Raw genomic sequence first — 142,281 nt, 5'->3', positions numbered from 1 at the left:
AGTAAGGTCAAAGGCATATAGGGTGTCTCCCCTAAAAAAGAGAGTAATTGAAGAACAGGTGGAGAAAATACTTGCAGATAACATCATTGAACCTTCACAGTCGGCTTGGTCCTCACCAGTGGTCCTTGTCAACAAACCAGATGGATCTTATAGGTTCTGCGTGGATTACAGGCGAGTGAATGCGAAGACTCTGCCGGATGCATATCCAATGCCTATCATCCATGACATCCTCGAATCATTGGAAGGTGCCTCCTGGTTCAGCTCATTGGATCTGCAGTCCGGTTACTGGCAGGTAGCAATGATGGAGGAGAGCAAGAAGAAAACTGCTTTCATAACATCCCTCGGCCTGTTCCAATTCAAATGTATGCCATTTGGGCTTCGAAACGCCGCTGCGACATTCCAGCGGTTAATGGAAAGGGTGTTGGCAGAGTTGAGAGGAAAGATATGTTTCGTTTATATTGATGACATAATCATATACTCTCAATCACGTGACCAACATCTGCAGGACTTGGCAGCAGTCTTCCGAAGGCTACAGGCAGCCAACCTTAGCCTGAACATGAAGAAGAGCCATTTTTTTAAACCTGAGTTAAAATTCCTTGGCCACATCGTCTCTGGCACTGGGGTTGAGGTGGATCCGGCTAAGACCCAAGCCGTCTCAGACTTTCCAGTACCAAAAGATGTGAAGGCTGTACAACGCTTCCTGGGACTTGCTGGCTGGTACCATAAGTTTATTCCACATTTTGCAAACCTTGCCGCACCTCTTAATCATCTCAAGAGGAAGGGAGTGGAGTGGAACTGGACTAAGGAGTGTCAAGCCAGTCTGGATGCCTTGAAGGCTGCTCTGAGGAATCCTCCAGTGCTCGCACAGCCCAATCTAACATTGCCCTTCCAGGTACTCACTGACGCTAGTGAAGTGGGCCTTGGTGCCATCCTGTCCCAGAACACGCCAGAGGGGGAGCACGTCATAGCCTACGCCTCCAGGGGACTACGGGGGCCAGAATGCAATTATTCCACCTCAGAGAAGGAATGCTTGGCGGTGGTCTGGGCTGTTGAGAAATGGAGACATTATTTGGAGGGAGTGGAGTTTGATGTGTTCACCGACCATGCGGCTTTGTCTTGGGCATTCAACTGTCCGAAGACCACCTCTCGTCTGACTCGATGGATCCTCAGACTACAGCAGTTCACATTTAAAGTGCACTACCGTAAAGGCTGTCTTAACTCTGCTCACCCTCACCATGTCTTGCTATTTCTACCAAGTGCCACTCAGACCTGCCCACCACCTTGGCTGAGATTTCACAGGAGCAAATGAAGGATCAACGGGTGTGTGAGTTGAGGCCGGACAGATCACAGTCATCAACTTTTGATCGCATTGCCTTTGAGATGCAACAAGGGGTGCTTTACCGCAAAGTTCCAGTCCGAGACCAGGGGGAAAAGTATCAGCTGGTGGTGCCACAGTCTTTGGTCCCAGAATTCTTAGGGTACTTTCATGACAATCCTTTGGGTGGTCACCTGGGTCGGCTGAAGACTCTGCTGAGGGTGCTGGAGGTTGCCTGGTGGCCGAGCGTCCGTAAAGATGTGTGGGAACACACCAAGTCCTGTATAGCCTGTCAGCAGTACAAGGTGGATAACAACAAACCATCCGGACTATTGCAGAGCACAGTCGTGGATGCTCCAGGGGTGATGTTGGGCGTGGACCTTATGGGTCCGTTGCCTAGGAGCAAAAAGGCCAACTGTTACCTCCTGGTGGTGGTGGACTATTATTCCAAGTGGGTGGAAATGTTCCCCTTGAGAGACAGTAAAACACCTCGTCTCATTAAGGTTCTTAGGGAGGAAATCTTCACCCGCTGGGGGGTGCCGCAGTACCTGGTTTCGGACAGAGGACCACAGTTTACGGCCACTTTGCTCACAAACCTCTGCAAAACATGGGGTGTAGTACAAAAACTCACCACCAGTTACCACCCACAGACCAACCTGACGGAACGCTTTAACCGAACAATAAAAACCATGATCGCCTCTTATGTAGGCCAGAATCACAACACCTGGGACCAGTGGCTACCAGAGTTCCGCTTCGCTATCAATACAGCCCAGCAGGAGACCACAGGAAAGGCCCCTGCGGAGCTTGCATTGGGCCGGAATCTGAAAGGCCCGCTGGAACGACTCATTTATCAATCACCGTCTCCTGCCCAAAAAGAAGCCTACAATATAGTAGAAAGACAACAGAAGATGGCAGAGGAGGTCAAACGGAGAGTGGGAGTGCACCAGGCCAGACAAGCTAGGTATTATAATTCCCGCAGGAAAGATGAGCACTTTCAGCAGGGTGATCTAGTCTGGGTAAGGTCCCATCCCCTCTCTAAAGCCAGTGATAAATTCTCTGCAAAGCTAGCACCAAAGTGGGAAGGTCCAGTGGTGATTCTTAGACAACTAGGGCCCATAAACGACAGGGTAGGGTGGAGCAACCCACAGAAGGAGGACACAGTCAATGTGGTTAATCTGAAACGATTCTATGGTAGTTTACCTTAGTAGCCTCCGGCTGGAGGGGGGGTCTATGTAGCACTGCCACACAATTTTAGGATTCACTTTTCTTAAGTCTGTGTTATGAAATAATAACCAACATAAAAGTGTTCTCCGTTATATTTTTCCATGTTATGTAAGTCTGTAGCCCTATCGTGAACACCATTTGAATTCTGTTGTACGTCTTAGCTCTGATCAGCTGATGGTAACTGTCAGATGACGCAAGCGACCTGTCAAGCGTCAGCTGATATGATTCAAGTTTAAAACGCGGAGGTGCGCGAGGGCCAGGGGTTTTTCTTTGGACAGTAGGCCTACCCAGGGAGTCTACGTGAGACCTGGACAAACTTTGTGTGGATTTGATATATCCCAACGAAAGGTGGTTCTAGGTCGGAACCACAGACATACCGGAGAGACAGGACTGAGCTTGGAGATCGCCGTTGTCGAGTCGCTGGGATCCGGTAAGAAGGATCCTATTTTTTGTTTAGCATCTATCCGAAAGCCTCGTCGGATTCAACGTTTTCTTTGTGGATTACATGGGTTGCACTGGACGTGGATTATTCAGACTGTTTTCTTCTTTGCGGTGGATTTATGTCGGAGTCTCTTGGAGTCTCTTTGTTAATTTTCGTTTGGATGGACTGTGAGAGCGCATGAAGTGCGTAGGCTGCGTGGACACTTTGGTTGCGTTGTTTGCGATATGAACTGTGTGGAAATAAGTATTTGTTTGTTTTCAAGCGTATTTCTGCTCACATAAAGTCTACCTGTTAACTGTATGTGTGGTGTCTATTCCGATGTCAGAGAAAAGCATTATTATTTATCTAGAGCCAATTCAATTTGTACCCGTGTTTAATGGTAATAGTTAGAATTTAAAAATCTGATCGTTACAGTGTAACAGGTGTGATCTTGCGTTGTGTAGTTAAGCTCCATACACGAGGATTCCCAGTCAAGTATTTTTATTCTGGTAATAGACAAAATAATGCAATCATTCAACGGTCTTGAATAATGATTGGCAATGCTGCAGCTAGAATATAGAAACACTTAGGCCTATGTTAGCATATACAGTACATCTTACATAGTAGTTAGCTAACCTAGCCTACTATGCAGCCTACATGTCATTATCAAAACAAATACAATGAATGTGCAAATCTCTGATCATACAAAAGTCTATCAGTATCCCTAGGTACATATACATTGATATAAGAACATTTTTGAAACCAAGACAACCATTATTATTAAAATAATCTACAGTGTGCATGTACTCATGACCTACCTCTTGCGCAGGCAAGATAAACTGGGAAGAGCAAAAAGCGGTCATTCCCATTATAAGAACAAGCTTGGTCACTTAAAGTGACAGAACACAATTTCCCCATACACATATAAATTTCTGGTGCAATGGCAAGTGGGAGCATTATTAACCATGTTACATTTGCACTAATTGTTTTGAGAAGTGTACTAACTGTTGTGCAAATGATTATTATGTTTCAAGATATGCACCAAAGCAACTTAGGAAAAACTGTGATGAACCTGTCAGAGGTGATTAGTCCCTGGCTTGTGTCCATGTGGCACACCACACGATGGACCTCCAGTGACAGTACTCTGATGGTGCCTAAAACATGAATGAAGCCTTTTTGAAAATATCAATCTGCTCCTATAAATGCATCTTGGTTTGGTTTCAATAATATTGAACATGACTCTTCAACAATGTTGTGGAACATATTGCCCTGTACAATTTAGTTTGCCTGTCCCTCAGTTAGACTTAAACTATATTGTCTTTTTAGAAAAGGTTCTCTGAAAATGGTAGAAAAGGTGCTCTGAAAATGGTCTGAATATGACATGTGACAATGTTTTGAACTCTCTCACTTGTTTGTTTAATGTATTAAAGTGCTGTCATTGCATCAGAGGTCATGGACTGTTTCATTGATTTGCCATTAGATTCAAAAACATTAATAAAAATCACGAGAGGTGAAGAAGTTTTAGGCAGCACAGTGTACATGTACATGTACTCAAAAGTATGTAGATAATGAAAAATAGACAGTACCAGTAAATGGTGTGTCTGTAAAAAGTGTACATTTAAAGAGAAGTGGCATCTCACACCAGTGGTAGAGAAAAGTATTGTTGATGACATGCAAGGATAATCCTTCTACTAAGCCTGATATTAGATTACAAATACCAGTTTTCCCATTCAGTCTCACCATTGTCTAAAGTAAGCAGTAATAAAGACATGAGCTCGACCTGTACTTTATCGAGGCAGGTATTCTAAAGGAATGAGACTGATTATTTTTATGCAACCTTTGTTTGCAGACCATGGCTTCATATGTAGCATACATTGAGCCCTGGACTGCAGAATAAAATAAAAATAAAGAATACATTCAAAGACTGAACAAATATTCCAAAAATATTCTTCCTTGATAGTCTACTATATTATTTTCTTTCTGTAGTCTTTCTACGTAGTGGCACAGGGTATAATTTTGTAATCATTTAATTTCCAAAATGACATAAATCACTGGTGAGATTATCTGTCGACCTATCTCGGATAGTTACAAAATCAACCAACAGGAGGCATCTGATGTGTACTTCCACTGCTAATCTACTTTTTTCCTATATTCTTGACACTTCTAATCCGACTATTCAAATGATATTTACATTACATTACATTACATTTGGCTGACGCTTTTTAACCAAAGCGACTAACAACATGGTAAACAGTAAGTTTTAGAACAATTCTCACAATTTTAGGACAGTTTAAAAAACATTAGAGTACAGTAAGAATAAGTGCGTCGGTGAGTGCTGTTTTTAACAGTTACTTGTCAGTTTAAAACGGCTGGTGAGTGCTAGGATCAGTAAGACTTGTTGTAAGTGTTGCTATGAGAGTAGATGTTCTCTAAAGAGCTGGGTCTTCAGGAGTTTTTTGAAAGTGGAAAAGGATGTCCCTGCCCTTGTAGGAACTGGCAGTGTGTTCCACCAACGAGGAACAACAGATGAGAAAAGTTTGGATTGGCTTGAGCGTACCGGTGGTAGAGCTAGACGTCGTTCGTCAGAGGAGCGCAGCGGTCTGGAGGTAGTGTAAGTCTGTATGAGGGCATTCAAGTAGGTGGGAGCAGAGCCGGAGACTACTTTGTAGGCAAGCGTTAGAGACTTGAATTTGATGCGGGCCGCCATAGGTAGCCAGTGTAGCTGGATGAGCAGCGGGGTAACATGTGCCCTTTTGGGTTGGTTGTAGACCAGGCGCGCCGCCGCGTTCTGGATCATCTGAAGTGGTTTCACTGCGCAGGCTGGGAGACCTGTCAGGAGGGCATTGCAGTAGTCGAGTCGTGAGATGACTATTGCCTGAACCAGAAGTTGGGTAGCATCTTGAGTCAAGTAAGTCCTGATTTTCCGTATGTTGTAGAGTGCAAAACGGCATGACCGGGCGACTGAGGCAACATGATCTGAGAAGTTTAGTTGGTTGTCAAGAACAACTCCTAGATTTCTTGCAGTCCTGGTCGGTGAAACAGACAGGGAGTCAAATTTGATGTTGATGTCGTGGTGTATGGTAGGTTTAGCTGGGATGACCAGCAGTTCAGTCTTTGAGAGGTTCAGCTGGAGGTGGTGTGCCTTCATCCATGTAGCTATGTCTGAAAGGCAATCCGAGATCCGTGCTGAAACCAGGGGGTCGTCAGGTGGAAAGGACAGATAGAGCTGTGTGTCGTCTGCATAGCAGTGGTATGAGAAGCCGTGCGAACGGATAATCTGTCCCAAGGAGGTGGTGTAGATAGCAAAGAGGAGGGGGCCCAGCACTGAGCCCTGGGGGACCCCTGTGGTGAGATGGTGAGGTGCGGATAGCTGACCAAGCCATGATACGTTAAACGAGCGTCCTGTGAGGTAGGATTCAAACCAGGAGAGAGCAGAACCGGAGATTCCCATGTCAGCGAGTATAGAGAGAAGGATACGGTGATTAACCGTGTCAAAGGCAGCCGATAAGTCAAGCAGAATGAGTACTGATGACCGAGCGGTCGTCCTGGCTTCTTTTAAGGCTTCTGTTACAGACAGCAGAGCCGTTTCGGTAGAGTGGCCGCTTTTGAACCCAGACTGATTTGGATCCAGAAGGTTGTTCTGTGAAAGGAAGTCAGAGACCTGTTTGGAGACTGCTCGTTCAATGCCTTTGGATAGGAAAGGCAGTAGTGAGACAGGGCAGTAGTTCTCGACTTGAGCAGGGTTGAGAGAAGCTTTCTTAAGTAACAGTGTTACCCGGGCCATTTTGAACGCTGTTGGAAATGTGCCGGAGGTTAGCGAGGCATTGATCACATGTGTGATAGCTGGAGCGATGGTCGGGCTGATGGACTGAAGTAGGCTCGTAGGTATAGGGTCCAGCGAGCATGTGGTAGGACGGCTGCATGTCAGGAGTCTGGACACTTCACTCTCGGAGAGAGGCGTGAATGCTGAAAAAGATGTTCCAGCAGTCCCTAGAGGTTGTAGGAGTGCAGTATCTGAGTCAGATGCGTTGAGTGGGCATGTAGAGAATTGACTGCTGATTGCCGCCACTTTGTTTGTAAAAAATGAGGCGAGGGTATCTGCAGTAAGGCTGGATGGAGGAGGAGGCAGCTGAGGGTTGAGTAGCGATTTGAAGGTTGAGAAAAGTTTTCGAGTGTCTGTAGCGCTGTTGATTTTGTCATGGTAGAAAGCAGTCTTAGCAGCAGTGATGCTGGCTGAGAAGGAGGTCAGGAGTGTCTGGTAGTTTTTGAGGTCGTCAGCTAGTTTGGATTTGTGCCATTTCCTCTCCGCGGCTCTGAGTTTGGTGCGCTGCGATCGGAGGGTATCATTTAGCCATGGATGAGAATGTTTGGATCGAGCTGGCCTTGTGGTAAGAGGGCACAGCTCGTCTAGACACGAGGTCAGTGTGGAGCAGAGCGAGTCAGTGGCTTCATTAACCTCCAGAGAGGAGAAGGTGTTGAGTGGAGGTAGACCGGAGGCAACCACAGAGGAGAAGTGCGTTGGAGACAGGTTCCGGATGTTGCGGCGGAACGTGACCATCGGCTGAGGAGCCGGAGGCTGTTCTGACAGGCTGACGCTGATATGTAATCTAAATACTATACTCATTAGGAACAGGCTATGTTTTGATTTGTTTTTTTCCTCTCGTCAATTAAATATAATTCTGTGATCCATTCACAGTCGGAAATGATCAATAAGAAAACTTCAAATGTCTCAGTCATCATGCTGTAACTTGAGAACAGATGCAAAGAAGCATATGAATAAAACGCAAAAAACTAAGAAAATCCTGACAGACGCTGTTTCACATCATAGTGCAAACAGATATGTGCAGCCGCCAAATATATATTTTAAATGATACAATTAAACATTGTAACATTATACATCCATCCTTTATCCAACATAAGTGTAACTCGTTTTGTATGGGTGTGTCAGGGGCGGACTGGGACCAAAAATCGGCCCTGGCATATTTGGCCCAAGCGGCCCTCAAATCGGTCGGGCACACCTAATTAAATACAAAATCTTTGCATTACCCTTAAATATGCATTTATTTTCAACTGTCATGGAGCACTGAAAGTGATAGGCCTCACTGGCTATCACTCTCACTGATCAGAGGTAGCCATGGAGTACATGATCTCCATATTCAAGTAGGCTATACAAGCAATTATTAAAGAAGAGTTTCTGCTTGAATTCAAAGTATCATTTCAAATTATTCAATAGGCTACATTTAAACTATACAATGCTCAACTGACAGCAGCACCAAACAGTTACTGAATTTGCCTATGTGTAAAGAGCTAAATTACCTAGATTGTAGTAGACGTTAATCACTGTAAGACAACTGAAACAACACAAAATAAATAGGGCTGTTGCTGGAAATATTTCATTCCTGTAGGGCAGGCTATACTACATTGCTGGTACATTTTGGAACATTATAGCTACATTAACTAATTATCTTTAATGTCTTCCAGTAGCCTATATCATATAGGTTACCGTATATTAGTTGGCTTGTGCATGAATATGATGTTTTGTAGCCTACATTTCCATCATTCTTTTAGCCCATCTTTACCATGATAATTAACCCTTCCAAGATAGAACCCTTTCGATGCTCTACTTTGAGAGACCAACCACCACTCATGCCATCGATGTTGAATTTTGGGCGTCTGACCAGAGGCGCACCTTGTCAACAGGCAAGGCAGGCAACTGCTTGGAGCCCCGAGCTGCTAGGGGGCCCCCGAGCTGGTCTCAGCGCGTTTGCCGGTGGGTCAAGCGAGAATTTCGTCCATAGAGATTAAATTATGTATTTTGCATGCTCCTGTCCTGTTGTACAAACAGTACATCTGTACATATGCTATGGCCTTATAAACAGCGGATCTGTGTTCAAAAGAGTTCAAAGAATCCGCACATATTTAGGCTACTGTGGTAAACGTCAATCGAGGGTGCAGTGATGACGGATCAACATCGGAGTTTGGCATTTAGCCTACTCAATGAAGTTATGGTAGGCTAATGTTAATTGGCAGAAAGATGGTTTGCTACATCTATACGACAGTAAACTTCATCTAGCTAGCGACAGTTACAACTAGTTAAGCAAGGAGATGGTTAACGTTATGTTTAAATTAGGGCTGCCATAACATGTTAATCACGATGCAGTAAGGACCAAGAATACGCGTTAATTTTTTAGAACCTGATTGACGCAAAGTGCGTCAAAAAACACACCCTTTCTTCTTTGTTACATTGCTTCGGAACTGTTCATCGCAGCGAGATGAAACCTTTAATCAGGGATGGATTACTGCACAGGCCTACCGGGCCCAGGGGCCCAAGGGGTCAGGGGGCCCTGAAGCCCAAGCCATTGCATGGAATCATTGCCTCAATATCAACACATCAGGATGTAGGCTATGAATCTGATTGAATTCAAGTACAGTATTGGTCATCCCCAAAATGCACCAGAATACAGAAAAATCACATCAAACAAATTAAAAAAATTCTGGGGGAGGACCCCCAAACCCCCCCCACATATATTAGTGGGGGGCCTTAATACATCTGGGCCCAGGGGCCCGAAAGTTTATAATCCGTCCATGCCTTTAATGCGTGACAGAGCAGAAGTGGGGCTTTCCAACGAGACTACGCACTTGTCTGGACAATCAAGTATGAAAAAAAAAATCATGAAATTAAATAAAATTGCATCATATTTACAGTCTGCGTTCACCTGCACACCCATTACTCTCGTTTGAATTACTCGCGAACCCGTGATCGCATAGATATGACACAGGGCTATCCATTGGTACCATGTATATCGATCCTTCTGGCTTATAAAAACAGACGAAGTGCAAAGTGCAAAATAATAACGTCATGTACACAAACCAACGGTGCACACCCATTACTCTCGTTTGAATTACTCGCGGACAGGGATGGATTACTGCACGGGCCTACCGGGCCCAGGCCCAGGGGCCCAAAGGGGTCAGGGGGCCCTGAAGCCCAAGCCTTTGCATGGAATCATTGACTCAATATCAACAAATCAGGATGTAGGCTATGAATTTGATTGAATTTAGTATTGGCCATCCCCAAATGCACCAGAATACAGGAAATCACATCAAACAAATTAAACATTTTCTGGGGGAGGACCCCCCCCCCCCCTTCCACATATATGACAATAAGTGGGGGGCCCTCAATACATCTGGGCCCAGGGGCCCGGAAGTTCATAATCTGCCCCTGCTCGCGGACCTGTGATTGGATAGATATGCCACGCATGTCAGATGAAAGAGGAGACACAGAGCTATCATTTGATACCAAGTGCATCCTTCTGGGTTATAAAACAGACAAAGTGACAGCAAAATAATAACTTCATATAGCTGGACTTACCCCACATTTTTGTCTGTTTTTGTGGCAAAGCATGTTTATAATCCGGTTTTGAGATTCTAGAAAATTCCTGCATGCCATCCAATTCAAGGCTCACATTGCATCCCAATTTGTTCAACAAAGAAACCCCTTTTTTGCCTCTACTTTGTTACAAGGATACAAGATACAAGGATACAAGGAAGTTTATTGTCACATGCATATAGTTACTGGAAGTAAGAAATGCAGTGAAATTATGTCTGGTGTCAGCCTATTTGTGCATTAATGGGGGGGTGGGGGGTAAAGAGTGCAGTAGAAGAGGGGTTTAGTAGATTAAGTGGCAAGGGCTGCATAAAAAAAAAAAAAAAAAAAAGTGGGGGAGGATTGGGATTGGGTGGGGGGCACCAACAAGGAGCACCCAAGAGCAACAGGGGCAAGGAAAAACTCCCTTACCAAGGAAGAAACCTTGGGCAGATCCACGGCTCAAGGGGCTAACCCAACTGCCAGGGGTCTTGGTGTGTGTGTTGGGGGGATGACAGGGGAGATGGGATAGTGTGCTGTGTATGTGGGGAGAGGGCAGTGTGCAATATGTGTGTTGGGGAAGCTTCCTCATGAGACAATGTGCTGTGTATTGGGGGGGGGGGGGGGGGGCAGTGTGCTGTAAGTATGTTGGGGATGTGTGTTGGAGAAGCTTCCTGATGAAATAATGTGCTGTGTATGTAGGGGGGGGGGGGCAGGGACTTACTATTGCAAGCAGAGTACTGTATGTATGATGTATGTGAGTGATGACAGTGAAGATGTGTGTGTGGGCGGGAGGGGAGTGGAGCAGTGACTGTGTGTGTGTGTGTGTAGTGTGTAGGTGGGGGCAGTGTGCTGTAAGTATGTAGAGGATGTGTGTTGGAGAAGATCCTGAAGACAATGTGCTGTGTATGTAGGGGGGGGGGGGGGGGCAGTGTGCAGCAAGTATGTAGAGGAGGCTTACTGTAGCAAGCAGTGTGCTGTATGTATGTGAAGTGATGACAGTGATGATGTAAGTGTGTGTGTTGGGGATGGGGGTGGGGGGGGGGTGGGGCAGAAAGGCTAGGCAATCAAGGACATGGGTAGATGGAGGAGAAATCAAAAATAATAAATAAAAAGTTCTATGGAGATGTGCAAAAGTTGGAGAAAGATATATGTGTGTCTGTGTGTGTTTTGACGTGTGATGAAATAAGAAAATAAATAAAAGGTCTGTAGCATAGGGAGAGGGATGTAAAAGTGCTAAAAGTCTTGTAGGTGTGTGTGTGTGTGTGTGTGTGTGTGTGGGGGGGGGGGGGGTCATGAGTGCTGAGTAGTGAATGAGTGCAAAGTCAGTATAGTGTGAGTTCAGAGTTGGGAAATGTTTTTGAAAACATCTTTTGTTCATGGCAATGCAGTAAAAAGTTGTTGTAGAGAATCATTATGAGTGCATAGCCTGCACCATAGGCACACACAGGCAACAGGCAACATGCAAACTCGGGTCAAGTCAGGTCAGAATCAGTTCGTGTCACAGATATGGAGCGCAGAAAGGTCATTTTTCATCACTAAATAAAAAAATGCCATTTATTTCTGTAAGGCGCACACCACAAATGTCTGTAAATTGCTCAGCCCCAGAGAATCCCTCCACCATGGCAATGATATTGCCAGATTCAGGACAGTCTGCTCTACACACACATGTAAGGCAAGTCGAGCTGCCCAGCTTGCAGTGGTGAGATGTGACATGTCAAAATATAAGAATTTTATAATACACTTTTTGCATTTTTATTATTTAACATAACCTAATGGTGATATAACATAATGGTGATAACACTTGTCGGTAGGGCCCCCTTGGACTTTTTGCTTGGGGCCCCCACAGACTCTAGAATCGACTCTGCTTCTGACGGAAACTGATCAATCTGACCAACAATTAACATCGATTTGACACTCTTTTGCTATCCGGGGTTGCAAATCATTCATTTAAAACATTTAAGTTACGCTGTTTGTTATTATAATCACAGCACAGCCTTAGGTTATCATAACCACATAATTACATTATCGCAATTAATAAGTCATCATAATCATCATCGTCGGCATGGCATGTCACACATAGCCTACCTGCTCCACCACTGAGTTCTTATCATGTAGCCGCAAGGCTTTCACCACCCTGCTCACTGTCCCTCTGTATGCTTGCTTACATCCTCGTTCAAACTCAACGAACTTCAACATGTTGCTGACATTTGCTAGCCTACTTGCAATATTGTATTTTTTGAATTTTCATTGGTGTTACTTTTTGCACTATTGTCACTACTGGCATCCGCTGCAATTTCATGTAGGCAACTTCGATTAACTTCTGATGGCTCACAAAATCCTGGCTCTGGGCCAAAATGTGAGGGGTGGGGCCTGACGTGAGCTGTTATTGGATCAGTCGAGTGTCAATATGGAAATGTAACCCAGTGGGCCGCTGATTGTCCTTCCTTTGGGCCGATCGTTGGCCAAAATGATTAAATTATATATATAGCCTACTTCTATCGGCACAAAAGATGCGTCGGCCCCACCGGGAAAATGCCCGGTATGCCAGATGGCCAGTCCGCCCATGGGGTGTGTAGATTTTTTCTGCACACCACAACATAAAAAGCAATTCTATTGTAACTGAAATGTAACAGTGTGGCTGAGTACCATATTGGTGTAAATAAGGCAGCCATACAGGCTTCAAAAATCAACTGTTTGGAATCATGTTCTGACCTATTCTCCACTGGCTCAAAACATTTCACAAACGAGAACTAAGTGGCATCAATTGAAAAGTATGACATTTGAATATCGTCACTGATTGACTTCTTACCATAAATTTAAGAAAAAGTAACAGTTACACAAACATCCTTTTTTCATACAGTATATATGCATATATGACAGTGTAGCATGCTGCCATTGTAAGGTCTTTTTGACACTATAGCAAAAAAGACCAGTTCATAATGTATCATCAGAAGGCACAATTTCAAAATGTTAAACAAACAGGGGACAAAAAAAAACAGACTACTGTGTCTGATTATTTCTGATGATGACTGCAGATTGCAAAATGTTATCACATACACTATCACAACTGCTTACACACTAAATCTTTGCTTGTCACACAATTTTCTAAACATGTCTTCCAAACATCATAACCCCACACCAAATCTGCAAAACCATGCACTAATTCCTCAATGTTTGACTTCAAATGTACTAAAACACATTTAGCACCACACACAATTTATACTAAATCACCAGTGCTTCACTCTCTCTCTCTTCACATGTGTAAACACTCATTACTTTACGGAACACCATCCAATCATTGCCTTAGTATAGGCCTATGAATACAGTAGATATACTCTATATGTAGGTATGGACCCTTTCAATCTGGCCCTAGAGGATTTCCGGTTAAAATGTTCAGAACTAATGCAGATATAATACTTTGAAAGGAATGTTCTACAAAACGTCAACTTTATGTACAGTAAAACTTCTCTTTTTTTACTATATTTTTGTGTCTCCCCAAGTTACCATTTAGCTCAATACATTTTTCTATAGACCTATGAATACATACATAACCCCCCCCCCCCCCCCCCCCCCCCCCCCCCCACACACACACACACACACACACACACACAGACACACACACACACATAAACACACGCACGCACACACACCACACACACACTTTTCTTTAGAAAAGCAAAGTAATTTGATATAGTAGTCAGTCATTTCCATCTTAGGCAAAATCAGTTTTTTCAGAACTCCATGTACATCTGGTGGTCATTGTATTTTGCTTTGCTTTGTTCTTGTTGGCTGTAAAATACTGTATTCGCAACAGCAAATTATTTGGGAAAAATCACTATTTTTTGGTTTCAATATTGCTTGCATTTTACTGTGTATTTCAACTTCTCTCTATACCGTAACTTTCACTCTTGTATGGAAATACAAGTCTATGAAAGACAAAAGAGCAATAGTTTTTGAGCAACAGTGTGTACATGATGTATCCAAAATGTCATATTATGACAAAAGTGTTTGTAATGTGAGGCGAATGTTTGATTTAAAGATGTGTTTATGACATTTTGAACGTTGTGTGTCATTTTATTGGAGATTTGAGGCATTTTGCATTTTGTGTGAGCGATTGTTGGTTTTGTGTGTGGAGTTTTGAAAAATAGACACAGAGTTTTGAAAACGTGTGTAAACAGTTGTAAAAAACTGTAATATCAAGCATGGCATCTGCAGCAACGGAATCTATTTGCTACATGCATAGAGAGTATTATCTATTCATAGGCCTTTAGGCTACTAAGGTAATGATTGGATGGTGTTCAGTAAACTAATGAGTGTTTACACATGTGAAGAGAGAGTGAAGCACTGGTGATTTAGTGTGGCATTTTGATGGGTTTGTTTAAAAAACGAAATCAAGTTACTTCCTGTTAGATTTTTGTGTGTTAAGTAGAAAATTGTGTGTGGTGTTTTGCTAAATGTGTTTTAGTAAATTGAAAACTGAGTCAAATACTGAGAATTAGTGTATGGTTTTGCAAAGATTTAGTGTGTAAGCAGTTGAAAAAAAACTGTAAATGTCGCCAGTTTGAAAACACTAGAGGGCGCAATTTGGACACATCAGTGATTAACCCAGGGTCAGGATGTTTCGAGTCTAAGGTCATCATCACACACCCCTACCTGGATGAACCTGTCAGAGGTGATTAGTCCCTTGCTTGTGTCCATGTGGCACACGACAGGATGAACCTCCAGTTTCAGTACTCTGATGCTGCCTGAGACATGACTGAAATGTTTTGAAAATATCAATCTGCTCCTATAAATGCATCTCGGTTTGGTTTCAATAATATTGAACATGACTCTTCAGCAATGTTGAACATATTGCCCTGTACAATTTAGTTTGCCTGTCCCTCAGTTATGGCTTAAATTATATTTTCTTTTTAGAAAATGTTTGCTCTGATGGTGGTCTGAATGGGAAAATGTTTTGAACTTCACTGAGTAACACTCTGCACTTGTTTGTTTAATGCATTAACATCTACTGTTCATTGCATCAGAGGTCATGGACTGAGTGTTTCATTGACTTGCCATTAGATTCAAAAACATTAATAAAAATCACGAGAGGTGAAGAAGTTTTAGGCAGTGTACATGTACATGTACTCAAAAGTAGATAATGAAGAATAGACAGTACCAGTAAAGGGTGGGTATGTAAATAGTCTACATTTAAAGAGAGGTGGTATCTCACAACAGTGGTAGTAGAAAAGTGTTGTTAAGATGGCATGCAATGATAATCCTTCCAGAACTAAGCCTAAAACATTAGATAACAAATATGAACAGTTTTTCCCATTCAGTCTCACCAGGGTCTAAAGTAAGCAGTAATAAAGACAGAGCTCGACCTGTAATTTATGGAGGCTGATTCTTTTTATGCAACCTTTGTTTGCAGACCATAGAGCCCCTGGACAGCAGAATACATTCAAAGACTGAACAAACATTATGTAAAACCATTCTTCCTTGATAGTCTACTATATTATTTTCTTTCTACGTAGATTCTATAGTCTTTCTACGTAGTGGCACAGAGTATAATTTCATTGTATTCATTTCATTTCCAAAATAGTATGACATTGTGTTAAATCACTGGGTGAGATTATCTGTCGACCTATCTTGGATAGTTGCACAATCAACCAACAGGGGGCAGTTTTCTACTGCATCTGCTGTGTACTTGCACTGCTGATCTATTTTTTTTCTACATTCTTGACACTTCTAACCCGACTATCCAAATGATATGTAATCTAAATACTTTACTCAATAGGAACAGGCTATGTTTTGATATGTGGTTTTGGATAATGACCATTAAACTATAATGAAAATAGTGTGCCACATTTGTCTAATATTTAATTTAGTTATTTGCCTGCACTTCAGCATCTTGTTCTAATATGATGGTGTAGTTGTGTCTTGCCGATCAACATCAGCCATCCTTGTGTTAAGCCCTCATATCGCAGCCTAGCGACCCACTACTTGCCCCACGACAACTCCTAATCCCCATGGACAATTCATTCCCTACACTAGACTATTTGAACTTTCTGACACTAAATAGGATTCATGCATTATCATACTGGACATGTAATCATCCCACCTCTTTGTAACATATACCTCAGGTGGCTTTAAGCACCTGTTCTATTCTCTACAACTACCCAACTTATTCATTTATCATGTATACAGACCTTACTGCTCTGTAACTGACCCTAGGCAGATGGGTCCGGCCCTTAAGTGGTGGATCTGCTCGAGGTTTCTTCCTGTATCTCCAATTCTAGGGAGTTTTTCCTCGCCCCTGTTACTCATGGGCCCTCTCTGAATGTTTAACAGTCTGTAAAGCACCATGAGACGTGTAATGTTTTGGCGCTCTATAAGTGAAACTAAATTGAAAATACTGTAATCTCTTATCTGGGCCTTTCCTAGGGTCAGTCTGAACTACCTATCAGAAAATCACTGTACAAATGTTGACTCCCTATCAGCAGATACTGACAATTATGCAATGGTAGTTCAGGTCCAACAAGACAATTATAAAGAGACATAAGCACGGTCCTCTCATCAATTAAATATAAATCTTTATTCTGTGATCCATTCAGTCGGAAATTATCAATAAGAAAACTTCAAATGTCTCAGTCATCATGCTGTAACTTGAGAACAGATGCAAAGAAGCATATGAATAAAACGCAAAAACTAAGAAAATCCTGACAGACGCTGTTTCACATCATAGTGCAAACAGATATGTGCAGCCGCCAAATATATATTTGAAATGATACAATTAAACATTGTAACATTATACATCCATCCTTTATGCAACATAAGTGTAACTCGTTTTGTATGGGTGTGTAGATTTTTCTGCACACCACAACATAAAAAGCAATTCTGTTTAACTGAAATATAACAGTGTGGCTGAGTACCATATTGGTGTAAATAAGGCAGCCATACAGGCTTCAAAAATCAACTGTTTGGAATCATGTTCTGACCTATTCTCCACTGGCTCAAAACATTTCACAAACGAGAACTAAGTGGCATCAATTGAAAAGTATGACATTTGAATATCGTCACTGATTGACTTCTTACCATAAATTTAAGAAAAAGTAACAGTTACACAAAACATCCTTTTTCATACAGTATATATGCATATATGACAGTGTAGCATGCTGCCATTGTAAGGTCTTTTTGGCACTATGTAGCAAAAAAGACCAGTTCATAATGTATCATCAGAAGGCACAATTTCAAAGTGTTAAACAAATGGGGGACAAAAAAAAACAGACTACCTGTGTCTGATTATTTCTGATGATGACTGCAGATTGCAAAATGTTATCACATGCAATTGTATTTTCCCAACATAGACCACTAATATCAAGCATGGCATCTGCAGCAACGGAATCTATTTGCTGCGTGTGACAAAATGTGCATGTGCCTCTGCTTACCACAGCCAGAAATGTATAGTCATGTGGATCAAGACATAATTATAGAATTACAAAAGAAAGATATGACCTATTCATGACAGCCTGTGGTGGACAACAAAAAGGAATACAATGTGGCTGTTGTCTAATATCTTTGGGTTGTAAGTAAACCAGTGTTGTAGGATACTATTGGCGCTCTGGTTATGGGTTTATATTGGAGATGTTGCATGTATCTGTGAAGGCAAATATTCAGATTATGTTGGTACAAAGTCTATGCTTAGTAAAGTGTTACAAAACTTAACATCCCTGTTCATTGGCTTAAATTTTACATTGACCAGAACATAGCCGGATAGTGTAAACACTCCAAAACTGGCGCTTTGATATTGTACAGCACTGGTCTTGGCCATCACTTCCACTGCAAGTGGAAATGTTGATAAACGACCAAGAAACACATTTTCTTCAGAGTACTTCCTAGAACAGTGGTTTGGATAAACAACAAAGCTACGAAGAGGCCTTAAAGAGTCATGCACAACCAGGCAGCTTTAGTCAAGTGCTTCATTTCCCTGTAAACACTTTACATTATTCCTGTGATCTTTTCTTCACATAAATGCAGAAAGGCAACATATACATTTAAGATACAGTTAACATCGTCATACAATAAAATGTTTCACATAATGAACATGCAAACAAAACAAAAAATCACAAAAGAATAATAATAAATATATATCTATATGTCTGCATTGTTTGTCTTTACATTCCTCAAAAAGTCTTTTTTTTTTTAAACCAGTGTGTGCGGTACTTTATGAAGAGAACAAAGAACCAGGCAGTACCCATTGTAACCTTTACTAAGCCAAGGTGGAGAGACAACTGCAATCATTGTACACTCAAGGCTATGGTCTGTTGCCTTGAAGAAACAATATTACTCATACCTTTGACAGACCACTGGCAGAAGCCTGCATTAAGAGAGTGGGTAGCATGACCATACAACCCCGTTCACACCTGGTATCGTGATCGGATCTTATCCTTTTCAGACCTCTAATGCCAGGAACATATGCACTCAGATCTGATCACAAAAACAAAGATATTTGTAGGTGGTTTAGCATTTGGCTGAATAGCAATTGTAATGTGTATAGGAATGCATCCTGGGCCACATTGAAGGACCGCCTACTCATCTGACGTTGTCTATGAAAGCCATACCTGCCAACATTTAACGTTCCAAAAACGAGAGGTTTTTTTGATGGGGGGGGGGGGGGGGGGGTCATACTCTCCTTGCAACACTGCATTTCGGTCGTTGATTTTACCTTACAGAAAGAAATATGCATGCTAGTTATGTATCCACCTGCAGCCTACCTCCAAAGCTGCTGTCAGATTATGTTCCAAGAACAAAACTTGCCTATTGTGTATCAACACTCAATAACAGTCATGTGGTAATCACTAAAATTCTTCCCTAACAATTTGACAACAGCTAGTTCTGGAGTAGGCTACTCAACTAGCCCACTTGCTTGCGAGACTCAGTGGCTGTGCAGTATGCACCCGTGTCCTTATTTGGGTTTTGGGTTGCCAGGTTTTATGACAAAAGGGTTGAAATTGAAAGTAAATGATTGTGTGAAATACGGGAGAAACCCGGGAAAAACGGGAGTATTGGCAGGTATGGTGTAAGCAGAAGTCTGAGTTTGTACTCATTTGTGAAGCAAATCTTCAACATAAATTGCAGCAACAAGACAACAACAGACAATTAAGCACTGTCTGCTTAATAGTAAACTTGCAAGTACGTAGTAGAGTACAGGGTAGAGTGTCTCATCTCCATCGGAGCTAGAGAGTCTGTACAGTGGAAACGACAGGATGCCTATCGCAACTGGGCAATTTATGAACAAATAGCCACAAAGATGGAAGTGAATGGCACATGTGTTAATGTGTAACTACAGCTGGTCATGTTGGGCCAGGGGATTCCTCTGTGGAGAGACTCATCTAAAATTCTAATACAGCTGTAAAAATCACTGCATTCCCCAAAGGTCTGTGCATAAATGTGTGTTTGTGTGTGTAGATGTGTGCCTGTCTCTGAACAAGGCTGAAACAATGCATTGGCACCATCATACACTGTACAGTGCTGACTACGGCATTCAGAAAATCCAAAATTTATAAACATATACGGTTTGTTAAAGAGGCACTTTAACAAAAATATTTGGAAAATAGCTGCTCTTGAAATATCAAAGTGGTGATGGGCTGGGATTAGACTAATTAGAGTTTTAGGTAGGATTCTGCGGTTTTTAAACTGTGGGGAAGTCGACTACTTCATCCATACCAAACAAACTGTTAAAATCAAACGAACCTGTGATTTTTTTTTTGGGGGGGGGGGGCATATGTGTGCATTTGCATGGTTATTGAGAAAATGGGTGTTGTTCCAGATGATAAGGGTTACAGGCGAGGGTCTGGTTGCAAGGATTTTACTGTGTGCGTGTATGTGTGTGTGTGTCTGTGTGTACGTACACGTGTACATGTGCTTATACGTCTGTGTATGTACGTGTGTGTGTGTGTGTGTGTGTGTGTGTGTGTGTGTGTGTAGAATAAGGAGTGCAATAGGGGGCTGGTCCTCTAAGGGAAGTGGGCAGCGGCGGCTGCTGAAGGCTGCAGGCTGATCGTCTCTGCCCTGTGGTCCAACTGGTTCTGGAGGCGTGTGATGTTGGACAGCTCCTCCAGCTCCTGGAACTGCCGGTCTGTCTTGTGGCTGACCAGTGAGCGGTAAAAATGCACAGCGAACACAATGAACACCAGGCCAAACGGTACCATGATCGTCGTGGAGGTGATGGCAGCCGCCTGGCCGGGACTGATGCCCGGCGCCTCCGTGGCCGACTCACCGTGGTCCTCGGTCTTCCTGACCGGGCTCTGCAGTGGCAGGAACTTAACCCAGCAGAGGAGCACCACCTCGGCCAAGAAGAGCAGTGTGCCGATGACAGTGGAGAAAGCCCAGGCCAGCTCGATGTGGCGGTGCATGCGCTCGTGTGGCGACTCCTTGACCGAATTGAGGTTGTGCACGTTGCTGACCGCCTCCAGGTTGGGCAGGATGCAGGTGCTGACCATAAGGGCGAACAGATGCACCGCCACCAGCACGGTGGTGCAGGCGCTGAAGGCGATCAGCAGCCCTGGAGGATATGTGTGGTCCCGCTCCAGCTGCACCTCCACCATGGCCACCTGTAAGGGCATGGGCATACCGTCACTGTAAAGACTACTGTTATACAACAGTTAGTTTCGGCCAAACTATTTATTAATTGCTAAATTGGACGAGAGGAATTCCAGTGTAGTGATATCCCAGGGCCCTTTTAATTGAGCATGTGACATATAGACAAGCAAGTAGGCCTCTGGCATTGCGTCTACGGCCGAACCACAGCCATTGGTTATCCTTACCAAGTCCAGCTGGAAGATCCAGCCTATATTTTTGTGTGTGGGTAGAACTCAAAATGTACATATATTTACATTGTCAAGCTCAAATCTGTCAGAAACTAGTAGCTTAAGAAAGTGTTGAATGTCTACAAATGTATGCTTGGAGATTATGCTGAAAATATGTATTATTTATTTAGGACACAGGCCAGGATATTTTGTACAAAATGCTTCTCTTGTGTCAAGTACAGAAAGACAAACAAACCCTAGGTCTACATAATTCAGGTAAGTTTTAACACATTTGGGGTGATCACTTAAGAGATCAAATAATAGAAATATTTGTTTATGAACTCCTTACTTTATATAGACACATTATGGACATTTCCTAGGCAAAGTAGATCAATGGTTTACAGTATCACTGCATGAAGAAGTATTTCTGTATTTATACAAATAACAGCTTAATTCAGTCAAATGCATGAACGTCTGTATTTTGCAAATTAACTATTTAAGAACTGTTGTAGTTAGATGTATTTGAACTGATGCACTACATACGTATGTCTTCCTATTCTCAAGAAATTTTAGAAAAATAATAATTAGCAATGTTCACCTTTTTCATGTTCATGTTCAATCAGAATTGGGGAAATAGCATGCTAATCAACAAGCATCACTTTATTTGGCCCTGACCAACATGTAGCCTCACTTTCAGTTTGGCTATGTGTGGCATATTTCATTGCCATCCTTGAAATTCGGCAGAAATATCAGGGTGTGTATGGACCCTGAACCGCAAACTGTTGCCAACGGAAACTTAACACGTAGTGATAACTTTCCGCATGCAGCATTACATCCGCTGGTATGTAGCCTAGGTTTGGTTAACTTTGGCTTAACATATGAAGCATATCGGTGTTTATATTTAGGAATGGCAACTTAAATGAAAAATAAGTTGACAAATGCAGTTGAATCTACTGATCAGGGGACAGGTGCATGCTACCCATCAAGGAGGTAATCGCATGCGTCATACTGTGAAAGCAAGCACGGCTGTTTTACCGACAACATTCCAAATTCCAATGCAGACTGAATCGCTATGTGGGGGTTAGTATGTAAATGTACAGTTATATGCTGTAGGCCTACTTACCATAGCGAAACCTGAAAGCAGAGCTGAAGTTCTGCTACTTGCCTTCAACTTCGCCCGACTCAAGTAAAGTTTTCTCCATGACAGAGCTTGGAGGGAGTGCTCGTTCAAACTCATTCTGTCACAGCTAGGGCAAACTTCAAGAAGCAAACGTTGTCTCGAACTACAGCAAAGTAGACTCCACGGTTACTCTAATAAGGAGGAATCAGTGTTAAGTGCTACACGATAGGATCGACATGACAATTTTGATCAACGGAAACTCTGAAGAGTTGAGATCTGACAGCAAAGAATGTACTTCTAAGTAGCTACAGCGGCAACATATTCCTGCTCACTCAGGAAACTACATTCTGATATATCCAGGGGCAGGAAGCGATGATTTCCCGGTGCATTGTGGTCAGTTGAGTGTAAAGAGTAGCCTAGTAGTTGGGAGGATATAGCTCGATTAATGAAAATAAATCGTAGCCTACGTTTTCTTTAGATCTGTCGTTCGCAGAGGGGACGTTTTCTTTAGATATATCTTTTGTAGTTTTTTGTTGTTCTTTTGGACAACACAAAGATTTGAACACAGCAACGTGTGTTTATTGACCTCACATGCGGTTCCTGTATTAAAGATATTTGCATATTTTTGCAGAATCCACATGGCGTGACCCTATCAACACTGATGAATTTAGGCAGCCCTTACAAATATCCTTAAGACACAGATCATTTGGAGGCGTTCCAATGCAGTAACAAGTATTCACCAACTGGAGGTAAGAAGTTTTTGACTGACTGAGTAGGTGTAAATTGTGTTTGTCATCTAGGGTCCCCATTTCCAGTATAGTTGAATAGGCCTATTATCTAGCCTACTGTGTAGTTTTGGGATTAAGTCTTGTCTCTTTTACACCATGCATATCAGAGTCCAGATTACGCTGACATAAAGTTAAACCTGCAGACCACCAAGAACTCTGATCTATCTCTAAGTCTATTTAGGATCACCATAGTGTCCAGCCATGGAAGTCAGACTCTTGGATCAGCAGTCAGATTTTTACACTCCAGTAGGCTATAGCTGTCATCAGTCACCATGGTGACATTTAGGCACGAAGAACAGTTAATCTACCCTAAGGTGCTAATACCACAGTTGTTCAGAGATGGAGCTTCTGATATAATGTCAGAGATCAGCATTCACTCTTCTCAGCGGTAACCTCTACAGCCTACAGTAAACTATTCCTTGTTTAGTTAGCCTATGAAAGTCACATTGTGACAGAAAGTGCCAAGAGAAAAAGCACCTGATGTCCAAATAACCTACTCAAACAAAATTAGTGTTCCTCTTTTGTAACGGTCGCTGTGATTACAGGAGAGGAGATATTATTATCTAATCTGTTTCATTTACATTTATTGGGCCCATAAACATAAAATATCAACAAAGTTATTGCTTTCCTTGTTTGGATTTAGTTCTGTTATTGTAGAGGGGGTTAATTCATGAAAAACAAGGAACAACTAACCTGCAGTTACACCAGAGAGGGTTCAAGCGGAGGATCTTTGGTTACACTGCATAAGGTCATAAGATAGTTCATTTTCAACATAAAAAAAAGAACTGAGTTGAGTGTGTTTTTATGTGGACACTTCCTCAGTGCATGCCTGATGTCCGTCATGTTGAAACGAGTTGACCACCAGTTTAATAAATTGATGGGAGACATTACAACCTTGGCAGTAGCTGTATTGCACCATAAAACTCCTGCAACTGGAAGTAAATTATTTATTTATTTTTTCAAATGAAGCCATCAAAGTGTGTGAGAAAGAACGTCTTGGAGAAATCAGGAGTTGTATGTGAAGATGAGGAGGGACTATAGAATAGCTTTTTAAAAGTTATCAATTAATTTTGGTAGTCTATCTGCCTCAGTGTAATGTGTGTGTATCACAGTCTGATGGGGCTTCAAAGTGTTCTGAGGCAATTATGCATTCACTCAGATGGGAGTGAGACTGCAGATGGAGATGATGACTGTGATCAAATATGGGCCAGCAGTCAAATATTTTCTCACTATGTTAAAGAAAGACTGTGAAAGTGAGGACCAGAAACCCACAAAGAATTCGGGGGGGTGGGGGGGTATTGTTCAGTTCAGACTCTGGCCGGCATATGTTGAACTGCACACAAAGCTTTACTTTAAACCCAGAGAACATTTGTTTCAGATTTGGGTTCGGTGAAAATGACTGTCATTTGTGCTGCAGTAGTGGTGCATAAAAATATGCATAACTTGTTTTTGTTTTTGGAGGATTAGTCTAGAATATACAGTACATTTTATTTGTGCAGCTGTTTGTCCATGTGAGTGTGTGTTTTGAGGGAGAAAGCCCGATGGGAGAGAGTGCTCCTTACTTATAAGAGGAGCAACTATAGTTTCTGGAGGCAAAAGAGAGCTTAATCTCTTGCAACTCTTTGCTGAGGTATTATATGAAGCCCTTCTGGGTTGGATGATTCAGCATTTTTGTGCCACCCTGTGCTCTGTCTAGGCTCTCCGCTGACAGATGGGCAGTGTGACTGACATATTGCCTTTGTTATTTTAATGGAGCTCCTTGAAGGAATCCTCCATGTGCCAAACTGCCACGGGCTCCTGCCTGTAACCTGTGGCTCCGGAAAAAAAACCCACAAAGGCAGAAGCCACAGCTGCTCACAGAGCAGGCCAGAGCAATCAAACTCCGACGTCCTACAGTCAGTTCCTGTGTCAGACAGAAAATGGAGGAAGGCAGCTACTCCCTGTCAATCATTCTGAGATTAAATCTTAATGTAAAATCCAATTAGTGGATCTACTGCCCCACAAAATGAAAAAGAACCCCAACCAGCTATTTTTAAAAGGTAAATATTTGCTTCATCTGCCTCCTTGTTTCCACGTGCAGTAATCTTGCCTGTGCTCCCTGCCCCAGCTCCTTTGTAGAGGCTTTTTCTCCTAGCTCCCTCCCCCTCTCCCACCGACCCTTAGCTCACAATGAGCACTCTTTGTGGGCAACCCTGTAACCGAATGCCAGCTGCTTCCTCATTGGCTGAGCCCGAGCCCCCTCTGCCTTTTCCCAGCGCATATGCATGAGGTTAGCGCCTGCCTGTGTCTCTGCAGCTGCCTGTTCCAGAGCGAGAGAGAACAAGAGAAAGAGAGTGGGAGAGAACGAGAGTAAGAGAGGAAGAGAGAGAGGGAGAAACAACAGATGAGAGCGAGAGAGAGAGAGGGAGAGAAAGCGAAAGAAAGTGAGTGAGCACGAGAGAGAAGGCACTGTGAACGGGAGCAGTCGAAGGCTCCAGCCATGGCAGTGTTGTGTGTGTTGGGGAGGCGATGAGAGGAGGCAGCCATGGCTATGTCACTGAGCGCGGACGATGAGGATTACGACTCCGACAGCACAGAGCAGGTCAGCGTCCGTACACACACACACACACTCACACATAGCAACCCTCTCGGGTTTCGTAGCCGCATGCCTTTATAACAGGCAACTAATGCCCATGTTGGTGTGAATGCTTGCCTGCATTCGCTTTCCCACTTCCTCTTTCCTCTTCATGGTTCTCTTCCCAGCAATGTTTTTTTCTCTCTCTCTTCATTCCTTGGTCTTCCTATCCTTTGGAGAGGAAGTCATGGAGGCATTGTGAGCATGGCTTTCTCTGCTGTGTTCTGGAAAGATATCTCAATAGAGAGGTAGAGAGGGGGAGAGAGAGAGAGAGAAAAAGAGAGAAAAGAAGGTGAATGACAGGGAGAGCAGGGCTCCTAAGAAAGGAAAGCGAGGAAGAATCTGGGCTACGGCTGTTGTTTGTTAGCTATGTGTGTCACTTATAGCAGAGAGCCAGGCAGCCAGAATGCTTTACATTGCTCGTCTCTGCCGCTGTTGCTTGAGGCTGGATTTTGACCGTTCTGTGTGATTTTGTCTGCTAGTCCAGGTTTATCGTTTCTCCATTTCCAATCACTTTGGAGGTTTTAATGCAGACACACACACTCATAGAAACACAGAAACACACACACACACACACACACACACACATGTGAACTGGCATACACCGAAGGTCATTTGCTTCATGGAACTGTATTTTGATCACCATATCTCTGCTTTCATGGTAGATGTATCCTGTTCTGGCCGTGTGTGTGTGTGTGTGTGTGTGTGTTTGTGTGTGTGTGTGTGTGTGTGTGTGTGTGTGTGTGTTTATCACTAGGGTACATGAGTATTTCTTTCATTTCCATTTCCCTGGAAGAGAGGGGAGAGAGGTACAGTAAATGGGCAAACAACGTGACACAACATGTGTGTTCTCTCTCTGTTCATCTCTCCCTGTCTCTATCTCACATATGGACTTGAGTCACACGGTAACTGTATTTCTTGATCGTGATGAGGAGGAGGTTTGTGTGATTGGCTTTTCATCATTATTTCACATATATGTAGGTAATAAATGTTATTGGTATATACACCTGTATATTACCTATAGAATGCATGTGTAAGGGGTCTTCAGTAACTGTACTGGTCCTATACTGGATATATCGCATATAAACAAACAGGTTATTTAAAGATCTGATGCCAGATTCTGTACAGTTGTTACTGCTGATAACGGAGCATTAAATCACGCGGCTCTGAAAAGTCAGAAAGAAGGTTCTCATGGCATGTTTTATTTACACAAGAACACTCATGTTGTTATGTAGAGATGAAGACTAAGAAGAGCTAAGAGCATATTCTGATAGGCTATTGACGCATTTGCCTGCTTTGTTCTTGGAGGTTTGGTATTTGGGCTAGATTTGTTAAATCCCAAATGTAGGCATTCTCCTTGGTTAAAGGGCATTACATATGACACAGAAAGACTGTCTTTATGCCAGTGGCCAGCTCTTTATGTGCCTTCAGACCAACACACCTTTTCATAGTGGTTTGTTTATAAGCAGCTGCACAATCATACAAGTGTTACCCACAAGACACACACACCCACCACAATCAAGGAAACCTGCACTCACTCATCACTCTTTCCCCTTCCTTCTGTCCTCCTTTCTTGGTTTCTCTTCCTCTCTATTTTCTCTCTCTCTCTATCTCTCTCTCTCTCACACACATTCACACTCACACTTACAAGTAGATACATATGCTTTTGAGGCACATATGTTACAAATATATACTCACAGGAACAGATGGTATTTCTTTAACACACATATACATACACATAGCCAAAGACACACACACATACACACACACACACACACACACACACACACACACACACACACACACACACACACACACACACACACACACACACACACATAGATTCAAGGATTGTGTTCTTGTTGCCCCTCCTAATGTATGAATGTGTATTTTAACCCCTGTGTGCCTGCTGCTTCTGTATGTCAGGAGAGCATATTTGTGGTGCGCTGTGTCTTTAAGACGGGTCTGTGTTTGCTCTTTGGGATGGGGGGAGGGGAGAAGAGTGGAGAGAGGGAATGAGGAACAATGAGGGCGCTTCTGAGAGTGGGGCTCCTCCGGCACAGCAAGGATAAACTCCAGGCAGGTTAAACCAGTGCTTCCAACTCTGGCCTCGCATGCTATTAGCATGTTAGCATGTGTGTCTGTGAAAACAAAACATTGTGTCTGCCTGCACCGAATGTCTGGAAGTGTTGTCTTTTATAATAAAATAAAAAACCAAAAGGTATCAATATCACAACTGTACAAATGAGAATTGAGAATTGGATTGGTTCATGGCATTCATTTGTAGCAATCTACAATATCCTTGCAGAATAGGGGGTCAATCTCAGCCTCTTGAATATTGTCTGTACGTTTATATTTCCACTGCTGTGACTTGAGATTGACAAAAACATGGCTGATACACAGTAGCTCTACAGTACATTGCAACAATGAGGAGCGGGAAAAAAAACGGCACTTCAAAAACAAGAGAAAGAAACACATTCACTTGATTGAGTGTTGAGTCATGCCGCACACTGGATGACTCGCTTACATCAACCCACAACCTGACCATGTGTGAATTCCTGAAGCATTAGATTGTGGAGTTTTGGGAAATGTTGGTCAGTTGAGGGTGTGTGTGTTCCTGTAGTTTAGAACATGGGAGGCGAACTGCATTGTTCCGCACTCGCTGTCAAACACACACACACACACACACACACAAACACACACACTCTTGTGTATAATTTGACACGTCATTGGCTGCCAAGCATTAATAAAACCCATTAAGCTGTACCCCATATATTGCAACATGCATCAATGGGAAGCAACAGCTCCGTGACCCAGTGTTCACAAATGGGTTATTGTATTGGAACTCGGACTCCTCTACATGTGACTGTTCACACAGTCAACACAGCTTGGCTAAGAACATAGCAACTAAGGCCATTGTTCAAGAAACACTTGGCAGGGAGTAATGTGAGGGTGTAAAACCAGGTGCTCTTCAGTTTAGGGATCCTATTCACCTTACTTTTGTCCAGTTTTCATCTTCCGTCCATTCTGTCTAAATAATAACTAGAATATTCTTTAACTTATATTTATTTCGAAATGTTGACAATTCTGCACTCAATATGGATATTTTTATATTATACATGACTGACAGAAAAAATATAAGTTTACTTTTACATGACTTAGAATGCCTCAGGCACCGTCTACCATCACATTAAAAATCAATACGCAAATCAATGCAGCTTCGGCTGGAGATAGAAAACCGGATTTCTGAATACTGAAGTGTCATGCCGATGCCCATTGTTGGCTCACAAATATCGTGGATAAGTCTGGCCCTGATAAAGCCCATAATGGCTTAAATGTGTACGCATGTTTTCATTTAATAGCCATGTGATGATAAAGTCTTTTGAAATCTACTACTCTCTCAAGTGCCTTCGATTTTTGGAGCACTGCTGAAGCCAGTGTAAGCACATGTGTGTTTTGGAATATGGCGATGTAATTGCATACCACACAGGTCTGCCAGCTAAGTGGTATATCTACGAAACGTCCCAAAAGTCTTTTAATGTGGAGGTGAGTCACCTTCCTCTTGCATGCCAGTCCTTACACTCACACAGGTAGCATCACACTGTCCCAGTGAGTCACACCTATCCCTCTGTGGCCTGAGGGGGCTTTGATACTGATGCGTCCTTAGCTACTATCTCATTGTGCAAACACAAAGGTTTACTCTAGCATCGGATCTGCTACATATTGTTCTCGGCCACAAATATCTGACTGCGGGGCCCTGAGAGCAGTGGTGTATGGGATAGCCAGCCGGGGCAGTGTGGTAAGACCCACAGAGGAAAACCTCAGATGGTGATTCACGTGTTTATGATGTAAATTGTTTTGGTGTGTTGAGGGATAGAAGAGACGATAGGTTTGGAGGTCTGCCTTTGTGGTTGGGGAGATATTTTGACTGTGTGGTGGGATGTTGCCAGTGTGAGCTAAGATATAGCTCAGGGCTAAATCAAATGTACAGTCACAGCAGTGGATGGTGGGCCCTGTAACATGAAGGTCAAAGGTCAACACCATTAGTGAGTTTGTTAGGAATTTGCCATTGCTGAGTTTGTTAGAGTTAGGAACGGCTTTCCCCCTAATTATTTGCCTCTGACTGCTACCCTTACTGGACAATGGAAAACTGACATTTAATTATTTTTCTGATCTCTTATAGGGCACACCTCTATGAGCTATTTAAGGCTTGGTGCTCTGTTCTTTAATATGTCAGAAACAGAGGGTTCACTGTTACATGTGAGATTACATAAATTGTACATAGTTTATAACATCAGGATAAAGTGTTAAACACAAGGTCTGTATGCTTAAAATTGAAATGGATGGTAATATACAGTGTACATAACTATATGTAGTTATGCAGTCAAACAGTGTTTGACTTTGCACAGGTGTTCAGAGTTGATTTAGCACATAAATATATCCACACAGATAATAACTACTCTGATAAAGGTTTAATATCATGCAATGCAATGTTTACCTACCTGGTGATAAGACTTCTGTTACATCATGCAGCTTTCCAGTGGGCTATTTATTCCTGCTCCAGTGTTCTCAGAGAGCAGAGCTCTTGGGTTTCTCTATCTATCAGAGAAACTTAGAAAGATGACCTGCCTCTGGGTGCTAGAGGGCACATCAATTTAAACTCTGTGTGAGTGAGTGCACCCCTCAAAGGAAGAGTTTACATTAATCACTCATGGATTCAATAACTGTCTATCTTTTTGTGGATTTTTGATATTTTAACATTATTTATCTTCTGATGTGTTTGTCTACTGTTATCTGTAGTGGTGCTGATCGACTGGAAGTTTGAATTTCCCTTTGGGATTTCTGTCTAATCTAATCTAATCTAAAATTCATAAAAACTATAATATAAAGATGAAGGTGTAGCAAGGTTACTGAGTTGTGTTGTTTAGAATATATCACAACTGCTCATTTAAGCTGATACTCCAGTACTGATGAGCTCTGATGCAGACAGGGACTGAAGCATGGTTGCCTTTGACAACCAATATGATAGATGATTTCTAAATGCTGTAACAATATATAGCTTACCCTTTGAAATACATAATTCTGGTATTGTATGTATGCTACTCTAATTACACAATATGGTCATAGCTGTTTTGATCCGTGATTAGATGCTTCATGGTGGTTCAAGACTGAATTACATTTTGTGGTGAGATTCTTCACTGATTTCGGAAAACACATCAAGAATAGCTGTGAAACAAGCACTAAATTGTACTTATAAGGCTGTTAACCCAATTTAAACAAGGTAATATTTCATTCAGCAGTTTGACTTTAAAATTGCTGCCATTACAGTGCCAGTAGGATGTTGTTGCTCTGCAGAAAGGTCCAAAAACACAGCGTCTTTTTACAGCTGTTTGGCTTGCCATCAGCCCTGGCAGCTTTTGCTTGTTAACATTTGGATGGGATTTGTCCTCAGTTGGACTAATATCTCGAGTTTAATTCAGAGTGCATGATGTGGCACGTCCGTTAATTGGTTTTCAGTTTGATCGTAGCGTGAGGCACATCCGACATGGAAGTTACTTAAAACAGTAACAGTAATTAATGTCAGCTTTTCACTGAACTCGGCAATTAAGTTCATCTGGAGAACCCAGCGGACTCTCCGCGCATCCTCTGAGGTAAAACATAATGATCGGTCTCTCCGGCAAACACTAAACCTCCAACTGCCCTGTTGTTCCCTTTTCCAAGGCAATAGAGTGCTTCCAGCAATGACAGACTGAACCCACAACACAACATGACCTGTCAGATATTTGCAATGGCGGATATTTTAAGGCAAGCTGGAGGGTGCACCCTTGGTCATCGCCGCAGCGGTAGAAGCCAGTTGCAGTGAATGACTACTGTGGAGGCAACACTGAAGAGTGGGGGAAAAAAAGCAGAGATGCTCAGAGATGGCATATGGGAATGTGCGATAATAAGAAGCTGGGTGTATTTATAATCACACTCGCTCCTTCATCTCGCCAGTGCAGTTCTGGTTCCCTTGAGGATGAGGGTAGATGCTTTTAGCTGCTCCTTCTCTTTCCTACTCATTTGCAGCTCATCCTTCAGAAAAATCTGCCTCAAGAGGAGGTGTGAAAAATCTTTGTGTTGATTCTCTGATCAGTCCTGGCCTTTTCTAAATATTATATGCACTTATAGCAGAAACACACTGATGAAGGTCTCCTCTGTTGTCCTTCATTTACTGATTGTTGTGTTCTGGTTTATAATACTGTGTTTTCCTGAATTATTTGCAGCACCCATATTCCCTTTTAAGTCAAACAAAGAATTTATCAATATTTATATATAATTCTAATTTACTATGTAGTCATGCACGTGCATGCACATGCATATGATTGTTGTCTGTGCACTGGGATTTCTGTTCAGAGAATTATGCACATTATAAACTGGCATTATTTCTGGACTGCTTAAAGTGGTGTCTGGAGAGGACCCCACTACATGCACAGTGCTTATGTGGTGATGATGCAACTTCTTGGCTCCCTTGCCCAAGTGTTAGGTTACTGGTCTGGGTTAGCAGAACACCCACGGGTGACTGGAATGGCATCGCCATTTGATTAGATACATTGCTGAGCTCGTCCACTGTGGGGCTTAAACGTGTGAAGTTGTACCCATCCTTTTGGTTGCTCAGTATTATTGTGTGTGTGTGTGTGTGTGTGTGTGTGTGTGTGTGTGTGTGTGTGTGTGTGTGTGCTGTCAAGGTGTGAACAGCAGCAAGGTAATTTTGCCAAGTATGAGAGTTCCCAGGGTATAGCTCTGCTGACTTGAAATGAGCTCTCAGCAACACACACACACACACACACACACACACACACACACACACACACACACACACACTCTGCTGACTGAAATGAGCTCTCAGCAACACACACACACACACACACACACACACACACACACACACACACACACACACACACAGAACTCCCAAAGTTGCATTATCAAAACCAGTTTGATATGGTTTTCCACCATGCTCGACATTCTTTCCCTCTGAAGCGTCTTCTCCAGGAACACTAATGTGTGCTCCAGCTAGACCTACATTATAAGGCCTCTTTGGAATTATAATCAGTCTAATCTAAATGTGTTGCAGGGTCCTTTAGGTCTAATGTAGGCCTCTGTGGTGCATTTGTTTGTCCTGCCCTTGGCAGACATGCTGGGAGTCATCTGTACTTCTGCTCCCCGTGGCCTACATGTAATCTCCCTGCGGAGGCTTAAATGAATGAAAGTAATGGAGAGAGAAAGAGAGAGAAAAAAAAGAGGGAGAGGGACGGAGAGGGAGAAAGAGAATGTGGGAACGAGAGGGAATGAGAGAGAGAGAGAGAGAGAGAGAGAGAGAGAGAGAGACGCCTTTGTGAGTCCCAGCTCTCTGCGTATCTCTCTTAATAAAATCCTGTGATTTAGAGGAGGCAGATTTCATTTGGGCAGGAATGCCACTGTGTGCTTGGCTTTGTGTTGTTTGTCTCTTGGTTATTGTGGTTTGTCTGTTCGGGGGCAAGCACTGGAATGCTCCTCTGGCCTCGAGCTCGTAACCCCAGGGTTTGTTCTCGGGAGGTTTGATCCCATCTCTCTTCATCGAAAACATGTGACACATGACCAGCAGGGAAATGCACACTTAGTACACATCTGACCCAAAGGCAAATGTAGTTTTAAACAAATGCTAAATTGGTACATGTTTGACACCAGGGTGTTCATAACTGAGATGTTCAAGAAAGGAGCAGCTGGTTTGCACTAAACATAGTTTAGGGGAACGGCTGTCACTGGAACATTGTAATTCTGATGGTCTGAAATCCCTGGCAAGCTAAGCGTCCATACCATGGCTCTGCACACTGGATTCTGCTGAAGCTCTTTGGGTCTCATTTTAGCCACCAGACCTGGAAGGCAACACATGGTAATGCGTGGTGATGCCAGTGCAACGTCTGCACTTCTTCACGCTCACTTTTTATACCGTAGCTTTACAGTAGTTGACTGTAGTTTGTGCAGTAGGAAGTACAGAATGTCAATGGGCAAATGCTCTCCATTCTTCCCTGAGCTGACCTTGTTGCAGTGGAGGATTGAACCTACATATTTTGTGCTGACGAGGAAATATAAGACTGATCCTGGAGCTCTTTCAAAAAGATGTTTTTTTTTTTTCTTCTTCATTCTGGAAATGCTGATTCTCCCTTATGTGTGGTACTGCAGTGCGGTGAGACTGGACTGAATGTTTTGTGTGTGTTTGTCTGTCTGTGTGTGTGTGTGTGTGTGTGTGTGTGTGTGTGTGTGTGTGTGTGTGGTGTTCAAAGATGGCTGTCCTTGTGGTGCTCCAGGGCACACAACAGAGTACAGCAGCCTTCAGGACCAAGCACAAAATCATCAAGAAGCAAACCTGCTTCAAAAGGATTCATTCTGAACATCTATGAAACACATGCACACACACACACATACACACATACACACACACACACACACACACACACACATTCATACATACATACATGCACGCACATGCAAGCACACCTTCTCCATTAAATTGCCCTCACCAATTACGCCAATCTTTTCATGATTTTATTCCAACCATCTATTGCTCTGCAAAAATGATCCGTTGCTATGGAAACAGATTTCTCTGGCAGCAAGTACTGCTCGCCCGTTCTCCACCTCAGATATTTTCTTCAATTTTTCTCTCTCTTTCTCTTTCTCTCTCTCTCGCTCATCCCCCATTTGTATGCTCATCCCCTCCTCTCTCTCTTTCTGTTTCACTCTTTCTCACTGAAGGCATGCTTGTTTTTGTAACTTGAGATTCCTTTAGCGTTTTCCATGTGTTTACAGTACACTTAGGTCCAGGCGGAGGCTCATTCGGAAGAAAGCTCTGCTCTTGTGTCTCAGTGACACTGTGCCCGCAGGCAACTATCAATGAAGCTAGAATTGACCTCGAGGGGTCGATAGGGTTGGCAAATCTTTAATTTCGGCATTCGCGTACTCTCCTTGCATTCTTGGACATGTAACAGTCCTCAGGCACTGCAGCATATCACGTTACCATCAGTCTCTCTTCAGTGCATATCCACATCTCTCCGTCCTTTCCAGCTCAGCTGCATGTTATGCTGTGTGCGTTCTCTCTGCGTGCTCTCTGCGTGCTCTCTGACAGGTGATGTCTGTCAGCAGCTTTCTCCTCTTTTACTTCAAAGCTGGAGGGTTGCAGTTTGAGGTCGCAGCAGAACATCAAGTTTCTGAAAATATAAAGAGAGATGATGTGTTTTTAAATCCACGTCTTGGTTTTTTTTCCCCCTTTTCTCTTCTCTTTTCTGTCTCCACAGCAGCGCCCTCCTCCTAATCGGCCGAAACCCAAGATGGCCACGGCGGCATCCGCATCGCTCTCCACGCCGGGGTCGGCGGGGGTCAAACTGCCATCCAACCGCAGCGCCTCGGGCGCCCGGCGGAGACGCACGCGCTGCAGGAAGTGCGAGGCGTGCGTGCGGACGGAGTGCGGCGAGTGCCACTTTTGCAAAGACATGAAGAAGTTCGGCGGGCCCGGGCGCATGAAGCAGTCGTGTATCATGAGGCAGTGCATCGCGGTGAGTCCCTCTGGGTCTCCTGCAAGACATGGAAGATGTAGAGCAGAGTACCAATAATGACGAGATCAGGATTACTCATGCTTAATGGGACAATACATAGCCTCTGTTTTGATATTTATACGTGTGTTTATATGTATATAAACGATGACTATGTTTATCAATCTTAAAATATACATATAGGATGCTATAAAGATGTGGGGTAAAAGTAAGAGTGTCTTAATTCTAACAGTAAGAGTGGGGTTTGCGTAACGTTTCACTGAAGTTCTTATGAAACTCTTACTTGTCACTTGATGGTCTGTGGTGTCAGGTGTCATGCTGCGCAGTGCTGTGCCCGTGTGTGCTGCCGTCCCTGGCATGTCGACTCACATGTTTGCTTGTTTGCTTGTTTGCTTTGCAGCCGGTCTTGCCGCACACAGCCGTGTGTGTGGTGTGCGGTGAGGCGGGGAAGGAGGACACGCTGGACGAGGAGGAAGAGAAGTTCAACGCCATGCTCATGGAGTGCTCCATCTGCAACGAGATTGTTCACCCCAACTGCCTGAAGGTCAGGTGGCCCAAAAAACCCTGCAGACACATACAGCTTCAGGCAGCCATTTTGAGGGCCCGACACCTTAAACCCCCTTTCACACGGAGCCCCAGGCTGTTCCACTGCACTAAACACTAACCACAAACACTAACTATAAACCCTCATGTTGATCAGAGAGCCAACATTTTCACATGAGATTCTGTCAAAACAAGGTCAAAACAATCTGATATCTAAATAGATATTCTTGGATCTTTTATTCTTCATTTCAGGAGCTCTATCGATGATGAGACTCAACATCGATAGAGATCCTGAAATAAAGAATGAAAGTAATAATAGTTTCTCAGTGTTATTGAAAACGTCATTGTAAATGTTGGTTGTTGGATCACGGAAGTACAAACAGACGCACACACTAAGAGAGTGATGAATGTGTGAGGGAGCGGAGATATGTTTGAATTTCCTGTTGATTTTAGATAAAACAGGGAGCAAATTTGGATCTCCTCTTGCCATCACATTCCAGGCAGCCTTGAGCTAGCATTGATTCCATCAAAGAGATACTTGTGTCTTTACTGCGTGTCATGTGCAAACACACATGCAAATTGGCCCAGTTGGCTGCTGAGCGTGTGAACAGTTATGCATGCTGGAATCCTGGAGTGAAGACTTTATAAGATAAGAGATAAGACAGGATATTTGTCATAATTTCGCTTGAAGGTTAGTTGTGGGCTGTATATTGTATTTTGTTACATTGTGTTTGTGTGTGTGCTGCACATGATGTACAGTATGGGTTTTTGCATAGTTTTTACAGCATTGTTAGAGAGAGTGAATGTGTGAGTGTGAGTGTGTGGGCGTGTATAACACAAGCACACCCAGTTCCCTTTTTAAGCAGCTTTGTGGTGAGCTCGCTTAGCTTACCAAACTCAGTCTTCTCTGACTGGTTCCTCTGTGGCTCTCCCCTGCACTTTTGTCACTCTTTTTCAATCATTCTATCTTTTTCTCTCTCTCTTTGTGTCTGTCCATCATAGGTGAAGGATGTGGCCGGAGTGGTGAATGACGAGCTACCCAACTGCTGGGAATGCCCTAAATGCAATTACGCTGGGAAAACAGGAAAAGTAAGTATCTGAGGAATATGGATATGTGTGTGTGTGTGTGTGTGTGTGTGTGTGTGTGTGTGTGTGTGTGTGTGTATGTGTGAGCAGACATGTGCACTCTGTATGTAGTTGTATTTGTATGCAGTTGTTGTAGCTGTGCAGTGACTTGACATAAAGTTCAATAGTGTCACATGAAGAGCAGTGAAACTTGCATTTCAGCATTGTTGGTCTGCGGTATTGGTTAATTAATACAGTTCTGTAGGTTGTGAAGACAAAATTTTTCATGTCTCTTAGTAGATGTGTTTCCTGTTTTCTTTTCTCATGATCTCAAGCTGAAAACTGAATTTAGCCCTGTTTAGTTCCTGTGTTGATCACATGACTCCCATATCTGTCTCACTTTCTTTCTCTCTCTCATACAAGCACACTCTGGTCACACACTAACATGCATTACAATGTAGTTTCCAGTCTGTTGCAGTGTGTGCTCTCTGCAGTGTTATTAGAATGATTCTGGATCTGAGCGGTTTATGTCAGATGTGGGCAGCTGTAGAATTTCAGATGGATCAAAGGCAGTGTGACATTCAGGACTCATTTTGTATAGTATTCAGACAACATCACGTTTTGCCATCCATGAGAGTAAATATAAAAATGTTTGGTCACTGATTTAGAGCTGTACTTGGATGCCTGTGCATGTGTTTGGTTGTCATGTTCTAAAAGAAATGTGTGTATGCTTTTTGCATGCATCTGCCCATTAGTTATCCTGAATGACCGCATCTAATAAGCATAAGGTATAAAGTTGTCTCCCCCCTCTCCCCCCGTTTCCGCCTTTTGGTCGTCAAGCAAAAACGGGGACCAGGGTTCAAATACGCATCCAACCTGCCGGGCTCGTTGCTGCGGGAGCAGAGGCTGGGCCGTGAGGCGCGAGACGACGGCGACCAGACCCCCTCGGCCTCCTCCGCCGGAGCCGGAGTCGGAATCGCCCTCGGGGCCAGCGGAGTCAGCCCTGCGGGATCTCTGGGTGGATCGACGCCTGGGTCCGCCGCCATCTCCTCCTCCCTGGGCCTGAAGCGGAAGAGCGACCGCGACGAGCCGCCCCGACTGCGGCCGGACGAATCCTCGGGTCCACCCACCAGTCGCCTGCCCCCGCTGCTCACGCCCAGCGGCCTGCCGCGCCCGCGGCCCGAGATCCCGGCCTTCCTCCGGAAGAAGCGGAAGCTGTTTGAAGACGACGATGAAGAGGAGCAGCAGGAGGAGGCCAACGCCAGGAGGAAGGTGAGGAGATGGAGATGTTCCCATACATGAAAATGATGAAATTGCATAACACCTGCTGATACTCATGAAGTGCTAAGCACACACACACACACACACACACACACACACACACACACACACACACACACTGAAAGGGATGGTAATTCATACAGTTTAGTATTTTAATTAAAATTACAACTCAATTCAATCAATCAAACAATTCAAACAATCAATCAATCAATCAATCAGTCAGCTGAGGATTTGATGTAGTACATTTCTAAGTGAATTGTATGTATTGACTGTATGTGTTTCCTTTCATTTATAGAAGAAATCCTGGAGAGATGATCCTCTGATCCCAAAATTCTCTCAGGTCAAGAAAGAGGAGGAGGAAGAAGAGGAGGAGGAAGAGGAGGAGGAAGAGCGGTCTGAGAGAGAACAAGACGAGGAGGAAGAAGAGGAAGACGACAAGCACACGGTGAAACGCTTGTCCAGAGCAAACGAGGGCCGGTGCAGTCGGCTGAAGCAGGAGGAGGACGACGGGGAGGAGGAAGACGAGGAGCAAGACGAGGAGGAAGAGCGCAGCAGCCGCCGGAGCGAGCGCAGCCGCAGCCCCGGGCCTCTCCGAGCCACGCCCGCCTCGCTGGAGAGCGACCAGTCGCTGGGCAGTTCCCCGCGGGCCGGACCCAGCAGCGAGGGCGGCGGCAGCGGGGACGGAGGACCGGAGAGGACGCCCCCGACCCGCACGTCCCGTGGCTCCGCACACCCCCAGCCCCAACCCCAACCCCAGGCCCAGGCCCAGCCCCAGCCCCAGCCTCACCCCCCCGGCCACCAGCAGCAGCAACAGCATCAGCAGCAGGCCCGGAGGCGGCGTCGGCTGCCCAACCGCGAGCTGAGCAGCGAGCTGAGCAAGGAGCTGAACATGGAGATCCAGCGCACTGAGGACACGCTGGCCAACGAGAACCGCCAGCCCCTGCGGCACGACCCGGCCGACTCCGACCGCGACGACCACGAGGCCAGCGAGAACGAGGAGCCCAAGCGCCCTTACCGCAACGGCAACCCGCTGGCCGGCCTGAGAGACGGGCGCGGCGGAGGAGGTGGGGATCTGGATCGAGTCGGTGGCGGCGGCGGAGGAGGAGGAGGTGGCGGGGGTGAGAGGCCGCACCTGCGCGCCCGCGAGATGAACGGTACGCCGTGGGAGCTGCGTCACTTCTACGGCCCGCCGCAGATCACGCCGCTGGGCTTCAACCGCAGCTCGCCCGCCATCCGGCCTCTGCCCCCCCGCTCGCCGCCCAAGTGCATCCAGATGGAGCGGCACGTGATCCGGCCGCCACCCATCAGCCCGCCGCCTGAGCGCCTGCCGCTCGCCGACGGACGCAGCCATGTGGCCCAGCGCGAGCTCTGGTTGGCCATCTTTAGTCACATGAGCCACCGCGACTTGTGTGTCTGCATGCGCGTGTGCAAGACATGGAACCGCTGGTGAGGAAGTGTGCTGGGCTGGGTTGTGATGATTTGTGTGTGTGTGTGTGTGTGTGTGTGTGTGTGTAACTCAAAAGTTTGACTGTATATTCCCTGTCAAATATATCTGTCGGCTTCTTAATTTTCTGTCTCAAACCTCATTTGGCCAATAGCAGATCAGATGTCTCATCATGCCTATTACATTTCAGCTTTAAAATGCTCTACTTGTAGGTGAACTAAAATGCTTGGCAATGTGTAAGTTGATATTGTAATCTTTTAGCACCTCATCTGAATGACTACTCTGTGTGTGTGTGTGTGTGTGTGTGTGTGTGTGTGTGTGTGTGTGTGTGTGTGTGTGTGTGTTAGGTGTTGTGATAAGAGACTGTGGACACGTATTGACCTGAACCGCTGCAAATCCATCACTCCTCTGATGCTGAGTGGAATCGTGCGCCGACAGCCCGCCACTCTGGACCTCAGCTGGACCAACATCTCCAAGAAACAACTCAGCTGGCTCATCAACAGACTACCAGGTACAGCTCATAGACCTCAATGTACTGTACATGCACCAGGGATGGGCAAAAATACATCAAAATGTATTTTAAAATAAAATATCAAATAGGGCCTACCTTAATTTTAAGATCAAAATGAACTACAAATTATAGTAGCCACGACATGTATCAAAATAAAATACTGTATTTTTGTATTTTAAAAATATAAAAAATACTCTTTAAAGGCAGCATGAATCACTTTGCAAACCTTCCATATATGTCTATTTAATCTATTCCTTCATCAGTACACTGACAGTACACAGTACACTGTTGATTAAGTGGACAGTGTTTGAGAGCACACTACAACACATACCATAAATCTGCAAACAGTCAACAGATCAACTATACTCACCTGCCTGTTACATCTCATAGCCTGAATACTGTATCAGAGATGTATTCAAAGTCACAACTGAACTTGTCAAGTGGTACAAACTAACTAAACTATTGAGAGCCACAGAATGTGGGCTTAAAGCAATCCAATACAGTTTTATTACCTTCAAATAACAACTTCAAACTCATGGTACACTGACATATAGAGAATGAAGTCTTTGACATTGTCAATGCATGCCCAGAATGCTTGATATTGCTTTAGGTGATATATTGTGCAACTTTTTGAGCAGGTCAGCCACACAACCGGTTCCATGTGTTCTGATTGGATGTTACATGTTAATTTGCCCACTGAAAGTTCTCAAGAAAAATAATTTGGCCAATATCAAAGGGAACGTGCCAGAACAACAATACTCAGGAACATTGCCCAGCAACATTGCTCAGAAAGGTGCCTTGTGTATCATCAGCTTTTGAAGACACATGCACACTACAGTCAAAGTTGTTCCAAAGTTCTACCAAAAACAGGCAAACTTATAAGTGTGGGTGAGCAAGTAACCATGTGGTTGAGTGAGTGGGTTGGTGTGAGAGAGGGAGTGTATTATGTGTGTCAAAGACGTAGGTTTGCATATGGACCATAGGGTCATGTCCACTCCATACCAATATTTTAGGATGACGGAATTGCCCCTACCAATATTTCAGCAAACTCATTCTTATTGTTTTGTTGTGAAGTCGTATTCATTCAAACGTGTCCTCATAAAGTCTACATCTCCAGGACAACCAGTTTATGTCCAAACCCAAGCCCTTGGTTTGTGTGAACAACCAACACGTTACTCATCTTGCACTGTATCATCTTCCTGAATCTCAATATTCTGATCACCATAAGTCTTTGCGGCTACATTCATTGTTTTGCACTTTTATGATGTCATCACATCACCAAAAGTATTGATTTTATGAAAGATATTTGGCAGTATTTATCATCTACAAAAATACTTTTGATACAAAATACACAGCCATTTTCTTCAACCCAATAAAATACAAATTACAAAATAGTATTTTGTATTTGAAATACGTATTTTAAATACATGTATCATAAATACAACCCCATCCCTGCTTGCAGCCATACATGTTTGTGTGATGATACATTTTTTAATACTGCTTTGTCAGACAAATACGCTCTTTTAAATATTAGCATCTATTTATATCTATAAATAATCTATAATCAGATGAAATAAACAACATGTGCAATGCCTGAGTGTGTTATGGTGAACTTGCTGCTACGCTGTCTATCTTTCTGTATCTGCACCATCTGTCTATCTCTATGCATGTTAGTAGATCTAATTGTGTGTGTGTGTGTGTGTGTGTGTGTGATAAGGTCTGAGAGTGCTGCTGCTGTCGGGCTGCTCGTGGGTGGCCGTGTCTGCTCTGTGCACCTCGTCCTGTCCGCTGCTCAGGACTCTGGACGTCCAGTGGGTGGAGGGCCTCAAGGACGCTCAGATGCGAGACCTGCTCTCCCCTCCCACCGACAACCGCCCAGGTACCTCCCCACAACCACTACACCACTGCAGACCAGACCTGCCCCAACATGGCAGTGCTGAATATGTAAAAGTCCTGAATATGTAAAGAAAAATATTAAACTATTAAACTTGTAAACTTTTAACATTTTAAATACATGCAAATGCTAAGCTAGAAGTGGATATTTATATGCATATTCTGTGTCAAACAACACCATTTTAAAACTATCAGTTACCTCCTATGCGTACAGATTATGTTACAAGTACATGAAAATATAATGAACTGCCATAACCATTATGCAATAATGCAGATGTGTTTTTGCTGCTGTGCTCTTGTAAGACCTGTTATGTAAAGTGCAGTAGACAGATAGAGGAAGGAGCGGAACACCTTGCCATTAATGTTGCCTCACCCTACAGTACACTCAACTCACATGCTGGCCAACTGGAGAGCCACAAAAACATGAAAAAATCAAGTGACCTACATACAAACTGTCTGTCTAACCTCAAGGAGCCCCTTTCAGCCGCCCAAGTAGGTGGCTGCTCAGAGGCACAAATATCTCTTCAGCAGACAGAAGACATGGAAAATGTCAAACAAGCCATGTAGATGCAGCTTTATCAGTTGAGTGCTCTGGACAGTAAAGGAAGTTGAGAATGGTAAAGCTGCACTGATTAGCAAACTGCAGAGACTGCAGGGAGAACTAGCTGAAGCAGCAATACAGCGGTGCCCCAGCTGGTCTGTCTGGTCCGTGTGTGAGTCAAGCTGCATAAGTGTAGTGGGTTTGAAAATCAGTGGAAACTGTAACCCTGCATTGAAATGGTTGATATGTGGCCAAATAGAAAGCCGCAGAGAGTTGCAAACGTTTAGTGACCTACATACAAATTGTCAAACCAACCCCAGAGACCCACAGAGGAACATAACCAACGTGCCAACACTGATCTTCTACTGACTCAGACTGAAACTCACTTCCAAATGTGGCAGAAAATACTTTGGCACAAAACTGCCCTCTGGTGGATACACTGTGCATAGCACTGGACCCGAATCTCCTTCCATATATGACATTTGACCACTGGTATGAAGCTCAGTAAGCTTTCTTTTAGGATGAGAGGGACAAATCCCCATACTGGAGTTGTCTATTGTTGCAAACTTCAAGAATGGTGAAAACAGTCATCAACATTTGCAATCACAATTTTGTTACTTAAATAAACATTAAAGGATTTCTTTTTTTAAGTCCCTGGTGACACTCTCCTCAATTCAGTGTGAATGGTTGTATCTTTTAGAATCCTTTCAGTTTGGGGCAACATGACCTAAATGGTAGAGTTTCTGTCCGTATAATAAAAAAAAAAAACGTCAGAATCGGAGGGTTCATTCTGTGTATTAGAATACGTTGACTGTTTTTGTTGAGTTCCTTCGTCAGGAGTTTGACTGGTGTTGTGACACACTGTGCTACATCGTGTGCCTGCAGGTCAGATGGACACACGCAGTAAGCTGAGGAACATAGTGGACCTTCGTCTGGCGGGCCTGGACATCACAGACAGCTCCCTGCGGCTCATCATCAAGAGCATGCCCCTGCTGTCCCGTCTGGACCTCAGCTACTGCAACCACATCAACGACCAGTCCATCAACCTGCTCACCGCCGCTGGTACCACCACCAGAGACTCCCTCGCAGAGGTCAACCTGTCAGGTAAACACACTCACTCTCTCTCTTACACACATACTGTACATACCCATACATACACATATACATAAACACATGCACACACACACACACACACACACACACACACACACACACACACCCACACACACACACACACACAACAAAGAAACACCAGTAGAAAGAGAAATTTTGTGCAAGTGTGTGAATCTCTTTTGTGCCAGTGCTAGAAGAATCCACAGCCTCAAAATCATAGCTGCATAACACACACACACACACACACACACACACACACACACACACACATCCATTTATTGATAAGTTAGGTCTTATAAAAATGGACTATTAATGTTCAAATCCTTTATGTCATGAATGTAAACGTTTTTGTTTTCTCTCCCTCTTCTACACTCCACCGTTGTCTCTACGTGGCATGGTCCTCTGACAGTGTGCAACCGAGTGACAGACCAATCGCTGTCCTACTTCAAGCGCTGTGGCAGCATCTGCCGGATCGATCTGCGGTTCTGCAAGCAAGTGACGAGACAGGCGTGCGAGCGCTTCATCGCCGAGATGTCCGTCAGTGTGCCGTTTGGCCTGCGCGAGGACAAGCTTCTTCAGAAGCTCAGCTAGTCTGTCACGTCCGGGGACATCATAGTAAACCTTCGAACATATGACAAACAAACCATAGGCCACCAAAACTCCTCCTCCACTTTGCACTAGAATTCATAAAGAAAAAAAGAAACACTTGCATATTTTGGGGGAATTCAGATTGTTTTGTTGTGTTTGGATTTGTTTTGTTTGTGGTCATTTGCTTGGAAGGGCAGGCCTCTCAGTGTGGATGGACAAGATAAGAGAAGCTATCGGATTGGGGAAAGTTAATATCCCACTAAGATAATGACGGATGCGGACAGTCACTGATACTCTTAACATGGCATTCACGCACACACTCACACACACACCTGTAAGTCCACGGGACCTGTAGCTGAGGAAAGCACAAGATCCCTCGGCAGGTCCCATCATGGAGGCAGGGTACCCCACCCCAGGCAGCAGTGGCTCTGTGCAGACAAACCCAGCATGACCGCGTTTGTCCTTCATGCCGATAAGGCAACTCGCCACCCTTTTTTGTACAAAAAGGAGAAAAAGAAAAACATGTTGTAAGATTTCAGGTTGTGTGAAATCATTTTTTTGTTGTTGTTGGGTTATTTTTGCTATGTTCAAAAGTTGCTTTTTTATAAATATATATATATATATATATATATATATATGAATATATACAGTATATAATGATAATAACGTAAACTCATTATTTTCTGTTGCCTCAGTATGTTCTTTTTGTTCTTCTCTGTATGTATACAGTATTGAATGCACTCCAGGACGGCCGTCTAAGGTCCTAACATTTGTCTTTTGAGACCACTCCTCTTTTTTCTCTCCTCGTCTGTTGCTTTCAAGGTTGTTCTAGTATATTCTGAGTGTCGTGCTCTAGCGTGTTCCAGTGTTGAGGTCTTATTTCAAAACAGTGCCATACGTCACATTACCCATCATGCTTAGCCTTCACACCCAATTGGAGTGTGTGTGTGTGTGTGTGTGTGTGTGTGCGTGCGTGTGCATACCCACACACTGCAGCCATGGCCCCTCAAGAGGCACTACATACATTCAAAGTGTTTCATCATAGGAAAATAGAAGTGTCTGGTATTCCTTAATTATGTAGCCATTCAGACGTGCTAAAAGGGGAACAGAGATTAATTGCTGAGTAAGGATGGGCTGTTTGACTGGACCTGTCCTGTCGTCATGTTGTTGGGGGTTTTGGGGGTTGCACTTATGTCAATACCCAATTAATATGTATGTCCTTGGCACTCAGTCAGACACAAATCCTATTCTTTTTTCCACCGTCTAGTTCAGGTTGTTGTCATGTAGCCCTGGGCTAACTAAGATGAATGCAGAGTTGGGTCACTTCAGATAGCAACATTATACAGCAGAGATTTAGATAATACTAAGCTATTATTTTAATGATTAAGAATTAAGTAACAATGATTATTGTTGTGATCATAATAATTATTATTATAATTTACTATAATAATGCTCTACATTTTTCTCAGGATATTCAGACCAGGGGAGCTAGTTTGTGCCATCGGTTCATTTTGTGTTTAAAAACCACTTTAAATTAAAGTTATACACACTTCCACACGCCACCATGTACATTTGGCTATTTATATTTGTAAATTCTTTAAAAAAGAAACTGATATGAATGTGATTAAATGTATATTTCTCTGATATTTTGTGTTTTTATTTGTATCATGCAGCTTTTCTACCTCTGCGAGCAGATGTTTAACAAAAACAAAAACAAAAACAAACAAAACGACTGAAATGAGAAATTTGAATACAATGACGAAAATAACCAAGACAAACTTTGCCAATATAATAGCGTTTTTGAGATATTAATGACTAAAATGATCACAGTTGTTGTAAGACAAGGTAATGAATTTATTTTTCATAAAGTTATTTGGATATAATTACTAAAATAAAAAAAATTAATTAAACATTCCAAAATACATAGACCATACACCATACCTTGCACACTATCTCCACAACACACACACACACACACACACACAAACACAACTCCCAAAGGGTAACTGCAATTGGAACAGTTTGCATGTGACATCGTTGAAATAGCAGCGGAGCCAGGAATGTGGTTTGAAGTGCACACAGTTCAAAAGGTTTCATCCAAAGGTTTTCACCCCATTGCAGATCTTAGAGCAGAAGCCAGAGCATTGAATTCAGTTCCAGTGGATCCAAACCATTAGAGCTGTCATGTATTGCACAACTACAAGAGCTACTGACTTCATGAAGCTTAGCATTAGAGCAAATGGAGGCCTTGGAGAAAGCACTTCAGTGCCTGGAGTTAGCACTTGTGCTCAGGTCCATGTGAAATCGCACCACATGGCTCAACTTTTTGCTTGAAGTGTGTTTAATGCATACTGTGGTGCATTTGTGCATGTTATGTAATGGTCTATTTTTTTTCTATTTGTATTATTGTGCCTTTCCACTAGGCCCTTTTCCCTCTACATAAATGGCAAGTCAGAGGACTAAAACACACGCACACAGACGTCACTGGCTTACCCAAAAATCATGCCCACAGTAAAGGTTTGACACCATCAATAGACATTCGTGTTTTAGCATTTTCAACATAGTTCATTACATATAGGACCAAGTCAAATTTGTTCATTGCCATTTTTGTTCAATGATAATTTCACTCTTGTAATAGGCTACTGTTTGGACAACCTAACAGCAAGGCCCCGTTAAAATGTTGATGTGTTCACCATGCAAACCTTTCTGAACATACTAAAGTGACCGGTGAGTTGTCATGCTGTCAGTCTACTGGTTAGACAACAAGAGTTTTCTTTTTCTCTCTCATAAGTCTAATCGACTCAGCCAAAAACCTACTCTTATGGTATGATGCAAACTCAATCACCCCACCTCATTTAAGAGAATCAAAAAAATAAGAAATAAAAAAACTGTATATATATTTTTCTTTAATTAATACAAGTCATATATTTCAACATTCAAAGCAAAAAATTAAAATATATAGATATATACATCTCATTATTAGTTATAATATGGAACACCATATGCAATCATACCACATTATTATGATTCTTTTTTTAGTTTCTTAATACAATTAAATCACCACTGGGGTGGGTTAGAAATGTGCAGTCACACCTGCATATATCTTTGATTTGTTAGTTCTGTGTGTGTCAGCACAGGTATATCAATGCATGAAAGGACACAAAAGAGAACATAACATATTAATCCTTTCCCTTTGGGAAAAAAAACCTCAGGAGTGCTGGAGAAGTACACGGATGGTGGGATTAAGGATTCACAGCCAAGCGAAAGGGCCAAACGGACGAGGGGCTGATATCTGGACCTTATCTGTGTAGCACCTGTGTTCCTTCGGTCACCGACGACCTGTCTCCTGCCTCAACTTGCGTCCCGTGGAATCTAAACGCTTGACACACGCTGATATTGCTGCCCTGGCTTGATGGGGTGGGGAGAATGTTGCGAAGAGATGAAGACAAACATTTGAAAAGCCATTCACAAAAAACCCTAAAAAAAATGCTACATAACGTCTCATGCTTGCTTGCCATGATCGTGCAATACAGAGAAGAACCGACCATTACGATTGGCTGCTTGGTGGATTAACAACACCAAAAAAAATTGTTTCCGAGAGACACGCTCACACGTGGTGTCTTTCTCTTTCTCTTCTCCCTATTGATAACCCTCTTCAGCAAAATGGCCGCGCTGGGACATAATGGAGAAGCAAGAGAACTACAATGACTTCCCTCCCTGAAGGGAACTGACTGGGGCCAAAGAACCAAGGAGCTCAGGGGCCTCATTACAGAAACTTCCTAACTCTGAAATCCTATCTTATCTCAGTTTAGGATGGCATTTAGGATTTTTGGTATTACAGAAGCATGTTTCCTAACTGCATTTAGGAAAAAGGCCTATCTTAACTTAAGATAGGAATTTGGCCATTACAGAACCATCCTAACTCAAGAATTTCCTAACTTATGAATCTTAACTTAGGATGGCACATACCCTGTCCTAAATGCAAAATAACTGCCAAAACTGACTGCAACAGTCTTGTGAGAGTGGTTGCCTAGCCTATGACAAGATGATGGACATGGCTGTTAGGGACACCATAAAGCATATTTCACTAAATAAGTTAATTAAGTGAAAACTTAAAAATGTAGCCTATAAGCTATGTGTTTTAAAACAATTATAATATTTATAACAATTAAATATTAATAATTATAACAGAATATTAGACTATTACTGGTATGTATTATTATAAATATGTTTTTTGTTTTTCCATTTTTTTATCCTGTTCATCCAATGAATCAATATTGACACACTCTCTTTCTTCCTACATAGGCCTAACCTAGACCTATTTCTCTCTGATATTATGGTTTGTTCATCTTGAGCAAACAACTGTCTTTAGAACACCATCTTTGCAACCTGACATTCTAATAGATACATTCTCATAGATACAGGCAGTGTTGTATACATTCTAATCATAGAAACAGGCATGACAGGACGATTGCCGATTTAAAAATCTAACTGACAGTTATGGTTAGGATTTCTTAAGTTAAGATAAGATAGGAGGTCTGAGATAAGATAGGACACAGCCATGAGTTTAGGAACTGCTTCTGTAATAGGAAGATAGGATTTTTCCTATCTTTGAAACTTAAGTTAAGATAGGACAAGCAGTTAGGATATTTTTCTGTAATGAGGCCCCTGCTGCATATTCTGAGTGAATGGCATAGGATGGGGCATGTGAGGACAGGGCTTCATCAAATGCCCAAAACAAGTGTCACCACCTCTGAGTCAGTGTTACACTGATCACATGACACTCGCCTGACTCCGCACAGGCTAATGCGCTATTTTCATTCCATGTGACATGTAATGGTTGTGGGCGACCCCTCTTACATTTTTTTTTTTTAATCCTGGGAGAACAAATTCTCATCCACCTGTCCCCCCAGATACGCTGGCATCAGAAAGATAGACTATGCATAAAAAACAGGCAATCTCTTGGTCTAGGCTCTAGGCTCTAGGTCTTCTATTTAAAAAAAAAAAAAAAGTTCAGAGACACCAATATCAGGACTGTAGTGTATGACTATCCCTGGAATAACATGATGTCTAGTTACACCCTGCGGAGAGACTGTATTAACTGGATCACGACAATAATGACATTGGACTGGGATACTGATCTGGCATAAGATCGTCTCACCTTACTACAGTCTACAGCAGAGATGGTGACAAGCCATTTGAGAGGGGCTTTTGTGTCCATTAAAGCTTCCCTCCTCCAAGAGCATCATGTTTCAGATACGACATCTGGAATATCTTGTTGAGTGTTGAGCCTTCATGAGCTGGACCCAGGAGTGAATAACCCCATGAACACATGAAGATGCTGTCCAAAAAAAAAAAAAAAAAAGTCCTGCCAGGTCAAGTCTGGCTCAGCACAGAAATAAACAACAATGCATTCTGATTGGCTACACACGGAGTCCAGTAAGAGCTCTGATGAGAAACGGTATCCGTGTTGCAGCCACTGAGGCAGCATGTCTGGGATCTAGCACCAGCATTCAGACAGGGACAACAAGGAGAAGATGGCTCAATGACTGCTGCTGGGACACATGCTGGACAAGAATGGTGTGTGATGACTGCGCACACACAGACACAGACACACACACACACACAAACCACCAATGGCACTACCACACAGAGATTTGGCACGAAATCCCGTCACAAATAGACTTCACCCATGCCGTCGCTAAAAACGATCCCTCTCCCAAAAATGTTCCAGAATGTTCCCTGGTCCATCCCTTCCACACAACCACAAACCAGACTGCGGCCATTCAACAGGCTACACAACGTCTGGATCAATAGCAATGTCAACATCTCTTCTGCCAGCGCATTTAAACTCAGACTGCCATGAAATGGATGAACTGAAAACAGAAAAACAAACAAACACAACATAGGAGTCTGAAACCAAAGAGAGAACCTAAATTCACATACATGGGGCATGAATATCCTTGAAACCAACAGGTGTCCCTGAATCATGTTACGTGTTGCATGCCCGCTGTTTCATGGACAAACACAACAGAGTAAGAGACGTTTCACGACTAGCCCCAACGTTAGCAGAGTTAACACAGTGTTACACATGCGAGGCCACCTATAAAAACGCACACACCTCCCCCCTGGAGCAGGTAAGCTCTTCCCTTCTTCTGAACGTTTGCCTAGAGCCCACAGAGGACAATGTCAAAGACATTGCCACACCACTGCAAACTGCAAACCTTAGTCTCGCGGCCATTTCTGAGAGACAGGCGCTTCTCAGTCTCTGGCTAGAACCTCTTGGTTTTGGAAGAAAAATGACACTTCAGCACGTGACAGATGAGGTCCTTTCCACAGGCTCACCACCAGGGCCACAGGAGGGTCTGAAGCTTCAGGAGTTTAAACCTGCCGGTGGACGTTGGATGGTACATGTTTAATTATGTGTGCATGTAATGGTTGTGCCGAGTGCGATTGTTTTTTTTAGTTTGTGCGTTCAGTGTATTGTTGTTGTTGTCGTCATTAATGTTGTTTTCCCCCCCTAGGAATGCTTGGGTCCGATGCAGGGTGGGTTAGGACTTGAAGACGTGCACGGCCCGCACCACGTACTGCCTGCAGATCGGGCACTCGCTCATGCGCTTGCCGCATTTGGTGCAGGTGACCATGTGTCCGCACTCCAAGAGGACGCAGTCGATCACAGCGTCCATGCAGATCCGGCACAGGTTCTCATCAGTGACCAGCTGAGATTGCACAGCATCTGAGAGAGCGAAAGACAGAGAGAGAAAGAGACATTATGTTGCGCAGAGGTCATGATGATTGCATACCCGAAAAATCCATTTCTCCCACACTCCCATATGTTCTGTTTTTCTCCCTCGTAATACCGTACTCTTGGAGTTCAACTGAACTCACATTTCACAAAGACCAACTAAAATGAATTATTGAACTTCAAATTAATTATGGAATTTCATGTACACCACAGATAATTGTTTGTTTGTTTTTATTGCCATTCTTTCATGATAATAAAAACACTTTGACTCCAGTTTGTATACATTGCACACTAACACATTTGCTACTGCCATTGGCCCATCTCATATCACTTGCTGGTCTATTAAATGTGGGTGGAGGGGCTTTCAGAAACCTCCAGCAAACAAGTAGACACAATGACTGTGTTATCACTTCAACACTGACACAAAACCCTATTCAAAACATGGCTATCTTTTCGCCTGTTAGTGTCCACACGGCCAAAAAAGATAGCCTCCAGTCTAACACATGCAACTGATTTTGCATTTCATGCCCAAATCTCCCAAACAATGTACAATCCGCAGTCGAATGCTTGCGACTGCTTCTGTGAATGACTGCATTCCGTAATCCCAATTTGTGTGCAATCACATGGCGCCAGTTGTGCTACATGAGATAATTGGATAATTGGAGGAGCAGCAGTCATTCCAAGTGCCTGATGCTCCCTGGAGACTGGTCAGAGGTGACCAGCTGAGGCTAAACACACAACCAGATGCTGAGGCCAAAACTCTCACTTCACTCATTTTGCCAGTTTCCACGGTAACACCAGAGAAAAAAACACTGACAAGATTTGTGACTGAAATGTTCTGCTCTTTTGTCTATTTTCCAAAAAAAGAAGAAAAAAAAACCTTGCCAATTATTTTTATACCAATGGGCAAAACACAAAGATTACTTTCAAGAGAGACCTACGAGTTTAGATGTGGCCTGAGACTTAATACCCCAGAAAGGTGCGTCCATACAAGCTCTCGGCTGGAAGAGTTTATGTCACTAGCGTCGCTATACATGAGGGGATGGTGGCTGAGGCGCCATCGCCATGGCAACCCCCAGTAGATGAGGCTGAACTGGGAAAATGCAGGATAATGGAAAGGGGAGGAAGGGGGTGTGAGACAGGAAGAAGAATGATGAGGCCCAAGCACTGAGACACTCAAAACTCTACAGACGTGTGTCATGGGAAATGTAGGACCTGGGACTCCATAAGGTATACATGGCGGAGAAGGTGAGCTCAGCCTTAGGACTATGTCTCCCAGCATGCATCACTTGTGAGAGGGGGTCATGCCTCGAATGCCACAAATGACTGTGGTCCATGCAGGAGGACGGTGAGCAAATAGGAGTGAGATGACATCATAAATAGCAATTGCGTCATTGGTAGGTATGGACACAAGAGCAGGGGTGGGAGGGTCAAGGTAATACCCAACAACCTTACCTCCGATTCCACCATTGCAGATTGGCGGGGGGTAGGCAACCACTTTGTCGGGAGGAGCAAAACACAAGCTATTAGACACTAGCACATCAAACTTTGAGTGAACTGCCAAGGCACATGTTTACAACACAGTGTCTAACCATGACCACAAATACATAACAAAACATCTGCAGTTCACTCAAAGTGACACCCTTTGGGAATAGGATTACTTCAGGAAGCACTAAATGCAATTAAAATTTAATTAAAAGTTCTAAAATAAAGAACTATGACCACATGACTGACAAAGACAGAGAGCTGCTTTCTGATCTACCAAGGCAAACATGTTTTCCTAAGACCTATGGGCTTTCTAGAAATAGTCCAGTAGAGTTCCATGACAAAAGGAAAGACTAACAGTATTGGAAGCACTGAATTATACACTGCAGTGGGTGCTATATGGTAAAAGAACCTTGGGCCTAGTTAAAAACATCAACAACAACAACAACAATCTTTTACACTTTTATGCTTGACAAAACAAATCTATCCTTATTCTCAGAGGTTTTGAAGTGTGAAAAGCAAATAAGAGTCATCTTACCGGCAGTGATGGCACTGTTCACATTTTCCACTGCAAGCAGACAAAGAAGGCACGATTAAGTGAAACAATTATGCTGAATGGGAAGCATTTATGCATGCATCTCTGAATGTGGTGTATGTTAGCAATGTAGTGTTCACTGACTGAGCTACTTTTGATTAACTAAGCTTTTACAGTCACAGTCCCTGTTATGTCCCTGTTATAGGCACCGTCCTACATGCTACTGCTGTGTTTGCATGATGTGCATGTGCCTCCTTTTGTGTGTGTGTGTGTGTGTTTCCAAACGTGTATATGTCCTGTGGGGTAGAACACACACACACACACACGCACAATTGATTCATGACTGCAGATGCTTGATGCTTACTGGACTTGCGGTTCTCCTCGTTCTCGCGGTACAGCCGGCGGACGCGCTCCACCAGCTCCCACTTCTCGCAGCAGCCCGAGAAGCTGACAAAGTTGCGCACCAGGATCTCCTTCAGCTGCCTCACCGACAGCCGCTCCACGTCCTCCAGCGAGGACAGGTCCGAGAGGGAGGCCCGCGCACGCCGGCGTGTCTGCGGACTCACCTGGCCACCCCAGAGAGAAACACACCCGAGTGAGCGGATTCGACCGCAACACATGGCACACTTTAAGAAAAAGCTCTTTTGAAAAAGGATCTGCTGGAAGAATAACCTAAAGCACTGTGGACCCCCGCGCCGATGTGAGTGGGCGCACTCCGTTTTCAACATTCGATTACTGACACAACACTGTTTTCTTAATACAACTCCTCACACCAGCGGAGGTGGTGGCAGAGTTTGACGCTGGTGTGCGGGGTTGTATTGAGAATAATGGAGTCTAAGTAATTGAATTTCGAAAGCAGAGTGCCACAGCACTTAAGACTAAATATATACACTTTTTTATTGCATCAAATTATCGATTACTAAAACGAATGCACACAGAGCTGGCTACCTAGTGTATAGATATACCAGAGGGTTAAAGCGGAGGATCTTTGGCTATATGGTATTGTTACGACCCTGCCGGTCTCTGCTTGCGTGTCTTTGTCTATTTCTGTGTTGCAGGCCGGAGTCATGGTACAGGTGCTGCTGATCACCTGATTAGGGCACCTGTACTATAAAAGAGTCCACCTGGCTGGAGTTCAAGGTTCTCTCTCTCCATTGCAGCATGCGTCGCATTGGTCTTTTGTTTTGATTTTGCACATTTATCTGATTTACACCACACCTTTGTTTTCTTACCATCCCACTAATACTGACTGCACTTTATATTTTCATACCTATTTATTTTAATAAATACATCTTTTTTGTTAACTCTTTATCCATGTGTGGTCTCCCTATGTTAAATCACCCAGAACGAGCCAGGTGGTTGTAACAGGTATAGATGCATGGAGTTCAAAGTTCATGGATATAGTACTGGCTATATTGCTATTATTCCTGGTTCCTTTGTGAATTTGTAAGCCCCAATGGCTAAAACAAAACAAAGGGAGTCTATATTTTTAACGTTGACTATACATCACTGCCAGTTCCTTAGCTCATTTGGAAATGCTGAGCTTATTGATTCCATGTTATGTTAAAAGTACCCTGATGGTGGAACTGGGTAATAAATATAATTAGCAGTGAATTAACCATGTGATAAACAATGTACAAAGCCAGGTCAGGACTCTACTCATTCTATACGTAATCAGTGATCAAGAGAAAGTAGAGTGATTCATACACTGTAATTATTTATATTAAAAGTAGCCACTTTCAGTAAAGTACTTGAAATATTGTAATGTGGTTTACATCTCAGGAGCATGCCTTGTTATTGATGTGTTAGTTATATGTAATAGTACTATGAATCATTTTGAATAAAAGTAGTTTGTGTTTTATGCTATTGCTTGTGTGTGTGTGTGTGTGTGTGTGTGTGTGTGTGTGTGTGTGTGTGCTCTGTGTACATATACGCATGGGTTTTCATACAGAAGAAAATAACCCACACCTCATTTCCTTCAGTCAACTCAGGTGGGAGAGAGAAGCCAATTACCCAGGAGTCCACAGTGTACCATGGCAGTGGTTCTCTTTTAGCACTGAGGTATTCTTAGAAGGGTACCATGATGACTCACCTCAGGGGTGTGGTCACTAGGCTCCAGGTTAAGGAGAGACAGGGAGGTGGCATCTCCTATGTCCTGTAGGGTGGAACACACACACAAACAAACACACACACACACACACACACACACACATATATATACATATATATATATACATACACACACACACACACACACACACACACACACACACACACACACAATCAGATATGATTCATGACTGTAGCAGGGGTGGAAATGAGTTTCTCAGCCGCTGAGGCCAAGCCTATTAGAGCAGCTTAGCTGCAGATTACACGCTCCCTGTTGAGGGCCATTGACAAACTTGGCCTCCTCCTTCCATTCAACACAAGAGCCCTGCCTCAGTTATGATAGCTCAGGGACAGGGAAGCTCTTCAAGGTTCAAACAGGTGGCCCCTTCACTACAGTCTCTCAAGAAGGGAAATGTATGCCGGGAAATGTATCTAAATAACCCTTAAAAACTCCCATAATTAAGCCATCAAGCTATTTTACTTGTGTGATTTATTGTTATAAAGTAAACTATACTGTTAAGTAAGGTAAGAGAGAGAGAGAGTGCAAAAAAAAGGTAAAGAGTAACTAAGCAACAAAGCAGAGCAAGAGAAAGAGAGAGGGAGTGCCAAAGGAGCAGGAATAAAAAGGTGGGGCGTACGAGGTAGAATGTCTACATAGACATATAGGAACGTCAGCACAACAGGCCAATTGGATGTCAAGACAAGAGGGGAACTGCCCAGCACCTCGCACCTGATTGGTGGACCCTGAGCTGTTGCTCCTGCTGATGGCTTCTCCCTGAGACGTGGCAACGGGGGAGATCTGGGGGGAGGAGGTGGATGCGGGGGGCTCCAGGACCGAGGGTGGCGGTGGCGGCAGCGGCGGGTCGTAGAGCGGCCGCGACTGCAGCGTGGGCGTGTCGGGCTCCTCGTCCTCCTCCTCGACGTCGCTCTCGGCGCCCTGGTGGCACAGCACCAGGTCCACCAAATCCTCCTTCTCGCGGCAGGTGTCGGTGGGGATGTTGCGCAGCAGCAGGTACTGACGCAGGTCCTTGACGCGCAGCCGCATGAGCAGCGGCCGCTGGAAGGCAGTGGCCCGGAGCAGGTCGCAGGTGGCGCACCGCCGCAGGTTGTCCTGCAGCACCGAGCACAGCGAGCAGAAGCTCTTCTTGCAGTCGCAGCACATGTACTGGAGGGGAGGAAAGGGGCGAGAGAGAGAGAGGAGGGGGGAGGCCGAGAAGGAAGAAGAAAAAAAAAGGGAAATTGAGACAGAGACAGGAGGACAAACGGGCAGAGAAAGAAAAAAAGAGGAACAGAAATAAAGGGAGTGTAAAGGGAAAGAGAGAAGGAGAGAGAGAGGACAGAGAAAGGAGGACAAAAGGGACAGAGAACGAAAGACAGAGTGGGGGAAAGAGAGAATAACACAAGAGAATGAATAAGCAAGGGAGGCATGGCGAGACAAAATGAGAAAGTCAGGGTAGAAAAACAGCAAGAATTTAGGAAGAAAGTAAAACAAAATTACAATGAGAAGCAATGATTGAGTATTAAGAGAGGGGTAGGAAGAGGAAGGGAAGGTAAAACATGGCAGAGAGATTAAGACAGGAAGAGATTATTTAAAATAAGAGCCATATCAGACAAACTGTGCAAGTACGCTGAAATGAATCAGCTTTCATACTTTGCACCTATAAGGCAGTTCAAACTTGTCACTGACATTTGGGCTTCCAACAGAATACGTAATTTTTCTGCAATTTTACATCCCTATGGCTGGCAAGGAGGGTTGAGTGAAGCGCTGCTTGCACAAAAAGACTAATCTCTTTTATTTTATCTTTCAACGGAAGATAAAAGGGGTGAACAGAAGCCTGATAACCCCTGAAAGTTTTCTCAAATAAATTTCCACCGAAGCCCACTTCATCAGGCATCCTGCAGAGTTATTGAGAGGAATGACTGGGGCATTCTTTACAGCCTTTTTCCACAAAACTGAAAACAAGAAATACAGCTCCCCTGCCACCCAGGCCTTTGTGATCACCACCAATCAGTACGGGTCTCTGAGGTCACATGACATGGCTTTGGCCTGGCTTGAAGGTCAAGAGGAAGCAAGAGCACTTTGTCTAAACAGCCCCCCCTCCCCTTTTTCCCCTGAGTTTCTTTCATGGCTTTCTCTGCTCCCTCCCTGCTGTTCCCCATCCTACTTCTCTGTCAAGTGTTCTGCTCCATCACTCTCGCAGCTCTCCGTATCTCTCACCCCCTCCTTCATTTTCTCTCTCTCTCTTTCTCTCTCTCCCTGGCTCCCTACACAAGAGTGATGTAACCATCTGTATTTAGTCTTTTTTGCCCTGGAAGTCAGAGGGACACAGGGGATTACTCATCAGAACACTACTGACCCAACGATACCTATGAACATTGGGGGGACACTGAAAAAGTCTGAGAGTGAGTGGCTGTGTGTGTGTGTGTGTTTGTGTGTGGCTGTGGCTTACCTTACTATGTATTTGAAGTTCACCTTTCTATTCTCTTATCTCTACGGGATAGCCTATGTTTACATCTTCATTTAATCAAGCACATGCGTGACCCATAAAGGACTGTCACCTCGCCTCCAGGCCTCCTCCATCTCACCAAAATATTAGACCTCATTGACATTAACTACACGTATCAGATGTCCCTCAAGGCATTATGGGTCAATCTTGTGCCTTTTTTTAAATTGCCACAACTGTTGAAACAGGTGGTACATTAGCATTACATAATTTTCTAGACACTGTCTCAATGCACAATGACCTTTTTGTGTTTGTGGTCCTTGAAAACTGAACTTGGTATTGGCAATACTAATGCTGTGCTCAACCAGTTCAGTCAGAATGGTACTACATGTCACACAGTCAGCATACGCGCCAAAATAAGCTGACTCAGTACACTGTTGGAGCAAAAATAAATAAATAAATAAAATAAATAAATAAATAAATCAGCAGGCCTTTTAATTTCTGAAGCTCTCTAATATGGGAGCTCTACTATGGCACTCCTATGCTCTGTGAACCTGTTGCATGTTGCCACTCGCCACTCCTCCAATGAATGTGGCAACCATCTTCCAGTCATCCCTCAGTCTCTCACCTTCCTTCTGAAGACGGAGAAAGCCTGCCCGCAGGCCTTGCATACCAGGCTGGGGCTCCCTGAGCTGGTAGGGGGATATGTGGAGTATCCGGCACTAGGAGCAAAGCGGAAGGGCCCAGCACCAGTCCCGAAGCCCGTCTGCTGCCCGCGGACCGCACCTGTGCCCATCACCTCATTCAACAGACCACAGCATGATGCCCACATGGATGAGGCCCCCGCCTGGCACAAGAAGAACCCACATTATGCATATACATAGCCTAACATACATGATTGTGCACATTAAACTACCATTCACAACATACACACAAACATACACATAGCCTACAATTTAAACCAAGCACATACAATCTATGACAATACAATACATCCAGGATCCAACTATTGAATCATTCACACATACAGCTAGGTGCATCCAAAGAGCACCCCTTCACTAGCTGTGGCCGCTCATGCAGTCTACAATTACCAGGTAATTTTCTTTCCACATTACATCACAGGCTTCAATCTACCCCAGACGACATCACCCTACATCATGGCTCCAAAACATGCATTTCGTAAATCAAAGCTACATCATGTGTTTGGTTTAGGAGTACTCGGAAAAGCCTGTGTTGTCAGCCCAGAAATAGATTCTCTCATTGACTGCGTTCATCTTATTAGAGCTGAGAGGGAGAGTCACTACGAGAGAGAGGGATTGTGCTGAGCTATTACGAGCGATCATTGCGGTCCAATTGACAGAAGCCATGGAGTGGGCTAAGAAAAAAGCGATGGCTGCCTGGTTTGACGGCTGAGTTTGTGGAATAACATTACGGTACATTAAGGAGGGCGATCGATACAAAGCTCTCCAAACGTATGAAATTAAAATGTATTGGCTCCACCAATGACTAGTGCATCTACCTGTTACCTCCCATGCTTTTAGGTCTTGACTGCTTAGGAATAATCTGAACAATGACACACTGACCAGGATCTTCTGACATTAATTAACTAAACGTTGAAGCGAATGTGATTGTCAGTTAAATAACTGCATGATCTCCCAATGATGCTCATGCTTGTACAGCCACCAACCAACATTAGCCATTTAAAACTAGCAGAGCATCACTGTTAAAGCAATGCAGTGAATCATACACTTCTGACCTAATCGTTCAGACCAAAGGCGCCACATAACCATGTCAATAAACTAATATTTTGAATGCATCTCTTGCGACGTCGTTCATGAAAGCACAACAGCGATACAATAATGGTATACAACAGCTAAATTACTAGGAAAACAACAGTGGGTTAGTCAAAGACAGGCTAATAGGCTAGCTGGACAAGCTAACTCTGTATGGAACATAACCAAAGGAAGCACATAAGTCGTGTTTGAACCACAAGTAGGCATATGTTAAAATGCATATCTACCTTCATATCAACTCCCAGTGGCTAGTTGTAATCACCAAGATAAATAGATGTGGTGATCATTGCAAGAGCACCACGGGCCACCACCACTACGTCAACCGAGCTAGCGTTACGTCTTCCTCGGAGCTTCTCACTGTAGCAGTGATGTTAACAAAACATTATGGATGCGCGTTTACCCAATCACATCAACCCCTGGAGTGCCACTATGTTTAGGTGACCAATGGTCTTCACGTTCAGTTTTGCGGAGAAAAGAGTGTTATCAGATTGCATTGCGAATGTTCTGCTGCCTTCATCAGAATGTATTATACAGTGCGTGGTACTGTAAATCCCACATCATCGATGGCTATTCTGAAACTTGAAAAACTGCACCAGTAGTCTACCCCATTTCACTGTCATGATGCAGTTCTATAACTCTAACAGAGGAGTTGACTACATGTCACCATACTGCCGGTTTAGAATGGCTAAATGCTAAAAACGAAATGTTATTTTATCCCCTTAAAACAGTTCAGCTGAGGATATTTGTCAATGGACATGGTGCTGGCAGAGAAATTATAGCACACAAAAATGCTGTTTATAATAACAATTTTACCATATAACGGAGTTTCTGTAGCTATTTCCATGAGTAAATTATAATTTCAGTAGACAGAAAATAGATTTCATTAGATTCCATATTTTGTTTTCTGATCTGACGATGTGAGCGTTTCAGCAAATCAATCAATCGGTACTCGACTCTTTGCACTGACGCATTACCAGACTGTAAAAGCGCATTGCACGCCACACCGGAAGTTGAGGCGAGTTTGAAGACTTGAAGCGCTTTACTGTCTATGGCTGAAGCAAAGTGCCTTCATATTCCTGGCCTGCATATGCCCTCACTGTACATTTTGCGTTCATGCAACATTGTATTGTCGCAGTTGCCACAATGTAAGGTAGAAAAACGCTAAACGCTTTTCTGAAGAGTCGTCTGATAGAGCGGATTTGCTTTGTTTACTGTTAGCTAGCAGGCTAATGGGCTACAGAGAATGCATGTCACGGATAGCGTTACAAAATAGCTAGAGGAACAGTTTGTGACACCTGATGTGAAAGCTAACGTCAATATTTGCCTAGATTTTTGTTTTCCGGAATATTATTACAGAGTGTTCACCATGGCCAGTGTACACGAAAGTTTATATTTTAATCCCATGATGACCAATGGGGTAGTCCACGCCAACATCTTTGGAATAAAAGATTGGGTGACCCCATATAAAATCTCTGTTTTGGCTTTACTTTACGAAATGATTACTTCGAAACCAATGGCACTCTTGGAGAGACGACGCCTGAATAAACTCATCCTTCCCCTGCAGCAGGTATCCTCTACCAAACATTCAGCTGTCCGTTGTAATCTTGAGTCATCTGATTTGTGCGGTGTGCTTGTCAGATTTGATTAAAGCATTCACATCCCATCTCGATTTCATTTACCTTTCTCTTAGGGCCCAGACCTAACTCTTAAACAGTTCCTGATGATTGTGGAATTGTGTTGCCCTGAAACAAGTTTCGAGCTCAGATGCAGGTAAGGGACATGCATCATTCGTTTAACGTTTTACTTCATTCGGAACATTTAATGTAAGATAAGTGGTTCATCGTATTACGTTTTCGGGGACTGCAATTTTAGCCTTAACCTTCTTTGTTCAGTTTGGCTGCTCCAGAGGATTTGATGGGTGTAGCTGTAATGCGGTATTTTAGCCATCCTAGTGTCCTCTGTATTTGGCTTCTGTCCCCCTAGGCTGTATCAGATGGCAGATGGCGAGCTGAAAGACATGGAACATTTCTTCTCCACTCTACCAAACCCCTTCAGTGACTCAGAGGTGTACAAGACTAGTGTGGTTGGTGAGTGCCAATTAACATTAGAATTGTCTGCACAGCCAATCATAACAGCTATGGGTCTGACCATAATCATTAAACATATGTTAATATAATAGCAACTGGATAACTTTACTGTTAGTTTCAAGTCTCTTTCCCTTTCCCTCCCTGCCCCTATAGGTTTGTTCATGCGGCATATGCTCCTGGCCTATAACAAGCTGTCATTCAGCCAGGTATTTAAACTGTACAAGTCCTTGCAGCAGTACTGCAACAAGGACCGGTGGGTAACACCCAGCTCTGGTCCTCAAGCTGAGCTGCCATCTGCTGCCAACGAGGACATGGAGCTGACCAGCACTGAGGACACATCAGTGCCCCGGGTGGACAGCGTGGACAGAGAGGAACCTGATGCTGGTCCACTGCACCAGTCTGAGCTGTGGTGAGGATTGCATGTGTGCGTGAGAGATAGTTTGGTGATGTCTTAGACTGTCTGAAATGGATATAAAGCCTCGTCTGGTCACTGTAAATGATAAGGCACTTGTGGACACCAATAATGGACACCAATGTCCATTGGCACTCCTAGCTTTTGCGAGACTGAGAGTTTAGTTTCATGATTCACAGCAAAACCATTTTCACCGTTTTGTGTTCACAGTGGCCATGACACCACAGGTCCGCTATCGCAGAAACAAGCCGAGTACTTCTTTGCCAGACAGGTCTGTGTAATTATGTGAATATGAATGAATGAATCTTGATTTGTGAATGCAATTGTGCTGTGTCCATGATGTGAGTACCAGATAGTTATTATAGAATATTTTTTATGAAAGAGACCATTTCTCCCTCATAATTCTGCAGGCGTACCTGTTGAAAAATGATGAGAACAAGGCCATGACGCCAGCCATCCTGCAGAATGAACTGAACAACATCCTGAAGTTCAACCCAGACTTTGCTGAGGCGGTAGGTCTTCTAATAATCTCACTGTGTAGTAAGAACAAGCCACATGCCACAAACACAGTGTGATTGCTTCTTTGTTTTTACTCACATTTGCTATTTTGTCAATGCATGTCTTGATGCTTAGTATAATTGTCTATCATAACACGCTCCCGTCCACATGGCATCAGCATTTACCTCTCTGATGTGCTTGAGATAGGTGATGACAGGTTGTGCTTAGGTTTATACATACTTTGACTCAAAGGTCAGCATAGGTCAGAAACTGTCTGTCTTCCCCGGTATCATCTGTTTGAGTCGTGTCCTGTCTGCGTCCGTACAGCACTACCTGAGCTACCTGAACAGCATGCGTGTGCAGGACATCTACATCGCCACCCACAGCCTGCTGCACTACTTCGACCGGCTCATTCTGTCGGGCGGAGAGGGCAAGAGCAACGGGGACGAAGGCTACGGGCGAAGCCTGCGTTACGCCATCCTCAACCTGGCTACACTGCACTGCCGCTTCGGACACTAGTGAGCTGCTCTGTTTGATTTGTGTGGTTGTGTTGTAGGACCTGGCTTAAAAGGGTTATGCATGTGTTATTCTTTTGTGATCCTCTCTAGTGTGGCCCTAGGTTTTGTGTTTTATCGAGCGTCTGTGTCTTTGAAAGCCACCATGCCATCCCGTCATAGGCTGGTTTGAGACACTGTCACTGGGGGGGGGGGGGGGGGGGGTGTATTTTGTATTGGTAAATCACTTCATTTGTAATCCAAAAACACCCCATATAATCTCCCTGGCTTCTCTCGCTAGCACTGTCTGTCAGGGCGCAAATGGTCCCCAGTTTAGCAGTGACCAAAATGCCTTTAAAGGAGACCAAAATGCCTTTAAAGGCCTTTAATATCTATGGTTACACCTTTTTGTTGTCTTGAGGGTTATTGGGTATTGACCAACACTATCTGCTTTAAAACTGTAGTCAGCAGGCAGACCTGGCACTGCAAGAAGCCATCCGTATTGCTCAGGAAGCCAACGATCATGTGTGTCTTCAACACTGTTTGGTATGGACATTTTTTTGCTGGTGTATTTTATTTTGTTTTATAACATGTGCAATGTAATGTTATTGTAATTATATGTTATGTAAGACTGTGGTCTTTGTGTATCAGTCCCTCAGCACTGTCCTTATGCTCCTTTCAGAGTTGGCTTTATACAGTGGAGCACATGAGAGGATCAGACAGTGTGGTGCTCACAGAGGACTCTGTCAAAATGGCCTCCCACTTTTGTCTCCCGGTACAGATTTTTTTTTATTTATTTTTTTAGTTAAAGTGGAATTCTTTATTTTCTAGAAGGTAGAAGGGCTCTTCGATGTTACAAATGAGTTTCAGACTTTGGAAGTTGATCATGAGTTTTTATGAAAAATAATAGATGAAGATATATGAAGAATGATAAATATGAAGATATGTGAATATTTATGAAGATAAATATTGTTATTTTCATTATACCGTCCATTTTTCCCCCAGTACTTAGCCTCTCTGGGCATTCAGTCGTTGGTCCAGCGGGGGGCAACACAAGGCATGACTGCCAACAAGCTGCTGGACGCCCTGCGGAGCACAGACATGGTGCACTGGAAGCAGAGTCTCTCTGAGCTCATCGAGATCAGCCTGGCCCAGACCACCTCCATCTGGAGGATGTACGGCAAGAGGTGAGGGAAGGCCAAAGCTATGGTTGGTGAAATATGGAAAATTTGTGTATTGTTTTTTTTATAAGATCTGTACTGCAACTGCAAAAAATGAAAGAGACTTACCTGGCACTCTATTGAGTCATTTTGACTTAAATTAAGAAAACTTTGACTTATTTTAAGTCAGAGTCTTCTTAAATATCAAGACAAATTTGCCAAGAGATTAATTAGATAAGCAGTTTAGAAGTTATATGCCACTGCTAATAAATTCCTGTTGAGTTGGCACTATAACAGTGTTTGGTTCTTATTGAGCAAACACACCTGTTTCTTACCCAGCTGCAAACACTTTAAATATGGTGCATTTTAGCACAGCTGCGAACACATACGAATGTGGACTTTTTGTCAGAGGGGGGGCTGGTGACCTCCTGTGGTTTAACATAGTCGTTGTCTCCATGTTCTCTCTGCAGCACGATGGCCTGGCAGCAGGCCCAGCTGTTGCTGAACATGAACAGCCTGGAGCCGGTCAACTTCGGAGTTCAGCAGAACAACACTGAGGCCTTCGCCGTGGCCCTCTGCCACCTGGCTGAGCTACACGCCGATCAGGTATCTCACCTGTCTTAGACTTTATATGCAGCATGTCTTATGTCTATATATCTCTATATCACGATCTTGCTTCTGATGATTCAGTTTGATTACATGCTATAGACCCTTTCAACTGCATAAACAAACAGATGTGTTCCTAAGGCATTTCCAGTGGCACAGAAAACAACATTGAGCTAATGGTAACTTGGGGACAAACAAGATTCATTTTCATTTCAGAGTAACTGTGTTGGTTTTGAATGTCTCAACCGGAAACAGGAACAGATTGAAAAAGTCTATAGATGTGGTTGTGCTTTCCTATCATGGCACTGTCGATTTCAAATGCTTTACTGTGCTGTGTTGTGTTAGGGTCTCTATGGGGCTGTCACCGACATCATGGCACACCTGAAGCAGCAGTTCCCCCCTCACACCCAGCACGCCAAGGTGAGTGATCACAGCTGGAGTGTGCTGGAGTTGGGCCTGACCCAAAGCAGCTGTTTTCATACCTGTTCAGTCACAGCAGGTGGATGCCAAGCTTTGTGATGAAAATGCCAAGGAAAACAGCAGCTATAGGGAAGTAATGGCAACATTGTTCATCTCTACCCATTCAGCTGTGGATGCTCTGTGACCTGAAAATTCAGTTTGAGAGAGCAATGAATGATGGGAAATACCACCTGGCAGAGCCTCACGTCACAGCAATCGCTGCTCTGCACAGGACTGAGGGACTCTACAGGTAAGGACTTTTCTCTGTAACATCGTCCATTTAGCTGTGTGAGAGTTTGTAGAGGTGTGTCTATGTGTGTGCTTTGTATTGAAATGTTTTCATATGTGCACCTTGCAGGAAGGCTCTGCTACTGAAAGCACTGAATCGAACATCTGAAGCCTCAAAGATCCTGCAGCGACTGCAGCAGCTCTGTGAGAAAAACAAGAGTACTGAGATGATCATCAGGTGAAAACTCAATAGCCTCATTTACATGCACACTTTTTTTTTCTCATTCGGATTGAAATTATTCTGATTGAAGATGGGACTAACTGTTTATAACATGGCAAATGCAACGTGCACACATTTCATTCTATTTACCTCAGGGTTTAAAATGCTACTTTGGATTTAGGTCTTAGTAGGCGGCTAGTTTTATTCCAATCAAAGCATTTATATATATATATATATATATATATATGTTTTTCTATTGAGGCATGAATGCGATTCTCATCATATTCATTTTGCCCCTGTAAATCCACCTACTGTGTTATACCACTGCAATGACATGATGTTAACTTGGCTGAGGATACATGATTCACTGTAACTGATGCCATTAGTATAGTATAATTTGTGTGTGTGTGTTTGTGTGTAGGGTCTTGCTGGCCACAGCAGAGCTGCACTGGGACTCTTCTGGTTTTGCCACAGCCCTTCCTCTCCTCCTGCAAGCACTCACTCTCTCCCGCCAACACAACTTGCAGAGCCTGGCCTCTGAGACAGTGCTTCACTTGGCTTTCACACAGGTACACACACATTCCGTTCACACACACTGATCATACACACATCCATACCTATATGCACCCAGTTCATATATACTGTACAGAGTAGGGCCCAGTTCATGCTAACATATTCTACCACAATTCAAGTAGATTGAAGATTAGATGAAATGACTGCTTTACAAACCATGTTGAGGTCACCAACACCATGTCCCTTGACCGTGTCTTTGTTCTGGCAGCTGATGTTGGGAACTCCAGAGCAGGCCCTGGCTCTCCTGGAGGATGTGCTGGAGTCCATCCTGGCCCATGGTTCTCTGATGGATAAGGGCCGCGCCCTGCTGCTCATGGCCCGCTGTCAGGTGGCCCTGGCTAGTTCTGCAGTAGAAGAGGACAGGCTAGCAGGTACCAGCTTCATGGGTTGATGACATAGCCTACTTATGGTTTTCACTTATCCTACTTATGCTTATTGTTTTAGCATTTTAATTATCATGTCCTTTTATGCAGTCTTCAGTCATCAAGGTTTAAGATTTGTTCTGTCATAAGATTTCAACATACACACTCCAGTGTGCACCTGATTGACATCAGTGTCATCAAACTGTTCGTGATCAGCTAAATTAAGTATGTTAATTAAATGATACTGATATGACAGTCAGGTCCACCGAGCAGGACAGCAGGAAAACATGCAGAGCAGGAGGCAGATTTAGAACCCCTGGTCAACTTGGGATCTTGTTCATTGCCTCATAGTTTTCATGACTGTTGCATTGTAGCTATGTAGTGTGTGTTAAAGGTTTCTAAATGAATGTAGTTTTTTTTATCAATTGTGATCACTATGAAAGCTTATTAATAGATAGATAGATAGATAGATAGATAGATACTTTATTGATCCCCAAGGGGAAATTCAAGACTATAACAAGAATATAACACATCTTGCCTATATTCGATCCAGTAAACAAGTTTATATTTTTAAAATGTACTTCATAATTTACATTACACTGATATTAAGCCATTGGAATGTGTTTTTGGAATGTTTAGTGCTTCAAAACCTCTCTGAAACCTTTGTGTTCATCTTTGCTTGTCCGTGTCAGCTTTGGAGCAGGCGGTGGAAACTCTGGAGGAGGCCACGGCCTACTTCTCCCGTCTGGACTGCAGCGAGCGTCTGCGGGAGATCTACTACCTGCAGGCGCGTCTGCACCATGCCCTGGGCCACACCGCCCAGCGCAACAAATTTGCCATGCTCTTACGTCTGCTGGACCAAGAGCTCCCGCTGTCAGGGGGAACTGCCCTGACTCACATCTAGGCAGCCAGAGAGGTGGTGTTAGAACATGTCTGTGTATGTTCTTGTGTGGATGGTAATCATCTTACCACTCTTTCGTCCTGAAAGTAACTGAAATTGGTTTTGCGTGATGACAGTAGGCTACATGCCATTGCGCTGGAGGCAAGAATCCTCCAAGAGGTGTTTCCAACCACCATTTTGTTTACCATTTTGTAAGATGAAATATTACAAATCTGTGTATCAAGTCATTTCACAGACATCTCCTGTAAAAAGTCTTTAAAAGAGATATAGTTCTGTGGATTGTGGGATACAATAAAATGTTTTTGTTTGTAATTATATTGTTGCGAGTTTCATTGTTGATTGATCTACTTAATCAGATATACAGGTATGATATACCTGCACTAAAACAAGGATTTCATTACCAGCTTGGTGAGGTCAGAGGCTGATGAAATTCCTAGGCTACAATGTGGTCCTCCCCCAGATGAGATTGCGCAGCTGGCTTGTAACACGATGCCGAGGACCACCTCCAAACATGTAGACCTACCGTTTCCGTGCGTTCCGACCAAATTCCGTATGAGATAACCCCTCCAAGATGGAGGCACTTGGGGGTTACCGAACCAAGTCCTCGACAGGAAAAGAACGAACTTTGAAGATATTTTTAAGTTTAGCAGTCTGCATGGGTGGGCTATTTCTAGTCCAGCACAAACTCACCAGGACAACAAAACCCAAAGATTTCTATTCCTTCGAAGTCGTGGATGCCAAAGGCAGGACAATATCATTGGAGAAGTATAGAGGCAAAGTAAGTCAAAATGTCGAAACCGTAGTGATTCTAAACATTTCTTGCATCCCGATATATAAACGACGTAGTGTGAATATAAGATGTAGCAAGGTCTTAAACATGCAAGTATCTCTGTAGGTCTCTTTAGTTGTAAACGTGGCGAGCCAGTGTGAGCTGACCGAGAAGAACTACCGGGCCCTGCAGGAACTACATCGCGAGCTCGGGACGTCGCACTTCAATGTTCTGGGGTTTCCCTGCTCACAGTTCGGTAACACCGAACAAGGGACAAGCCGAGACATCGAGGCATGGACCAAAGCAACATACGGCGTCACGTTCCCATTCTTTAGCAAGATCAAAATATTGGGATCTGAGGCCAACCCAGCCTTCAAATTCCTCACAGGTAGGCTTGATTGCAGCACTGTTTGTATGGGTTATCTCTTCAGATAACACTGGCATAGTCAGTAGGCCAATATGTCTTAAACTAAATTAATCAAGTGTTGGCTCTTGATTAAACATTTTAGGTGAACAACTTTACCCTCCAGCCCTAAATTGTGAATTGAGTCCTCTCGACTCAGTTGTGCAAGCCCTAATGCTGTAGGCCTAACATGCGATTATCCTAACCCTATTGAGTAGCCTACAAAATTAATTTTGGGTAGTTCACCAGGGAAACACCTTTACCCTTGAATCAACAGTGGTACTAACGCTGGCATGTAATAAATACGTTTTTGTGAACAGAAAATAAATAATAATTGTGAGGCTTGCAAACTAACATGGCATTTTTTAGCAGGCCACATTTGGGGAGGCAGCTAAAGCTGTAATGTATTGTACCATTGTTGTGTGCACTTGCCTACTGTGTGCCACTTGCCAACTATTCTAACCCTAACTCTAAGGCTATCCCATGAAATAGTTGGTAAGTGACGTGGGACAGGTGTGTGGCATATTCCACTAACAACAGTATACTGTAGGCTACCGTTTTTTGCCCCTATACTGCGACTACACATTGACTTGCCTATTTTCTGACATGTAGTATACAAACATATTGCAGAAAACTAAAACAAAGACTCAGAATGCACAGGGTATGCAAAAAACATGTTACTGCAAAGCAAGGTAAACCTTTGAACTTGTAGATGTTTGAATTCCATCTACCTGATTGTGACATGTTTGGTCAATATTCAGATTCTGTGCAGAAAGCACCAAAGTGGAACTTCTGGAAGTTTCTGGTGGGTCCTGACGGGCAGGTGGTGAGGTTCTGGAAAGCGGAGGAGCCTTTTGATCAGATACGGCAGGAGGTCACAGCACAAGTGCGCCAGATCATTCTGAAGAAGAGGCAGGAGCTGTAACAAGTGCTCATCTCATGGATAAGTATTTGCTGGCCTGGTGCACACATGAAGGACCGCTGCTTCGCAAACTCCGCAAAATGCTGTTTGTCTCAGCCCCAGAGTATGGTTCAGAGAGGAGGCAGCCGATTGATCTCTTCTGTAGTTCACAGAATAAACTATTTGCTGTTTGTCTTGAATGAATGAAAAAAAAAAAAAAAAGTAAGGTACTAAAGCCACTCCTAAAGAGCCACAGAACATTGCACTCTCAAGACAAGATTTAACACAGTGGATAGGTCACACGATTTCTGAGATGTTTTTTTTGTTGTTGTTGTAAGTTGTGGTTGTATGGTTTTGTCATTAATTCATATTGTTTCAGATTGTTAGAAATTGTCTCCCTGTGTCTGACTTGTGAAATAGGCTATAGGTTTGAATTATGACTTTGAATTTGCCATATGTGAGACTGAATTAACATTCTGAAGAAAAGTGCAGTAGTATCATGTTTGACCATTCCCTATGTGCCTTCTATTGAACCACTGAGAAATATCAGGGAGTAACTTGGAGTATGGAAATATGTGTCAGTAATAATAAACTGTTGTCTAGTATAATATGAAATCTTCAATTCATTATAACTTTCTATCTTCTGTCTCCATTGAAAGCACAACTTTTTTTAACATACAGTTGGGGAAATAGAAAAACGTGTCCATTGTTGAGTTTCCTAGTAATCTCCTGAAGTTGTATAGGTGCAAAAATATTTCATTAGCAAAGCTTTTCAGTCTACTTGTGGAGATTCATTTGAATATCAATGAGACACAAAGCCAAAGTATAAAAGGGTGGAAAGCTAAAACATGCTTAGGCAGCTCAGCACAGTTGTCTTTCCAAAGAAACACATAAATAAAGAGATATTAATAGATGCCCCCTTTTTATCATTTTATTTTGAGATACACTAGAGTAAATGTGATGGAGAAGTTAGCAATGAGAAGATTTGGCACCGAAAAATATTTATTCCAAGGCCTACATGGTAATTTGCTATTTAAATGTGCTAGCCATTTGGCCTGTTCATCTCTTCCCTTTTATATCTGGCAGGATTTTCAGCCCATAAACTTTATTTCATCTGACTGCATCACAATCTCTCCCTTGTAGTATATCCTAGGACTAAAGATTAATTGTTAACGATTGTTATCGCCCCAAGGTGTAGGCCTAGGTCATCTGCTGCCGTCTGACTGTAAGTGAAACCAAATTGCAGTATTCTGATCTTGTGACAGATGAGCATAGTCTGAAAGAGTGTGGTAAATCGTACCAATAGGCTAGCCTAGTTTTTATATCCACATAGTCAGACGGTCCCAATTACACTTCAACAGTGCCGGTTCAGACCTCCATGGGGCCCTAATCCTGCTAAGGGGCCCTACCTGAACTCTGAGGGCCAAAATGTAACCATTTTTTACAGTATCATCTGACACCTCAGTGCTCCCAATACAATCATCCCACCCCATTTTGGATGTCTACGGAAGTTACCAAATATAGTGTTTTTCCCCATAAAGGACTAGGAGAAAGAAAAATAATTGTGTGTGAATCACCTTCACAGCTATAAATGCCCAGTTTTAGGGTCTGGGCTGTTTGCTTTTGATGCTTGCTGTACATATCCCCTTACTGATTTCCCTGCAGTTTTTTCGAAGTACAGTTCAGTTATACTACAGTAGGCTACAGTGCAGTAGCCCAGTATTTTCATGTCCAAAATACTGCAGTACAATGCAGGTTTTTTGTGTCCAAAAGACTGCATTCCCTGAAGAACTGCAAATATTTCCTCCAAGACTGCGTTTTTGATAGGTCTACTCAGAAATCTGCAGTTTGACACTTGAAGTAGCCTATAATGCAGTTTTTTTTTTGTATGGGTTGTTGTGTTAGCAGCCTACGTGTTTGTTCCTTGGTCTATAGGCCAGTTAGCCTGGCGAGCCAGACCCACATTAAAATGTAATGTCTGGGCACTCACCGTTTGCAGTGCTCAGTCCGCGGGGCGGGATAATCAGTTGTCTTTCAAATTCCCTCTGCACGCAATTGGACGCAATAGGATATTTGTTTTCAAGTAGCAGGGAATTCAAGCCAAACCGTTGCAACTCTGCCATCAATCATTATGTTAAGCCCACCAAACGACTCTATACACGATTTCAATGCCCTGATTAAGTTTCGATTTCTGGAGCTCACAAGCCAACGGAGAGTTGCTAGACTAGCCCTGGCAGCAAATGTAATTTGCTGCCGCTAGGGGCGTGTCTAGATTTCTAGGCTATAGGCCAGTCAATCTAGCCCAAAAAGACAAAATAAAATGCAACAGAAATGTCTCGTAGTTTTTATTGGTCCTAATACGCTCCTGAATCATATACTAAAAGTCTACCGCCATAGATGGAGTGGGACATATATTTTTTCGTGACTAAAGACCAAAGTTGTGCCCAACACTCTTAAGTAAATTGAGTAGAATAGGGGAACATTTTCAATTAATACCTATCACTATGAAACTTATCCAGTTGATTACATCATTGACATCATACCAAAGAAAAAATGTATAACAAGTTTTTGAGATTTAATGTTTATATATGCAAATTAGGCATTTATTCATAAAATGTACCATACATAGCCTATTGCAAATCACACAAATATCGGAGAATTGAATGAAGCCAGATTAGAAATGTATTATTTAATTATGTTGAGACAATAAAGAAAGACAAAATTAAAGAAGGGACTATGGCTATGTTTCTTTATCATCCCATACATTAGAAAATACTATTTAGAGTCATATGTTTTGATATAAAATTTAGAAAATACATTGAATATATATCATCATAACTCCTCCCTAATCAAACACAAAATACAGGAAGAAATCTGTAATAAATAGTTTATGTAGGCCTAGGTGTTACTGAAGTGGATATTTCTCCTCCACAGTGTACGGAAACTGAATTTTGATAAAACACCCTTTAACGATTATAATGAAAGGGAATGCATTTTCAGCGGGAAAATATTCTACCCAATTTACTATTGTATATAGTGTTGGGCACAATTTTGGCCTTTAATCTCGAAAAAATATATGTTCCACTCCATATACGGTGGTAGACTTTTAGCATAGACTATGATTCAGGAGGGTATGAGTACCACGAGACATTTCTGTTGCAAATGTTTTGTCTTTTTGGGCTAGATTGACTGTCCTACTACAGGGAAGTGAATCCCCAGACCTGTCTGCGGCTTGCCAGCCTTTCCCAGTCACGGTACTCTGCAAAGTTTGCAAAGAGCCGGGGGAGGGGGCTTCTAGCTGGGCCCAACGCAACTTAGTGTGCGTATAGGGAGAACCCAACTGGCACCCATGTTAGAGGATCCAAATGTGTGGGTTTCAGAAGTAAATATAAAACATGACATAAAAGTTGAAATGGATGAAGGTGTATTGGAGAAGTTATGATTTAGAGAAAAGGACCGGTAAAGTTTTTGAGAAGAGGTCTGATCAAGCTAAAAGAGAGGATGAATGGGAGAGGAAAAGATCCAATTTCAAGACAAGAAGTTAGACAGACAGAATTAAAAATAATTTCAAAGAATGGATGGATAAATGAAGAGTCCTGACGGAATACTGTCCAAGGAAATGATTGAATTGATTACATCTCAGAGTTGCACTAAAAAGACCATCAAATCAGGTAAGTGTTTTGTTCTGATGCGGTCATGCAAATGTACGGTATATTAGCTAACATATTTGCAGCCATCAATGCAGTCTCAGAAATGCAGACATGCTTGATTGACTGTAAAAAGCGAAAAGCTTGCTGTTAAAGACAATATCTTTGTTCTTAAATAATAGTCACATTTCATCCTTACATTTTATCTTTATAATAACCCACAGCTAATGTTACTCTTGATGCTGACACGGCTCACCAGCGCTTGGATGTTTCTGATGATGGGAAGAGTGTAAAATTCAGAGAGCGTTGCGGAGAGGAGAGAGCAGTTCTTGACAATCCAGAGATTTGACATGATGTTCTTTGTCCTGGCCAAAGCTGGCTTCAGCTCAGGACAACACTACTGGGAGGTGAAGCTGATCAAAGGTTGGAGAATAGGGGTCATGAGGGAATCTGCCAAGAGGAAAGGCAAGTTCACCATTTGTCCTTAGCAGGGCTACTGGTGTCAGGACGGATACTGCTTCTCCATCTCTGCTCTCACTAACCCAGTAAGGCACCTTTCAGATATGCAAGAGCCCACACAGTTGGCATTCTGTGTGGATGTAGAGGAGAGGTGGGTTGCCTTTTATGATGCAAAATGAGTTGAGTCCAAAAGTCACATCTACACTTTTACTGACATGACCTTTGGGAAAAGAGAGAAGATTTATCCTGTATTCAGGACTGTGGACTATAATGGCATTTTGCGTATATAAATAACCTTCAAATGGGCCTGTTACTGTATCGTAATTCCTTGGCTGATGATAATCCTTTCAATCATATGTGGACTTTTGATCAGCTAGTAAGTGTGGGCCTATTGTGGACCAGAATTCCCATCAGAATTCCCACACCCCAGTAGGCATCATCCTCTGAGCTGGGTATTGTTCATTCTCTCATTGTTTCCTTTAAAGTATTCCTTTAACCTGTTTTCGTAACTTTCATATTTTTCATTTCGATGTACTTCTTAAATGTGTTGGATGAGTAACTTGTACCTGACAAATAAATTGTTAAACCCACTTTTTAAAAATGACAGACCATCGCGACCCATTCACTTCAGAGCAAACAATCATCCACCAATATTCTTTTAGGCCACAGGTTCTCAAACTTTTCTATATATTTTATAGAATACTTTTCTAAGATTTTGTAGCTCATCTTGGTCTACATTTTCACTTATGTTTCTTCTTTGGACAAAGGCGTCTGCCAAATCCCATAACCAACCATAACCATACATGTGTGCAGCCAAATGCCAGCGCAACATACCGCTCTGGAAAAAAATGAAGAGACACTGCACAGTTTTCTGATGTCATCCTACAGTTGCTGAGTGACATTCAAATGGGTTGACGGTTATATTCAAAATTAAGAGACTACTGCAAATTTGAATATGACTGTCAAAATGCAGGTCCACTGGGTGAGTTGATTAAGTAGAAAATGTCTGACAGCAACAGACTTTCTACCTGACAAGGCATTCCATAATCAAATATGCTGACCCCCCTGTTACTGACATGGGTTACTCAATTGAAATTACTATTTGAATACAATAAGGTTGTGTTTCGTTCAAAACAAGACTGTTTTATGTAACTGTAAACAAATTGGACAGCCCTGACTTTTCATTTCTTACAGTGCATGATCTCATCACGCTATGTTTCAGAAAGTATTTAGCAGTATTTTAAAAATACAAAAATACAAAACACTGAAGTATTTTGATACTAAATATGAAGGAATTTCCATCATCCCTAACACATACAAATGACTAAATTATTATGTTATATTTACCACCTTTCATCAATCCACAAACAAACATAATTCAGCAACCTAATGACTTCTAACTAACCGTTCCATTAAGGTTCAGATGGCAATGCCTATATTTTCTATTCAAATTTGAATTATCCTTTTATTTTTATATATATAATAAAGCACTTTGTATGAAAGATGGTAAATAAATAAATAAATAAATAAATAAATAAATAAATAATAAAAAATAAACCGGTCCAGTAAATAAATGGATATGAGGATAACTACATAATGAAAAGAGTCAAGAGAGACAATGATTCCAAAGATTCCATTGAATGATGCATTTAACATGCATGGTAACAATAGTCTTGCATCAAACCATTCCGTATGGGATCACAAAGGTGCCTAGGCAACAATATGATGCCATAGAACATAGCATAGGGTAAACTGGAATTTGTGTTCACTTTTGCTTGAGTTGAGTGTGTAGTTGGCTGGTTTCTGATTTGTGGATAATTTGATGTTCAAACTGTGATTTCTGGCAATCTTATTTAAATGCGGTTCTGCTGGTTCTTAGCCTGCTGCCTGGCAGCACGGGAGGATGAAGGCAAAAAAATTAAGAAATGTGTCAAAAAATACGGACTGGTAGAGTTAAAAAGAGAACTGGAAGCTTTGGGAGTGAACATTGATGGGCACGTGAATGAGACTAAAAACAAAAACAAAAAGATCAAAAAGAAATTACAAAAGCTCCTCATAAAGGAGCTGAAGAAGATTGAGCACGACAAAAATGGACTGGACAACAGGGCTTACGAAGACGGGTTCACTATGCCCATGGATATCCCCGAACATGTCCTATCTGCTCTGAATGAACTGGAGGCTTTGAGAATTTACAGTGATGAGGACATGGATGAGACTACAAAGAAAAACAAAATGAAGAGAAAAATTGAACTACAAAGGTTCCTAATTAATGAGCTGAAGGAGGTTGAGCACAGCAAAACTGACCTGGACAACCAAGTTTACGAAGAGAAATCACTAATCACTTCAGGGATGGATATCCCTGAAGATGTCCTAAATGTCCTAGATGATCTGGACACATTCTTGGATAAACAGTTGGAAGTATCAGAGAGATATGAACGAGAAGATGCCGTGCTCGACAGTCTCCTGTTTAAAGTGGACTCGACTCTGGGTAAGTAGAATATATCTGCTCACATTGGGTGTAAGAAGTAGCCTTGCATCACCAAAACCCAACTTGAGCAATAAGTGGGCTATGTAAAAAGTGAGCTAACATATAGAACAAAAAAATGGTTCAGCAGTTAATTTTAATAAAATGCTCCTCCAATTTGTTTCATTTCAGAAGGAGAAATGAAAAGGAAGAGAAACAGAGAGCATGGAGGCCAGACGCTGGAGACAGGAAAGAGGAGGAGGAACGGGAGGCCTGTTTCTGGAGTGCCCTACAAATTCACAATGGCTCCATCCCTGGGAGGAGGTTTTGTGTGGTAGGACACAGCAGCAGACGGCTGACAAGGACAAGGACCATTACCAACAGTCAATAAAACCAAAACCAGAAGCCAGACTTTTGGTGATCTTCACTGTTTCTCCTCTATTAATTTCTCAAATATAATTCTGCAACCTAATGACTTGTAGGACCAGATGGGAACGTATGATCCCTCTATACTTTTATTTGTTTTATAAAATGTACATATTATCTGTTAAGATTCAAGTTCAGTATGCAAAAATGCTAAATTATTACAGAATGAATTATTACTGAACATCATCTTAACCAAATTCAACCTCTAGAATGGAGAATATAACTTTATGGCATAAACACTGATGAGGACATGGATGAAACTAAAAACAAAAACAAAAAGAAGACCAAAAAGGAACTACAAAAGCTGCTAATAAATATAATTCAAATATAATTCTGCAACCTAATGACCGTAGGACCAGTAAGGACCAGGCGGGAACGTATGATCCCCTATGTTTTTTATTTGTTTTATGAAAAGTACATAGACAGTAATTTCCTGTGTATTAGCTGTACTGTGTATAAACCGCGGACAGTATTTTATGCAAGTTTAAAAAAACAAAACCATATTAATACCATATTAACTGCCCCCGTGTATTAACCTCATAGCTGAAGAAATTTTGCAAAATCAATGTATAAACCTCGGCTAATAGTTGGGAAATAACGGTAACATTGAAGCTAATCTTTACTTTTTTTTTTTTTTTTGGTAACTAGATTTTAAAGGGACACCAGGCAACGTTTTCGTGTTAATTAATCATCTTCGTAAGTCGGTATATGGTTAAATGACTCATTACGGGGCGAATGAAGGCTCTCTCGCCCGCCCCTACTGTCTGTAGGAAGAATATCCCACTTGCAAGTTCAGTGTATCCTACCCGCCGACCGAAGCAGGATCAGTTTACAGCAGAGAGGCAGGCTAACGAAACGCTAGAGATTGTTGCAAACGTGTGTATAATGGCAGAGCCGGCGAAGAAGCAGTGAAAACCCTTGACGGAAGACGCAAAGGAAAGGAAAAGGGCTTCAGACCAAGCGAGGGGGGGTTTCGTAGAGAAAAAGCATCAGGCTTGCCTGGTGTCCCTTTAATCGGTCAAGCTAAAGAGATGGTGTTCGCTAATGTTTGTTCAAAATGGCTGATTCATGTCCCTTGCATTTTGCAACTGCGAGGTCCATGGCAGGCGCCCCACAGAAATGTTTCATTTTGTGAGTGAGATGTCCACGCTGTCCCCTGTGTGACGCGTTCGCCCCCCCAGTTTCAGAGCTATTCTAAATGAAAAATTGCACATACAGTACTGTAGGCCCGTGACTGTAGTTAACAAACTAGATCCTAAAAGAAAACTGTTAGCTTTCCTGGCTAAATGGTAGGCCTATTACACAACATAAATTGTGCTGGCGACCCAAATAAAATCTCCTGCGACCCACAGTCTTTGGGAACCAATGCCCTAAGCAACAAGAACAAGAACAAGAGCATATAAGCATAGCCTATTGATAAGCATAGCCTATTGATTGCCTAGAAATGCAGTCACAAATAATAGTATTTACTACTAATCCATTAAGACTTCGGTCAACTAAACTCTATGGCTCTGACCACCAAGATCCTGTCCAGTGGGACAATTTCCTAGGTTTGAAAAACGTTAGTGAATGGGTAGGCCCTACATTCACTCTGGTCCAGCATTCTAGGTAAGTGAAAGAACTATATGGCACATGAGCACAGACCGGTGTCGTATATCTAGTTCCTATTGGTTGAAAAATAAAACATTACGTTGCCTAGCCTACAGCAAAATAAATCCGCTAAAAAGAATATATGTCTTTGGTATTTTTATGTTTTTATGGGTGACATATTTATGATATGGCTCATGTCTGCATCATTTTTGGCCTTACAGTTTTTACTAATTAAGAGGGATTTGTCTCCACCTGCTGTCCTACTTAAATTACATCCCATTCCAAATCCATTGGTATTCGGTCATCATATTTATGCAGCTGTAACAGCTTCCACTCTTTTGAAAATAATTTCTGCAAGAGTTAGTGTCTAGACATTTATTCCCATTCATAAGTATATTGGTGAGGCCATGCATTGATATGGAGACCTAGCAACCTAGCCCCACTGGCTACGTGCATTTTCTCCTGGGGAGATTGGCGAAGCGAACTGTCTGGGGCCAAAACGCCTAATAGATAGATAGATAGATAGATAGATAGATAGATACTTTATTGATCCCCAGGGGAAATTCAAGGGTATAGCCTAATAAGAAATCAACAAGACAGTAGACTAAAAGACCCCTAGACTAGGCTAAAAAAGATTAAAACACGAATTAAACAGCTGACAGTAACAACATCTGGTAGTTTTGAGTCGTTTAAGAGGGGTCTAAAGACATTCCTATTCAACATATACTTAGTTGTTTAAGCGCTTATGTGTTATGGTTTATATAATGTTGTTTTATTTTAATTGGGCTGTTAATTAATTTGACATTATTGTTTATTATTGATATTCTCCTTAATGTAGTCTTAGCATGTCATTGTTTTTATATTATTGATTGAATTGACATTATTGTTTTATTATTGCCTTTCCCCTTTTTTACATTGCTTTTTATTAGGCTATTGCTTGAATTGATATTATTGTGTACTACAACTATTCTCCTTACTATATTTGACCTACATTTTAATCTGTTCCCTGTTCATTTTTAAATATTATTATGTTGTTTTGTATTTATGTGTCGCTTTGGACAAAGGCGTCTGCTAAATCCATAACCATAACATGGCCGCTGAAGGCATGTCACACAACTTTTCGCGCGAAAACATCTGTGATGCAACCTACCTCGTTCATTGGATAGGCTATGGAGACGTCACAGAAGTGTACAAGAATGGAATATGCCACAGAAATAAAAGAAATAGACAGAAATATATAGAAATTCAGTTATTCTGATATATTGGTACATAACATTACGCTCTGGAGTCGCAGTTGCATTTGTCATTGTTAGTTAGTGTCACCACACAGTCCTGACAGGCGCATGGTCTGGACCGCCTACTTCCTTGATAGTCGCAGCAGCACCGGCATCGGTCGACATTAAATCACATGTAAGTAAAATACTTCTTTATATTGTTTGTGTGGTAGCCTAAGCTATATCCGGTGCATGTTATGGGCGAAAGGTATAGCAAGCACTTCGCAAGGTGGCAATAGGTTAGCCTATGTAATCACTAAAGAATTAAAGAACTTCTTAACTTTTGACATGCCATTGGGCTCATTGATATATCTCATGACATTATGCAAGTCTGCAAGTGAAGGCCAAATCCTGTGTTGTTTATGCATATAGTTGTATATATATATAAATAGATAGATAGATAGATAAACATAAACATATAATGACTGAACTGTAAGCTTATTTTCCAGTTTATCTAGAGTAAACTGGCCCAGAGATAGGTCCAGCTAGGTGTGGCTAGGCTAGGAGGCTAGCATCTTTTACTGTCTGGATATTTCCCGCGAAAAGAGATATGACACGTGACTGCAGGTGAGGTCAGGTTTTTCCTCTTCTGTGTTTTTGTATTGCCAGTTTGCAAACAAGTGCATTACCACCATCATCTGGACTGTGGTGTGATCTCATTTGGATGTATAATCTTTAGATAGATAGATACTTTATTGATCCCCAGGGGAAATTCAAGGTCTCAGTAGCATGCAGACAACACACATTCACTAACAGCAGAAAAAGTAATTAAAGTATATAATATAAAAAAAACACAACTAAGCAATAAGAACAGTAGAAGATAAAGGATATACTAAATATACTAAAATATAAATTATACTAACACTTAATTAATCTAAATCAATTCTAAAAAAACAGTATCCACATAGTGGTGATTAATCTATCAAGAGGCACTTGTAATCAGGGTGCGATTTGTGTAAAAAACAGAGGGGGGGGGGGGGGGATTTTGAATGAGTTTGTAAACCCCCCCCCCCCAAAAAAAGAACGAACGATTCATAGCCTAGTAATGTCATGGCTAATAATACCCTATATTATTTTTGCCACCTTTGTAACATTTTAGTTTTAGTTTACCGTGGTGTATGACTTTAAACAGCGAGTGTGCTTGGTATGATGATCAGCTCCTCTAATGCAGGGTAGGACTACGTTTTGACAAGCATACAAATTCACCTTGTTCTTGCCCCATCTGAAATTACTTCTCTACTTTTGCTGCCTCCATCCTTTCTGTATTTGTTGTGTAAAAAAAACGTTGTATATGATGGCACTGAAGTCTTAAGTTAGTGAATTGGCTAACAGTGTTAGTTGGTAACCAAATAGCCTACACATTGCGCTACACGCTGCGTAGGCTACGTGCATTCTCTCTCCTGCTGATTTGCGTTCAGTAGCCAAGTGCGTAATATTGCAAAAGTTTAAAAAATAAATGTGTTTATTGTAGCCTACAGAAAATAAATAGCCTATCCTATCATACTGTCAGTTAATTGCCATACTGTCAGTAAATTGTTAAATTACAGTGAAGAGTTTGGAGAGTAAAGTTATAGGGCAACTTGAAGTTTTATGAAAATAATTTACGAACCAGAACATAAAGACCATGAAGCTTCTATTTCTTGCAGCTGTTAAAACACCCGCTAGATAGTTTAAATACCCACCAACATTCGTTTTTGCAGTACAGATTATTTCTAAAAGTTATTTGTCTACTACTGGCTGATTTATCAAACGAGTGCTTTCTCGTTCGTCCTCCGCAAACTACAGGTGTTTCGGTAGAGAGCCATTGAATAAGCGATGCCAAGCAATTTCTGTAACACTTTTTGTGACATTCAGCAAATATCTCCTCATTTAATGTAAGTTCCTTCGGACAATAGGCCAACGTTCTACTCTACGTGCAGTTGTCCTCCATCTCAGTTGCATCAGTTTTCTAATTTTGAAGGTTCTAAAACATTATTATGCTTCACTGAATCCTTCTCGTTTTCTTTCATTTGTCCAGCTAACTTTTACATTGAACCTAGCCATTTATGATGGATTACACACTCGACATTCTGAAATGTCCTGCACGATCAAGGCCAAATTAAGTTATCACGCAGCCACTGTGTCAGCAGCATCAGTGCTGACGGTGACGGTGCGTTTCTGATGTCAGATTATTATGTAGGCTAGCCTACTAGACTGTTCTCACGTTGCAGCGCTTTACTTATATGAAGTAGCATTAATCAATATGAGGGGCAGAGGGGGATAAATGTTGTCCCCCCCCGACGATAAAAATAATTTAGCAGAGGTAGGGATAGGAAAACCAGAGGGGGGGAAATCCTCACCATCCCCCCCTACAAATCGCACCCTGCTTATAATGACTGAGGCAGGGACTCAGCCTGTGATTCTCTGTGCATAGTAAGGTAAGGTAAGGTGCTCTGTGTAAGTGAGTGTCATGGTGATAGTGCAATGGTGATAGTGGTCATGGTGATAGTGCAAATGAGTAAGTCCAACAGTGCAACAATGCAGAAATAAAGTCTATATATCTATATATATAACTGAAGAGTTTGGTTCCAAAATGCTATATCTCCACTTTTAAAAACATTAGAAAGTCATGTTATTTGATCTTGTATTTCAGGTAATATCAATCAACTTGCTTTTTTGTTGTTTTGATTGAGTAAGATAAATCAAATAACAATACCTAGTTACAGTTCTACTGAAATTACTTGCGAAACAAAATGAATTTTTTTTTTTAATGAAAATTCATTAAAATGGTGGATATAGCGTTTTGGAATCAAACCCTTCAACTATTTACAGTTTTTCTCAGTCGCTTTGGTGCTTTTTTCAGATCAGAATGAAAAATCAAAATTCTCATAACTATTAGTTCAACCTCCACAACATTTAGTAATTTGTGCACATCATAGTAGCAATTTCTCCTTCCTCTGAACAAATTGCAAATACTTTTGGACATGTATCAGTTGCTTTCATACAATTCTCTGCTGTTTTTTAACATTATCATTTGCTTATGTCATGTCAGTCAAAATGAACTATACTTACGGATGCTGAATAGTCGTTCCCAATAAAACTAATAGTCTTCATTTCATTGCTTGAGTCATTACATACAAAATTGTTGAACTAGTTATCAAATTCTGTCACAATGCTGTAGAATTGCAAAGAGCATACAGTAAAAATGTACGTACTCAGTGTCTTGTACTCACTTACTCCCGTAATGTGTAACTTTACTGTAGTTTTCAAATGGATGTACAAGTACTGTATAGTGCTGTCTTGAGCTGTGAGCATGTTCAGGTAGTGTCAACGAATTCTGACCTTTTTTTGCATTGGAAAACACTGAGAGAACTGTCATAATGACAACATGACAAAGCCATTTGACTATCTTGTTCATAAACGATGGTGTCTTCTGAGTCTTCGATGGAAGACTTCTCATTTTGATGATACTGACAGTTTCATTGACATAAATACTTGCTTTTGAGGAATGAACTATCCATTTTGAGCAAGTGATGTGCTTTTGCAGGTCATCCACTAGGTTTTGCAGTTTGCACTAATTGTTTTGAGAAATGCACTAACTGCTGTGCAAATGTTAATAGTGATGTGAGAAAAGCACCAAAGCGACTGAGAAAAACTGTAAGAAAAGGTATAAGTGTGGCCACAGTTCGGCTGTGGCATGGAGGGAGGGGTTATGCATATGTGCTAATGTGCTAATATAGCACGCAAACAGTGAGGCAGAAAGACAGTGGTAAAAGTGGCTAGTGGTAAAAAGTGGCTAGTGGACAGACAGTATCCAAACATGGGGGGGGGGGGGGGGGGGTGAAGAGGCAGACAGACTATGCAGAGAAGTCTATCTCTCCACTTTATACAGACTGTATTCAAAAGAAAAGAAATCAAATCAACAGAAAACAAAAACAAACAAACAATAAAACTAAAGCCTGCAACCTGAGTTGCTGTCAGAAATACCATCAGCCTTAAAGATACAGTCAGAGATTACACAGGAAGTCACGTTTGTTTGTGTTTATGTTATATTTCAATTTATAACCTTTATTAGCTTTTGTGAAAAGGATTCTTGTTAGCCCTGCTGAGTCAAATCCTTCTAAGACGAGGGACACTGTCATTATCCCACGTCAATAAATGAAATTATACATGTTTGATTCATTAAGCAAAATTGTAAAGAGAAAAGTGTACTAATTAACTCAGTCTCATGAGAAGAGGTTTAAACACCCTTCCTAAATGCCTTTTTTACATTTAGGCTGGGCTTCATTTTTCATTCCATACTTCATTTAGGCTAGGCTACAGTGACAATAAGACAATGTTTAGGCTACATTTAAATATACCTTGTTTAGTACAGATGTTAAATCCTCCATAAATGTGCGCACAGGATTGTGGGTGTTCTAAGTACGTGTAACGGAGGCGAACTGAGCTAGCATGCTAGTTGCGCGTGTAAATCCTCACACCCCTAACCTTAAGAACGCTTCTAACCGCTGAGTTGGAAGCCTGGCCTTTTAGCTCAATGAGATGAGGTCTGACGTTAGCCAGGCTAGGATGCTTGATATAGGAACAGTACTTTGATGATGTGATGACGATGTAACGATGATGTGATGACGATGTAACATCCTTCAAATAGCAGCCTCCTTGAGTTTGAGAAACAGTCAGGGGTTTGTTTTTGTTTGGGGCAGGCTGCCCCCACTTTGTTTATTTCCAGTTTTCAGAGCCTGAGCTGCCTATAGATACCTGTTTTTTTTTTTGTTTTTTTTACTGTACTCACGGAATGGGCAGCTAGCGGTCGTGAGGAGATGATTGCTGAATATGTAAAAAAATGTTATGGGCTTGAAATTATGTAAAAGCCCTTACTGCACCTTTAATTATGGATTGCATCCCAGGCAAACTCAGTAGATTGTGTTGCCAGGCTCTTTCAAAATATTCAGCAATATGAGCAGGAAATCGGCCTTAAGTTGCCAAAACTTTCATAACAATGAAAAACACCACCAATGTTATTTTAAGAAATTAATTCAATTAATAATCATTGTTGTCATAATGACATGTACAGCACACTACCTCTGCAAGTCCCTGTCGATCATGAAGCTACTCCATTCTTACCACTTCAATCATAATCTGCTCCTGTTCACTCTGTCCCTTGGCTCAGGGTGTGGACACTGGGTCCCTCTTTTGTTTTCCTGCTTTCACTCGCCTGCTCCTCTGTCGGGCAGTGGTCATGGCCAGCCATCTCTCCTCCTCCAGGTTCCACCTGTTGCGAGTGCGACACAGTTTGTCTGATAGGCTGTTGTAAATATTGAAGCCTTTTTGATCATCCATTTTGATACCCTCATCCCTCCAAAGGTTTTTGGCTCTGAGAGCCATGGCATCTAACACAAGAAACAGACAGGACAGAGAAGGAAAAGTGAGGCCTTGTAAGAGATGGATCATACAATGAATCAATGGGCTACTGTTCCTGCTTTATGGGCTGATAGTTGGGCAACTGTAATTAAAATGAAAAATTATAACTTAAATGGTCTTGGCCTCAAGGTTTATCGGCCCTCAAGGATAATTCCTGGTAGTTCACACTACCAATTCACCTCTGTCTTCAGTACAGAAAGTATTTTTGGGCCCTGTTAAATTCTTTGCGCTCTCCTGAGATATCTATTCAATCCCCAACTTCACTTTCTTTTGTTTAATTCATCAGTGACCTGTTTTGCCTGATGTCCTTTTAGAATGAATTCAGAACAGTCACCTTCCCGTGGCCACAATCTTAAGGATACGACCGATATGTTGGACCTGGAATCAAAGAGGTGAGATCACATGTCATGAAGTCTCTCTCAGTGCTCTGTATTCCATGACATGAGAAGTGCATTCAGCCTTTTACAAAATGAAGCGCAGCAGATGATTCTGTGCACGGCATCAGTTTTGTTTTCTATGTACAAAAGAATGTGCTTTCATCAATATTTTGTTGACACTATGCTAACACATTTTTGTTTGGTTTTGAATGTTACATAAATGTCTTTCTTTTTCTTTCTCATCCCATATAACAGAGCTGGTACTGATAAAAGCTACCTAAGATGCTAATGTGTTATAATTGTTGATGTTTTGCTGAGAAAGCTTTTGTTATGTGGGTATTTCCTAGCCTGACGAGCCAGACCCACATTAGAATGTAGGGTCTGGGCACTCACCGTTGGCAGTGCTCAGTCCGAGGGGCGGGATAATCGGTTGTCTTTCAAATTCCCTCTGCATGCAATAAGACAGCGCGCTACAACTCATGAGTCCCATACGTTTTCCCACCAGCGGAGCTAGTTGGCTAGTTCAAACTTTTGGCAACTTAAAAAAAGCTTAACTCGTGTCACGCTGTTCGCCAACAGCAACATCCATCTTCTTTGTTTTCAAGTAGCAGGGAATTCAAGCCAAATCGTTGCAACTCTGCTATCAATCATTATGTTAAGCCCACCTAATGTCTCTGTACATGATGTGATTGGCCCTATCAGAGTTTAATTTTTCCAGCTCGCAAGCCAACGGAGAGTTGCTAGTCTAGCCCAGGCAGCAAATTACATATGCTGCCGCTAGGGTGCGTCTAGATTTCTAGGCTAGGTATTTCCGTCCCTGTATCACAGAACTACATAGTGCCCTGTACTTTATATTAATGTTTACATATTACTATAAGGGTACAAAATGGAAGAGGTATCAAAATGGTAGTGGTATATAAAAACATACAGCGAAAACTGATTGCTGTGTACAGTGCTGTGTACAGTTGCTTTAAATCTGTTTGCTCAATGACTGTGGACAGCATGGGGTCATGTCATTGTGTAATAGAGACGTTAAGCCAAAACAGAAAATGAGAGTTCCCATGTGTTCATATTAGAGCCCATGTAGAGGGTGCTTTTCCCATGAAGATATATAAGGGTGATTCCAGAATTTTGAACACATGTTACTGTATGCAGCCACATTTCTGCCATTTTTTCCCACGTAGATCTACATGTATTCACTATTTTTTCAAATGTTATAACCTTATAATATATTTCGTTATATTATCATTTCTAAATGTGTTTATTTCTATTTTATTGAAACATCAAACAGGAGCAGTTCACCGGATCTTAGTGAGATCAGTGCGAGGACTGACCGATCAAAGGGTCAAACAGAGAACTTTAATGGAGAACCTGGCATATCCATAAGGTTTGAGAGATTTCTAATTACGGATGTTTCATCATTAGTGTGGCTTCCTTATATATCTATCTATATATACAGTTCTGGAAAAAAATAAGATGCCACTGCACCAGGGCTGGGCGATATGGCCTAAAAACAATCTTAGATTTTTTCATTTCTTTTGAGCTTAAGGAGTGTGGTGCTTCTCATGCACTAAGCATGCTCACCAAGAAGTGGGACAACTTAGAGACATTTGGAATATTTAACTGAATATTCAAAATGAGTATGTTTACATGGACATTCATATTCCGAGTATTGCCCAAGATTGTATAAGACAATATTGGAAATATGGTGTTTGCGTTGTTAAGAGAATATTCCGTTCATTTTCCCGTTGACATGTCACACAGAATATTCTGATTAATTACGACTTTATGAAAGTTCTAAATGTTCCTTCTGTGAATGTTTTCATAGTAACCTTATCACTACCTAACCTATACTGCCACTTAAGTCGAGTGAGTTTCTTCCTCACCCCAAAAGTGTAGGCTACCTTCTTCTTCATTCCCGACATCTGTTCTGAAGCTCTACATCGCTCCACTCATAAATAACTTTGCTGCCAGAAGGTCACGACAGAACATGCGCGGATCTACGGGGTGGCAAAGGGTGGCAACTGCCACCCCTGGGACACAGTCTTGCCACCCCTGTTGCCACCCCATTTATAAATCAGATAATATTTTTTTAAGTATATTTTATGTTCATACATGTTGGACTGTGAGAAGGTGTGAAACCCGCACCAAACTCCTCTCAAACAGAAATCGCCGATTTAGAATCCCCCGTCCCCTCACAATGGTTTCACCCATCACCATCAGCGCAGTGACCCCCGCGAAATTTCACCATTGGCAGCAGATTGCACAGTGCATGCAACTATGTGTCAACTGTCTGTAGGCCTACAACGAAGTGGTAAGTTTGACCACCAAGTCGAAAAAGTCCATAATCAGACCCATAGTCAGTCCATCAGTTAACCCGGCAACAACCTCACTGTTAGACTACGTCATTTACATCCGCAAGACTTTGTCTCATCGAATTTTTTGATGATGGTCTGTGTGTCGCTAGTTTATAACATTTGATTGTAGCCTAAATACTGCTGTCAATGTCAACCCATACACGTGATAATTCAACACGGGTTCTCAAAATTGTCATGCATCCACTTTCCCAGCATCTATGACTATCCAAATTTGGTCGACATGTCAAATCAAACTAGAATATCTAATCGGTGTCAAGCTGGTGGCGGTTGCGTTTTTTTTTACCCTTTCTTTTCATATATGGTGTAAATCAATCTACAGAAGTAAAAGTAGCCTACAGTTACATGACTGAAATTCTACTCAATCACAATAAGTAAAAGTAGCCTACTATTTTCAAACAAACCCTACTCAGAGTAGGCTACTAGACTAGACGTTTGAAAGCACATCACATATGAAGCTTTGTGCATGAGCTGTAATTGCTTAGATTCCAGTTAAATCTTCCAGTTTCATTGGGTGATAGATTTCAATCATTTGCTGGTAGATGAACCAACAAGCTGAGGCCAGTACAGGAGTTTGTGTCCTCAAGAAATTAACATGTTGCTTGTTCACTCGTGTTTGAGGTCGTTTCTTAATAGGATATTTATAAAGGTACTTTAATACAGTATACATGTACTTCCTTATTCACCACTTTGTGAGTGAGTGAGTAGCCTAAATTGTGAATGGCAAGACGTAACATTTGACACTAAAGATCAGGGACTGAGGGGGACTGATTTCCATTTAGGTTCGTTCTGAGCAAAAACATTATTTGATATCATAATATTATAATACCTATATAATATTAGGTCTTAAAAATAATAGCCTAACTTAAAGGCACAGAAAATGTCCATGCTTTAAGCCTTGCAATAGCCTAACCTATGTATGGTGCTACCAACTGCATGACTTGCCTATAAATATTTGCCTAGTGTCTCTGGTATCTTATTTCACAAATTGTTTCAGTAATTTAGACTACATACTTGGAAAAGGCAGTTAGATAGTGTTGGATATTAATATTCTTTTTTTATCTACCGATGGCTTATTTTGTATGACTAAATTTGTCCATATTCCCTCAAAACTCACTAGAAGACATCATTTGAGGGGTCATGTTTTAAAAATACCCCCAAATCATCAGAATCTTGTTTCAATCCATATAACCTAAATCTATGTATGGCTTATTTTATAAATGTATCCATATTCCCTCAAAACTAACTAGAAGAAATCATTTGAGGGGTCATTTTTTAAAAGAATTCTCTGGGGGAACATACCTCCAAACCCCCCTAGAATTGCTTTTTGACACTGTATAATTTAAGTACAGACTACACTGACTGTAGTGGTTACACAGAGAAAGAAATTCACATATTAAGACCCACATCATCCAAAACGCCAGCTACATCTCCGATTTGCCTCCCACCTCGTGTAATGTAATGTAGAGAACAAAAAATATATTCAATGAAATCCGTAGAATTTTAGGTTTTGAATAATGTCCATGCCCCCCCTCCTGGAACCTCATGCCACCCCTTCGCCACCCCAGGAAAAAATCTCTAGATCCGCCCCTGTGACAGAAGAAATACAGCGGGCCGTCAAACAGTTTGTTATTTGCCATAATGCTGCGCTTAATTGTCGAGAAATGCTGTGAATATTCCAATAGGTGCCATATTGTGAATAAGGTGTTTACATGTCTAGAACATACCTCAATTGCGAATAAGATCGGAATACTCCACATACCTTATTTCGGTTATGTTTATTCTGAATATGATGTTATTCTGATTAAGACAATCAGAATATGCTGTTTACATGGCAGTATCTTCTGAATATTGTCTTAACTGGGTTAATATCGGAATATTAATGTCCATGTAAAAATACTCATTGTCATTCAACAATCATATTGCAAATCTCAATCACAATATCTGTCAGAAAAAAAAACGCAATTAGATATTTCCCCCAAATCGTGCAGCCCTACAAAGAGTCATGCCATTGTGTTATGGAGACTTCACATTTGAGCCCAATTCTGTATAGAGAATGTTTTTTTCATCAAATAACTGTCATATTCAGGGTGATTCTTAAATTTTGAATCTTATGCAACTAAATATCTGAATATCTTATTTCTAAATGTGTTTGTGTCTGTTTCACTGGGAAATCTGACAGGAGCAGGTCGCCATGTCTTAGCCAGGACTCTGAGAGGACAGACCGGTCAAAGGGTCAAATAGAGAACTTTAATGGAGAACCCAACATATCCATTAGGTTTGAAAGATTTCTAATTATGGATGTTTCCTTATTACTGTGGCTTCCTGATAGTTGTAGCCAATTAAAGGACAAGTTCTGTATTTTACACTTACTGCCCTGTTTTCAGATTGTTTCTGATGAAACTCAGTGAACACCCCTGACCACTCGGTGAGTTTCACGTCTTTGTAAACGAAAGTTTAATGCGTTTTAGGAAGGATTGTTCCAGTGCACCTATGCAGCCATTGTGGAGGTGGGGGGCCGCTACCACAGAAACCGAAAACCCTCAGACCAGCAGCATATGTCCAAATTTCAATCTTAACCGTTCTATTTCATCAGAAACAATCTGAAAACAGGGCTTTAAGTGTAAAATACCGAACTTGTCCTTTAAGTGATGCCACTGGTACACAACCTGCTTTTGAGCTTTTTGAGGCAAGGACACTATTTACTTTTTAATAGTGGGGCTGCAACATGCATGAAGGGATGGGGGAAAACCTAACCAGATCACTACTGAAATGGGTGGCCACAACCCTATTCCATTTATGGACAGGAAAAAACCCCAAAGACATCAAGCTTCTATTAAATACCTATATCACTACTGAAATAGCGTGTGATGTTGTGGCAACCGCACCTATATTCCCTTTATGGGCAGAAAGAGCAAAAGACAACAAGCTTCCATTAACGACGGCAGACCCCAGTCCCCATAATTGATCAGTGTGATCCGATATTACAGAATTATTATTCTGCCTGATCGGTCCATAACTATTCAAAATACGCATAATCTGTCAGTGCTTTACTGGAAGAACATCAAGTCAGCCACGCATTGGTGTTTGTTTCATGGCTGATCCCCTAGTTTTTATTGTGCGGTATGCATTGTTACACCTATGCATATTTTAGCTGTCAGATTTAGATCTTTATGTGTAGCTTTTCATTTGTAAAAATAATTACTCAGACCAATAAAGCAATTAATTGCTAATTTAAAGCAAACCTTTTTTGTCTCTTTCAATACAGTGACCCAGATCCACAGACTGAGGATCCACTCACATGCTCAATCTGTAAAACCGTTTTTGCAGACCCAGTATGCATCCCTTGTGGAGACAGCTTCTGCAAAAAGTGCATCACCTCACACTGGCAGCAGCCTAACCAGGAGGGAGTCTATGACTGTCCGCAGTGCTTAAAGGCATATGACACACCTCCAGAACTTTACACCAATAGAGTGGCGGTCCAGATGCTTAAGAGGGCTAATTACAGTCCAGTTCTTCCTAAACGCAGCCATGCTAGAGACGGAGATGTGGCCTGTGATTTTTGCATCGGGACAAAGCTGAGAGCTGTTAAATGGTGTCTGTCCTGCACTCCCGCCTATTGTGAAACCCACATCAAACAGCACTACACTGACCCTGTACTGCTGAAGCACCAACTTAAGGACGCTACAGGAGAACTGTGCAGGTGTCCAAAGCATCTTAAAACACTGGATGTGGTCTGCAACACTGACTTGTCTCTCATCCCCAGTGCAGAGAGCGTTGATTCTGAAGAAGAGGTACATTATGAAAATAATCTTGCTAGTTGCTAAAATTGCAATCCAAGAGTAATTTTGGATTATGCAAATAATCCTGCCCCTCAAACAAGAATGCTGAAGCCACAGTTTACCATACATAGAGGATACCTCTATACCTACATACCATGTATTTATATCAGTTTGCTTTATGTTCCTCAGCCCTTCACGTTGTCATCAAAACCTGAACCAGTCTTTACTCACCATTCCAATGCCTTGCAATCACCCCTTGCAGGCTCCAAATTTCCAGGGATGATGACCCCACCAACTGGGTAGGTGTGCTGCTAAATACGGTGCATGCTGCCTTTAGTGCTCCATTAGTAGCCTATATAATCATGTTGTTGAAGCCGTCTCGAAAATATTATGAGGCTATGCTTACAAATCATCAAGGTCACTCCGGTTTCTTGTCTTTTGATTAACAACTGTTGTCACTGTGACAAAGCATTAGATTGAAGTTGAACCTGTCTTCTAGATTTAACCATCCAGGAGAATAAGAGAATGTGGCAGATCATGTGAAAACAGTGAAATACGATGTATAGAATTGTTAGTTAGAAAGTGAATTATAGTTTCAAATTTGCGTCCTTTTAAAATTCTCTTTTTTCTCAATTATCCTACAGAACGCCAGGAACGTCCCAGTGTGGCTCCCTTGATTCCGACCCTAAAAGGCCTGTGAAAAGAGGACATGATGAAAGCCCTCCCCATCCATCAAAGCATATGAGAATATCCAGGAAACTTCAGTTTAACAAACCAGATGAAGAGGAGGCAGAGGCAGAAAGGTATTGGAGCACATGACATATATATGTGTGTGTGTGTGTGTGTGTGTGTGTCATGTGTGTAAATTTGTTTTTAGCTATATTGAATAATTACATACATTTATATTGAGTACATTTTTAACAAAGGGTATTCCTAACCGCTAACAGATTTAGCCACGGGTCCATACTGAATGAGAAGCTGATGAAGATGAGATGTGACACCAGACCTGACGTCATGCCTGCTAACATTTAGCTTTCAAAAAACGGGATTCTTTTATCTTTCTCAACACTCAGTATCAGTTTATGTGATGTGTTAATCATTTCTTCCCTAAGAATTTGACAACAGCTAGTTCTGGAGTAGGCAATTCAACTAGTCCGCTTGCTTGCAACACTAAGTGACAGGCTTCCTTATTTGGCTTTTGGGTTTCCAGGTTTTATGACAAACATAAGTAATTGATGGTTTATGTGTAGGGTGTATTTCATACACAATCTGGCAACCTGAGAAATGTCAGACTAATAGAAAATATGAATCGATCCGTGATTTTAAAATGAAGTTTGATGGGCATGCAAATTATGGGAGTTTTCCGGGAGAAATGACAAAACGGGAGGAAACCGGGAGATGACCTTGAAATACGGAAGAAATCCCGGGAAATAAATGGGAATGTTGGCAGGTATGCCTGACATGATGGGGGAGCAGCAGTGATATCACCATTTGATAATTGGTTGACACGGGTTTGTTTCCCGTACTTGCGGTTGCGAGTCTGTCACTTTAGATTTAAAAAAAAGTCTGTTAAATACCAGTCAACTTTATCAGTCAACAACAACCTAGGATTATCAAATCGGCCACTGTCTGACAGCCGTTATCACATGTCTGATATTGTCTGATGTCAAGATGTGTAATTTGTTTGTAAAATGTGTTGTATTTTCCATATTGTGGTGTTTTTTTATATGTGTGATATGTGCAATGTGCTGAGATTTCTTTGTAAATTTTAAAACTGATAGAACTGTGACTTGTACATTTAAAATGTAAATACTTGTTTATTCCTTGAAAAGTTATATAGTTTACATAGTATATTAACATAAGAAGATATTAATGTTTTCCTTGAACCATATGAATGAATGAATGAATGAATGATGATAGAATTAGATTTTTTTTACAGTATCAAACTGTTACCACTATGGGGCGATAGTGAGTCAGTGTTAGGAAGAGGAAAGGTTCTGTATCTGTTTTTTATTCCATGTGTAGAATATAGAACATAACATGCTCAAGAGACTTTTGTATTATTCCCCACAGACGCAATGTTAATATGCTGGCCTTCTTTGAAAAAATAAAAGACTCAATGAGACCCTGAGGTGATTTACCTTTTTTTCTGGTGACTGAGGCCTTGGTAAGCTACACATTTCTAATGGAGCAGGCATTTCCATTCTGAAACTGGAAGGATTTTCTGTTGGAACACAAGTGTGGCCTACGTTCACATGTTTGTAACCTATATCAAAATTGAAAGTTATGTGTAGCCCTAATCCAATTGAATGAATAAATCAGAAATTACTGTGAAGCCTACAACTGTAAGTACAAGAAACTTGTAGTTAATTGTACGGTTAACATCTAGAACCAAGAAATCATTCATCTCTTTCATTCATTTTGTTTGTATTTAGCTACATCAGAAACAGAAGATTGTTCTGACCCTTGTGCTTTCAGAGTTGCATAGTTATTAGTCAGCGTGACTTCTCTTTATCCTGGTAATGATGTCACACGTTTGAGCAACTCACTGGGTAAATTATAAATAGATACAATCTGCTGTCAAAACAGTGTCCATGTGGCATGCATGTAATGAGCACGTTCTGTTTCAGCTATTTAGTGATTTGTGTTTTATGAAACAAAAGGATTTCGTTGTATTAAACAAGATATTTAAGTTGTCTGTCATGGGAGAAAAAAAATCTGTTTGGTGCTACAAGATCTTCAGCATTGCTTTAATCTTTGACCTTGTCAACTGCAATAACGGTAAGTAAAGTGAATATTGTTATAGCCTAGTCTTACTGTAATAACATTCAAATGAAACATAGGCTAATTGTTTTACTAAATGACAATTGCAGTATAATTAAGTAGGCCTAGGCTATATCTTCACAATTAAATTAAATCAAATAAAACCCACTATAATGTTTATAATAACAGTTATGTTTAGTTTTACTGTGAGATCAATTCAGCTGGTTTAAACCTCTACGTGGTAGGCCTAGCTTAGTGTGAGAACATTTGCTCATAGTTTTCCCTCAACAAAACAGCGTGGATATGGTTTCTTTAATCTAGGGAGTCTGTAAATTAATTACGCCTATAGTAGCCTAGCCTATCACTGAAATGGGAGAAGGCAGTGGAACGGTGCTTAATTTTGTGATGTATACTTATGCCTCCTGTATTTTAAGGAAGAACATTTATTTAGTTACAATGCATTATTCATTCACAAAGAAAATTGGTGTCCTTAAAGGTTGGATTTTTTTTTTAATTTAAGCATGACGATCAATTTACAAAAGAGGACTTTTTATTCTTCTTTTTAGTCAAGTTTAGCAAGGGTGTGTAAATGTTGTGTGACTGTAGGCCCACTCACATTTTACTGTCATGAAGTCAATAATCCTCTGTCACAATTCCATGTGTAGGGTCAGCCTTCCAGCAAACTTCTCGCTTCTCTGCTTATGAGGTGACCGTACCAAAACGCATAGCACGACAGAGGAGAGACCTGGATAACCAAGACACAGGGGAGGTACATTTCAAATAAAGAATCATCATCCATCTCAACTGTTGTGTTAATATGCCCTCACTGACATGCATACAGGTGGTATGTCATGTTGATCACTTACATTTGTTGATGTAATATGAACTCAAGTTAGATTTATTACATAGACCAAGTTCTCTGCACCCTGACGGCTTGAGTTCATTTCTAGTCTCATCCTTCATGTGAGTGAGTGGTTTGTGGTTATGGTTAGTTAGCAGACACTTTTGTCCAAAGCGACTTAACAATTGACCGGAGCCCTTTTTGTCTGCCTAAGGTGACTTACACCATCCAAGCCCAGGGCAAGGAGCATGTTGTTATTCTGGAGAGGAACAAGTAAGTGTTTATATGAATCCCCCTCATAACCCTTAACTCTGCCATAATATTGTACTTGTTTCTCTGATCGATAGCCAGTTCCCGCTTGTCCGTTTTGTGCCTTGTTGTTATCTTGTACAGCATACTTACACACACCTGTCGCTGAGCTGTGATATATCCCGATACATTCTTGCATGCATATTCTTGGACCTCACTAGTAACCATTCAGACAACCTGAAAAAAACTTCTCTTTTGGCTTTTCTTGCATGCAAGTGTAAGCACCATGAACTTGTGAACCAATTTTGCTATCCCAGTGACTGCTTTCAGAAAAGACTCAGAAACAGAACCTATTTGAAGGATACATAAATAGATCAGAGAGGGTTTTGTTAGTAAAGTTTTACTTCACCAAGGTATGAAGTGGCAGAACAAGTGGCTTGAGAAAGTCTAATAATTTTATAATAATAATTTTTGTTTGTTTTCTTGTTTTGATTCCATAAAGGCACACATTTAAACCAAAATAAAACTTCATAATTCACATTAACTGAAAGTGTATGAGAGATTGGCATCATGCATCAGCATAGCATTAAACAGAAATTCCTTGAGCTTCCCTGGTTGAACTGAAGTTGTAATTGAATGACTGGAACTATGTCTTCATTCTGTCTCTGACATCAGTACTGTTACGCCTACACATTGTTGACGTCTTCATGTTCATGTGTTTTGTTCATAGTGTCCTACTTCCCTGGAATTTCACTGTTTACACATATGGTAAAGATGGCTCACTCATCACTGAGAGACCTGACATGCAGGTAAGAATCACATTCACACACAGAGATTCACATAGACACACATACACACACACACATACATAAAGATTCACATAGACATTCATATTACATCCACACATCCACAAAGATTGACTAGACACACAGACACATACACACATACACATAGCAAGCTGTTTTTATTTACTTAAACTAAGCTAAGATAAGCTTCACAACATCTATTCTAGTTTTTAACAGCACTTGAACAGTGCTATAATCATCAGCCAAACATTGACCGCAAAATCACATGCTTCATGAAAAAGTCATGAAAACAGGAACTATAACTTAAAAAAGCATTTCCCCAAAACACAGAGTAGATGATGACAAATACATGGGGGCAGAGCTGTCAGGAACACACTGCATCAGAGCTAGATAACACATTTACTGACATAATTTCGACATAATTTCCATTTTTTTTTAAAGGAACGACCCCTAATGGAGAGCACATCAGTCATCCACATCCACAGCAATTCTCATTTGTAAACTGAAAACATATGCATGCCTGATGTTGTATGATGTAAATGAATACAGTAATTTCCTGTGTATTAGCTGCACTGTATATAAGCTGCAGGACAGTGTTTTATGCAAGTTAAAAGAAACAAAACCATATTAATACCATATTAACTGCCCCCGTGTATTAACCTCATAGCTGAAGAAACTTTGCTAAATCAATGTAAAAGCCGCGGCTAATAGTTGGGAAATTAGGGTACTCATTTTCCCTTCATTTAATTAATGTTTACCCTTCAATCCTTTGCAGAATCACTGTCACTACAGAGGCTATGTGGAGGATGTTGAGTTTTCATCTGCATCTGTCAGCCTCTGTTCTGGGCTCAGGTACAATCCCTCTAACTTCCTGGGTTGTTCTATGAAGTATAGTGCCTCTCAGCATTTTGTCTTTATACACTAAAAACGGACTTATATAACTCCGTGTTCAAAAGGAACTTTTTTAACATAAAAAAGTATCTTCATAAGTATCCTCAAAAGCTCATCAACAGTACATAATTGTCTTTATTTATGTATATGTCGTCAGTGGGTTTTTGATGGTAGGGAACACTACATTGGGGATTGAGCCTCTGGAGGGCTCATCTGGCTTTGAGCATGTGGTGTACCGCTTGGAGGATGAGGAGACGGAACCTGTCACCTGTGGAACCCCCCACACCCATCACCCTAGCGACAGTGACATCTCCTCCAAAGCCCAGAACATTGGCCACTCTCACAGTGGTATGTCTGGGGATCCTGTCAGTCATTTACTCAGAGTAAGTGTGTCTGTCTGTGCATGTGTCTGCTTATATGGTGGCATTCTTTTGTACTGTATATACATGTGTTTGTGTTTTTCACCAGAGGAGGCGAGCTATTATGCAGCAGACTCACTACGTGGAGCTGATTATAGTGGTGGATTACAATGGAGTGAGTAAGATTCACACCGACCCTTGAGCTTCTCACTTAAACCAAATCAAAAGAAAGATCTCCACACTTCAAATTAAAGTTTCTGGGACCATGTAACAGTGTACAGATTTTTCTTTTGAATCTCATCTTCAGTCAAGTTTTGATCGAGCACCCGTACAAATTGTTGGACGTGCCTTCCCTGCACTCTGCTTTTTCTACGAATTACACAGACCCTTGAGCCTCTCACTTCATCATAGTTCTTCATATGAATCAGTAAAGAGAATGTGATATGAAATCAGTGTCAGGCAGGTGCAATGGGGTTTCCTCACGCCCTCTCCTCTCTCCTCTCCCACTTTTCTCACCAACAGTTCAAAGTAATGGATAATGAAACCCGGGTTCAAGACCAGATGATACAGGTTGCAAATCGCCTAGACAGTGTAAGTCTTGAAGTGGCATACTGTACTGTAAAAGTCCGGCTTCAGAAAGTAAAAGTCCTGCCACATTTTTGTTTCAACCATTCACTTAATCAGCTGATTCTAATTAGCACAGCTCTTACAGTTTTTCTCAGTCGCTTTGGTGCTTTTCTCACATCACTATTAACATTTGCACAGCAGTTAGTGCAATTCTCAGAACAATTAGTGCAAACTGCAAAACCTAGTGGATGACCTGCAAAAGCACGTCACTTGCTCAAAATGGATAGTCCATTCCTCAAAAGCAGGTATTCATGTCAATGAAACTGTCAGTGTCATCAAAATGAGAAGTCTTGACACCATCGTTTATGAACAAGATAGTCAAATGGCTTTGTCATGTTTTCATTATGACAGTTCTCTCAGTGTTTTCCAATGCAAAAAAAGGCACTGCTCAAAACAGCACTATACAGTACTTGTACAGCCATTTGAAAACTACAGTAAAGTTACACATTGCTGTAGTTAGGTGAGTAAGTGAGTACAAGACACTGAATACGTACATTTTTACTGTATGCTCTTTGCAATTCTACAGCATTGTGACAGAATTTGATAACTAGTTCAACAATTTTGTATGTAATGACTCAAGCAATGAAATGAAGACTATTAGTTTTATTGGGAACGACTATTCAGCATTCATAAGGATAGTTCATTTTGACTGACATGACATAAGCAAATGATAATGTTAAAAAACAGCAGAGAATTGTATGAAAGCAACTGATACATGTCCAAAAGTATTTGCAATTTGTCCAGAGGAAGGAGAAATTGCTACTATGATGTGCACAAATGACTAAATGTTGTGGAGGTTGAACTAATAGTTATGAGAATTTTAATTCTGATCTGAAAAAAGCACCAAAGCGACTGAGAAAAACTGTAAGCCAGATAGATCAGGTAATTAGTGAAATCACTTGTGTTAAAGGGGAACTTGGCAACTATTTCAACGTAATAAACTCGTTTAGAAATCATTTGGATGGTTAAATGACCTGTTCCGGTGAAAATGGGGACTTTTCCCACGGCCCCTAGCGTCCCCAGGCGGAAAACCAACCTTGCAACATTGAGACTACCGTCCCGGAAAGAGAAGTGAGAAACAAGAAACTTGTTTTAAGTCGTGTTTCTTACCTTGTAAGATCCACATTGTTCTGCCGAACTTATGCTAACCGTTTCGCTAACTTGTAAACAAATCCATGTGCTTTATCGTTACCTTTTTCCACAATTTGAAATAGCCTAATGCACAATTTCTCCAGCAGAGGGGGAAATATAGCTAATCCTGGCAAGTTTCCCTTTAAGTGCACAGGTAGAACCAATACATGGCAGGACTTTTACTCTCTGAAGCTGGACTTTTACATCTCTGGTCTGTACATATTTTATGACTGTGACAGTGTATTCTTCTGTGAAGTCAATTTCTCTGTCAATTCTCCTCGTTCTGTCATTATTATCATTATTCACTTTTTTATTCACTTCATCAATATTCGCTACATATTCTCCCACCTCTTCTCCCTGCTCTTCTGTTTCACTACTAATCTTTCTCCTCTGAAACACTTCCTGTTTCTCCTCTTCACCTCACCGGCTGTGTCTCAAACCCCATACACTGCTAGTGTCCACTGAGCACTTACTTGCGTTGTGCCCACTTTTCGATGGTTAGTACTGTCCCAATATCTGTACTATATACTAATAACTTAGTATTTGAAGTGTGCAAATAGGAGACACAGCCACCGTCTCCATCCTTTCTCCTGGCCTCTCTCTATCCCTTTCTCCTGACCTCTCTCCATCCCTTTCTCCTGACCTCTCTCCATCCCTTTCTCCTGGCCTCTCTCTATCCCTTTCTCCTGACCTCTCTCCATCCCTTTCTCCTGGCCTCTCTCCATCCCTTTCTCCTCTGAAACATTTCCTGTTTCTCCTCTCCATCTCACTGTCTCCATCCTTTCTCCTGACCTCTCTCCATCCCCTTCTCCTCCCCTGCAGATGTATGCGCCGTTGAACATCCGTGTGGTGCTGGTGGGGTTGGAGATCTGGACGGCAGGGAACCTCATCACTGTGGACAGAAATGCTGGGGGCGTGCTGTCGCGCTTCAGGGAGTGGAGGGCACAGAATCTGCTGCCCCGCCATCGCCATGACGCTGGCCATTTTGTTGCGTATGTGTGTGTGTCTGTTTGTATGAGTTTGTACCTGTTTGCAGTCATTGAAATGTTGGGCTTTTTATTTCGTTTTTAGTTTATATCCAAATTAATAACATATATACAATAACTCATTTTGTCCGTCAAAAAATAATGTAGTATAGTTCCGATGACTTAAATCGTGTGGATTTGTCTCCCTCTTTCCCACCTGCATCACTTTCTTATCTACCTCCACTCGTCTCTTCCAGGAAACAACATTTTGGAAATATCGCTGGGCTGGCCTACGTTTCCACTGTCTGCAGTCAGTTGAGTGCTGCAATAAACATTGTAATTCAGCAGTTCTTCACATAAGCTACATTACAGCAAAATGCACCTCTTTCCAAAACAATTTGTACATGACATCATGTTAGGTCACTAATCAAGTTGTCTTTGTTCCTTCCGCAGTATGGGAGCGTGGGCTACCTCTCATCCATTATGTCCCATGAACTAGGCCACAACCTGGGTATGGGTCATGATCGTCCAGGCTGCCACTGCCCAGCCAAACAATGCAGAATGGGCGCCAAAGGCACATGTGGAGACTCATGTGTTGATATGTGAGTGATTGTTGAATTTTTTTATAGCATTTGTGTGTTAGTCTCTGAATGATAATGTGTGGAAAGAGTTCAGAACACTGTTTCTGAAACAGATAATGCAGTATAATTCTGTAAGGAAAAAAAATGACCGAATACACACATCCATTAAATGATCTCTTCACTTTCTCTCCTGGTCTCCCACTTCCATCTTTCCCTTTTTCCCTGGGTCTTTGCTCCTTTTCCTCCTCTGCAGTGTTTTCAGCGACTGCAGTGCTGATAGCTTTGAGAAGTTGATGCTGAAAATGGGCCACCATAACTGTCTCCTCAACGTGCCACAGCCACACAAGACCTACCGCAAGCCCTACTGCGGCAACAAGCTGCTGGACCCAGGGGAGGAATGTGACTGTGGCTCGGAGGAGGTGTGTGTGTGTGTGTGTGTGTATGTGTGTGTGTGTGTGTGTTTTAAGCATGCATGTGCTCATGCATGTGTTAAGTGTTTCTCTACTGTAAAACTACTGTTCCTCTCCTCAGGAGTGCAAGAAGGACCCGTGCTGTGAGCCAAACACCTGTAAGCTGAAGTCCTGGGCTCAGTGTACCGATGGGGAATGCTGCAGGAACTGTAAAGTAAGTCATCTCACAAAAAAAAAATTCAACTATTATATTTGATCTACATTACTAATGATTGTGTCTTTCACTCTCAGTTCCTGCCAGGTGGTTATGAGTGCCGCAGCCGGTCAGATGAGTGTGACCTTCCTGAATACTGCAGCGGCTCGTCTCCTTTCTGCCCGGCTGATGTCTTTGTGCAGAACGGGCATGTCTGCAGGAACAACCAATCATATTGCTACAATGGCGATTGCCAACACCATGACACCCAATGCAAGACCTTATTTGGTTCCAGTGAGTTCCAGCTTCTATTTAGTTTTTCTTCAGTTTAACTCTTCATTCCTAAATCTTAACAGGGCTTTAACAGATATGGTATCTCTATGCACAGTACCTGTTTTATGTGCTGAATATCTTTGCTCTTTACATTTCAAACTGCGTTTCAATATATTTTCCTATTTTCAGTAGCATTATGTGTTCAAAAGTTCTGACCCAAGTTTTTTTTTGACAGAGGCAAGGTCTGCAGCAGATGTGTGCTATGAATTTGTGAACTCTAAGGGGGACCGCTTTGGAAACTGTGGTGGCAACCGGGGGTGCAGTGCCAGGTTAGATACACATCTTCCATGGGCAGATTATGAACTTTCGGGCCCCTGGGCCCAAATGTATTAAGGGCCCCCCACTTATTGTCGTATATGTGGGAGGGGGGGGTTGGGGGTCCTCCCCCAGAATTTTTTTAATTTGTTTGATGCGATTTCCTGTATTCTGGTGCATTTTGGGGATGGCCAATACTAAATTCAATCAGATTCATAGCCTACATCCTGATTTGTTGATATTGAGGCAATGATTACATGCAAAGGCTTGGGCTTCAGGGCCCCCTGACCCCTTGGGCCCCTGGGCCTGGGCCCGGTAGGCCTGTGCAGTAATCCATCTCTGACATCTTCAGACAGCACACAAACAATAACATACAAACAACATAGAAGCTAGAGGCTAGTTTACTATGACAATCAAATGTATATCTGTGAGGGGGCGCTATGGTGCACGTACGGGTCCAAGTGCCCACAGGGACACACACACACACACACACACAGATATATATATATCAGGGTAAACATGACAGGAGAAGAAATGACTGTGGTATAATTATATATATCCATTCTCAAACTACATTCACAGAATGTCTGACAGTTCTTGCTAAATAAAACACTCGCTTCAAAAGTTTTACTTGTGCTCAGAACCAAACAGTGTCAGAGTGCCGATCCAGTGTATGATTGAAGTGTTTCCTTAACTTGTTTGAGCAGTATATAGTATATATATTTGTGCACATTGTATCCCTGCAGGGATGCCAAGTGTGGGAAGCTGCAGTGTGAAAATGTTCATTCGGACACCGTGTTTGACACTGAGCCCTCCATCATATCAACCACCATTGGTAAAAACAAGTGCTGGGGGGTGGACTTCATGATGGGGCCTGATGTGTTGGATCCAGGAATGGTTAACGACGGAACAAAATGTGGAGAAGACAAGGTGAGTTGGCATTACAAGGAAAAGAGGAAAGCCTCAGGAAAGCCACTCAGTGTTCGCACGCACGCACGCACACACACACACACACACACACACACACACACACACACACACACACACACACACACACACACAGGTATCACCATGAAGAACACAGCAAAACCACACCAGTAGTGATGACAACTAGAGAGAAATAATAGATAAATAAATAATGTTACATGCACAGATATGTTTTTATTATTAAAATGACCCGAATGTGCTCTTCTGTGCTTGTCTTTGTCTCCAGGTGTGCTTGAATAATAAATGCAAGGATGTGTCAGAGCTCCAATTTGACTGTGACATGAAGGACAAATGCCATGGCCACGGGGTAAGATTGTACTTCAGTACTCTCACTGCCCCACACAGTTCATCCAGCTTGCCACATCTATCTGTCTTCTTCTGGGCTTTAGTATTTGTCAGTGTTTTTTAGTGTTTTCCCCTCTGACTTAACTGAAAGAAAAAATACCAGTCTGCAATAAATATGACTCTGAGACAGTAAACACGGATCTGTATATGTTCACATTACAGGTCTGTAACAACAATAAAAACTGCCACTGTGATTACGGATGGGCTCCCCCTTTCTGTAAGGAAGAAGGCTATGGAGGCAGCCTCGATAGCGGCCCTACATGGAACGGTAGCCTGAGACTGAGGCATCCTACAGTATCCATGTTTAATGATATACAAAACATTAATTTAGAATGGCTTAGTTTCCCACACAATAAGTTGCTGATAAGAACATTTCCATTTAAAGCTCACTATCTGGCATGCTCTCTCTCCATTCCTCTCTGTCTTACCCCTTTAGATAAAGACAAGGCCACCAGGGTTGGTTTGCTGATATATTTCTTCCTAGTACTTCCTCTGCTCCTGCTGGGTATGACTGTGTTTATTGGTTGGAACCAGCTGCAGCAGCACTTCTGCAGGAACAGGTGCGAGTGACTGAGGGATGGGAGTTTATGGGGTTGGAGGCAGGACAGGAAATTACCTCACAATAAAGTATGTGTACTTCATGTAACCCAGAGCCCTAGAAAGAGATCTATCTCTAAGGCTCTGATGTAACCCTGATGTAACATGATAGATGGAATCAAATTCATTTGATTTTAGCTTCAGAAGTTTGAAGAACTGATTCCATGCTGAAGTGGACACTTGAAAGGACACCTGAAAAGGAGACTCTTACTCTTTTTCCTCTAGGACTGAATGTAGACAGCAGACCAACAATCAAAACTCAGCCTCTCAGGCAGGAAACCCTACTACAGATGGAGTGAGTCAGAACACACACACACACACACACACACACACACACACACACACACACACACACACACACACACACACACTCACACTCACTCACACTGCATAGACATGGTGAGAAAACAGTTGTGATTGTGTTTTATGAAAATTAACAAAGACTGCAATTTCATTTTGCTTTTTTTCTGATTATTTACATTAAATACTCATACATCTTCTGGACAGAAGAGAGCATTTTTGTTCTTTATTTCTAAAGGTAGAAGATTGCTGTAGATTCACCTTCCTGAAGAGTGTGATTAGATTCAATAGATCACACTGAAATGGCTCAATCATCCTAATTCATCTTTAACACAGGAAAATAAAAGAGTAATCTATGCTGATAATGTGGCGGTTATAATAGTTGAAGCACTAAAAAAAATCAGGGAGCTCAGATTTGCTTTTTGTGTTTTGCAGGTTGTTCAGACTTCAATGCTGGCCTTTGTGCCTTCTTATGGACCTTCGAACCCGCAATCCCAATACAAGTGAGGGTGATGCTCAGATATCTATGGCTTAAAGCAACAAGCAATTCATTTTGGTATCAGCTTCTGATGCATTTTGGTGGCATGTGGTCATCTGATGGAGAGATAAAACTTCTGTGTTACGGACAGGAACTCAAAATGTTGAGAAAAGCTTTTTTAACATTGCCTTAACTAAACAGTACATTTAGAGAGAGTGTGGTGGGACGGGTGAGGTAGCCCAGTGGTAAAGGAGCTGAGCTTGCATGCGGTAGCCAGAAAGTTGTGGGTTCAATTCCCTGGCTTCCACTGTTCTGCCCTTGAGCAAGGCACCTAGTTGCTCCGGGGACATAGCCTATGTAAGTCGCTTGGGATAGAAGCGTCTGCTAAATCTAAATGTAATGTATATTTCAGGTTTAAAAAAAACAAAAAAAAAAAAACATCTGAAGTGACCAGATTCATATATTGTATCAAAACGGTTGTTTGTTCACATTCTGTTGCTATATCCAGGTTTTATAAGGGGCTCATTACAAATCTCCAATAACAAATATGACAGAGCATGCTTTTTGTTTGGTCATTTGTCAGTAAACAATCTCCAACCATACCTTGAATGTTGGTTTTATCTAATAATTCACTTGGCTTTTACCCGTTCTCTCTCTCTCTCCACTTAGACCCCATACTGTAGCGACACACATGAGGCCTCAGCGACTTCCTCCTCCTCTTCCTCCTCCTTGTGTATAGTACTAGTAGAGCCTGTTAACGGAGAGCCGGATCACTCCCAATTAACTCCATTGTACCTGCAATCTGTTGCAGTTCCGCTAGGGGTGATCACGAATAAGTGCAAAAACAATGGGGGTCTATGGAGCTAGACGGCTAAAATTGTCTTTCACCTGGTTGTCGTTGAAAAATCGAAGATTTGATTGTGGTTTCTGCAAGCTCACTATGGATTATAGGTCAAAAGTTGAATGAACGAGTACTTACGTTCTTTCGATTTCTTACAGGTTGGGTCGTTGTTACCCACAACACACTAGCTTTCTGCTAATGAATGACGTCATTGACGCATTTGAAAGGCTTTTTAGAACAAATAAGTGACTCAAAAAATATAATACTCAGCGGTGTGTATTTTCTCTGTCCCCTCTTTCGCATGCAACATTCAAATTTCTGGGCAAAAAATTATATCCCGAGAAAAGTGGATTTGAGGGGTACAGCTCCATAGACCTCCATTAATTCTGCACTTATTCGTAAGCGCCCTCATGTGGAACCAGAAAAGGAACTGCAACCAGTTCAGAAACCGGAAGTTTCCCGAGAGTGGCGGTTCTCCCCCTTTATTAGACATTCTCTGGTACTAGGCAAGACAAAGGTGTCTGTCTACAGAAATGCTGTTGCGGGTATATAAAGGAGTCCGGCACCAGCAGTTTTCAGTAAAAAGATTATGTTAAAGATAACGCAGGACATCATATTCTGATTGGGGAACACAACCCACTCACACAAACGACTGTGCTTCTTATCACTTCATTTTTTTCTGTATGTTTATTTTATAATGCTGTGAATAAAATTTGTTTACATTTTTGAAAATTGGTCAGTTTTTAAGTAAATTGCGGGTTTTGTTCATGATAAGTACAATCATTGTCATCATGTGTATAATTGTGTATGGGTAAAGATAACATAGAATGGACGAAAGGAGTATTTACCCATTGAGATAAAAAATTCAAATTTTCAATAGATTTCATTGGCAAAGTAAATGATCTAATGTAAAATTATAGTACAATTTAGAAATACCCATTATTTCCCAACTATAAAATGAGGTTTATACATTGATTTTAAATTCTGAATGTACAGTATCAACCAAATCATTGGAACTTACCAGATCACCTATGTTGTAGTTTGATATGGGTTTCAATTGATCTTTCACTCAGCAATACTTTTTGTGTCCTTCTCTAACATTTACTCTGGTGAAATGAGCTTTTATTTTATTCAGCTAGTTTTAAAGGACCAGTATGTAGGAAACTAGATGTACCGCATAGCGGTACAAAATATGACCGCCGCTCAGTCCTGTACATCCGTTCCGCGAAAATAAATCACACTTCAATTTGTCTCCATATTTTACTCCATCCCCCACTCTTGAAACTTTTGTGTATGCTTGTTTGGCATGCCTGAGTGTGTGTGTGCGGCTGCACAGAAAGTACCCTACTGGTGCTGAAAAGGTGAATAGATTGTAGAATAGCCAAAGAAGATGTAGAATTGTTATAAAACCTTTAAAATCTCTAAACAATCACAAGTAGGGCAGTTCATCACAGTTCATCCATTGCAACTGGATTGATGAAAGGTCACTTACACCTGTAGGCTACATTGTATTTGGGAAAAGCAAAAGGTATAAGCATAATGTTATTTATTTATTTATTTTTTTATTTTTTATGTATTTTTAAACAAAAACATCTCTGTCAGTTCCATGCCATTTTCAACAGCTATCAAAAACAAAGGTCATTTTTGGATGGATGGATTTTTTGTGAATGTTTCTTCTTCTACATAAGATTTTAGTCATCTTTAGTTCATGTAATACTTTATTGTCAATGCACAAATTAAGTAACAGTAGTCTGAAACGTTATTGTTAATGCACAAATTAAGTAACAGTAGCCTAGTCTGAAACGAAATGCTGTTTTACATCTAACCAGTGGTGCAAATAACTGACATGTCCAAATGGGCCTTGATGAAATGCGTCGCTAGACTGTTCATACACATTTTAACGGGCCAAAGTTGAAGAGCTTTTGTCCGTTATTGTTAGTGCAAATATAGGCTGATTCATGTTCCCTTGCATTGTTTAACTGAGGTCCATGGCTAGTCTGGCTTTCATCAGACCAAGCTCAATCTTTTAAGAAATCAAAAAATAAATAGCGGGCAGATCAGACTGGGTTCACCCAGCCTAGTCCATAGGCACCCGATATTGTTTAATTTTCCGATTGAGATATACACGCTCTGGCTATTCTAAATGCAAAAATGCATCAGGGAGTTATGACAAAACGGTAACTAACAAACTAGATCCTAATAGAAAGCTGTTAGCTTCCCTAAGCTACAGGTAGGATTATAAGGTAGGCCTATTGACAACATAAATTGTCAATAGGCTATGCTGGCGACACAAATAAAATCTCCTTTGGAAACCAATGGCTTACGCCTTACAGTATCAAGCGGACTTAAACTGTCATATCGTGGCGAAAAGTTGTAATAACATTCACGCAGCTCCATGAGTCAAGGAAAGCGCGAATGAAGTAGCCACTTCTAAATGGGACCCACTACACAGTAGCTTAAGGTGTTTTGCTAAAGCAGCCATAATGAAATGAAGGTGTCATTGTTTGGATCGCACACACACACACACACGCACGCACCATTGTCTTCCATGTCCTGATAAAGTTACCTTGGCCTTTGGAATTAAAATAGCATGGTTAGCTGGTTAAATTAGCTGGTTTCAGCTAATAGGCTAACTGAAATAACACCATGCCAATCTCTAGGTATGGTGAAGGGTATGTGATGATGTGGGGCTATTTTAATTCCAAAGGCCAAGGTAACTTTATCAGGATGCACAGTATTCTGGATCTATGAAATAACTGGCCTTTAAAAATAAAAATCTGCCTGTCTCTATGGGAATTTAACATAGGGGTGGGAATACTTATGACCCCTGTATTTTAAGGAAGAACATTTATTTATTTATGATACATTATTCATTCACTAAGAAAATTGGTGTCCTTAAAGGTTAGATATTTCCTCATTTTTCACTTAAGGAATTAAGATCAATTTCCAAAAGATGATTTTATATTCCTCTTTTCAGTCAACTTTAGCATGGGTGCCAATACTTTTGGCCATCATTGTACGTCCCCAACTCATCTAAAAAGTGGTGTCTGGAAATACTTTGGGTTCTACACAATGGGGGGGGGGGGGGGGTATATGTTCAAATATATTCGAATACATTGCTTGATATTTGATATCCGTTCAAATTTGATTTTTCTCAAAACTGACGGGCCTGATATGTATGCTCCCTGCCGTGTTTTTAAAATCATTTATGTGGAGCATAGAATGTATTGCTATGAAATATAATTGTTGTAATGACTCTTTTACTAAGGAGAAACAATCCTGACTTCAGAGAGATGGATGCTGTCAATTGAGGGGAGGGTCGTAATACCACCTTCGGCTGACTTCACCTCTGCCTTGGCCACTCTCTTCGCCTGTTTTTATGTGTTCAATTTAGAGTATGAGGTGGAAGCCAGCACAACTCTGGAGTTTGTTCAGAGGTATTTATTATCTTAAATAATAATAATAATAATAATAATAACATGTTTATTTTATATAGCGCCTTTCTCAAACCCATGGTCGCTTTACAGAGGATAAGGAAAACAACAACAGACAGACAAACAATAACAATACAACAGACAAGCTATGTGTATAGAGCTGGTAAGTCCCGCCCATCCGCTAAACCCCCAGTGGACCTCTAGATTGAAAAATCGTCAATGCAAGTGAATGTGAGAAAATAATTATTTTCTGGTCCCGTTTGAATTGTGCCATGAAGGTGAACATATGTTGTCTGAATTTTTAATATAATTTTTCATGTTACGAGTTTGACAGTATATTACATGATTCGTCGGCTAGCAGTTGTGGAAAAGACATAACGAGAAAGACTACATGTTGCCTGTGACGTGAGCTAATCACTAACATTAGCTGATATGCTAGTTTTTGTAACGGCAGGAATAAACACACATGGTAACAAAAATATTCGAAACATGTCTAGCTTCACTCAACACATTAACACTATGATGCAGTGTAATTGTAAAGTTGTATGGTTCACTATGTTCAAAGTCGATCTTAATAACCCTATTCATCTCGACCAACTGATGGTTGTTATGGGAAACTAGTTAGTTGTCGTCTAGGGGGAAGTTGTAGTCCACAAAGTGCTCTCACACAAAGTTTAACCGCATCAAACTTCTACCCGCAAAATAGCATTCTTTACACGAAAATTTATATTAAAAATTCACTAACAACATATGTTGACATTCATGGCAAAATTCAAACGGGACCAGAAAATAATTATTTTCTCACATTCACTTGCATTAACAATTTTTCAACCTAGAGGTCCAGCGGGGATAGCGGAAGGGTGGGACTTACCAGCTCTATAGAGCTGTGTTGGGTGTGGAGGAGAAGTGATCATTAAACAAAAAGGTTTTGATGTGTTTTGAAGAAAAGAAGAGGTTGGGGGAGGGAGTTCCAGAGTTTGATTTAGTCATAAAGAGGTTGGGGGAGGGAGTTCCAGAGTTTGATTTATGCAATATGTGCCCAATCCATTTTTCAGGCCATCTGATGTTAAAAATATGTTTGAAGCAGTGGTTGGTGAAGACATGTAGCTTGTTCAGGAGGTTCCTTGTTGTTTTCCACATCTCAGATCTGTAGAGCAGTATGTTTTTTCTCATGCTTGAATTGAATAGCTGTAGTTTGGTCTTGAGTGTGATGTTACCCTTGAGCACTTTTGGTCTTCTGTGTGCTAATGTGGAGACCTGTCTGAGGTGCATTCTGGTCTGCCTCTCTCAATTTCTCTTGCATTTGTTGGTGGTTTTGGGATAGTAATGTGATATCATCTGCAAAGTCTAGGTCGTCCAGTTGTGTAAACAGGGTCCATTGGGCACCTATTGTCAGTGGCTTGCCGCATGATCCAGTTGACCGCTTAGCGGAATAGTATGGAGAAAGTAAACAGTACAGCCTTGTCTAACTCCTGTTGTGATGTGAAATGCCTGTCAGCTGGCCTTCATGTATGATTCTACTTTGCTCATTACTCTTACAGTTATGCATTAACATTTACATATTGTCCCACTCCTATACTGTTCATAGGTTTTTAGTCAGGATCAATCCTGACTCATCCAAGTGCACTGCCAAGGAGCAGATCAGCAAGATGACTGGGAGGGTGGTGAAGAGGAAAACTACATACATGAACCCCAGTGTCCTCTCATTTATTAGGGATTTCACAGAGTTCTACTTGCTTGACTAGATGAAGGTGAGGTTCTGATAATAGCTTTAATAATAATAACAGACCTGCCAACCTCTACGCATTTTCCTATTTAGAACTTGTCTCCTCAAGTTAGAAAGTGTAACAAGACCAACGAAAAATCAAATGTAGCGATTTTCTAGGCTGATTTGACATGGAACTATACTCTCATTCAGGCGTAATAATCCAGTCACTAACCGATTCGTCTGCTGCAGCTCAACCTTGTTGCTGGAAGTTAGCCTGTAGGGACTGTTTTCAGGTGCTGCATGATATCATTGTGCTGCTGTGCCCATGGTGTTCCTTGATTATTACGCTGTAATGACAATATAGTTCCATGTCAAATCAGCCTAGAAAATCGCCACGTTTTTGGCTGCATGCATGAAGTCCGACGTGATTTTTTTTTTTTTTTTTTTTCGGCTCAAGGTGCTACCCAAAAAAATTCTTCAAGGTTGGCAGGTAAATAAAAATAATGATAATATAAGTATATATGGGTATAATAAAAAAAATAATCATACTTTGTATTATTAATAATAATAATAATAGTATAAGTATTTTGACACAACTCCGACATCACCATCTTAGACCCTCATCACATGTGGCGCAGTACAAAGTAATTGTAATCAATATAATTATTAATGTGTTTTCTTCTTTAATTTCAGGGTTCCAACTGATTCTGGTCAGGGCATGCAAGGTTTCATAAGGTTTCATGTAAATTTTCTATTTGTTATTTTATTTGAATGTTCTAAATGTTATATTTTACTGTTCAATGTTTTATTATGTTGTACCTGGTGAGGACCACCCATCTAAGCACCAACCCACTGTTCCACTGTTGAGGTTGAGAACTGTACTGACAACTGTATTAGGCCTATATATTATTATATTATATTATATTATACACATATTATATTATACATATATTATATATTATATTATACACTATGTATTATTATATTAGTCTATATTATTCAATATAATATACATATACTATTATATCATACCTATAATAGGCCAATACATTGAGAATTGTATGTATTATTATATTATATGTATTAGGTGTATGTATTATTATATTATATTATTAGGTATTATTATTATTAATTTTATGTATTATTAATATTACATACTATATATTATATCATACATAATAGCCCAATACATTGAGTATGTATTAGGTGTATGTAGTATTATATTATTAGATATTATTATTATTAATTTTATGTATTATTAATATTACATACTATATATTATATCATACATAATAGCCCAATACATTGAGTATGTATTATTATATTATATTATACACATATTATATTATACATATATTATATATTATATTATACACATATATTATATTATACACTATGTATTATTATATTAGTCTATATTATTCAATATAATATACATATACTATTATATCATACCTATAATAGGCCAATACATTGAGAATTGTATGTATTATTATATTATATGTATTAGGTGTATGTATTATTATATTATATTATATTATATTATTAGGTATTATTATTATTAATTTTATGTATTATTAATATTACATACTATATATTATATCATACATAATAGGCCAATACATTGAGTATGTATTAGGTGTATGTAGTATTAAATTATATTATTAGGTGCATGTATTATTATATTATACACATAATATTGCATATACTATTACATATTATATCATACCTTGTCTTGTTCCTATTGTTAAATAAATAACTGTTAACAATTTTCTTGCTTTTTTGCAGTTAATTTAAATATTTTAGAATATGGTTGATTCTATTAAAGATGGCTAGTGATACAGTATTTAAATTCTGTGAATACAATTGAAATCACAGTATGTAATTTATATTTCTTCTACAGTAAAACAATAAAATCAGTGTTTAATTGTATTTTACAGCAAATGCATACTATACTGTAAATGGAAGTACAGTACCTTTACTGTAAAATGAATTCACAGTAACTTACTGGCAACAATTGGCCAGTAAGTTACTGTAAATGGAAGTACAGTACATTTACTGTAAAATGAATTCACAGTAACTTACTGGCAACAATTGGCCAGTAAGTTACTGTAAATGGAAGTACAGTACCTTTACTGTAAAATGAATTCACAGTTGGCCAGTAAGTTACTGTAAATTTCACAGTAGTTTTTTTACAGTAAATGCAAAAAATACTGTAAATGGAAGTACAGTAGCTTTACTGTAAAACGAATTCACAGTAACTTACTGGCCAATTGTTGCCAGTAAGTTACTGTAAATTTTACGGTAATTTTTTTACAGTGTACTTCACACACACGTGCTTTTTAATTTCACAGACTACAACTACCAAGCTGTAATCAAAGCACATCGATTCCCCTCTCACACCCTGCACGCACTTAAAACAAAATAAACAGGCGTCTCAGTCTCACGCATGCATAGGCAAAACTGTATCAGACCGGTGTAACGTTGGTAAATCTTCCATTGCACAGAATGATTTTGTAGCACGTGCAATAAATGACAGTGGAAAGATACAAACAGTGCTGCTATACATTTGCTTGGTATAACCGCATTTATAGTTTTCTACAAATGCAATAAATCAAATGCCTCCATCACTCAACCAACGCTAACGGTAACATTACCTAGGTCCTTATTGATATTACAAGATTAACGTACCTGCAGTAAAAACCAAGCATGTCCGATAAACATCCTCAGATTTATTTCGGCTTCAAGAAGAAATGGGAATTACACTTCATGTGAACATCGTCCTATCCTTATTAGATGTTCACTGCGGTAAATTACAGTCCTTGTATGAAGCGTCCATTGTTTTTTCCAACCCACTTTTGACTTCCAACAAAATTACGTCTCACTGCAACGATGCGCCATCTAGTGGACAAACGACTACTTCTCGCCAATACTGAAAATGCAGCCATGATGATGATGATGAATATTTATTTTGGCTTTCTTTTAATCCTACTGATTTTCATTTTTTACCGGGGGGCAAATCACAAATGAGTGATTATGAGCCAGGTTGATGTGGGCCCTTGAGACCAACATACCATAAAAGATTCACAGAGAACTGTGTCTGCCCTACCCTCCTTTCGGGGGGTCCAGTCCAGCGGGGGGGGGCTGCAGATGAAAACGAAAAATGACGGTTCCATGCTATCCATGTGGGGGTACATGCCCACCAAGTTTTGTGTACCCCGGTCTTTCAGTGTCCTGGGAATCCTTGTTGGTGTACGTCACTAAATGTACACATAAATTATTTTATTGTAAGGCCCCCCATGAACGAAAGTACACAAAACTTGGCATGCATTCAGAGGGTGTCATAATGATCCTACACTTTTAATTTCGTGCAGTTTTGACCTTGTCAGCCAGAGATATTGAGATGAAAACACCTAATTTTTTGCTTTTTAATTTTTAACTAGGTGGCGCTATACATGAAATAAGTGGTAATGGGATGGGTTGACATGCCCCCTTAAGACCAACATACAAAAAAAAGGTGGACCTCCTAGGCCCTACGGTTCTCGAGATATTCACAGAAAACTGTCTCCGGCCACCTACAGGCCAGTTGGTGTATAGTAACATAAATTAATTTATTGTGTGGCCCCCCATGAACGGAATTCCACAAAACTTGGCGTGCATACAGAGGGTGTCATAATGATCCTACACTTCCAATTTCGTGCAGTTTTGACTATGTTAGGTCACAGATACCTTCAATTACACCACCTCATTTTTACTTTTTTGTGTTTAACTAGGTGGCGCTATACATGAAATGAGTGGTTATGGAATGGGTTGACATGGCCCCTTGAGATCAACATACAAAAAAAAAATGGTCCTCCTAAACCCTACGGTTTTCGAGATATTCACAGAAAACTGTGTCTGCCCTACCCTCCTTTCGGGGGGTCCAATTCAGCGGGGGGGCTACAGATCAAAACGAAAAACGATGGTTCCATGCTATCCATGTGGGGTTACATGTCCACCAAGTTTCGTGTACCCCGGTCTTTCAGTGTCCCGGGAATCATTGACGGAAATTTGGGCATGCGAAAAAGAAAAAAAAAATCTGACTAAACCTATATGACCGCCGCTTCGCTGCGCGGCGGTCATAATAATAGAAAATGAACTGTAACCATTCCAAAAATGATCACCATATGTTGTCAGAGAGTAAGGAAACACGATGAATTGAAGTAATGGCTTAATTGACAACATTACTATAACCCGTAAAACCCTTAAAAAAAAATGAGTTACGGGGCGGAATCTCTTGGAATTTTCGTTTATGTTTTGAACGATTAATTCTAGAATAGTGTGTTAATAATGGGCTGGCGTGTCCTCCTATTTGTGTTGCCAAATTAGCAAAGGCCAACAGTCAACTTGCTGTCAATTGTAGTCATGAACGCCTACGAGAGGCAGGCAAATTTCCAAAATTAAAACAAGAAACAAATTAAGTGGACATCGGAGGAGCTTCCTGAGATGGTGACGTTTTCGTCAAACGAAGAATATCAAGTCTGACGCAGAGCTGGCCATAGTATGGCAAGCTGTTCAGGACATAACGTCTGTCAAAATAACGCCTCCACGTGTAGATTTTTTACTTCTTCAGGAGTAAAAAATAGACGTCTGTGCGTCAGACGTCATATTTTTACGTGTGCCACGCGCAAAAACTTTGCGTCTGACGTCAGAAGTAAAAAAATGACGACTGGGTGATTTGCTGCAATGCCAGAGCCTATGTGCCAGAGTCTTTTACTGTCTATGGCCAGACTAGACACAGCATTGGCTGCTGGAAACAGGAAATGCAGCCGCTATAGTTGCAGCAGAAGAAACAAGATGCCAGAGCAATGTGCAGCATATTCCTGCTCAAATCGGTGGACCATCGCAAACTGGGCTCGGGGGATTGCTTTTCACAAGTAAGATTTAACATTATCGTACTATTGGTTGTATTTTGTGAATGCAATATTACCAGAGAGTTGAAAAAGAGCAAGGATCTTTGTTATTACTGTATGTAAATCGTAGCCAGCTAGCTAGGCTACTTACTAGGTGTTCAGGTGCTCACCTGGCTATGGACTGAGACTTTAAGTCATATTCCATAACACTGACTTACATTACAACTGACACAAGAATGCTATTGTAGAAATGAATCAAATATTACTTGGCCGGTGAATTTTACACAAGTGGTACAGACTGTAGCCTATTATTGGGCAGTTGCTACTTGTAGCTTAGCTAGTAATAGGTGTGTTGGTGGTAGCTTCACTATTTCCTGAATAAAGTAACTTTTCAATAGCTTAACTTCTTTATATTAAGTAGCTTGGCCAAACAAGCTACATTTTTCTTGTCATGTGAAATTAGCACAATTTAAAGTAGCTTCCTATGTAGTGAACTAGCCTACTGCTGTGTGTTACTAAGCTTGCTACATTTGACTGGGGTGGTAGTTTTGTGTAGTGGAGTTTTATTCATGGCAGAGTAACTGATAGTTTACCTAACTACAATTTCCAAGTAGCTTGCCCAACACTGTATTATTTACATGTAATTCACCCTAACAAAAATAAGATGCATCTCAAATCCCTTTTCATTCATTTATTTATTTTATATCCCCCCAGAACTGCCTTGCTCAAGGACTACCAAGAATGAACTGAACGGTCTCCTCACACCCCCGGAACTGAGGAAGGTGCAGCTTTAGATTGTAGTACTGCAGGGCATCTGCTACAATGTGACTAAATATTTTATTTATGAGCTCCACCTTCATCACCTTTTTGGTATGGCAACTGCTCTGCCCATGACCGGAAAGCACTGCAGAGGGTGGTGAAAACGCATCACCGGTTCCTCACTCCCCTCCATCGAGGCCATCCAGGGCAAGCAATGCTTGCGTAAGGTGCTCAGCATCATCAGACTGTTCTCACCCCAACCATAGACTGTTCACCCCACTCTCCTCAGGGAGGCTTTACAGGTCTCTCCGCACCTGAACCAGCAGGTTCAGAGGAAGCTTCTTTCCTGCGGCTGTCACCCTACTAAACTCTAGCTCTGCATCCCGGTGACATCCAACGAACTTAAGCCCCCATCACCCCCCGCCCCCGCCTGATGCCTCCTTGTCTGTGCTTGTTGAGGTGTCCACGACCATGGTGACTCAAGGCTGCCATGGTCGTAGAGTATATACTTATACTATATACTATACGACCATGGCAGCCTTGACAGGGACAACAAGGAGACGGACATCCCCCACCCCACCCCCTCACAACTGCACTACCCTATCCCATCCATAGTGTCTATTTATTTACAAACTTATCCATAGCCATATTCTACTGCTCTTCATCCTGCACATACACTTATTCTTAATACTATTATAATGTTACTGTTTCTGCACTACACTGGTACTGTTACCACACTGCACATAGCTGTACATACTGTACATATGTTTATATGGTTTATACTAAATATCCATATTTATTCAGTTTGTCTGTAATATATTCACTGCATAATACACTGCATATATCTAATATTTTTCTTACTACTACTATAATGGTACTGCCACTACATTGCACATACTGTATCTGTACATGTTGTTCATATTACATGGCCATATTTATTCTGCTCTTCTAAGGTTACTGCTAATACACTGCATATACTTATATTTAATTTATACTACTCTAAACCACCTTCTGAAAACAACTGTACACTACTGTCTACACTGCACTATATCTTTTGTCTGTCTATGCACCAACTACTTTGTATATCACATTGCACTTTTCTGCTTTTTTGCACTTCTGGTTAGACACAAACTGCATTTAGTTGTCTCTGTACTTGGACTCTGCACAATGACAATAAAGTTGAATCTAATCTAATCACCTGCATTCGCCACTCTGTCTCCCATTTTCCCATTATCTGGATGACTCGGTCCTCTTTTATGGAGTTTACCCAGTTTCATTATGCACTGCCACCTGCTGTCTGTAGCACTATTGTTCTCAGTCTAAGTGTATCTAAGCAATTTTAGCAAGGTGGACTGGGAACATACAAAATTACATGCACCAGTTGTGCATGTACTGTCACCAGCATGACAGTAACCTCTGTCTCACTGAGCCTGTGAAGACACTCCCAGATTCTTTACTGATTGCATTGAACGGGGCTGATCTCAGCCGTTTTTAAAATGTTTCTTAATTCCTCTTTATTTGATCTCTTCATTGGGGCTGGAACCTTTCTGTGAACTGTGAATAACACATGCTGGCCTTTTTGTCTTGTATTAATGAACTGTTACACTTACTTATGCCAAAAACCAATGTCTGTTTAGGGGTGAACGATTTTGGAAATAAATCTAATTGCGATTTTTCTCACCAATATTGCGATTGCGATGCGATATGCGATTATTTTCTGTCTTATTCAACAAAGACAAGCAATATATTCTATAGTATGACCAACACAAAATTAGATAAGTTAAACATAAACTGTTCTTTCCTGGAGCCCAGGCCTATGTTATGATGGCATTAGGTCATTGAATAAGATTGATGAATGAAATATTTTTTATTTAACTATTTTAATCACATTAGTACCAGTAGCAGCAACTGGAATCCATGCATTTCCAATGAATTACTTTTGGAATCTGATCCCTTATCATACCTGTTCATTCTTACTCGTTGCTCGACTTATCGTGACTAAATTCAAGATGGCTGCAAACGCTAAACTTCGTGAAGATACTGTCTGTATAAATCGTCTTGTAAGTAAACTACCAGTGCTTTTTCAAAGTTCTCAATGTCTCGTTTTAAATGTCAGGGCCCTCGGAAGTCTACCAATTAAGTGTGGAGATACATTGAGCGTCGTAAATGGGTGTAAAACAGTGATTTATTTGCATGGCTAGCCCGATGCCGAAGCACCACTTTTGAAAAAGCTGTTGGTAGCATCGGCTAACTAGCGCCAGATTTTGGAGTGCAGGGGACAAGCCGAGATGGGCTATGAGACATACGTTCACACTCGGTATCATGTTTCAATACACTTTAGGTCAATATCACACCGGAATTCTCCTTTAAGTGTAAAATACCGAACTTGTCTTTTAAGTAATTAATTAAGTCAGGAAACGGTTTGCCTTTACAGCCCTTACCAAATACTATACATTTGGTAGTGTACTGTATGCCATATTTGACAGTATAATGGAGGTGTCCAAACCGAAGACAGATCCTGGTGTTTGGGAAGTGACTAATCAGGGCCAGTAACTTGGAGTTGAATACCAACATTAATGTGACTGTCAAACTCCCACGTCTGCTCTGGCTCACTTCTCCGGTGGGGCCTTCCCTATGTAGCTCACTGAATCAGAGCGTGCAACTACTTACAAAATGAAGACAAAAATAGTAGTGCCCAAGTATTGATGAAATAATCAGTTGAATACCATTACAGTTTTACAGCTGCTTAAACACATTACATTCACAACTTACATCATGTAAAGGTGAAAAATATCTTTATTTAATTGCATTTGATAACACAAACCGACAACAAGTGAGCAGTTATGCAATTCTATCTTTCCACCTGTAATCCATAGAAAATAGACCCCCCCCCCCCCCCCCCCATCATCTAGAAATGTATTACGTTTAAATATAGTATAACGTTCTGCATAATCTTTGACATTTTCACTGAGACACAACTGCCGGTTCTCATCTGCCTGTCCAACACCCATATTTCCGCAGTCACCTTTGCCTTGGTAGGGTGAGTGCTATATAGGAGGAGGAGGAGGTGGTGGTCACTGAGGCCTCATGTGTGTCACTACTGTACGGAGCCTGGGGGAAGAGTGAGAAAGGTGAGAGCCAGGGTGAATGAAGTAGGATTACAAGTTTGGTTTTCACAGAAGTTTGTCGTTTTCAGAAAAAACTTAGTCTTAGTGGCCAAAATATATCTCAATGCCTAGTGTTTTCTAGAACATTATAGGTTGAGATCTCAACTAAAGAGGGCAGGAAATCACAATGTTGGGTTCATAACGTGATGACTCTTAGTCGTCAGCGATAGACGATTGAATCGTCCATGAGCCTACGAGATAGAGATGCATGGTAGGTACAGTAGTAAGGTTTAAAGGAATATGTTCAGTAACCGACTTTGCAATCTGGTTTGGCTATTCTAAATGATATCTATTCAGTGTGTCATTAAATGTGGATGCTGCTGTATCCTACCATTTCTCGCAGGGCCATTATCAATGCTGCCCCCATAGCCCTTCTCCTTACAGAATGGTGGAGCCCATCCGTAATCACAGTGGCAGTTCCTGTTGCTGTTACAGACCTGTGTTGTGAACATATTATACAGATCTGATGTTTAAGGATGCTAGAGGAGGACACAGCGAGATGTTTATGGATGAGGTGAGAGATGAATTGAGAATTTATTGTCCTACCCCATGGCCATGGCATTTGTCCTCCATGTCACAGTCGTACTTGAGCTCCGATACGTCTCTGCATTCATTATTGAAGCACACCTGAGAACAAGACACACAGTGACACATGCAGATCTAATAAGGATTTAGCTAGTTAAACAATGAAAATAACACAATCCCAACTTTCTTATTACTTCTGTGGTTTCAATAAGAATGTTCTCGATTACATCTAACTATTGTGTGTGTGTGTGTGTGTGTTCGTGTGTGTGTGTGTGTGTGTGTGTGTCTGTCTGTTTGTATATAATGCCAACTCACCCTCTCCTCCCCACACTTTGTTCCGTCGTTCACCATGCCCAGATCAGGCACATCAGGCCTGATCACCCCCCAGCACTTGTTCTGATCGATGGTGGTTGAGATGATGGCCTGTCCTTGTGTTTCAACCATGGTGCCCAAGTTCACATTGTCACACTGTAGCTTCCCACACTTAGCATTGCTGCTGGGGAAAACGCAAACACACAGATATTGAGGAGTCGTTAAATGTGTGAAGATGGCAAGAAACAGGAGTCGAGGCCATAGAGATAACCTTACACAATACAGGTGTCCAACAATTTCATATCTATTCTGTATATTACCTCATATACAGTACCAAGGATTTCTCCGTTCACATGCCTTTTTAAACAGTGGTGCTGATAAATGCAGCAGGATTTTGTGTGTATGTGTGTGTGTGTGTGTCCATATACCACGTACAGCTTTGCACAAACATAAATTTGATTGACATACTCATTTATAAGTTTCCTTTTGTAATTCGCTTTGGATAAAAGCCTTTGCTAAATGAAGAAAGGTAAATGTAAATTACAAACTGCATTGAACTAAAGGCACCTAACCCCTCACTGCTCCCCGAGCGCCGCTGTTGATGCAGGCAGCTCACTGCGCTGGGATTAGTGTTTGCTTCACCTCACTGTACACTGTGTGCTGTGTGTGTTTTACTAATTCACGGATTGGGATAAATGCAGAGACAAAATTTCCCTCACAGGATCAAAAGAGTATATACTTATACAATATACTGTATCTATCAATAAAATCCCAATGAGATATTTTCCCCAAATCATTCAGGCCTACCTGTCATTACTCTTCTTTTTGCCACAGCAGTTCCCACCACGGTTCACAACCTGATAACATATATCAGCAGCAGACTTTGCCTCTGTTAACACACACACACACACACACACACACACACACACATTTACGGACAGCTGCAAGGCAGGTTAAAAATTAAATTGTGCAAGACCAACTTTTTAAAGAGGGTATTTAGAAGTTAAGGGAGAAAATTTTGAGAATGAAATACACAGTGTACAGTATAGTGGGGAAGCTGTAACTCACGAGAACCAAACAAGGCCTTGCACTGTTCATCATGGTGCTGGCAATTGCCATTGTAGCAATATGATTGGTTGTTCCTGCAGAGATGTCCGTTCTGCACAAAGATATCAGCCGGGCAGACAGCAGACGAGCCGCTGCAGTATTCAGGAAGGTCACACTCATCTGACCGGCCGCGGCACTCAGACCCTGCTGGCAGGAACTGAGAGAGAAAGACACAATCATTAGTAATGTATCGTAACGCCTCCAATTACCACCACTTTCGTTCGAAAATTCTGAAACAATGATGTTTTTTAATACTTAAAAATAACATTTGATAAATAAGCCTTTGTTTCCCACGCTCAGAGGTTAGTGCTGGCCTGATGGGTCGCCTATTTACGCCATTTCAATGGCACATGAACGGTTAGACCTCGTCATGAAATTAAATTCCACTGGAGCTCCAAGCGGATTTGTACACGCAGCGTTAAAACACTGTTTACAGCTCTTCAAATCACGGTAAAATTTTTGGTATATAGCTAATTTAGATACACCTATGGTGTGGGTGCTTGCGTTTCTTTAGGAATCCGCCGTCTTGGTTTGTATAGAAATGGATATTAAGTGACACATACACGCAAGACGGCGGAAATACGGGACCGGCGGTAATAGGGGGAGTTCCGATAGAATAAATATAACAGTTGAATGTTTGTAAGGCTCATGTGAGATGACTTACTTTACAGTTCCTGCAGCATTCCCCATCAGCACACTGAGCCCCGGACTTCAGCTTACAGGTGTTTGGCTCACAGCACGGGTCCTTCTTGCACTCCTGAGGAGAGAGAAAAGAGGCAATCACACACACACACACACATACACACAAAACGGTAGCCAGCTGGTACATACGGTAGCTGTGCAGTATGTATGTTGTGATGGTGAGAGAGCTAGCAGCCTGTGCTTTTAGCTCAATTTAGCTCCACTCCCAATCCGAGGTGCTGCAGTTTACAGGCTCAAATCTGCGCAAGTGCAGGGCTGAGCTGTACGGTTAACACAATGCAGTTTACACACACATACCTCTTCAGAACCACAGTCACACTCCTCGCCTGGGTCCAGCAGGTTGTTGCCACAGTGGGGGGTGCTGTAGATGTCCTCTGCCTGTGGCACATTGAGGAGACAGTTCCTGTTGCCCAGTCGCTCCATCAATTTCCGAAAGCCATTAGCACTGCATTCGCTAAACACACTGCAGAGAGAAAAAAGGTGGACAAAGACTGAACAAAACAGATATATTTTGGGATGGGATTCACTGATGTCAATGGATTTTTTTTTTCACTAGCATGAGACATAAATGCCTCAGTCTGAAGCCAAATATGTGAGACTTGGCAACCTTGCCTTAATGTTCTCAGAATTCCACTCACTTATCGTCACATGAGCTTCCACATTTTCCACGGGCATACATGACGCACAATCTGGCTGAGCAGTAGCAGTTCTTATTGTCATGAAACATGCCCAGGTTGTGGCCCAGTTCATGGGCCATGGTTCGTGAGAGGCCGCTTACACGGCGGTGCTGTGGAGGGAAAGGAGGTTATTTGATCCATGAATTTGAGACAGATGTGTTCTTTAACACAATGGAGAGAGCGGGGAGGATACCATGACTGGCATCCAATAGGCAGGTTTCATTTTCATAAATACTTGTATGCAATGTCAAATGTGTTAAACAGCATTACAGATTGAAGCGATAGAAGAGCAAGTAGCCTACAGATTGTGAAGTGAAAACATCAAAATCTCACCAGTGAGCAATTACAGTAAAGGCACTTCCAGTGACTTTAAGGCCTATTCACACGAAGAACGATAACTATAACCATAACGATAAAAGCGTTCACACTGAACAACGATAAACAGTCGTTATCGTTATAGTTTATGTGTGATCGTCGTCATTCATATTAACGAGAACGATATTTATTTATAGTTATAGTTATCGTTCTTGGTGCGAATGGGCCTTTACTGTAATTTCCACATAGAAAAGGTATTTTATAGGAGCACATTTTGTAACACAATCTAGCATTACTGCATTACCATGTTTATTGCAGCACTGTCAGGGCTGCAGATAGTGGACATGGAGCCATAGCCAAGAGCTCCTAAAGGTCTCCTGTAGGAGAGGGGGAGGAGAGAAGATGAGAGGGGGAGGGGTGAAGATGAGAGGGGGAGGAGAGAAGATGAGAGGGAGAGGGGTGAAGAGGAGAGGGGGAGGAGAGAGAGAAGAGAGGAGAGGGGGAGGAGAGAAGGGGAGCAGGGGAGGGGTGAAGAGGAGAGGGGGAGGGGTGAAGAGGAGCAGGGGAGGGGTGAAGAGGAGAGGGGGAGGGGTGAAGAGGAGAGGGGGAGGAGAGAGAAGAGAGGAGAGGGGGAGCAGAGAAGAGCAAGAAAGTGGAGAGAAAAAGAGGATTAACAGGAGTAATGAGAACTGTTCATACCACACACACACACACACACACTAGTTTACTTATTTGTGCTTACAAATTAACGTAAAGGGACAAAATTATTTTTTAAATTTGAATGGCTGAACACAGACACACAAAAACACACAAATAAACAGACAAGCACACTCATATCAAGACACACACACACACACACACATACGTAACAAATTGAGCGTTGTCATGGTGATGTCGGGGCAGCAGATTGTTCCTCCTCCACTTCTGGAAGTTTGATACTATTCTCCCAGGATTCTTGGCATTCACAGTGATGAGGTTCCCTGCCGTCCAGATCTCCAGCCCCACCAACACCACACGGATGTTCAGCTGCTCATACATCTGAAAAAGAAGGCGAGTGGGAAGTCGAGAGGTCAGGAGATGGCGTGGAAAGATGGAAAATGCCTCAGAGGAGAATGACCTATGACGAAAGGGAGACCTGGCAGACATTTTCAATTCCCCCTGCCGTAGCAGAGCAGCCAACATACTGACAGAACCTTCTCACTTGGACATCATTTATTTAAATAGCTGGAAAATGTTTCTGGCCCATCATATAGCTTAAAAATAGCATCTACCCACTGCTATATATGTACTGAACACTGCAAATCACTGAACCTCAAGTACCATGTAACTATCAGCACCACAGTATCTACAGTTGAATTGTCGTCAATTACAATGCTGTATCCTGACTGAGTCACTGAATGTGAATACCTACCTGCACTCCTCATTCTTTTGCAATGCAACCGAGAATGCAATATACTGTAACTGCACTGTGTCATTTCAGTTGCTAACTCCACATGTTGCACAATTCTATTGTGTGTGTGCATGTATGTGTGTTTGTGTATGTGTGTGGTGTCATTAAAATAAGTCTTAAACTTATGTACAGTCATGTATGTCACTGTCTTAAAATAATCACACATAGAAGGCTTATTTCAGTTTACTACTTACACTATCTACGCGATCTGCAACTCGTATCATATGGTCTTGAACCCGGGTTACATTACTCTCCAGTGCTATGTACTGTTGGGGGGAAAATAAGAAGAGAAACATGGGAGAGAGGGATGAGTGGAGGAAACTTGTGCCTTTCTTTTTTACATCGACTCTTCACTCTAATTCCAAATCATATTCCCTTTTCATCCCATTAACATCATATCCCCTATAAATGCATTATATCGGAGTCCTTTGTAAACACAAAGACATTTTGCCTTATAGATAGATAAGGCTCTGGGTTCACTGAATTCAACATAGAATTTTATAATTTCCTTCCTTGCGGAACGGAATCTTATGTTAAAATGTTCAAAAACCCACACTATAATCAGAGAGGGTTAAAGCAGAGCTAGTAATCAAGGATCTTTGCCATAATACGATAATGAGGAAGTAGTAGGGTGAAAAGTCAGTGTACTCGTTACTCACAGTTGTATTATCCACTACTATTATCAGCTCCACGTAGTGAGTCTGCTGCATTACCGCTCGCCTCCTCTGGGGGAAAACACACACGTTCATACATATATGTACAAAAGAATGACAGCATACAAGCATACACACGCACACTCACACTTACTCTGAGTAAATGCCTGTCTGGGTGCCCAGATATATCACTGTGAGAGTGGACGATAGTTTGGTCAGTGGAAATACTGTCGTTGTCATCATGGTGATGGGTGTGAGGGGTTCTGCCGTTGAGAGGTTCCGGCTCCTCATCCTCCAAGCGGTACACCACATGCTCAAAGTCAGAGGAGCCCTCCAGAGGCTCAATCCCTAGAGTGGCATTCCCTATCTTCAGGAATCCACTGGGAAGACACACACACACACACACACAATTTGGGTCTAGTTCAAAATATTAGGTCACAACCAATATTAGCTCGGAAATATTTTTGAGTTAAAACTATTTTTAGTTCAGTTGGACCTAAAAAAATAGCATACTGTCAATATTATGACACTCACAAACTCAAAACAAAAGGTCAAAAGCACCATATTTCAGTGTAAAATGGGAACTTACTTGAGTCCAGAGCAAAGGCTGACAGACACAGATGAAAACTCGACATCCTCCACATGGCCTCTGTAGTGGCAGTGATTCTGCAAAGGATTGAAGGGTGAATAATTCACAAAGAATTAATGTAAAATGTTAGGAAGCTGCCTGCCATGTGTGTCATACAATGCTATGTATTGGATCCCATTTTCAGACAGATGTGGGTTTGTTTGTGATGTATGATCTAGATGTGGTCATGGATCATGGATCATGGATGACCAGGGTGTTACTTTTAGAACCGTGTGTCAAAGTGTGAAATGACCAACAATCTCACAATCGAGTGAAAATGCAGTGTCTGCATGAACGTACACGATGGTGGTGGTGTGTCGGTTTGTTTTACCTGCATGTCCGGTCTTTCACTGATAAGGGAGCCATTTGTGTCATATGTGTAAACAGTGAAATCCCTGTGGAGTAGGAGCCTGTGAACAGAACATGTGAAGATGAAGACACCGACAAAACACGACATACAAATGCAAGGATGCTGTAGTTTTCACATGAACATTCAAAGCTAAAGTTAAAGTTGACTGGTGCTTAGCAGACACTTCTATCCAAAGTGACAGAGAATTGCAATGGCAGTTTCATGAATTGAACCTGGGCTGAGCAAATGTCAGGCGGTAATGATACTGCTGCTTCACCATTAATTTAATTACTCAGCGGTAATTTGTAGTTTGTAGGCACACAACAAATAATATTAAATTGCGCACCGTAGCGTGCATTTGTGGGGTTACTTTACTGTCAGCCTTTTGCAATTTTGCATTTATAGTCATAGTGTGAGGGTGGTTATAATCATGGCATATTTCACAATCTGTTCCTCATTCTAATTTTCTTTCGGAGAAAAGCTTTCACAACTTTTGTTATTGCATAAATATTTCATATTTCACAATATGCTGATACTGTCTTTTAGCTATTTGAAAGGTAACTGATGGACATGACTGGATAGACAAGATGATAGGTGGGTGAAGTGGGTATGTGAAACACTTACTTATTCCTCTTCAGAACCAGGACATGCTCCTTGCCTTGGGCTTGGATGGTGTAAGACATCTGTTAAAAAAAGACATGGAGCCAAGATTTACATTTTTACAGCATTCACTCAAATTAGTGTGACTAAATTTACTAAAACTGTCCTGTGGTGGGAGAATGGGACAGGAATGTATGCAGCAGACTATATTGGAGTTATGTTTCGTATTCATAGTAGAATCAAGAAATATTTACACCTGGGAGATGACTATTTGAAATTTACCTCCCCTGTGTCTTGGTTATCCAGGTCTCTCCTCTGTCGTGCTATTTGTTTTGGTACGGTCACCTCATAAGCAGAGAAGTGGGAAGTTTGCTGGGCTACAGACAGAAAGACAAGAAACAATGCAGTGGAAATAGCATGAGAGCAAAAGGTGACTGTGAATAGCTTCATCTCACAATAAAGGCTGAGGTAAAGGCTGTAGAAAATGTCCCATGTAGGCCTACACTATCATACAGTATTTCCATGAATATTAGGCCTAGGCTATAAAATGGTTTCTAGAGTTGCACCGATGTTTGTACAAGGTGCACAGTCGTTGGTCCACACCCACAATTTTTTATTCTGCTTTCAATTTCTAAAAAAAATGCAACCTTCTACCAGATCATTAAGACTAAATAAATAAATATATAAATAATACATACATACATATTGTCGTATACCTCTGCAGTTTTGTCAGAGTATCACAGCACAGAATATCACTTGGCTTTCCTATACCAATTCGTATTGTAGTAACACAAAAAATTACCTCTACTGCAGTTGACAAGTTCAACGATAAAAGCACTGAGGAAGACGACGTAGTAACCCCACCACAGACATAATTTTCTGCCCATGTTTGTTTGTTGAGAGGGCAATAAGATATTTCGTTCGATAGAGAGATAAGAATACACCCTCGAGTAAGTAGTTCTCCTTCTATATTGGGCCAACTACTTTACATGCGGTCTTAACAAACACAATATAGGCAAGCCACGGGAATGAACAACATAGCACAATACACGCTACGCCCAGGAATTTATACAGTTTTAATCCTGTCAATGTCGACATCATTGACGGTCATTGACAGGAGATCTGGAAGTGAGTAAGAGGTGTGGGCACTAGGTCTGCATGGGTTACCATATGCACAATTACCTCATAATGGATGATGTGCACATAGGCCTAGGTTGGACAGATACAGAGATGATAGCCTATCTGTGTGTCTTTTGCAGTTGTGCGCTTGAAATTATCTGCCATTTATTGTATGAATGTATTTACTCAAGGTTTTTTTTTTTTTTTGGTGGTGGTGGTGGTGGTGGGGGGGGGGGGGGGGATGGGTCTTTGTGGTCATGCAATGTCATTTAAAAAAAAAAAAGAATGTGATTTTTTTTATGAAAATGCAGACTTAAATAGAATGGTATCTTTACAATAAATTTGCATATTCATAAACGTAAATGGGGGAGAGAAACCTTGTTTTTCAGCTTTCAAAAATTAAGTATAAATTATTGGACTGAACAGCCAAAAAGCTGACAGAACTATATGCATATGTTCTGATCTTATGTCCTCTTTGTGTTGATATTTTGTGTACCCCTGTTTGTTATAATCTGTAAGATGATTATTTTATGTAACTAGATGTACTGCAGAGCGGTACAAAATATGACCGCCGCCCAGTCCAGCACATTTTTTTCCACAAAAATAAGTCACGCTTGTGAAATTGTGTTCATTTCCTGCTTTGTTCCTTTTTTTGTGTTTGTAATTGAGTGTGTGCAGAGTGTGTGGTTGTTTTTGTGTATATGTGTTTTGTGTGTGTTTTTTGTGCATGTGCTTGTGTATGTAGGTGTGTTTGTATGTGTGGGTGCATGTGTGTGAGGGTGTGTGTGTGTGTATGTGTGTTTATGTGCGTGTTTCTGTGTGTCGTGTGTGTGCATGTGTAGTGTGTGTGTGTGTTTTTATTTGTGTGTATGTGTGTGTGTGCATGTGTGTGTGTCTTTGTTCATAATTTTATGTAATGTTCTGCTATTTTTTGTATTTATTTGTCAAGTTAAATGTTTTCACCCTTTATTTACGTTATTTTCGATAGTTTTTGTTATTCTTGGTCCTTTTTTCTGGCTGATAACTCGCAGTAAAGTTAGTTTCTATTCGACTGGGCTGATGAGCTTGCCTTGATTAGCTGTCCCTCTTCCATCTGACGCTGCACATCCTCTGTCTGAACTGGACGGAAAGATTGCTCAGGGCAATGGGCCTACTCTGCGAGAGATCTGCAGCTGCCATGACCACCAAGCTGCGGTTGACCTGCGAGCTGCCACAACGTTAACATATAGCCTCTGACGCTGGGTGCCTGGAGTCTGGATTGAGAGCTGATGTGGGGAGCTCTGATGGCGACATCGGGAGCCATGAAGCAACAAACTGTCCTTGCTAAAGCACTGAGCTGCTGATCAGCAGGAAGATCACCCATCATGACTTCAGGCTGTTGTTCTTCCGGTGCTCTGCTCTCCAGACTGCCAGTAAATTCTCTGAGTTGGTCAGTGAAAGAACTTTGTTGGTCTTGCATTGGCTGTGTGCAGTTTCACGTGGGTCATCATTGCCCTTGGACATTTTCAGCCGGTTGGAAATTGGACTAATTTTAACATGATTATTATTATTTTATTTATTTATTTTCAATTTGCCGTGTTGTCTGTCTTGTATGTCTTAGTGTCATGGGTTCGTGTACATTTTCGTTCATTTGATTTCCAGTTATGAAACAATAGCCTATGCACATTCAAAAAATTGGTCATTTTAAATATTGATGACAATGTGTTCAAACGGAAAACGAGCCATATTTCATTTAATTTAGCCCTCAAAAGTAAAGGATGAAAAAAGAAAAGGTTGTTAAAGCTGCGGCTCGTTAGCCCAGTGGACCGCGGTAGAACCGATGTGCAAAAACTCAGCGGTCCGCCGGCGGCAGCGAAACCGGTGGGCCGCCGCCAGCCTCTTGCCATCTGGGTGGTTAACTTTGCTGGCTAGCTAGCCAGCTAGCTAGTTCCTATCTGACGAACGAGTAGAGCTAGTGTGACAACGGCGTTCTTATGGAAACGTCCGTGCTGTTGGGAGTTGTTGCACTGGTTTGAATCCACAGTTTATGTGTTGAATTACACAATAAAACGTGTTTTGCAGTAAGTTGCTGGTTTGTAGAATGCAGCCACTGCCTCCCTCTCGCCGCCAGCAATTTTAAACTGCGTGACGTAATACAAAAAAACATGGCTGACTTGGATGTGGGCTGAGCTTGATGTCAAGCCCCGCCTTCCCGCAGGCTGCAGCGATATGCTCCTCCACTTCCAGCAGGAACATACTCTTCCAGGGAGATCTCTTATCCAAGTACTAACTAAGCCTGCTTAGCTTCAGTAATTCAGCAAAGTCAGGGTATTTGCTGGTCTGGCTGCTGGCTAAAAACAAAAGGTGAAAGGCATATGTCTCACTGAATTGCATTATGCACACTCAATTCTCACTGGTATCTGCTAGAAAACAAGTACAAAAACATGATTAGTTCATAGATTTCACATGTAAAATACATTTTATACAACCCCACCCCCATCTTGTCTGTTCATAATTCTGAGAAATTCTTGAATTGTGTGCATGTGTGCGTGTACGTGTGTGTGTGTGTGTGTGTGTGCGTGCGTGCGTGCGTGCATGAGCTTGTGTGTGTGCCTGCGTGTGCGCCTGTGTGTGTGCATGTGCATGCATGCGTACATATGTCTACTGTGTGTGTATGTGTCATAGGTATGATTACTGTGAATGTATGTGTGTATCTGTTTATGCACATGTGTGCATATGGAATGGGTTAACATGCCCCTTGGAGGCAAACATATGCAAATAATTGGTCATCCTAGGGCCCTACGGTTCTCTAGATATTCACAGAAAACTGTTGGTGTACAGTCACTGAATGTACACATAAATTAATTTATTGTATGGCCCTCCATGAACGGAAGTCCACGAAACTTGGCATGCATTCAGAGGGTGTCATAATGATCCTACACTTTACATTTTGTCCATGTCAGCCAGAGATATTGTAATTACAACACCTAATTTTTGCTTTTCATTTTTTAACTAGGTGGCACTATGCATGAAATGAATGGTTATGGGATGGGGTCAAACATACCAAATATCACTGATATTCTTGTTGTCTATTTGAATAACTATTGTATTTTACTCAGCAGTGTAGCTGTAGCCTTTCCACTGAGCTGGTTGGCATACAAGGTTCTGCTACATTACACAGTTAATGGTGACATCATAATGACAAGAATCATTATATATGTATTATGACAAGAATACTGTGTTCAGTGTTGAAATCAAAGATTCTAGAGCATTATGCTATCTTGCTCAGCTCTAAGATCTTTGGTTAAAATGCTGTATGCGTGCACAAGTTGCAAAATGGTTCCTATGCATGATTTAATACTTAGGCCTTGTATAGACCTATTCAGTTATTTTTAAGCACCAAAGTGTCTCTTGGAAAAGGATGCTAGAGCCATTGCATTGAAAAATGCCGAAAAAGGGCCATAAAACAGCTAAATGACCTGAGACTTTCCTTTCAATGTTTTAGATGGTTGTGGGCCTAGGATGCCTAGTGGAAACTGAGACATCTGAGCGATGTCTACTGACACCCCCTATGGACAGGGGGTAAATATGAACTGAGAACTATAAGTGAGATGCAGAATGGGGGCAGGGGTGGAAAGAAGTGGATACAGGTAAGGAGGGTTTAGAAGTGGAACTGGGGTGAGTGATGGCTGTCAGTCATCTAGAGCAGTGTTTCTCAAAGTGTGGTCCGCAAGCTATCCGAAGTGGTCCGTGAGCAGATGTGGTAAAATATAATATAGATGAGTTGTTTGCAATATTGAACCAACTGGTATGTAAACCCAAACAGTTGTGCAACACTGCCTATGTAAGCGGTGCCAGTTTAAATCGAATCCTCTAAAACATTAAGCAAGGTGCAAAATTCAATAAGCAAGGTGATTCAGTGAGTAGACCTATTGTGTAATATACTGTTGAAGTAGGTCTACTCTTTTTTTAGCTAGGTGGTCTGTGAGTTTTTTTGTTTTTGGTTAAGTGGTCCTTGGTCTGAAAAAGTTTGTGAAACACTGATCTAGAGGGCTTCTCCCAAACTTTGATTAAAAATACATAATTTAGTCCTACATATTAGGGTGGTCTGATTCCCATCACAAACTTCTCTATTCTCTTTCCTGCCATGTCCTCCGTCTCCTATATGTTTTCATGTGTTTTTTTTTCTGTACGTTTCTCGTACAGCTTAGTCAGCGTCCTTAGCTGACAGTTTACTCATCACCAAAGAAAACAAAGGGCGTGGGCTGCTTGACCATCATGGAACTGAAGACGCTTGGTGTTTGGGAAGTGACTAATCAGGGCCAGTAACTTGAGTTGAATACCAACATTAACGTGACTGTCAAACTCCCACGTGTGCTCTGGCTCACTTCTCCGGTGGGACCTTCCCTATGTAGCTCACTGAATCAGAGCGTGCAACTACTTACAAAATGAAGACAAAAATAGTAGTGCCCAAGTATTGATGAAATAATCAGTGGAATACCATTACAGTTTTACAACTGCTTAAACACATTACAACATTCACAACTTACATCATGTAAAGGTGAAAAATATCCAATTAAGGTTCACCTTATAGGCCTATTACACAGTGGGTTACATTTACCTGTGTAGCAGTGAATACAGAATGGCAAAGAAAAGAAAATGCTGTGAGGAAAGTTGCATAAGACCTGAAAGTGATATATCTATGGAAAGAGGTTGATGTTTTAAGTAATGCTTTCAAGAAGATTGACAGGTTGTTCAAATGGGCTGAAGTATTGGATACCGGGGGATCAAGATGGGTCTTTTTCAGACGCAAGGGGCTGACCTGGCCTGTGACCCTGGGGCGTCACACATGGAATCACCGCCCATTGTTTACAAAGATTAGAAGGTGAGTGTGCATTGGTCAGTTTCAAACCGTTAAGTTATGCATATATCTACTGTTCCCTGAGGGAGAGGAACGAGGTACAACACAGATACTATGGGATATCACGCCCTCGCGTGGTCTGGCTGAAGACACCTCTATTCACACCTGAAAGGCAAGACGCGTGGTGACGTGGGAGGCTCCGCCCTCACGGTATATAACCCCAGTCACCACCGTCGCTCCCCAGTTCAACCCGGCACTCTTCACCGAGCAACTGAAGCTGAGCGGGGCAACCTAGTGTTATAACTCGTTCCTCTCCCTCGGGGAACAGTAGGTATGTGCATAACTTAACGTTCCCTTTCGGTCGATTCACTCGGTACAACACAGATACTATAGGACCTATATACATGCCCCGCACAGCCTAGGCCTTAGATAATCTCAACGCCCAGCTGCAGAAGAAAGGACTGAGGAGGCCACTGAAGGGGCCACAACGTCCAGGCGGTAGTAGCGTATAAAAGTATGTGGGGAAGCCCACGACGCTGCCGAGCAAACTTGCTCTACAGACAGTCCCTTAAACACAGCCCATGAAGTTGCCATACCTCTAGTTGAGTGTGCACGCAACCCCTCCGGCAGAAACAGGCCCTTGGCGTCATACGCCAGTGTAATGGCCTGCACAATCCAGTGAGAGAGCCGCTGTTTAAACAGCGCCTTGCCCTGCACTGGATTAGCAAAGCAGACAAAGAGTTGGTCACATCGCCGAAACCCTTGTGTACGAGTTATGTATGCACGCAATGCCCGCACTGGGCATAACAAATGCAGTCTTTCTTGCTCCTCAGAGGCAAACGGAGGAGGTGAAAAGGCAGATAGCTCAATCGCCATAGACTGATATGACCTAGGCAAAACCTTGGGAACATAAGCCGCGTTGGGGTAGTGAATGGTCTCAGGCGCCGTACCCCCTTCATAAAACGGATAGCTAGCGGGTGCGCCCCCGGCGACACGCCCTCAAAACCAACGTGGCAAGCAGAAATTGCAGACAGGTAAACTTTTAAAGTTGAGAAGGATAGCCCTTGATCAAAAAGTACCTGCAGGTATGTCAATACATCCACAATAGAACACTGAAAAGGCACCAGACCTTTAGCATGACACCAGTGCTCAAACGCACGCCACTTGTAAGAATTAGGGCTGTCAATCGATTAAAAAAATTAATCTAATTAATTACATACTCTGTGATTAATTAATCTAAATGAATCGCATATATAATTTTTGCTGTGAAAGTACTTGAAATATTTAAATTCAAATTAATCATTGATTAATCAGCATTAGTGACATTAAAGTTCAAAAACTCTTTTATTATTATTTTCACTGTTCAAATAATTGCCATAATAATCTATGATATGACCTAATATGCTGAGGAAATAAATTCAAAAGTGCTTCGGGAAGAAGTTTTTTTTTCACATACAAGGCATTTCAGGCCACAGATATAACCTAGGGAACACAATGAAAATAAATTAACACTCCCCTCAAACACTTATTTCTTTGCATTGATGTGTGACTATAGAGTTGATGAACTCCGGTGATATGCAAATTCCTTGCTGCAGACATTGCAGAGGACTTTATTTTCAACACTTTATTTTTTATCAACACCATCAGGCCGTTTTTTAAAAGTAAATGTTCCAATCAATGATCCAGGCAGCACATTTTCTTCTCTCTCCTTCATTTTACAGTCTAATTTTTACTGACTAGAACGGCTCGGGGTCAAAGGTCATACGGAATCGATTAATCTGCACTAATTTTTTTAATCCGTTATTTTTTCTCAAATTAATTAATCAAAATTAATCAGTTATTTTGACAGCCCTAGTAAGAATATAAATTTCTTGTGGAGGAAGCTCTTGCGCTCTACATAGTGGCAATGACATCAGTGGGCAAGCCCCTGGCCACTAGACTAGACCGCTCAGCCGGTAGGCCTGTAGGCGCCACAGCTCTGGTCGGGGATGAAGTATCTCCCCCCCAGCCTGTGACAGGAGGTCTCGGCAAAGCGGGAGGGGCCATGGCTCCTCTACCATGAGGCTGATTATGTCCGCATGCCATGGCTTCGCTGGCCAACAGGGGGCCACCAGGATCAGAGACAACCTGTCCCAACGCACTCTCTCCAAGGTGGGCATAATTAACTCCACTGGGGGAAATGCGTAAAGGAGGCCGGTCGGCCAACTGTGTGCCAGCGAGTCCACCCAGAGGGGGGCGCTGGAGTCTCGCATTGAAAAGAACAGGGGACAATGCGTGTTTTGTTTGGATGCGAAGAGATCGACGTCGGCCCTGCCAAACCGATCCCAGATCTGTGACACTACTTTGGGGTGTAACCGCCACTCTCTCCCAAGCGGGCCTCCTCTGGACAGAAGATCGGCCCCCTGGTTGAGAGAACCCGGGACGTGAGTCGCCCACAGCAGGTGCTCTTGGCTCCACAAGAGAAGAGACCGGGAGAGCTCCAGCAGTGGGAGTGAATGTGTTCCCCCCTGTCTGTTCATGTAGGACACCACTGTTGAGTTGTCTGTTCTGACCAAAACATGATGGCCCTGCAGGGCTGGGAGGAAATGTTTGAGGGCCAAAAGCACTGTCAACAGTTCCAGGTGATTGATATGGAGTCTGCTCTGACTCAGAGACCACTCCCCCCACACTGTCTTGTCCTCCCATATAGCTCCCCATCCCCTGAGGGAAGCATCTGTGGTGATCACCTTGCGGAAAAGAATTCTGCCGATTGGCGCCCCCTGGTGCAGTAATTGCTGCTGTGTCCACGGCGCTAGTGCTGTCTGACACAATGCATCCACAGTCAATCTCTTGTGCAGATGACGTGACGTATTCAGACGGTGGGACAACACCCACCGCTGAAACGCTCTCATGTGTAACGATCCTAGGGGGATGACTGCTATCATTGAGGCCATTAAGCCCAAGAGTCTGAGAAACGTTTGAAAACGAATTCTGTGTCCCAATCGAAACTGAGCCAAGCACTCGCGGAAGGCCTCCCTTCTGTGGGCAGCTAGAAACGCCCGGCCTGACAGTGAGCATATCTCGAGACTCAGGAATTCTTTTTTCTGGCGAGGAGTCAGAGAAATCTTCTCGTAATTCACTGAAAACCCCAAAGTCTGAATGTGTGACAGCACCATGGCTGTATGTGTGGCTGCCAGCTGTTCCGAATGAGCAACTATGGCCATATCATCTAGATAGGCTAGAATTTGTATGCCTTGAGCCCGTAAATGGGCGAGGGCTGCTTCTAGCACTTTCGTGAAGACTCTGGGCAAGAGGGCTAGCCCATACGGGAGTACTAGGTATTCGTAGGCTGTGCCCTGGAACGCAAATCTGAGAAACTTTCTGTGAGCTGCGTGAACAGTCACATGTTGAAATGCGTCGGTCAGGTCTATCGATATAAACCATTGCCCCGGCTTCACCGAGTTCAGCAGTTGGCGTACTGTTAACATTCGAAATTTGTACACCCTCAAATGCTTGTTTAGCGACCTGAGATCTAATATTGGGCGCAAACTTCCGCTGCGTTTCGGAATGACAAAATAGCGACTGTACCATCCACATTGTGCTTGAGCCTGTGGGACTACACATATCGCTTTCTTTAACAGCAGCGAATTCAATTCCTTTCTCATTACGTCTGCACTTTCCCCTGTCAACGTTGTCTGAATGACTGACGTGAATCGAGGGGGGGCGGCGACGGAATTGTAGGCGATAGCCCAACGAGAGTGTGGATTCGACCCATGGCGAGATTGCACATGCGCGCCAGTGAGCCAAGTGACGAGTAAGACGACCTACAGGTAGCAAACTCTGTGAGGCACTCCTGCCCTCTTGTGAACAGAGAGGGGAGCAAACACTGATCGGTTCGCTTTCGTTTTGATTTGCTTGAACAAACACAACTGCATCTTTTATTCGAGGCAGTGTTGCACAAACAGACACACACATCTTTATTTCGCCCCAAACATTGGGTTGGGAACATAAGTGATGTAGGAGGGTGGGAGTGCTTGGGAGACTGTGTGAGGGACGAACGAGTCCTCTTTGGACTGGGGACCTGAGAAATATTTTCGTGACACCTCTTCAGTGGCACTGATAGAAAGGCTGCGTTGTCTCCCGAAATCGACAGCCCTTCTGAGGTTGAAGCCGCTAGGACGAATTCGGCTTCCTCCTCCTCGTCGCGGTGTCCCTCTGCGGGACGGGCACGGGAGGTTTTGGCCAGGCTGGCTGACGCGGCGCCGCAGCTACCGGCTGTCTCGGAGGCAAAGGCGAAGCGGAGGCGGCCCTCTTTGCGGTTTGCCCCTCGGTGGCCCTTTGGGTCTGGCATCTCTTCGCGGCAGTGCGCTCCTCAAAGCCTCTGCCTGCCTCTTTCGAAGCTCAAAGGAAGCTTGAATAGATTCCAGCGACTGCCCAAACAGGCCTTTAGGGGAGATGGGCTCGTAGCCTGGTACGTCTGCAGCAACGATACGGAGGACATAGCGCGTGCCGTTGTCGCTTGGGCCCGATAGCTCTTCTCCAGCTGCGCGTAAGAGAAGCGGCAGTGTTTGGAGGGAAGAGACGTCGGACCCACAACCCCATGGTTGTGAGATGGGGCTAGGTAGGCAGCTAAGGAGGGCTCCATTGGCGGGGGAGTGAGGAGACCCGCCTTGTCGGCTCCTGCGTGCTCCAGAAACTGTGCGAATCCTGGCACTGAAGTGCGTGTAGACAGTGGCTTGCTCCAAGAGGACGTCAACTCCGTGATGAAATCCGGGAAGAGGGGAAGGCATTGCCGCACCACTGTCGGAGCCTGGGGCAAGAAGAAACCGGCGAACCTGGTAGGTCTCTGTGCTGGGGGGGCGGGCGGCCACTCTACTTCCAGCTTCCGAGCTGCGCGACGATACAGTGCGAAAAAGGAATTATCCACTTCGCCCTCATTGTTTGCCGGAGGAGACCCTTGGGCACCTGGCAGATCAGAATGCTCGTCATCGGACAGACCGTGCTCGTCCAGGCCCAAGTCCAGGACATAGCCATCGTCGTCAGTCCTGGGGGGCTCGCGTTGCTGGACAGGAGAACGAGCTAGCTCCATCTCGCTCAGCTCCTCCATCTGATCCGCCCAGCTCGCGGCAGCACCTGAGGTTCCAACTCATCTTCAGGACCGCGCTCAGCAGCCTGGGAGAGGAGTGGGTCCTGCGCGGCAGTAGCCTGTCCTAGAATCTTCTCGACAAATTTCACACGCCGTTCGAGTGTGGCACGTCTGAGCTGGCGGCAAAACGCACAGGCATCAGGATGCGTCAAAGCTCTACAGGCATGGACTATTCCCAAGCAGACCGGACAGGCTTCATGGTAGTCTTTCTCATGAAGAGAAAAACCGCAACCCTGGGGACAGGGTCTCACTTGTGGTGGTGAGGTCGAAGTTGGAGTTCGTGAGCTCATGGCGAGACACATGCACGATTCGAACCTCGCAATTAGTATAATGTTATTATTGTATAATATGGAAACTATGTAGAATTATGCTCCATGTATAATTGTGATCTATGCATAAGGGATGATTATCCTTGTATAGAGGAAATGACCCTGTTATATTGGTATCTACCAATTAGAGGTGATGGATGGCTTTATTTAAAGCGAGGGATTTTTGCTCTCAGTGTGGGAGCCTGGAGAGTATCAGCTTGCTGAGAGGTTGGATACAGAGTATTGGTGAATTTGCGACTTGTGCTTGAATTGAGCTTGAATTGAGAAACCGGTTGGTTGATTTTTTGTTTATTTTTTGGAAAAGTATTTTTTGTTGGCATTGTGCCGGAACATGTTTTTTATAGCACTGTAAATAAATCTGCACTTTTCACCACAATCCTCTGCTGTTTGCTGTGTCTTCACCCCATCACCGCCCAACCTCAGTGTGTCCTTGTCGCCACCATCCTGTGTGGACGTGGGTTGCAAGGCCCATTTTTCACACTAACCTTAATTACTCTCAATTAAAAAATAATAATAATTTCACTTCCTCTCGCAATTTCTTCGCAACAAACAGCTAAAAACACAGCAACTTCCATCGCAATTTTTAAGAGAAGTTGTCGCGAAATCAGGCATTTTAGATCGCAACAATCTCAAAAAATCCTCGCGAAATCCTGGAGGGACTGGTTATACACATTTAGTAACCAGCTAGCAAGCTAGACAGGCACAGGCGGTGTCACTATAGAGGCGTCCAAGTGAGGTGAAGAGAGCTTGAACTGGGGAGCGACGGTGGTGACTGGGGTTATATACCGTGAGGGCGGAGCCTCCCACGTCACCACGCGTCTTGCCTTTCAGGCGTAAATAGAGGTGTCGTCAGCCAGACCACGCGAGGGCGTGATATCCCATAGTATCTGTTTTGTACCGAGTGAATCGACCGAAAGGGAACCCAGAGACAATCTGGCAGACATATAACTCATGTCACTAGTGATTGAAGTTGAAATGAGAGAGTGTGCATGGCTTTATGATTTATGTGTAAAACAGGAAAAATTGACCATGTCGTGCGAGGAAGAAGTTAAAATTGCTGGATCAGTAACATCTATGTCACCTACAGATAGTTATGGATCCTCTGAAGGTGCAGAAGAAGGCCTGATTGGATGTTCATCAACATTGCCTTTTAAAGGGACACCAGGCAAGCCTGATGCTTTTTCTCTACAAAACTCCCCCTCGCTCGGTCTTAAGCTCTTTTCCTTTTCTTTGCGTCTTCCGTCAAGGGTTTTCGCTGCTTCTTCGCCGGCTCTGCCATTATACACACGTTTGCAACAATCTCTAGCGTTCGTTAGCCTGCCTCTGTGCTGTAAACTGATCCTGCTTCGGTCGGCGGGTAGGATAAACCGAACTTGCAAGTGGGATATTCTTCCTACGGGCAGTAGGGCGGGCGAGAGAGCCTTCATTCGCCCCGTAATGAGTCATTTAACCATATACCGACTTACGAAGATGATTAATTAACACGAAAACGTTGCCTGGTGTCCCTTTAAACTGCTAAAGACCTGTGTGTACACTATTCTGCAGCACACCATCACTGAGATGTTGCGGGGGTTCTTGTTTCGGCTGTGAAGTGGTAGCCCGGTTAAAACCAGACCCTTCTCAGCGAATCTCGAATTTGCCGGAAGTACGTCTGGGTTTTTCCCAGGCTAGTGAAGTGGACCACCCGAGCCAGCGCCAGCATTCCTGTCTCTATGAACTGGATGCCTATTACTACCAGACACACATTGAGGAGATAAAACAGAAAATTTTCAAGCCGGAGCTGCTACAAGTCTTTACACATGTTTTTGAGGCATACAACATTCCTACACACCCCCAACAAATCTGGGGTGCCGTGGAGGCCATTGTGTATGAACTGGAAGAAGTACCATATATTTGTGAGAAACTGCAGGAACTAAAGGAAACCTTTACCGACCAACGTTGTGTGTATACTCTAGACCAGCGGTCCCCAACCACCGGGCCGCGGCCTGACATGAGTTAAAAAAAATAAATAAAAAAAAATGCAAACCAAATAAACTCAATTTAATTCACAATAATGTCACGTTTTTACATGGCATAGGCCTATATGCAGTTGTTTGATTGCACGCATGTTTGCATTTCGCAAGGTCTATTTTCTTACGTCTGTCTGTCCCGCCTTCAACACTATATATTCCCTTCAGCGCTGCGTCAGCTCACTTCACTTGATCAGTTCTTCGCGAACGGTAGTGTCACACGAAGTTAGCTAAACTGCTAGAATGAGCAACAAAAAACAACAATCTTTAGAGCATTTCTTTGGAAGGGGTAGTGGGGAAAAAGACCCACTGATGATGGTAGTGAGCCAGATACCTCAAAGAAAAAGAAGGGGTCATTCAATAGGAAATATGACGAGTCATATTTAAAATATGGTTTCGCAGAGACCGGTGACTCGCATGCACCAAGTCCTTTATGTGTGGTATGTGGCGATAAGTTGTCAAACGAAGCAATGAAACCATCAAAGCTAATTCGACATCTAGAGTCCAAGCATCCTACACTGAAAGACAAACCCCTTGAGTTCTTTGAGCGTAAGAAACGCGAGCAAGAAGGACAAAAACTAGTGCTTAAAGCAACCACATCGGTGAACGTGGCTGCGCTAAAAGCCTCATACTTAGTGGCTAGTCGGATTGCTAAAGCTAAGAAGCCGTTTACTATTGGGGAAGAGTTAATTCTGCCTGCTGCTAAAGACATGTGCAATAAATTCCTTGGGGAGGCTGCAGCTAATAATTGCTCAGGTACCGCTTTCTGCAAGCACTGTCCATAGACGAATTGATGATATATCAGAGGATATTGAGGCACAGTTGTTAGAGAGGGTGAATGGGTCACCGTGGTACGCTATCCAAGTTGATGAGTCAACTGATGTTGAAAATAAGGCAATGCTGCTGGTGTTTGTCCGGTACATATTTGAGGAGGATGTTCAGGAGGATTTGTTGTGTGTGCTGTCACTTCCAACGAACACCACAGCTGCAGAACTGTTCCGGGCTTTGGATGGTTATGTGTCTGGAAAATTAGACTGGTCTTTTTGTATTGGCGTATGCACTGATGGGGCTGCAGCCATGACCGGACGGCTGTCCGGTTTCACTGCAAGGGTTAGAGAGGTTGCCCCTGTCTGCGAGCCCACACACTGTATCATTCATAGGGAAATGCTGGCTAGCCGAAAACTGTCGCCCGAGTTGAATGGGGTATTAAATGATGTAGTTAAAATGATCAACAACATTAAAGCACACGCACTCAACTCTCGCTTATTTGAGCAGCTCTGTGAAGAAATGGATGCAGAGCACAAACGCCTTCTCTTGCACACAGAGGTCAGATGGCTGTCAAGGGGCAGGTAACTGGCCAGAGTGTTTGAGTTGCGAGAGCCGCTACAGAGATTTCTTACAGAAAAAAAGTCACCGTTAGCTGCACATTTTAGTGATGAGGACTGGGTGTCAAAACTCGCTTACCTGTGTGACATATTCGGGTTGCTTAAAGGAGAATTCCGGTGTGATATTGACCTAAAGTGTATTGAAACATGATACCGAGTGTGAACGTATGTCTCATAGCCCATCTCGGCTTGTCCCCTGCACTCCAAAATCTGGCGCTAGTTAGCCGATGCTACCAACAGCTTTTTCAATAGTGGTGCTTCGGCATCGGGCTAGCCATGCAAATAAATCACTGTTTTACACCCATTTACGAGGCTCAATGTATCTCCACACTTCATTGGTAGACTTCCGAGGGCCCTGAGGGTCACACTGAGGGTGTCACTGTCTTCCATCACCCCCAGATGAAACCTTCTTGTTGCAGGGAAACAAGCACAGGGCTCCCACTAATTATTCGTAATGCACGTTTAGTTCCCATGTTTTGTTCCCATATTTTGTTAAGCATATGTTCACACTTGATAGATGTAGCTTCAAGTTGTTCAATTTTCATAGTTCATAGTTCATATTGTTCAATTTTCACTTCAAGTTCACGTTTTTCACATTGTTAAGAGTTTGTTACCTTCACTGTTCATACATAACTGGAGCTCGTTCTTTTCAAGTAATGCATGCACAACATATGGAACATGGAACCCCCAAACGCACCCCCCCCCCCCCCCCCCCCCCGCCGGTCCGTGAAAAAAAATTGGTAATTAAACCGGTCCATGGTACAAAAAAGGTTGGGGACCTCTGGCCTAGGCTACATAAGATGACCCCTGAAGCATCTGTGGAAAAAATGGAACGGGAGCTGCTCCGCGTGGCATATGCATGTGCGTACCTCCTAGGCCTAGGTGTGCTCAGACAGCAGATCGATGAATGAGAGTGCAATGTTCATGGGATGTTCAAGGACTGAGATAGTGTAAAGGTAGGACTATTTATTAATTAAATGTGCAGAAAGGACGTGGCTTAGCGAAGTCTCACGGTCACCATGGTAAGTAGTCATTTGTTATTATTTGGCGAAATATTTTAGAGCGGAGCGCTCTAGAATCTTTGCT

At 42.1% G+C, this 142,281-nt stretch overlaps 9 protein-coding genes and 2 long non-coding RNA genes across 19 annotated transcripts; 7 read left to right on the top strand and 4 right to left on the bottom strand.

Moving 5' to 3' along the window:
- Window positions 1-16,881: 16,881 nt before the first annotated feature.
- orai1a (ORAI calcium release-activated calcium modulator 1a) lies at window positions 16,882-22,566 on the bottom strand. The gene is made up of 2 exons (XM_042102025.1): window positions 22,237-22,566; window positions 16,882-20,918 (listed from the first exon to the last, which is right to left on the bottom strand). Exons 1-2 carry the CDS (start codon window positions 22,348-22,350, stop codon window positions 20,322-20,324), a joined length of 711 nt encoding a protein of 236 aa, XP_041957959.1. The 5' UTR covers window positions 22,351-22,566; the 3' UTR covers window positions 16,882-20,321.
- A 182-nt stretch (window positions 22,567-22,748) lies between these two features.
- Window positions 22,749-45,824, top strand: kdm2ba (lysine (K)-specific demethylase 2Ba). 4 transcript variants are annotated; one of them, XM_042102016.1, is made up of 10 exons: window positions 22,749-22,982; window positions 34,947-35,204; window positions 35,602-35,745; window positions 36,747-36,833; window positions 37,641-38,081; window positions 38,386-39,536; window positions 39,882-40,045; window positions 41,763-41,924; window positions 43,365-43,583; window positions 44,002-45,824. In XM_042102016.1, the coding sequence occupies exons 2-10, from the start codon at window positions 34,980-34,982 to the stop codon at window positions 44,181-44,183; spliced, it is 2,775 nt and encodes a 924-aa protein (XP_041957950.1). In that variant the 5' UTR covers window positions 22,749-22,982; window positions 34,947-34,979; the 3' UTR covers window positions 44,184-45,824. The 4 variants fall into 4 exon arrangements, with proteins under 4 accessions (XP_041957950.1, XP_041957949.1, XP_041957948.1 ...); XM_042102015.1 differs by lacking the exon at window positions 22,749-22,982 and adding an exon at window positions 25,293-25,602 and having other exon boundaries at window positions 37,650-38,081; XM_042102014.1 differs by lacking the exon at window positions 22,749-22,982 and adding an exon at window positions 25,294-25,602 and having other exon boundaries at window positions 34,950-35,204.
- Window positions 45,825-48,852: 3,028 nt separating this feature from the next.
- rnf34a (ring finger protein 34a) lies at window positions 48,853-59,742 on the bottom strand. Of its 2 annotated transcripts, XM_042102018.1 has the most exons (8): window positions 59,519-59,742; window positions 58,127-58,345; window positions 55,785-56,219; window positions 55,038-55,100; window positions 53,310-53,511; window positions 52,949-52,978; window positions 52,381-52,422; window positions 48,853-50,916 (listed from the first exon to the last, which is right to left on the bottom strand). In XM_042102018.1, the coding sequence occupies exons 1-8, from the start codon at window positions 59,522-59,524 to the stop codon at window positions 50,732-50,734; spliced, it is 1,182 nt and encodes a 393-aa protein (XP_041957952.1). In that variant the 5' UTR covers window positions 59,525-59,742; the 3' UTR covers window positions 48,853-50,731. The 2 variants fall into 2 exon arrangements, with proteins under 2 accessions (XP_041957952.1, XP_041957953.1); XM_042102019.1 differs by lacking the exon at window positions 52,381-52,422 and having other exon boundaries at window positions 59,519-59,741.
- A 541-nt stretch (window positions 59,743-60,283) lies between these two features.
- anapc5 (anaphase promoting complex subunit 5) lies at window positions 60,284-67,606 on the top strand. Its single transcript, XM_042102017.1, has 17 exons — window positions 60,284-60,858; window positions 60,982-61,061; window positions 61,275-61,378; window positions 61,532-61,787; window positions 62,001-62,061; window positions 62,201-62,302; window positions 62,616-62,806; window positions 63,247-63,328; window positions 63,465-63,557; window positions 63,788-63,969; window positions 64,413-64,548; window positions 64,894-64,968; window positions 65,136-65,257; window positions 65,366-65,473; window positions 65,877-66,024; window positions 66,237-66,399; window positions 67,083-67,606. Exons 1-17 carry the CDS (start codon window positions 60,658-60,660, stop codon window positions 67,292-67,294), a joined length of 2,316 nt encoding a protein of 771 aa, XP_041957951.1. The 5' UTR covers window positions 60,284-60,657; the 3' UTR covers window positions 67,295-67,606.
- Window positions 67,607-67,788: 182 nt separating this feature from the next.
- Window positions 67,789-69,972, top strand: gpx8 (glutathione peroxidase 8 (putative)). The gene is made up of 3 exons (XM_042102026.1): window positions 67,789-68,069; window positions 68,187-68,448; window positions 69,225-69,972. The coding sequence occupies exons 1-3, from the start codon at window positions 67,863-67,865 to the stop codon at window positions 69,386-69,388; spliced, it is 633 nt and encodes a 210-aa protein (XP_041957960.1). The 5' UTR covers window positions 67,789-67,862; the 3' UTR covers window positions 69,389-69,972.
- A 5,194-nt stretch (window positions 69,973-75,166) lies between these two features.
- Window positions 75,167-76,361, top strand: LOC121715952. Its single transcript, XM_042102024.1, has 2 exons — window positions 75,167-75,958; window positions 76,127-76,361. Exons 1-2 carry the CDS (start codon window positions 75,328-75,330, stop codon window positions 76,270-76,272), a joined length of 777 nt encoding a protein of 258 aa, XP_041957958.1. The 5' UTR covers window positions 75,167-75,327; the 3' UTR covers window positions 76,273-76,361.
- A 2,703-nt stretch (window positions 76,362-79,064) lies between these two features.
- On the top strand, window positions 79,065-93,358 carry LOC121715951 (E3 ubiquitin-protein ligase RNF135-like). Of its 3 annotated transcripts, none has more exons than XM_042102022.1 (8): window positions 79,067-79,360; window positions 84,911-85,016; window positions 86,293-86,388; window positions 89,559-89,654; window positions 90,645-91,170; window positions 91,348-91,457; window positions 91,803-91,961; window positions 92,106-93,356. In XM_042102022.1, exons 2-8 carry the CDS (start codon window positions 84,940-84,942, stop codon window positions 92,188-92,190), a joined length of 1,149 nt encoding a protein of 382 aa, XP_041957956.1. In that variant the 5' UTR covers window positions 79,067-79,360; window positions 84,911-84,939; the 3' UTR covers window positions 92,191-93,356. The 3 variants fall into 3 exon arrangements, with proteins under 3 accessions (XP_041957957.1, XP_041957956.1, XP_041957955.1); XM_042102021.1 differs by having other exon boundaries at window positions 84,939-85,016; window positions 92,106-93,355; XM_042102023.1 differs by lacking the exon at window positions 89,559-89,654 and having other exon boundaries at window positions 79,065-79,360; window positions 84,939-85,016; window positions 92,106-93,358.
- Window positions 93,359-93,764: 406 nt separating this feature from the next.
- Window positions 93,765-105,103, top strand: LOC121716000 (disintegrin and metalloproteinase domain-containing protein 9-like). The gene is made up of 22 exons (XM_042102108.1): window positions 93,765-93,939; window positions 94,587-94,690; window positions 94,977-95,035; window positions 95,742-95,820; window positions 96,593-96,669; window positions 96,866-97,091; window positions 97,177-97,242; window positions 97,590-97,658; window positions 99,648-99,817; window positions 100,048-100,126; window positions 100,244-100,392; window positions 100,625-100,790; window positions 100,903-100,995; window positions 101,073-101,268; window positions 101,483-101,576; window positions 102,309-102,492; window positions 102,776-102,856; window positions 103,057-103,162; window positions 103,331-103,454; window positions 103,717-103,786; window positions 104,227-104,294; window positions 104,939-105,103. Exons 1-22 carry the CDS (start codon window positions 93,810-93,812, stop codon window positions 105,006-105,008), a joined length of 2,460 nt encoding a protein of 819 aa, XP_041958042.1. The 5' UTR covers window positions 93,765-93,809; the 3' UTR covers window positions 105,009-105,103.
- LOC121716002 lies at window positions 102,887-103,855 on the bottom strand. Its single transcript, XR_006033730.1, has 3 exons — window positions 103,703-103,855; window positions 103,323-103,442; window positions 102,887-102,978 (listed from the first exon to the last, which is right to left on the bottom strand). It is a non-coding gene; the product is annotated as an uncharacterized LOC121716002 (long non-coding RNA).
- A 4,337-nt stretch (window positions 105,104-109,440) lies between the features above and the next one.
- LOC121716001 lies at window positions 109,441-111,212 on the top strand. Its single transcript, XR_006033729.1, has 3 exons — window positions 109,441-109,498; window positions 109,541-110,295; window positions 110,946-111,212. It is a non-coding gene; the product is annotated as an uncharacterized LOC121716001 (long non-coding RNA).
- Window positions 111,213-118,682: 7,470 nt separating this feature from the next.
- LOC121716033 (disintegrin and metalloproteinase domain-containing protein 9-like) lies at window positions 118,683-141,312 on the bottom strand. Of its 3 annotated transcripts, none has more exons than XM_042102169.1 (19): window positions 141,275-141,312; window positions 126,671-126,765; window positions 126,413-126,471; window positions 125,771-125,849; window positions 125,401-125,477; window positions 124,966-125,191; window positions 124,818-124,883; window positions 124,353-124,424; window positions 123,574-123,746; window positions 123,013-123,085; window positions 122,355-122,503; window positions 122,014-122,179; window positions 121,679-121,771; window positions 120,976-121,171; window positions 120,715-120,796; window positions 119,911-120,091; window positions 119,617-119,697; window positions 119,402-119,507; window positions 118,683-119,014 (listed from the first exon to the last, which is right to left on the bottom strand). In XM_042102169.1, exons 3-19 carry the CDS (start codon window positions 126,469-126,471, stop codon window positions 119,001-119,003), a joined length of 1,893 nt encoding a protein of 630 aa, XP_041958103.1. In that variant the 5' UTR covers window positions 126,671-126,765; window positions 141,275-141,312; the 3' UTR covers window positions 118,683-119,000. The 3 variants fall into 3 exon arrangements, with proteins under 3 accessions (XP_041958103.1, XP_041958100.1, XP_041958102.1); XM_042102166.1 differs by lacking the exon at window positions 141,275-141,312 and adding an exon at window positions 127,191-127,485; XM_042102168.1 differs by lacking the exon at window positions 141,275-141,312 and adding an exon at window positions 127,191-127,485 and having other exon boundaries at window positions 119,911-120,088.
- Between the last annotated feature and the right edge of the window lie 969 nt (window positions 141,313-142,281).

This window comes from Alosa sapidissima, chromosome 8 (genome assembly GCF_018492685.1).
Source record: "Alosa sapidissima isolate fAloSap1 chromosome 8, fAloSap1.pri, whole genome shotgun sequence".
Classification (NCBI taxonomy): domain Eukaryota; kingdom Metazoa; phylum Chordata; class Actinopteri; order Clupeiformes; family Clupeidae; genus Alosa; species Alosa sapidissima.
Note: the sequence above shows the minus strand (reverse complement) of the source record. Positions and strands in the feature narration are given on the sequence as shown.

Excerpts from the sequence above, each read along its gene's own strand:
- rnf34a (XM_042102018.1), bottom strand. Across the intron at positions 56,220-58,126 it reads TCTCCGTCTTCAGAAGGAAG|TACATGTGCTGCGACTGCAA; the intron begins GTGAGAGACTGA and ends CCTCCCCTCCAG. Across the intron at positions 53,512-55,037 it reads CTAGTGACCACACCCCTGAG|GTGAGTCCGCAGACACGCCG; the intron begins GTGAGTCATCAT and ends TGGGGTGGCCAG.
- LOC121715952 (XM_042102024.1), top strand. The coding sequence starts at position 75,328 with ATGCGGTTCTGCTGGTTCTTAGCCTGCTGCCTGGCAGCACGGGAGGAT. Across the intron at positions 75,959-76,126 it reads TAAAGTGGACTCGACTCTGG|AAGGAGAAATGAAAAGGAAG; the intron begins GTAAGTAGAATA and ends GTTTCATTTCAG.
- gpx8 (XM_042102026.1), top strand. The coding sequence starts at position 67,863 with ATGGAGGCACTTGGGGGTTACCGAACCAAGTCCTCGACAGGAAAAGAA. Across the intron at positions 68,070-68,186 it reads TGGAGAAGTATAGAGGCAAA|GTCTCTTTAGTTGTAAACGT; the intron begins GTAAGTCAAAAT and ends GTATCTCTGTAG. Across the intron at positions 68,449-69,224 it reads AGCCTTCAAATTCCTCACAG|ATTCTGTGCAGAAAGCACCA; the intron begins GTAGGCTTGATT and ends GTCAATATTCAG.
- orai1a (XM_042102025.1), bottom strand. The coding sequence starts at position 22,350 with ATGAGTTTGAACGAGCACTCCCTCCAAGCTCTGTCATGGAGAAAACTT. Across the intron at positions 20,919-22,236 it reads TGCTTTCAGGTTTCGCTATG|GTGGCCATGGTGGAGGTGCA; the intron begins GTAAGTAGGCCT and ends ATGCCCTTACAG.
- LOC121716000 (XM_042102108.1), top strand. The coding sequence starts at position 93,810 with ATGAAACAAAAGGATTTCGTTGTATTAAACAAGATATTTAAGTTGTCT. Across the intron at positions 97,243-97,589 it reads TAGTGGTGGATTACAATGGA|TTCAAAGTAATGGATAATGA; the intron begins GTGAGTAAGATT and ends TCTCACCAACAG. Across the intron at positions 97,659-99,647 it reads TTGCAAATCGCCTAGACAGT|ATGTATGCGCCGTTGAACAT; the intron begins GTAAGTCTTGAA and ends CCTCCCCTGCAG.
- anapc5 (XM_042102017.1), top strand. The coding sequence starts at position 60,658 with ATGGCCAGTGTACACGAAAGTTTATATTTTAATCCCATGATGACCAAT. Across the intron at positions 64,549-64,893 it reads CTGAGCTACACGCCGATCAG|GGTCTCTATGGGGCTGTCAC; the intron begins GTATCTCACCTG and ends GTGTTGTGTTAG. Across the intron at positions 65,474-65,876 it reads AGTACTGAGATGATCATCAG|GGTCTTGCTGGCCACAGCAG; the intron begins GTGAAAACTCAA and ends GTTTGTGTGTAG.
- LOC121716033 (XM_042102166.1), bottom strand. The coding sequence starts at position 127,275 with ATGGGCAGAAAATTATGTCTGTGGTGGGGTTACTACGTCGTCTTCCTC. Across the intron at positions 125,192-125,400 it reads AGCCTTTGCTCTGGACTCAA|TGGATTCCTGAAGATAGGGA; the intron begins GTAAGTTCCCAT and ends GTGTCTTCCCAG. Across the intron at positions 124,884-124,965 it reads CAGACAGGCATTTACTCAGA|AGGAGGCGAGCGGTAATGCA; the intron begins GTAAGTGTGAGT and ends GTTTTCCCCCAG.
- kdm2ba (XM_042102013.1), top strand. The coding sequence starts at position 25,546 with ATGGCTATGTCACTGAGCGCGGACGATGAGGATTACGACTCCGACAGC. Across the intron at positions 41,925-43,364 it reads TCCCACCGACAACCGCCCAG|GTCAGATGGACACACGCAGT; the intron begins GTACCTCCCCAC and ends GTGTGCCTGCAG. Across the intron at positions 43,584-44,001 it reads CGCAGAGGTCAACCTGTCAG|TGTGCAACCGAGTGACAGAC; the intron begins GTAAACACACTC and ends GTCCTCTGACAG.
- LOC121715951 (XM_042102022.1), top strand. The coding sequence starts at position 84,940 with ATGAATTCAGAACAGTCACCTTCCCGTGGCCACAATCTTAAGGATACG. Across the intron at positions 86,389-89,558 it reads GAACCTGGCATATCCATAAG|GAGCAGGTCGCCATGTCTTA; the intron begins GTTTGAGAGATT and ends GAAATCTGACAG. Across the intron at positions 91,171-91,347 it reads GCGTTGATTCTGAAGAAGAG|CCCTTCACGTTGTCATCAAA; the intron begins GTACATTATGAA and ends TATGTTCCTCAG.